Source organism: Hyperoodon ampullatus (assembly GCF_949752795.1).
Source record: "Hyperoodon ampullatus genome assembly, chromosome: 14".
Taxonomy (NCBI): domain Eukaryota; kingdom Metazoa; phylum Chordata; class Mammalia; order Artiodactyla; family Ziphiidae; genus Hyperoodon; species Hyperoodon ampullatus.
The window spans coordinates 29,016,979-29,148,145 of record NC_136927.1 but is presented as its reverse complement, the minus strand read 5'-3'; the positions used below and the strand labels follow the sequence as shown (position 1 = coordinate 29,148,145).

The 131,167-nt window shown below is 50.0% G+C and overlaps 4 protein-coding genes across 12 annotated transcripts; 2 read left to right on the top strand and 2 right to left on the bottom strand.

Moving 5' to 3' along the window:
* Positions 1 to 21,047: 21,047 nt before the first annotated feature.
* CARHSP1 (calcium regulated heat stable protein 1) lies at positions 21,048 to 31,502 on the top strand. 2 transcript variants are annotated; one of them, XM_079718628.1, is made up of 5 exons: positions 21,048 to 21,080; positions 28,480 to 28,644; positions 29,325 to 29,447; positions 30,575 to 30,689; positions 31,132 to 31,300. In XM_079718628.1, exons 2-5 carry the CDS (start codon positions 28,487 to 28,489, stop codon positions 31,165 to 31,167), a joined length of 432 nt encoding a protein of 143 aa, XP_079574754.1. In that variant the 5' UTR covers positions 21,048 to 21,080; positions 28,480 to 28,486; the 3' UTR covers positions 31,168 to 31,300. The 2 variants fall into 2 exon arrangements, with proteins under 2 accessions (XP_079574754.1, XP_079574753.1); XM_079718627.1 differs by lacking the exon at positions 30,575 to 30,689 and having other exon boundaries at positions 31,132 to 31,502.
* Positions 31,503 to 36,580: 5,078 nt separating this feature from the next.
* Positions 36,581 to 56,397, bottom strand: PMM2 (phosphomannomutase 2; the record flags this gene model as incomplete). Its single annotated transcript, XM_079720249.1, has 8 exons — positions 36,581 to 36,764; positions 44,525 to 44,640; positions 45,930 to 46,005; positions 46,117 to 46,216; positions 48,864 to 48,955; positions 49,636 to 49,712; positions 51,586 to 51,697; positions 56,332 to 56,397. 8 exons carry the CDS (start codon positions 56,395 to 56,397, stop codon positions 36,663 to 36,665), a joined length of 741 nt encoding a protein of 246 aa, XP_079576375.1. The 3' UTR covers positions 36,581 to 36,662.
* A 1,284-nt stretch (positions 56,398 to 57,681) lies between these two features.
* TMEM186 (transmembrane protein 186) lies at positions 57,682 to 58,341 on the top strand (the record flags this gene model as incomplete). The annotated part of the gene is made up of 1 exon (XM_079718994.1): positions 57,682 to 58,341. One exon carries the CDS (start codon positions 57,682 to 57,684, stop codon positions 58,339 to 58,341), a length of 660 nt encoding a protein of 219 aa, XP_079575120.1.
* Positions 58,342 to 70,613: 12,272 nt separating this feature from the next.
* ABAT (4-aminobutyrate aminotransferase) lies at positions 70,614 to 105,844 on the bottom strand (the record flags this gene model as incomplete). Of its 8 annotated transcripts, none has more annotated exons than XM_079719517.1 (15): positions 70,614 to 70,735; positions 72,055 to 72,166; positions 74,654 to 74,800; positions 76,256 to 76,423; positions 77,238 to 77,375; positions 81,182 to 81,330; positions 81,813 to 81,876; positions 84,295 to 84,357; positions 84,839 to 84,931; positions 85,544 to 85,624; positions 92,983 to 93,032; positions 96,005 to 96,122; positions 98,323 to 98,352; positions 100,100 to 100,197; positions 105,775 to 105,844. In XM_079719517.1, the coding sequence occupies 15 exons, from the start codon at positions 105,842 to 105,844 to the stop codon at positions 70,614 to 70,616; spliced, it is 1,503 nt and encodes a 500-aa protein (XP_079575643.1). The 8 variants fall into 8 exon arrangements, with proteins under 8 accessions (XP_079575643.1, XP_079575644.1, XP_079575648.1 ...); XM_079719518.1 differs by having other exon boundaries at positions 77,238 to 77,336; XM_079719522.1 differs by lacking the exon at positions 76,256 to 76,423.
* Between the last annotated feature and the right edge of the window lie 25,323 nt (positions 105,845 to 131,167).

Genomic DNA, 131,167 nt, shown 5'->3' with positions numbered 1-131,167 from the left:
GTGTACACCAACTCTTCCTGTATATTGCCTTTTTGCTGGAAAATGTTGTATGTTGAATAAAATTTTCTATAAAAATTATAACTCAGTGAGTGACGTGGAAGTTGAGGGAGGTTTCCGCTCTTCCTGCAAATAGGCCTGGGGAACCTTTTCCTTTATAACGAGGTTTTCGGGGGGTTTTTTGTTTTTGCCTCTGATTCATCCCGTCTAAGCTTAAGAAATAAAAAGTTTTTCCGGGTAGGAACCAAGTACAGTAAGATGACCGGAAATACTGAAATGGTGGAAGGCGTGGCCCAGGGGAGGTGGCCTTGCATCCCGCGCCTGGCGCACTGTGTCCCTGGGCTGCTCTCCACCTGGCGGGTACTTCCTGCCCAGGCGCCCACGGTGACCATAGCACCACCCGCCCCACCCTCCTGCGGAAAGTCATTCTCCGGGTGCTCGACTTCGAACGTTAAAGTATTGATTTCTTTTAGGTTTTGGTTTTGGCTGAGGGTTGATTATAGTCTTACGTCACGGAAACTTATTGTCGAGTTATTAAATGGCTTTCCCCAAAGGCCTTTTCATAACGTGGACGGTCAGCAGGCAGCGCGTGCGATTTACTCTTCCATTCCCTCCCGCTTACGGCCTTGAGTCCGAGTTCATAAAGCTGATGGGGGTGGTGGGAGCCGTGCAACCTGAAGAGGACCGCCTTTCACACGGCTCGCTCTGGACCCTGAGACTGCTGCGTCTTCCCCTCAGGCCCCCAGGACCACAGGGTAACGTTGAAGAGGGGCTTGAGTTCGTCATGACTGTACCAGCAGCAGCAAGCTGGGAGAAAGGGTCTCATTTTAGAAAGTAAAAGAGCAAACTGTGTTTGCAAACATACATTTCAAATGTCAAGATGGAACTGTAGATCCCCCGTTTTGGGGTGGGTGATGCTGTGGCATTTTTGCCACTCTTGGCCTTTTTGTTCTGACCGCTCAGTGCCCGATAGAATGTCTGCCGTTGGGGTGGAGGGTGCTCCGTCGGCCCTGCCCAGCGAGGGAGCGGCGAGCCCCAGGTGTCCTCTGAGCACCTGAAACGAGGCTAAAGTAGCAGAGAGAGTGAGTTTTCACTGATTTAATTTTAAATTGCCACACACGGCTCAGGCATTCCAACCACATTTCCCTCGCTTTGTGTGTCTTTACAGCGATCAGCTCCCTCGAGCTGTCGAGTTAATACATGGTATATAAAACGCTCACTCTGTGAGGCCTGGAACCCGGGCCTCCGGCGGCCTTGGAAGGGGCGGGCTGAGCAGGGTGGCGTCTGCAAGTTCAGACACAAGGTCGCAGCTCATCGCAGCTTTAAGGGGCCACTGACCCACCCGAGGGGCAGGCACCGTTGTCGATGGATAGATCCAGGGATGGGCATTCACAGCACCATCCTGCCCAGTACGATGGATGTTCTGAGTTCGTCATAAGACGTTGGGAGACAGAACCCACTCTCAGCGCCCCTGAAGCCTAATCCTGCCCCCTTCCCACGGGTACAGAGGAGGCGCCCTCGTCCATTCAGACCCAGTGCCGCAGAGGGTCAGGGCTGCTGCTGGGGGGCTGGTTCGTTTCACCCTGTCACGGGCGGGCAGGTGGTAGAGGGTGACAGTCCGGCCAGGCCCCTGTGTGCCCTCCTGGTCTTGTGACGCCTCCTCGCCTCTGGCCGCCCTGCCCAGCCTTGCTCCAGGCTGGAAACAGCGGGAAGTGTCCCCAGCGCCCTGCCTGCAGCCGTGTCACACCCCCCAGTCCACTCCTGTGCTGGGAGGGGGCGCGGCGGAGCTGTTCTGTGTCTCAGCTCAGGCGGGCGGTGGTCCTGTAGTGGCTGTCGCCGATGAGCACACCGCACGCGGCCAGCAGTGAGGCGTCCGGTCCACCCCGAGTGACCAGGACAGGGATTCTGAGTTAATGCGTCAGGCTGGGCTCTCGGGGCCTCTGCTGAGTGCAGAGCTGGCTTTGAGACCCACATTCACTGCCCCTCTTTCCAGGTATCCGAGCCGGCCTCCCTGCTGGAAGGAGGGGCCCCTCACTTTGAGATGAGAGCTGTGGGAGAGGGGGACAGGGTGGCGCCTCCCCGGAGCCCTGGGCCCCCCTGGCCAGCCCCAGAAGTTGGTGCAGACAGAGCAGAAGCGTGGGGAAGCCTCGGGGAGGGAACGGGGCTGCGACCCACGCGCCCCAGCCCGAGTCTACAGCGAGGTCTCGGGACCCAGAACCAAGGCCTCGGACGTCAAGGCTACGAAATGGGAACGGTGGTTTAGGTCAAGTTGTACAAGGCAGTGAAGGAGGAGGCCCTGGGATGGTGGGAACTGGGCGGGCCGGGCCAAGGGGACAGCCCCACATCTGCCGAGCCAGGGACCTGTGCAGCTGGACCGTTGCAGTTTTCAAGAGAAGCCAAAAATCGGGATTTTTTTTAAACGTTGGCAAGTGTCTCTCCTGACACTGGGCAGTCTAAGTCAGAGTGGCCTGGGGTGGCTTTGTGGGCTCGCGGAGGGCTGCTGGGGAGCTGGGCCAGACCTCGTGGACGGCGCATGGGCCACAGTGACCAAAGCAGGCCCGGTAGAGGAGGGCCCAAGACACCACCCACACAGCCAGCACTGCGTTTGCCATGGCACTGAATGTGCCTGCCTGTGGACCTCTCTGGGAATCCGGGTCAAACCCGGCAAGTAGCCTGGCAGGCGCGGAATCAGACTCCGGGCTGGAGCTCTGCAGGCGTGTCTGGGTCCTGTTCTGGTTCTGGCAGGGCCAGCCAGGCCCCATGACCGTCACCTGCCTGGCCTGGGTGCCTCTGCAGGGCTGTGGTCCTCCAAACTGCAGATTGGCCAAGTCCCAGGTCAAGACCTTGTCCTCTGGGGAGTGGTGGCCAGTGGGCCCGCCTGGCCTCCCTTTCCATCAGTACACTTGGGACCTAGATGGGTGGCCACCTGCCTTGTCGACACGGGTCCACTTGGAGCCCCATTCTGATTTATTACAAAGGAGAAGTCGGTTCCCAGGATGCCTAGTTTATGTCAGACGCTTCATCTTCTAACCCTAAAAATCTTAAGGTGGGTCCCTGTTTGGATGTGGAAACCAAGGCTTCCCGTACTGCAGCTAGTGCCACCCCTCGGGGGTTTTTCCCCCCCTCGGTTCTCTGGGGCATCTCTGGGGATGGGGGCAGGGTGGAGGGGCAGCTGCTGGCATCTTCTGGGGGCTGACATTCAGATCCGGAGAAATCTGTCCCCGGGCTGGTCCTTTCCCCTGGCTGGTGGGACACGCCCTGCCAGCGCCGTCGCAGCAGCAGGTCTGACCACCTGAAGACTGCCGGGCAGGCCAACCCTAGTTTCCGGCTGCCCATCCAGTTACTGGACGCAGACCAGCCATCTCTCAGGCCTCGGCTTCCGTACTGCCCTCCCGGGTGGTGCTAAGCAAAACAGAGAAGCAGCTGCCACGTTTAAGTCAATAAAATGTAGGTCAGTGCCATACTCTTTCTCCTCTGCCTCTTAATTCTCCCACTTCTCGGCCCCTTCTCTAGGAAATTCCTTTTCATTGAAAAGATGAGGGAAATAATATTTGTTATATTTTGCAAAGTTAAAAAAATTCCTTTGGGGAATTCCTTGGCGGTCCAGTGGTTAGGACTCCAGGCTCTGACTGCTGAGGGCCCAGGTTCAATCCCTGGTCGAGGAAGTAAAACCCCATAAGCTGCGGCATGGCTGAAGGAAAAAAAAAATTTTTTTAAAGATAAAGACTCGGGGAAACGCCCCATGATAAAAATTATTTTTTTAAAAAAATCCCTTCGTGTGCCCTTTAGCTCATCCTGTGCCCAGCCTCATCCCCAGGCAGACCACATGGTACCCAGGAGGGATCCTGCTCATAAGCCAGCTTGGGGCCTTTTTTTTTTTTTAACATCTTTATTGGAGTGTAATTGCTTTACAATGGTGTGTTAGTTTCTGCTGTATAACAAAGTGAATCAGCTATATGTATACATATATCCCCATATCTCCTCTCTCTTGCGCCTCCCTCCCACCCTCCCTAACCCACCCCTCTAGGGGGACACAAAAGCATCGAGCTGATCTCCCTGTGCTATGCGGCTGCTTCCCACTAGCTATCTCTTTTACATTTGGCAGTGTATATATGTCCATGCCACTCTCTCACTTTGTCCCAGCTTACCCTTCCCCCTCGCCGTGTCCTCAAGTCCATTCTCTACGCCTGCATCTCTATTCCTGTCCTGCAACTTGGGGCCTTTTAAATCCTAAAAATCCTTTTAAGTCCTAAAAATCTTGTTAAGATGAGTCCCCGTTTGGATGTGGAAACCGAGGCTTCCCCTCCGGCAGCTAGTGCCAAAATTCCTGCATTTGCCAAATTCCCGCATAGCGGCCTTTGCAGTACAGAAAAGCTACTGTGCTGTAGCCATGAAGGAATTTTAAGGATTAAACCTCTTGTTGGGAATTGGGCACAGAGATTTGAGAAGGTTTGCTCCCCCATCCCAGCTCCCATAAACTCACCTGTCCCCGCCAGGCCCTGGGGGCACCAGGGCCTGGGGAAAGTGACAGAGACCCCCTGGAGTGAGCAATGGGGCTGGAAGGAATAGGTGGAGAGAGAAGGGGGCAGGCAGGGCCTTCCAGAAGAGGCCAGAGGAAGAGTTTGGACACATGGGTGAATGGGTGAACAGGCCACTCTTGGTTGTGGGTGGCTAGAGCACAGAACAGGGGAGGGAAGCAGGAGCCACAAATGGCCTCAAAGGGACCCCATGTTAAAAGTCTGGTCCCAAGGATGATGAGTATTGGGCACGTGTCACAGCTGAAGGTACTAATTCCTCCCCGTGATCATTGAGCTTACTCTGTGACAGCCACTGGACACAGGTGAGGACCAGAAGGAACGGTTAAGACCTGGGGCTGGGAGACCCACTGGGGGCTGTTGCCTCCTTCAAGAAAGAGCGGGGTGGGATAACGGGGTGGCGGGGGGTAGAAGTCATTGTTGTGCAGAAAGGACAGGACCCAAGGCTTGTGCAGAGGGACTGGAGGGCTCTGGGGTAAGAGGAGGTGACGCAGGGAGGTGGCAGTGCTTTTTTTGGCCGCACCGTGCGGCATGCAGGACCTTATTTCCCCAACCAGGGGTTGAACCCGTGCCTCCCGGCAGTCGAAGCTCAGAGTCTGAACCACTGGACCACCAGGGAAGTCCCGAGAACAGGACTTCATTCCATAGACATTTGCAGAGTGCCTACTGTGTACCAGCCCCCTCTACCAATGACTGCATGTGGGAGAGAAGGGCTCCTGGCCGTGGGCAGTGTGGGAGTCACACAGCTATGAGGGCAGGGAGGAGGGCTTCCCAGAGGAGGTGCTGTTTGGGTAGAGTCTCAGCGAGTGATCATGGCAGGGTCGAGTGTGAGACAGGGGTGGCAGGAACACTCACCTGGGTAAGCATACATCGGGGTAATTGCTCCAGGTCCTGGAGGTGGAGAAGAGTAAGGAGGAGGAGGCCCTTTGAGGGAAAAGAAGGAAAAACACCCTCAGATCTGAAGACTGACTGTGTGCCAGGCACTCAGCTGAAAACCTGGCTGGTGTGAGGGGGGCACCCATTTTACAGAAGAGAAAGCTGAGGCTTGGAGGGATGCATCGAGTTGCCAGTGGTAGTTTACCTAGTAGATGGAGGAGCTCAGATCTGAACCCAGCCATTTCTGACTCCACAGCGCCCTCGTTGTGCTGGGCTGTAAGCTCTTCCTGGAGGCTTGAGGGTGCAGAAATACCATGGGACCCCATAGTCTCTCTCTGTCTTTTCTTTTTCCTTTTTTTAATATCAAGCCTTTATTATGTGTCAAACTCACTGCTAAACACTTGACATGACTCACTCCATTTACTCTTGTCAAGACACCAACAACAGGACTTCCCTGGTGGCGCAGTGGATAAGACTCTGCGCTCCCAATGCAGGGGGCGTGGGTTCAATCCTTGGTCAGGGAACTAGATCCCACGTGCATGCTGCAATTAAGACCTGGCACAACCAAATAAGCAAATAAATATTTAAAAAACACAAAAAAACACCAGCGAGGTACCTATGTGGCGTTATTCCAATTTTGCAGATGTGGAGGCTAGGCTCAGAGAGGTTAAGTAACTTGCCTGAGGTCACCCAGCAAAGAGGCATCAGAGTCAAGAATGGAACTTAATTATGGCTGCCTCCTGAGCACATGCTACTAGATGACGTGCCCCTTGCCCGATCCCTTGCATCGTCGGGATGGCTCCAAAAAGGGGCAGCATTCCATCTGCTCCTTCCAAGAAGAACTGTTTGGGCCCCAGGCCCGCCTCCATTCTTCCCAGCCTTGTCTCCCTCCTGACCCACAAGGGGCCTGTCACAGTGTGTGGATGCCCAGCTCTGCCCCTCGCCTCGCAGGAGTCAGCCCTCGGCTGGCCCTTGGGGCCTTGGGAAGCATCCCCGCCCAAGCCCTGGAATTAGGTGTAAGGCAGTTTGGACAAGGAATTCTGGGATCCTAGATACCCAGAGGGTGGTGTGGGGAAGGGGAGGATGGGAGCTCCAGAATCTTAACCGCTCACTGTGTGGGTGATGGATAGGGACACTGTGTGGTTGTTTTTGTTTTTGTTTTTTTTAAATTTATTTTTGGCTGCGTTGGGTCTTTGTTGCTGCGTGTGGGCTTCCTCTAGTCGCAGCGAGCGGGGGCTACTCTTTGGTGCAGTGCGCGGGCTTTTCATTGTGCTGGCTTCTCTTGTTGCGGAGCACGGGCTCTAGGCATGCGGGCTTCAGTAGTTGTAGCACGCAGGCTCAGTAGTTGTGGCTCACGGGCTCTAGAGCGCAGGCTCAGTAGTTGTGGCTCACGGGCTCTAGAGTGCAGGCTCAGTAGTTGTGGTGCACGGGCTTAGTTGCTCCGCAGCATGTGGTATCTTCCTGGCCCAGGGCTCGAACCCGTGTGCCCTGCATTGGCAGGCGGATTCTTAACCACTGCGCCACCAGGGAAGCCCCCCTGTGTGTTTTTATTGGGAACTGCTCAGGCGCTTTGATGGGGACTTGACTGTCCCAGGAAAGGAGCCTCGTGGCTTGAGGGAGGCACCTGGGCTTTCTCCACCCCATGCCTCCTTCCAGAGTAGGGGCGACCAGAGAAAAGGAAGCCCCTCCCCACTTCTCTCGACTCAGTCTAGTCTCTGTGGGACAGGAGGTGGTTTCATACCCATCCGGTCCCCAGCAGCTCTGCCTGGGGCTGGGTTTTGTACCCATTTTACAGGTGCAGAAACTGAAGGTCAGAAATCAAGTACCTGGCCCAGGACTTCCGGCTGGGAAGTCCTTCTGAGCTCAGACTGAGTTAGCAACTGCCTGGTCCTATGTCCATCATAACTTTTTATCCTCTAAACCATTTTCCAGATGAGAAAAGAGATTTGGTGACTTAACCTGAGGCCACAGCAGCATGGCCAGAACCCCCCACCTCTCCCAGGGTATTCTAGGTTGTCTCTGGCCCCTGGGTGGGCTGGGGGCAGAGGGGCAGGTCATACCTGCTATGGGGGCATCATTAGTCTTGTGACATTTTAAGAGAGGGCACAGGCTGTGGAGGCCCCACATTGTCCCCATCCAGTCTTGTGGTCCCCAGGTTGGCGGGGGCAGCGGGACTTGGGGGTTGAGGCAGGGAGTCAGCCCCAGTTCATCAAGGGAACCCGTAGTCTCCCGGCCCTTCCCGAGGACCCCACAGTCAGCCTGTCACCTGAACGAGGGGACCCTCACCCTGGTGGTGGTTCCCTCTTGGGGCCCAGGAGGTCCTCTGTTCCAGCAATGGTGTCGGGGCAGCGTTGGGTTCCAAGCTCTGAGCAGCCAAGCTCTGGTCTCGGGAGGCCCCCATCACGTGGCCTGGTTGTCCACGGGTGACAGGAGTGCAGGTCGCCCCCAGCGCCTCTTGCTGGGCCTGGCTCAGGTGGAACAGCCATTGTGATGTGTGTCCTTAACAGTGGCCAGAGGGTGGGCTTCGTCCCCATTCTCTGCAGGAGGGGGCGCGGTCTCCTCGGGCCCACCTTGAGGAATCTTTGAAGATCAGATCACCCCCTCCGGCCGGCCAAGCCAAAACCGGGCTGGGGTCAGAGGGCAGGTTGGGAGCCTTAAAAATATGAATCCGGTTAGAGCTAGCGATTCCTTTGTGAGGAATTCATCCTGGGGGTGTTGTCCCTATGGACACAGAGATGTAGCTGTGAGGACGTTCACATCTTCTTTAGAAATGCAGATAGGTGTATGTACACAGGCACGCACATGTGTATATATACAGTAAGTCCCCTACATACGAACCTTCAAGTTTCGAACTTTCAAAGAGGTGAATGTGCGTGCCAGCCCCTGTACACCAGCTGTTGTACTGTACTACTGTACTTTTCAAGGTACTGTACTGTAAGATAAAAAATGTTTTCTTTATTTTCTGTTTGTTTTTAATGTACATATTATTTGTGTGAAAAGTATTATAAACCTATTACAGTACAGTACTATATAGCCGATTGTGTTAGTTAGGTACCTAGGCTAACTTCGTTGGACTTACGAACAAACTGGACTTACAAACACGCTCTCGCAATGGAACTCATTCGTATGTAGGGACTTAACTGTATATGTATACACACGTATATACACAGAGATACATGTACATACATACACATGTATATGAGTACATGCACACAGGTGTGTGGATAAACACACAGGCGTGCACGTGTGAATGCACACATGAACATGCTCACGCATGTACACACATGTGCGAGTTTATGTGTTGCCTCACAAGTCCAGCTGCCTCTCCTGCTTGTTTAGCTGTGAGTTTGGGCAAAGCCCTAAGTCTTTCTAACCCTCCATCCCCTGGCTTCCCTACCTGTAAAATGGGGATACGATAGCTGCCTTATAGGGTTGTTATGGGATCAAATGCCATAACCCAGGTAATCGGTTCAGCCCAGGGAGTAAAGCCAGCATTTTTATTGTGAAATGATCGGTGGCCTGAAACAGCCAGAAGAGATGGTCCCGACTGTAGAGGGCAGCCTCCGCGCTGGGGCTGGCTCCGTGCTACACCTGGGGTCACAGCCAGGAAGGGCAAAGCCAGGGTTTGTGCGAACAGAGGCACGAAGTGAGGTCTGTGCGCTTAAGCTGTATACTCCATGGCTTCTCTTTACGCCTCCATCCTGGGGAATCTCCAAGATAGTCCAAGATAGCCCCGCTCCTATCAGATTGGCAGAAACCAAAAGTTATGGCGAGTCTGGGTGGGAACTGGCTTTCCTATACAAGCACTAGAAGGGGGATTTGGTGATACCTAGCAGAGTTACAGATGGGGGACCCTTGGACCTTGCCATACTATTTCTAGAAATCCATCCTAAAGGTAGACTAGCAAAAATATCAGGTGAGGTAAGCACAAGGCTATTCAAGGCAGCAACAAAAAACTAGAAATAACCCAAATGTCCATCCATATAGTGACTCTGCAGCTGCCAAAAATAAAGAGAGGAAAGAAGGGGAAAAAGAGAAAAAAGAGGAAAATCTCCATATATTACTATGGAACAGTCTCTTTTGGGATATATTGTCCAATAACAAACAAGAAGATATGTGTGTATATGTACATATAGTACTAGTTTTTTTTGGGTTTTTTTGGCCTTGCCGTGTGGCTTGTGAGATCCCCGACCAGGGATCGAACCCAGGCCCCTGCAGTGGGCATGAGGAGTCCTAACCACTGGACCGCCAGGGAAGTCCCGATATAGCCCTACTTTTAACGTCAGGAAACAGGGAGGGAGATAAATAATTTCCAAGAAGAAATAAAAGAAGGATTATTTAGGAACTAAAACGGTTAATGTTGAGAGTGGAAGCAGGTCCTCTCTAAATATACCTTGTTTATAGGTTTGACTTTGGAACCATGTCATTATTTTTACTAACTAAAAAGGAAGTACATCAAAAAGAAAAAAGCAACACCAAAAAACGGAAAGCAACCGAAAACTAACAAATGTGATCATGTATCAAGAATTCTTACCCAACACAAGGCACAGAGCACAAGCTATAAAAGAAAAACTTGAAAGACTACTTCATCAAAGCACCTGCTTCTTAACAGATACCATCTATAGATACAATAAAAAGGCAAGCTACAGACTGGAAGATAATATTTAAAGTCCAAAGGACAGGTATACAGAATATAAAAGAACTCCTTCAATTCAATAATTTTTTTTTAAAAAACCTCACAGGGCTTCCCTGGTGGCGCAGTGGTTGAGAGTCCGCCTGCCGATGCAGGGGACACGGGTTCGTGCCCCGGTCTGGGAAGATCCCACATGCCGCGGAGCGGCTGGGCCCGTGAGCCATGGCCGCTGGGCCTGTGCGTCCGGAGCCTGTGCTCCGCAACGGGAGAGGCCACAACAGTGAGAGGCCCACATAACGCAAAAAAAAATAAAAATAAAAAACCTCACAATCTTAAAAGTGGGCAAAAGACCTGAACAGACACTTCACAAAAGAAAATATAGAAATGGCCAACATACATATGAAAAGATGCTCAGCATCCCTATTCATCTAGGAAACACAAATTAAAAATCATAGTTACCGTTGGTTAAATGTTATTTTATTTCTTATTTTTATTTTTATTTTTTTCTTCCCGAAACATAATTTTATTTAATTGAAAAAATATCAGTGTGCAAATTGGACATTTTGGGTACATAAAGTCAAGTGCTAATTAAGTAAATGAGTGGTGAATCATAATATCAACACTAGTCATTAAATAAAATTGCATTTAAATTAGATTTACCAGATAGTTTCAGGACAAAAAATATAATAAGCCAACTTTAAAGAAAGCTTCCAATAATTTTATTCTTTTTTTTCCCTCAAATTTTATTTTAAAAACTTACAAATGTTCAGAAACTTGGACATAGGATGAAGACCATCTGTACAGTCCTCACTGAGATCCGACCACACTTTTTTTTTCTCTCTCTCTCTTTTTGCTAAACAATTTTAAAGTCATATACGTTATGATATTTTAGTCTTTATTTCTATATGCATCACCTAAATGGACATTTTACTATATAACCACAATACTGTTATCACACCTAAGAAATCCGACAATAATTCCATAATGCCATCTAATATATGAAGTCACTTTCCCCCATTTTTTACAAAAATGTCTCATATGATTCTCCTCCAATTTAAAATTCAACCAAGGTTCATGCATTGCTTTCGGTTATATCTCTTTAGATTCTTTTTTTTTTTATTAGAGTATGGTTGCTTTACAATGTTGTGTTAGCCTCCACTGCACAACAAAATGGATCAGTCGTACACATACAGGTATCCCCTCCCTTTTGGACTTCCCTCCCATTTAGGTCACCACAGTGCATTACGTAGAGTTCCCTGAGATATACGGTATGTTCCCATCAGTTGTCTATTTTATACATAGTATCAATAATCTATATGTGTCAATACCAGTCTCCCAATTCCTCCCACCCCACCCATTTCCCCCTTGGTATCCATACATTTGTTCTCTACGTCTGTGTCTCTATTTCCGCTTTTCATATAAGATCATCTATACACCATTTTTCTAGATTCCACATATATGCTTTATTATACAGTATTTGTTTTTCTTTCTGACTTACTTCACTCTGTATGACACTCTAGGTCCATTCACGTCTCTACAAATGACCCAATTTCATTCCTTTTTATGGCTGAGTAATATTCCATTGTATGTACGTACACATCTTCTTTTTTTTTTTTTTTTTTCGGTACGCGGGCTTCTCACTGTTGTGGCCTCTCCCGTCGCGGAGCACAGGCTCCGGACGCGCAGGCCCGGCGGCCATGGCTCACGGGCCCAGCCGCTCCGCGGCATGCGGGATCCTCCCGTACCGGGGCACGAACCCGTGTCCCCTGCATCGGCAGGCGGACTCTCAACCACTGCGCCACCAGGGAAGCCCTGTACACATCTTCTTTATCCATTCCTCTGCTAATGTCCATTTAGGTTGCTTCCCTGTCCTGGGTATTGTAAACAGTGCTGCAATGAACACTGGGGTGCATGTGCTTTTTTGAATTATGGTTTTCTCTGTTCTATTTTTATTTATAAATATGTTGGTGGGAAGTGGAGTCTATTTATTTATTTATTTATTTATTTAATTTATTTACTTACTTATTTATTTTTGGCCATGTGGCATGCAGAATCTTATTTCCCCAACCAGGGATCAAACCCATGCCCCCTTCAGTGGAAGCATGGAGTCTTAACCACTGAATCACCAGGGAAGTCCCTCCACTGGTTAAATTTTAAAAAACAGACAAGTGTTGACATGCATACAGAACAACTAGGACCTTCTACATTGCTGGTGTGAGTGTAAAATTGTTCATCATTTTGGAAAACTGGCAGTTTCTCCTAAAGGCAAACATCAACCCACCTGGAACCAGCAACTCCACTCCCAGGTTTTTACCCAGGAGAAATAAAAGCTTTTGTTCAGAAAAAGACCTGTATGAGAAAATTCATAGTAGCTTGAGTCATAATAGCCAAAATCTAGAAACAACCCAAATATTTGTCAGCAGGTGGGTGGATCATCATATTGTGTACATTATTTATACCAAGGAATTCTGCACAGCGATGAAAAGAATGGACAATTGGTGTACTCAGCCATATGAACACGTCTCAAAAAATGATTCTGAGCCAAAGAAGCCTGACTGTACATCTCCTATAAGCCTAGTTACTTGAAGTTCTGAAACAGGTCAAGCTGTGAGATGTGGTAAAAGTAGAGGTGCCACCTTCGAAGGCAGAGAATCTGGGCATGAAGGCAGGTGTGCATGGCATCCAAGGGCCACTTACATCAGAGACGTGTTAGATTTGTGAATTGTTACAACCGTTTTTCAGCTGATGGAAAAGAAGCATATTGAGGAAGGCCTTTCCTGATTCCCACAGAGATCTTGTCTTCCTGGAAAGAAAAGATGCCTCTTCTGAGGTCAGGGCCTCGCTCCAGCACCACCTCCCCCTTCACGGACCCTCTGACCTCCTGTCTCTGCAGCTCTTTTACCAATTCCAGGGCGTCCACACCTGAGAGTCTTGAAACAGCCAGCTTGGCGTTCCTGCTAGTCCTTTTTGCCTCCACATGATGACGTGTCACCTCACCCCCTCTTCTCACTCTGTTCCCTGTGCCCCGTCTCCTTTGGACAGTGTCTACATCCCTATGTGCATTGCTGTCTGAGGTTTGATGCCTGCTTCCTGTCCTGCTGCATCCCCCAGCCCGCTATAGAGGAGGTGCTCCACTAATATAGATTGACTGCATGAATGAATGAATGAATGAATGAATGAATGAATGAGCTGCGTGATTCACCCATCACAGCCCACCCCATTTGGCTTAAAATCCTCCCGATTTCACACCCCAGGACTAGGGGGCTTTGTATAGACTTGAGGTTATACATCTTGGGATAAGGTTGGCGACTGCCTCCTTCTCCGGGGATTTTTGAGGACGTTGGTCCCCTTAACGCAGGGTTTGGACCCCGGCTGGCGCATCTGAACTGGGACACTCTGAGGGGGAATGAAGGAGGGAGATGGGCGATGCTCGCAGGCTCCGACCATCCCGGCCATTGCCACCAGGGGGCAGCACCGGGCTGCGCGAGTCCGTCGCACTTCCTCCAGGCTCTGCTGGACCGGGGAGCAGGGCCGCCCCTGCCATAGTCCCTTTAGGGCTGGCCTGGTGCCCTCACACCGCCCTGGGGCTGAGGACTCCTGTCCCCCTTGTCCTCCTCAGGCCAGGCTGCAAGGAGTGAGGAGGCCTGAGAGAGGGCTTGAGGCCAGCCCAAGGGCACGCCTCCCTGTTAGACCCCAGCCCCTCCGCACCCAGATGCGGGACCCCATGGGAGAGCCATGAGGCCTGGCTGGGCTCCTCCTGGGCCTCTTCCATGAGGATCAGCTCTCTGCGAGGCTCAGGGCTCCTGGAGGACTGCTTTGTTGTTATTTGTTTTTTTTTGTTTTTATTTTTGGCTGTGTTGGGTCTTCGTTTCTGTGCGAGGGCTTCCTCTAGCTGCGGCAAGCGCGGGCCACTCTTCATCACGGTGAGCGGGCCTCTCACTATCGCGGCCTCTCTTGTTGCGGAGCACAGGCTCCAGACGCGCAGGCTCAGTAACTGTGGCTCACGGGCCCAGTTGCTCCGCGGCATATGGGATCTTCCCAGACCAGGGCTCGAACCCATGTCCCCTGCATTGGCAGGCAGATTCCCAACCACTGCGCCACCAGGGAAGCCCTACTTGTTTGTTTGTAACCTTTGCATCCCCTAAATAAGGCCTGGCGTGGAAGAGGAAGAAGGTGGTTAAAGCATGGGCTCTGTCACTCCCAGCTGTCCTCCTCTGTAAAATGGGTATAACAACAACAATAACAATGATAATACTAATAATAAAACTTCCTGCTAAGGGTGTTAGGAAAGTTCAAGAAGACAGTTTTACTTGCTGGCTGGTCCTTCACACACGCCTACTTTCTGTTCTTTCCATCTTGCCCCCCCTCCCCCCACCCACCCCCGGCCTTGCAGCTCCTGCCGCCTGGAGGGCTCTTTCCTGAGATATCCCATGTCTCATCGTCAAACTCAGCTCATATGCTACTTCCTCATGGAGGGCTGCCATGGACCCCCGGCCAAGAGGAACCAGCCACCCTCTACCAGGCCACCTGGTTCATTGTTTTTTTTAAATTAATTAATTAATTTACTTTTGCGGTACGCGGGCCTCTCACTGTTGTGGCCTCTCCCGTTGTGGAGCACAGGCTCCGGACACACAGGCTCAGTGGCCATGGCTCACGGGCCCAGCCGCTCCGCGGCATGTGGGATCTTCCCGGACCGGGGTACAAACCCGTGTCCCCTGCATCGGCAGGCGGACTCTCAACCACTGCGCCACCAGGGAAGCCCTATTTATTATTTTTTGGTGTGGCATGCGGGATCTTAATTCCCTGACCAGGGATCGAACCTGTGCCCCCTGCACTGGGAGCACAGAGTCTTAACCACTGGACCGCCAATTTTGCCAGCACTTACCTCTGCCTGGAATTGTCCGGTTCCTGTTTAGTTTACTCGTCAGTGTCTGTTGTCCCTAAAACTTCAGCTCTGTGAGGGCGGGAACCTCACTGATTTTGTTCACAGCTGTCTCCCCAGTACCCAGCACAATGTCCGGGACATAGTAGATGCTCAATAAAGATTTGTTGTATGAATGATGAATGAAAGAAATCGTGTGAAGCACATAGAAAGCTTGCAGTTAGGGACTTCCCTAATTGCAAGTGGTTGCGCAGTGGTTAAGAATCTGCCTGCCAATGCAGGGGACACGGGTTCAAGCCCTGGTCCGGGAAGATATCACATGGCACGGAGCAACTAAGCCCGTACGCCACAGCTACTGAGCGGGCACTCTAGAGCTCGTGAGCCACAACTACTGAAGCCCGTGCGCCTAGAGCCCATGCTCTGCAGCAAGAGAAGCCACCGCAATGAGAAGCCCATGCACCACAACGAAGAGTAGCCCTCGCTTGCCACAACTAGAGAAAGCCTGTGCAGCGACAGAGGCAACACAGCCAAAAATAAATAAATAAATAATAAATAAATTTATTTTTTAAAAAAGAAGCCTTGCAATCAATAATGACCATAATAAATTAAATTAGCAGAGTCCCCAAAAGCCAAGGCAGGGGGGCAGGCCATCCTGGGAATGGAGTGAGCCTGGAGTTCTGGCAGCTGGGAGTCCTGGAGGACCCTGGTCCTCTCCTGCTTGTGACCCTGAGCTCCTCGCTTACCCTCTCTGGGCTCTGCAATAAGGAGGACTCCGCAGCCAGGGCTGCTCAAGGAAAAAAGGACATGGGACTTTGTTTTTCCCTCTCTGCTCATCCTGTTCCCAGAAGGGCCCAGCTCCTGCAGGGAAGCGAGGAGATAAGGAGGAAGGAATCTGGAGGAAGGAGTGGTAACTGTAATTATTGTGCAAGAGATGGGGAGGGGGGCTGGGTTGCCAAGGGGCTGGGGAGGGGCAGCTGGAGAAGCTCTCCAGCCTGGGGAGGGGCTGCGCTTTCCCCGAGCCCTCCCTTCCCTCTCCTCCTGCCCATCAGAGGGGTCCCACCTGCTCTATTGGCAAAGGGATCCCTGAGCCCTGGGCAGGACCTGCTGGTTCATACTGGGACGTCCCCTAACCTCTCTGGGCTGCATTTCCAGCTCTGCTAACCAGTCATCTGTCTGCTTTCTCTTCCTCCCAGCTTGTGGTGAGCTGGGGGAAGGCGTGGGAGGTGGATGGGCTGCTTGCTGTAGGTGCCCCCTCCCCAAGCCCCATGGCTTATTGGGAGGGGGGAATTCTTGTCCCCTGGGCACCATCGGAGGCTCTCTCTCTGAAGAGTGGGCATCCCAGCTGGGGGTGACTTCTTCCCTGATGGGTGCCTTCCATCCTCTGCCCTCCGAACTCTGTGAGTGAACTCTGAGGCCTGCCTGGAGGAGGAGGCAGGGGGACTGTTTCTAGACTGAGAAAGCTCTGGGGTCTGGAGTTTGGGGGAGAATCCAGGGAGCTGTGCAGTGGGAGAGTGTGTGGTTATGCATGTTTCCATCTGCGTGTGTTTGCATGGGGGGCATGTGTGTGTGTATGGGGGGGTGGATATTGGTGTTGTGTGTGGTATGTGTCTTGTCTGCTTGTGTGTGTGTGTGTGTGTGTGTCCATGAATACCTCATCTCATTTACATGGGGTGTTTGCAGTGCAGGTGTGTGTGTGGAGGTGTGAGTGTGTGTGCTCGCGGGTCTCCGTGCATCTCAGTGGGCTCTGTGTCTGTGTCCTTGGGGGAGGGGTGGTCTGTGTTTGGGGGGAGCTCACAAAGCTGGCTCCTGCGCCCTTTTCCCTCCTTCAGTCAGCAGGCTCAGCCGGCCCCCTTAGCCCTCTTGGACCTCACCCTGAGTGGGTTCCAGCCTCAGAGCTACCCGGAGGGGGTGAGCCCAGGAGGAGCAGAGCAGAGGGCGAGCTCCCACCTCCACTGGCCTCCCACCCGGCTTGGGGTGGAGTTTCCAGCTCCCTCTCAACTGTAGGCTCTTCTGGTGCCATTTTATAGAAGGGAAAACTGAGTCACTCGCCAGTCCCCTCATCCGTGGCCGACCTCGCTACCCCCCGTGACATTGCCTCTGTCCTGGTTCTTCAACATGTATTTACTGAGCACCTACCATGTGTCAGGCATACAAAACCAAGCAAGACAACGTGCCTGCCCTGGTGAGCCAATGTGTTAGTGGGGGAAACAGACACCAAAGACATTCACAGGGGAGAAGGGTGAAATGGTAACCATGGGCGATGGGATAGACTGAGGGAGGGCACGGCACGCACTTAGTTCAGGGTGGGTGGAAGGTCCCCTCATTTGAGCAATGACCAGAAAGAGGCAGCCTGGGAAGATGCAGGGGAAGAGAGTGGCCCCAGATCCAGTCATTGGCAGAGTGAAGTTCACCCACCATCTGGCCCGGCAGCCTGCACTCCTAGCTCAGCACAGCTGGATGGGGCCACTCACCCTGCTCACCAAAATATCCCGAAGATGTAAAGTGGCTTCTCAAAACGCTGAAAGAATTAGAAGGAAACAGGAAATGCCACAGAGTATTTATCTAACCTTAGCAGCGGGCCGAAAACCCCAGAAGCAGCATAGGAAAGGACAGCCGGATTTGACCCTGTGGATCAGGTGGGCCCTCCTGTGGATGCCGGGGATAACGATGTGTCAGTCGTCGGTTGTAACCAGTGAACCACACTGGTGCAGATGCTGCTGGCTGTGTGGGGGCAGGTGATGTCTGATCACCTTGACCTGCCTACAGCAAGAATCCTACTAGCTCGGTTTAGCCAGGATCCCCCTTGACCTGTGATGTTTCGTTTCTTCTTAGTAATTTTCCATCCACTGTCCTCCCCCCTCCCCCCCCGCTATAAGTTTCCAGTTTTCCTAGTTGCATTTGGAGTTGAGCCCAATCCTTGCAAACACCCCATTGCAGTGGCCCCTACACCTATCGTAATTGTCCTGAACAGTCTGCCTTACTGTTTTAACAAGTGTCATGAGTAATTTTTTCTCGAACAATGGTTGGATTCATGCTTTTGAAAGCTCATTTTGCCTGCTGCACAGAAAATTGGGGCATGAGCATGGTTATTAGGGAGAGGCAGAAGGGACTGGATGGAGGCTGCTGCTCTTGGTGAGATGGTAGAGGCCTAAGTCAAGGTGGGAAGAAATGGGTACAGGTGGGTGGACATGAGACACTTAGAAGGGAGGAGTCTCCATTCATACCTGCTTTAAGCCCTTACCTGGCTGCCATCGCTCCCTAATTGAGACCCATAAATTTAGCCCATTCTGGCAACTGCCATCTCACCCCACACTCCCTTTCCTCTCTCTATGTCTTAGCCCCACCATGCTCCTTCCCACCCCAGGGCCTTTGCACATGCTCTCACCTCTCTCAGGAATGTCCTTTTCTTTGTTTAATTCCTGATTAAAGATCTCAGGTCAATCAGCACTTTTCAGAGAAGCCTCTCCTGGCTCCTCCAGCACCATGCCTGACCCTGTGGGTCACAGAGTGATTTTGTACCTTGTGTGATTACTGGTTTAACATCTGCCTCCGCTATTAGAGTGTACCAACGGGGGGGGGAGCGGGGGGGCAGGGCTAATGAGAGTTTTGTTTAGCCCAGGGCTTGGAACAGATTACAGGTGCAATAAATATTTGTCAGATGGCTGGCTGAATGGCTAATAAGGCCTTGTTGGGCAGAAAACTCAGACCACATGCCCTCATCAGCTGTTAGCTCAGGTCTGGCTGCTAGGCCAGTGCCATCAGATGGGGCCAAGGTGGTGGGCTGATGTCACTGACTGCAGGAGACTTAAGCAACCACAGTTTGGGAGAGAGAACTCCCTGTGACCTGTCTCACCCTATGGCGGAGGGCGGGTACCCACTGAGCCACAGAGCCTTATCTAGCCCACCACCTGACATCTTGGTTATTGGTTAGCACTACCCGTCTACCACTTCCCCAGGCTGTGACTCCTCAGGGGTGGGAACAGGGCGGGCACTTTTTATTTCTGGGTGCTCAGTGCCCAACACAGAGCCCAGCATGGGCAACACATCCAGTGAAGAATTGTAGGCCCGACCTGCACAATCTCAGGTATGAAATTCTGAGAGGCTTCAGTTTAGTTGAGAAGGGCTTTGGGGAGAAAAGGAAGAAAAGGGACTGCCTTAGTTTGCTCTGGCTGCCGTAACAGATACCACAGACAGGTGACTTAAACAACAGCAACTTATTTCTCCCAGTTTTGGAGGCTGAGAAATCCAAGATCAAGGTGCTGGCCAATTCAGTTCCTGTTGGAGAACCCTCTTTCAGGCTTGTAGAGGGCTGTCTTCAACAGTCTCTTCTTTGTGTGGGTGTAGAGGAGGGAACAAAGGAGGTGGGAGGGAGAGGGAGAGGGAGATGGGGAGAGAGAGAGTGTGTTACTGGAAAACTGGGTTCATCTCTTGGTGGGTGTGGAGCGAAAAGACACAACCAAGCTAAAGATCAGGAGAAGGAAGGATTTACATTACTGGCAGCAAGTAAGAACACCTGGGATCTTTCCCAAAGCAGTGTCTCCCCAACAGCAAAATCAGGGAAGTTTTTCTTTGGCCACACAGCTTATGGGATTTTAGTTCCCTGACCAGGGATAGAACCTGGGGCCCCCACAGTGAGAGTTCCAAGTCCTAACCACTGGACTACCAGGGAATTCCCTAAATTGGGGAAGTTTTAATCCCCTAGTCATGAAGGGGATTGAACAGAGGAGAATTCAGCACAGAATTGGGGCAAAGGTTGACAGAGTCCAAGTTTTAGTTGATTGAGGTCAGGAGGGTCATCACTCCCTTGAGGAGGAACTACAACTCTGTTTTATCGCTGAACTCTTGTTTCTTGACTACTTTTCCTTTGTTCCTGCATTCCCTCACTTCCCTGAAGATCATTAATTATTGAGCCCTGTTAAAGGACAAACATTGTGGCTGGGCTTAGATCACAAAATGGCTTAGGCCAAAAATGGCTTCTCTTATGTCAAGAAAGCCATGCCTGGTTCTTTCTCCAGGGACCCCTAACCTATTTGCATACAAGAGCAGGCAGAACTGGTGGGTTCCAGGAGGGACCCCCGTGCCGTCCCCACTCCTGGACCCTGTTGTCCCAGGACAGTTACAGGATCCCTCCCCCCTTCCCGCCCCTCAACTACCAGCCTGAGCCTGGGTCCAGGGCTGGGTTCCCTTTCAGAGGCTGCTCCCGACTTGCTGTGTGTGAGGGGGTGGGTCACCTCTCGTGCCTCAGTTTCCTCTCTTATGAGAGTACGAAATTAATTTTAAAAAAAAAGGGGGGGTGGGATGAATTGGGAGATTGGGATTGATATATATACACTATTGATACTATGTATAAAATAGATAACTAATGAGAACCTACTGTATAGCACAGGGAACTCTACTCAGTGCTCTGTGGTGACCTAAATGGGAAGGAAATCCAAAAAAGAGGGGATATGTGTATACGTATAGCTGATTCGCATTGCTGGACAGTAGAAACTAACACAACATTGTAAAGCAACTATACTCCAATAAAAATTAATTTAAAAAAAAGATGAGAGTAAGGTCGTTTACCTGCAGACACAGAGGACTCAAGGAGGGAGTGGAAATTAAGAGCAAAACAAACAAAAAGAACGAAATCAACAGATTTCCCTTGTTTCTTTGTTCTTTCTTTCTTTGCATTTTTTGGGTTTTCTTTTCCTCCCTTCGGCCGCTCTCTCCATTCCTTCTTGTCATTCCTAGATCTCTTTCTTCGCGCTAAAACGGAGGTGCCCCTGGGCCGTCCGGATTCTGGAGCTAAGGTCAGGTGGGGGACCAGACCCGACGCCGTTGGCTTAGGGGAGGGACCTGCTCGGGCGTGAAGACCAGATTCTCTCCCTTTTCAGGGAGTTTTCTGGCCGGGGTACGGCACAGGCGTAAGACCGAGTCCCCCAAGGCCATGCGTCCGGCGATCCCGCCAGTCGCGCGCGAGGACACAAAGATCCCGCCAGGGCTGTGCTCCCGCCCGCCCCGCCCCTGCTCCAGACCGCAGCCCCATTGGCTGAGAGCTCCTGGGGGCGGGGTCAGGGGCGGGCGCGGCGAGCCCGCCCCGCGAACCACGCCCCCTCCCCAGCTCTGTTCCCGCAGTTCGAGCAGAGCAGCTTGGCTGAGCGGAGTGGATCGCCAGGTAGGGAGCTTCTCCGGGGACCCCAGGAGGGGTGTAGTGTGGTGCCCCCGCCCCGAGGGAGGCCCAGGAACCTCCGGGATGGGACCTCGGCCTCTTCTGCCGCCGCTGCCCCCATTCACCCCCCCTCTGCAGGGTCTTCCAGCTCGCCGGCAGAGGGCCGCGGGCTGAGTCTCTCTAGGCCCCTAGGAAATACCCAGGCCGCCTTGGCCTATTTGGGGAGCGCGGGTTACTCATCCCCCTCTGGAGAATGGTGGGTGTGGCAGCAGCTGGAGGGATGTGAGGCGGACGTCGGGATGCATTTCCCGCCTGGCCACCTGTTTTCTTCTGGCGGAAAAAAACCTCCCCTCCTCCTCGTCCCACCCCCGCCCGCCCCTCTTACCACCCTCCCCCTGCTTTCGCCTATGGGCTGGAGCAGGATGGGGTGACTCGCGGTGCGCTGGGGCGAGGCGCGGCGGGGGTGGGGGGCGCCGTTCGGGGCGGTGGAGACAGCCCCCAGCCAGGCCTGGCCGCGCCCGCTGTGGGCTCAGTGGTGGGACCTCTGCCGGGCTTGGCGGGGAGGTGGGCTGGGGGTATCCTGGCGCCGGGCGATTGGCCGCGTCTGGGGAGGAGGAGCCGCCTGGCGCTCGCCGGGTGTGTTTGCGTCTGGATGGGGGGTCCCCAAGGCCTTGCCGAGAAACTTCTTCCGCGCCCACAGGCTCCCTCCCGACAGCCTCACTGGCAGCCCAAGTTTGCAGGCCGGAAATGCAACGGTTTTTTGTTTTGTATTGATTTCTAACAAGGAAGCCCCTGGTCCCCACAGCTTGTCTGGGGTTGGAGTGGATGTGTGTATTGGGGTGGGGGACAGGAGATCAGCCCCTCCAGGCACGATCTCCGTTCCCACAGGCGGAGGTATCTCACTGCAAAATAGGAGGCTTCTCTGAGCCTTCGTCTCGCCGTCCGTAGACTGGGGATGTAACTTTTCCTATCATAATGGGGTGAGTGAGAATAAAAGGACATGGCTGACCCAGTGCGGGGAGGAACGTTAGCTACTGTTAACATTTTTTACGGGCTTTTTGGATATTTCTTGGTCTCTTCACTCCCTCATTGGAGGAGTCTTGCCCCTCCAAGGCGTTCGCCACCCTGAACCCAGGGAGAACTTGTAAAAACATGTTCAGATCAACCCCCGACTTAAAATCGTCCACTGATGCCCCCATTGTCGGTCAAGTCTCAAACTTTTCAACAGAGCTTTCTATTATCTTACCCCGAGACCCTCCCAGCCTCTTTCTGCCGTCCGTCCTCCCTCCCCCTGGGCCTTTGCCCCTGCAGGTCCCAGGAAAAACTTCCCCACTCCGCCTTTAGGACTCGAAGCAGCCGTTGCCTCCTCGGGGCCAGGGGCCTCCTCCAAGCCCCCTCTGTGCTCGCCTTCCCCGGGCGGACTTGATGACCGCGGTTCTCAAAGCTGCGTGTTTGTCACTCCCTCCCCCCACCCCCGCCCCCAGCTGGCGCAGGAGCCCCAGCAGAGCCGGAACTGGGGCCTGTAGCGCCGCCCAGCCCAGCCTGGAGTAGATGCTCGCAATGAGCTGAGCCAGGCCCAGCGCCGGGCTCTGGGTCCTGGGAGGGGACGAGGGTGGGTCTTTGTCTCACCGAGTGGCAAAGTCAGGGCATTTGGTTTGTGTCCCATCAGCAGGGACAGGAATGGGAGGGATTGTTCTAGATGGCCCCAGGCCTGACAGTTCTACCGTTAGCCGCTCCACCATTGTTTCCGAGCCTTTGTATCTGGCACCCCCTGCACAACATCCTCCGCACGACGTCCGCCGGGCTGGGGGGGCTGCACCAGGACTGTCCCATTTGACAGATGGGGAAACTGAGGCAGGGAGCGGTGAGGTCGCTTGCCAGGGGTCACAGAGGGAGTGGAGTGCAGAGTTAGGCCTGAGACTCAGGTCTGACCGAAGCCCTGGGAGAATGCAGGCGAAGATGGAATACAGGAAGGCTGGAAGTGGGGGTGATGGGGTGCGGAGTCGGCCCCTAGTTACGAACAAGGGCTTGGACTCCTCCCAGGAGGGCTGCCCAGGGTGGGAGCCGGCGGGCCCAGGGTCCTGGGCGGGGCGGGCGTGTTCGGGAGCGCTAACTGGGGGCAGTGCTGGAGGGGCGCCTCGGCTTCCCGGTCGCTGGCCCTCGGGTTTCCGGCTTCTTCCCAGCACTCTGGGGCGGCCGAGCCGTTCCCGGCTGGGCTTGCCCCCCCCTCCCCGGACGCGGGCATCGCGGGCTGCACCCTCCGTGCGAGTTCGTATTTCTCCCTGCTGCTGGCACTGCAGGCTCCAGCCAGGCCGCCCCGCCCTCGCGCCCCCTCCACTCGATTCCCCACTTCCCCCCACTCCGCTCCCTCCCCACTGACTCCCCGTCCCACCCCTTGGCCTCGGCCCTCTCTGAATCCCCGCCCCTTGAGTCCCCGCCCCCTCCCTTTCCCCCTTTCCCCCTCCCCTCTATCCTCGCTCTATTCCCTGCCTCCCTCGCCTGAGCCCCACTCTCCCCCGAACAATGGAGGGGAATGTGGCCCAAGCCCGCCTCGGGCTCCTCATGGGCCTTTCCTGCTTCCTGGACCCCACTGTCCAGCCTCCGCTGGCTCACCCAGCCCCACGGCCCATGTGCCCTTGCTTCTGCCGGGCTGGGGCTTAGCTGGGCTGGAGGCTGAGAAGGGAAGGGAGGCGTCTCTGTTGCCTCAGCTTACAGACGAGGAACCTGGGTGTACTAAGGTGACTTTGTGATTCATCTAGAGCCCCCCCACCAAAAAAATTCCCTTCCACCCTCTGATGCTGGTTGAGAGGTGGGCAAGGCAACCCGGTAACCCGCACTGCTCTTTTGTGTGTACTACTCTGTGTCGGTTGACCAGCATCTACCTTGCTGGGGGAACTCCTTAGAAATGCAGAATCTGGGACTCCACCCCCATCTTCAGAATCTACATTTTAGCACCGACTCTCTCCAGTGTCCTGTCCTGTTCCCTTCATGCGGGCTAGTAGTCATCCCCACCTGCCAGTAGTGGCCTGGCCCCGGGGCTGGGAGGTGTCTGAACGTGGTGCCCAGCCCTGGCCTCCCCCATCCAGAAACCCATGGAAGGCTCGACACCCCCTTTTTCAGAGTAGGCTTGGAGAGATCTGGCTTTGCTGAGAACCATGCTGAGAATGAAGCTCCCAACTTGAACTCAGCTCTTTCCCCTCCACCTCCCTGCCCTCAGGCGTCTGAAAGCTACCAAGAATGGAGCCTTGTGGAATGAACTGCAAACTCCTTCTCACTAAAGTGTAAATGACCGATAGCACTGCCAAGGATCCCCTCCCTGGAGTCAGCAACTGGCTACTTGGCTCAAGACAGACTTGTCCTTGATACGACTGGTGGGATTGGTGGGGTTTGAGGCCGAGAGGGCAGGAGGGGAGGGGGTTAGCAGGGGCTCTGCAGGATTGGGTCTCCAGTCCCTTGATATGTGGGTGGGTGGAAGAGGGGTCAGGAAGACCAGAGCCTGGTGCCCAGCTGAACTCTCTGAACCTTCCAGGAGGATGTGCAGGGCCTGTGGAAAATTCCCAGGCTATTTTGGACTGAGGCCCCCTTCCTGCCCTTTCCCAGGGTAAAGGCCCTGCTGGTGCCGGGGGTGGGGTGGCCTCACCCCGTCCACTGGTATGCACACACAGGCAGTGACAGGTGTGCATCCACGTGTGCGCCTGGCTTCAGACACACACATGTGCACACACACACCACACATGTGAGCAGAGCCAAACACGCCCACGCAATCCTGTGCACACACAGCCATACGCATTTACGCACATGCACACACACAGGTGTGTGCACACAGCTCAGCAGCCGTGGCATGCCTTGGGCATGACATTCTGTCTGAGTTTGCTGCAGCCCTGAGGCCCGTCCCAGGTCTGGCCTAGAGCCTCCTAGCAGACTGAGCCTCAGTTGCCTGTTTGCAAATGCCTTGCAGCTGTAGGGAGTTGAGGGGGTCCGGGAGGGGGGCTAGTGGCAGCGGGTGGGCCCTGCCTCCTCCAGGGTCAGCTCCAAGGCTCCCCTGGTGTTGCTGGGAGAGCAGTTGCTGGTTGGAAGCACCGGTGGCTGGGGATGAGGGTGGGGGGGGTGACTGCTACACACCCCCCATCTGTGTGTTGGGGGGCAGCAGCGGGCCCCAGAGCTGGCTCCTGGGCTACTGGCTCCCCCCTCCCCCAGCTGTTTTCCTTACAGCTGGACTTTAACCCAGGCCTCCGCACACAGAGGCCATGCACTCCTTCTCCCTGCCCCCTCCCCCATGCCGCTCCCCCTCCCCACGCAGGCCCCTGGGGGTGGGCTGGCTCTTGTCCAGGCCTGCTCCAGCTGCCCCAGCTGCTTTCAGCTCCGATGGCCCAGGGGAGGCGGGCAGGGTGGTGGTTAAGGCTCCTGTGTCTCCCAGGCCGGCACTTCCCTTCCCATCCCCACTCCGGGAGGCTCTGGTGCCCCCCATGCCTCAGTTTCTCCCACTGCCAGGTGCGCATGCGTGGAGCCCCCTGCTGCTGCTCGACTGTGCAAGGCACCGAGCACACAAGTACACATGAGCTCCAGCCGGGGCTTCGGGTCCTAATGCTAGTTAAGACCCTGCTCTGTCCCAGCCCCAGTGCAGGGCCCTAGCACGCGGAGGGACTCCATGCTGCCTTCAGGTTGCTCCCCGCTCAAGACGGTGGGCTTCCATCAGCATCTCTGCTGGACTGGGTATACTAGGGGAGTCAAGGGGGCTGGGGTGGAGAGAGAAGGGGGGCCCCAGTTTGGGCCTGCTTCATTAACCCAGGGGGAGGTAGGCCTGGCAGGGGACATGGGGACAGTCAGACAGACATGGATGTGAAGAATGAAGACACATGGGGATGATGGTGATGCCCTCTGACCCACCCTGCCTCTCACCTCTCACCCCTCCTTCCCCAGTGCCCCCCCGCCAGTCTCCTTGCTGGCCTTCAGCCACACCTGCCCTTGCCAACCTCAGGGCCTTTGCACAGGCTGTTTCCCACACCTGGAAGAGCCTCCCTCTGTTTTGTAAATGGTCCACTCTTTCTTACTGTCCGGGACCCAGCCTGCACCCTCATTAGAGGGGCACCCCAACCCTGCTACTTTTTATGTCCCTCTATGTATTTCTTATCAGCCCTTTCAGCAGTCTGTAATGGTTATTTATTTTTTGGCCACACCACTCAGCTTGTGGGATCTCAGTTCCCCTACCAGGGATTGAACCTGGGCCATGGCAATGAAAGCCTGGAATCCTAACCACTAGGCCACCAGGGAACCACCTGTAATGATTTTGTTTATATATTTATTGACCTGTTTCTTCTCTGGCTCCAAATTCAGCCGTGTCTCTAGTGCCATGAACAGGGCCTGACACCGGGCATATATTTGTTGAATGACTTTATGATGACAGTTATAACAATAATTGTAGCTGACACTTAATGCTCACTTGTTCTGGGCGGAGGATATGCAGAGTGCCTAACATGTATTACTTCATTTCAACTTCATGACAATGGTGTGAAGTCAGAACTATTAAAATTCCCATTTTCCTCATGCAGAAACCAAGGTCCAGAGAGGTTAAGTAACTTGCCCAAGATCACACAGCCGGCAGGGTGGGATTTGAAGTCAGATGTGCCTGACACCAGGGGAAAGAGGGAGATTGTGGATGCGGGGGAGGGCACTTCCCCGCCTCACCCTGGTGTCACCAGGACGAAGTGGTCCCACCTGCTGTCCTGGGTGGGGTTTTCCCTTCTCTGGGCCGGCCCCCTTCCCAGAACCCCAGACATTGAACATTCTAGGACTCTATGACCTGTACTGGTGGGTCATGCTGGAGCCCTGACCCCCGGCCAAGGAGCCGGGGCCTTTCTGGGGTGGCTGCAGCTGCAGCTAAGGGTCAGGAGGTAGCTACGTCACTTCCCCCGGGAAGCCAGGCGGTCCTCTCCCCTCCCAGCCAGAGGGAGCGGAGTCCTGAAAGGGGAGTGTGGGGGACTGCGGGGGACTGTGGAGACAATGGAGGGAGAGGTTTCCTCCTTTGTGGGGAGGAGGTGGCCCTTTCCCTGGAGGATGCAGGTTGAAAACTGGTGCCCTGGGGCTGCGTAATGACTATAGACCAGGCACACATAGGGCAGGGCTGGTGGACTGGAGGCTCCAGGCTGTCAGAGCTGCTAGTTTTTTCAAACTAGTTGGAAACCTAGATTTTGGGGCAAACTCCTGGGATGTTTAAAAGAGAGCTCGTATTTTAAATTTGAAAACCCCGTGTGTGAACCACACAGAGGCCAGCAGGGCTGCCCTGTGAACGGGGGTGAGGTCTGAGTCAGCCTCCTCCCCTGTCCTGGGGCCACAGGGCCCAGCTGTGCTCCACCTTGAGTCCCCATCCCCCTCCCTGAGCAGGTGCTGAGTGATGCCCACCCAGCTGCCCCACTGTGCAGATGGGAAAATTGATCCCAGAGAGGGGAAAGGACTCAGCCAAGGTCCTTTGGCTCCTGGGCTTTGCTCTTTCCTCGTGGCCTTGAGGCAAGGCCGCCAGTGTGTTGGGTACAGCGGCCACGTGCTGCTCTTGACACAGTTGCCAGAGCGAGGCAGGGACTATGGAGTCCGCTCCCTCCAGCCCCTCCAGCTGGGTCTGCCCCTGGCCTCTGATGCATGTCAGGGGTCACGGAGGGAATTCGATTTCTTAGCAGCAATTGGAGACTCGGGCTGTGTGGAAATTAACTTTAAGGCCTGGATCTGAGTAAGGGGCCTGGTGGAGATGCTGCCTTTGAAATGCCCCTGCCCCACAGGTTCCCACGCACTTAAATGCCGGGCTTCCCTCTCCTGGATGCAGGCCTGACTTGGGGTCTGAGCCTTCTTTGGTTTGTGTCCCGGAGTTTCCTGGAGGAACACTTGAGTGTTGGTCCCTTTTTTGCCTCTGCCTTCCCCACAGTATCCGGCACTTAGCTGGGGCCAGGAAGTGTTTGATGAGTGGCTGGAGTCATCTAGGCGGTTGGCATTGAAGCATCCCCACCCCCCCACCCCCGCCCTGCCTGCCTGCCTCCCTGCTCCCGCCCTCCTTCCTTTCCTTCCTTTCACAAGGATTTACCACGCCTGGCCCGGCGTGTGCCAGGGTCTGTGCTGGGCACTGGGAACATAGAGGGGGCCAATGGTGTCCTTGTCAGTGATGCGACCTGGCATTTCCGTAGAGAGCAATGATAGCGGGAGGCCCATGGCAGCTGCAGGAGCCCAGACCAGGCACCTGCCCCGCTGCAGTGAGCCGGGCGTGTTTCTGGAGCAGGTGACCTCCATGCTGAGTGAGCCTCGAGCCTGCATTCCACAGCCAGAAGAATGAGTCTCAGATGGCAGACACTGGGGTGGGGAGGCATCCGGGCGGCCCCTCCTTGCAAGGCGTGAGCCCCTGAGAGCCCCTGTCCCTCTCCAGGTCAGCCATGTCATCTGAGCCTCCTCCCCCGTCACAGCGCCCCACCCACCAGTCCTCGGCCGGGCTGCTGGATACCCAACAGGCCCGAGATCGCTCACCGTCCCCGCTTCGGGGCAACGTGGTCCCGAGCCCACTGCCCACTCGCCGGACAAGGACCTTCTCAGCGTGAGTGTCAGGCTTCCTGAGACAGGTCGCCTGCGGGGTCCAGAGAGCCTCATGTCCCTGTCAGATGGGAGACTCAGGGTTGGGAAAAGGCTGATGGTGAGAAAGTGGGCAGGCGCCTCGTAAAGTCTGTATGGTGCTGCTCCGGGCCCACTTGAGGCTGTCACGAGCTGGGGGCAAGGATTGGGGATGGCCAGGGGTGGGAAATCACTGGGGTCTTAAATCATCAGGCTTTAACGACACACAGGCCTCTTCCCCCGTGAGCCCTTGACTTCATCGGCTGCAAAAGGGGGACAGTAGCAGGGTGGCCACGGTGCTGCAGGGGACCCACACGGTGCCTGGGAGATGCAGAGCTCAGGCCAACGAGTGGAGGCTGCTGCTAGCTGCTGCTGCTAACAGCCTGCGGAGGAAGGGATGCTCAGAGAGCTTTTAGTCAGAGGGGGAAACAGGCCTGAGAAAACTCTGCCAGCATCATTCAGAGAGTCATTGTCACCAGGGTCTCTGTGAATGGCTCCCAGAGACGTGCAGTGCACAACCTGCACAGCTGTACGTGGTGGCCCCGGCCAGGACTCCCTGGGGCACAGCGTGGGTGGGCACTGGAGTGAGCTGGGTGTGTCCGGGAAGCCGGGGGCTGTTCTGGAGGGCTGGCGGGGGCCGCTCACGCTGTCCCCTCTCTCTGGCAGGACGGTGCGGGCTTCACAGGGCCCTGTCTACAAAGGAGTCTGCAAATGCTTCTGTCGGTCCAAGGGCCACGGCTTCATCACCCCGGCCGACGGCGGCCCTGACATCTTCCTGCACATCTCGGAGTGAGTCAGCGGCCGGCCTGGGTGGGCTGGGTCGGGCGTGGGTGCTGCCGTGGCCCGAGGAGGCAGGGAGAGCGTGTGACTCTGCTGGACGCCGGCTGTGATGATGGTTGTGCAGCCAGGTGTGTGTGACTCTGCTTGTGATCTGTGTGTGACGGTGTGCAGCGGCAGGGTCGTGAGCCCGTGGTGGTGGTGGTGGCAGTGTGTCAGGCTGCAGCGACTGCGTGTGCGCGTGTGAGTTGAGATCCGCTTGGGGTGGGTCTGAGTGCCCGTGTGGGTCTGGTGGGCGGGGAGGGGCGTCCCTGTGAGTCTGGGGAGCTGTGTTTCGCCTGGCGGCTGGGTTCCTGCGCTTCCTCGGGGGAAGCAGCCTGGTGAGGCGGGGGAGCTGCCTGCACTCTGCTCCAGGAAGGAAGTTTGGGGCTGGACCCTTTCTCCTGCCCCTTGCTCACTGACGTCCTTCCTTCCTGAGTGTTTGGGAACCCTGGGGCGGACGGTGGGGGGGACCCAGGGTGGAGCCCACACGTGCTTGGCCTTGGGGCTGGAAGGCGTCCAGCAGCCTGTGCTTCACTTCTGATCTAAGCAGCCTGCAGACCTGTGGGGATCCGATTGGCACCCCGACCCGCACCCCAACCCTTGACCTCAGCGGCAGCCCCCCAGTCTTTCTGACTGTGGCAGGCAAAGTCCTTATCCCACACAGCAGACCTGACAATACATAGAAACCATGTTTTTGAAATTAGGATCCTGTTGCACATGTCTGCTGGGATGGGAGAGTTATCCCTTCTGACCCTCCCCTAACATTCTTACACGCCGGGTCTTCAATAAACACCCGGTACAGCGTAGACATGAGGCTGTCGCTAGAGCAATGCCTTCCACGTATGTATGAACCATACGTGGATGTAGACATGTATCTCCACATTGCCTCTTTCCAGGAAGGATTTGTAGTGGTTGACAAGGATGCACACAGTGCACCAAAAAAATTAGGAAAGCTTGGGGTTGGGGGCAGGTAAGAAAGATGGGGATACTGTGATGCCTAGTTCCACTGCTAGAAGTGGGCTACACGTTTATTCCTGAGCTGCCTGGTGGCCAAATCAAAGAGGGCAGTACTGTTATTCTGTGATGTTATTCTTCAGTCAAGGCAAACCAGTTCCGGGGGAGCTGGCTGGTCTTGGTGCTCAGGATCTGAAGGGGATTTTCCTCCTGGCGTCTCATCAAGGGGACATCAAGCTGGGCACCTCCCTATCACGGGTGAGATGGTGACTCATGTCCCATAGAAAGTAAGGGAAAAGGACTTTCTGGAGAGCTCACTGAGGAGCTGAACGGCAGAGGTGTAGCCTGGTTTCTGGGACTCCTGGACAGGGCAGGGGGTCGGGGTGCTGCTCAGGAAACCCTCACCTGGGCCATCCCCCAACTCAGGCTCAGACTGCCTTTCCCTGCTCTTCCCTCCATCAGGCCCACGGTGCCCTAGTTTAACATGCCATGTGAGCATCCCCAGGGGGTGGGGCTCCATCTCTGTCTCAGCAACAGAGGTCCCAGGGAAGGAGCTGATTGGGTCTGGGGCTCCTCAGCCACGACCAGAGGGCCATGGTGGTGCCCCCTGGTGGCAGGGCAGGGGGGCAGTTCCTCTGCGAGGGCTGGTGTCCTGGCTTCTCTGAGTGCCGGCCCTGAGTGTTCTCTCCCCGCCCCACAGCGTGGAGGGGGAGTACGTCCCCGTGGAAGGCGATGAGGTCACCTATAAGATGTGCTCCATCCCGCCCAAGAACGAGAAGCTGCAGGCCGTGGAGGTGGTCATCACCCACCTGGCGCCGGGCACCAAGCACGAGACCTGGTCCGGCCACATCGTCAGCTCCTAGGAGAGGCCAGAGGCGCCCCTTCCCCAGGGCTTGGGGGAGACTCTGGGGCCGGAGGCAGGACCAAACTGGAGAGGACATTCTACCGCTTGAGATGGGGCTTCAAGGGGGGGAGTGTGGTCCCTTTCAAGTGTCTCCTGAAGGAAGGGGTGTGGGGTGCTCTCGGCCACCAGCACAGCCTCTCACCATCTGAAAAGCATTAAAAGCATTGAAAAAGGAGAGGCGCCCGCTAGTGGCTGAGTGGAGGGTCTGTCCGAGCCCCACCCGGGACGGGGTCGGGTGGTCTTCCCCAGCCCACAGCCCCTCATCCCTGCAGGAAGGCTCAAAATCCCCAGATCTGGCCCTCTGGGTAGTGACATGGACCCTGCGTGCTTTCCCGGGAGGAATTCCTGCCCAAGCGGCCCCCTTGTGTCTCTCCTCGGCCCTGGGCAGAGCAGGCTTTTCTTTCTGGTTCTCAGCTGGTTGTTCAGGGGGCTGGGAGGGGCGGGGAGTGGGGGGAGGTTGGTACCTTTGCAGCGGGAGGTGTCACAGCTGGGTGTCTGGGAGCCCGGAGTCCTCCACCTGACAGCGACATGCTCAGAGGTGAATCCTAACTCTCTTCGAAGCCTGGTCCTTTCTGTCCGTCTTCAGGTTGAGTGATCCTGGCTCAGCAGCCCCGTCACTGAGGTGGTGGGTGGGAGTGGGGAGTGTGGAGAGGGGAGGCTCTTTGTTTAAGACCAGACCTTTCTCCGGATCCATCTAGAAAAGAGCAGGTGGTTTGCTTCCTGACAGCCTGGTAAAGTCAGAAGGTGAAGGGGAAATACACCTTTGGTGGGGCTTTCTGGAAAACTGGTGTGAAGAACTGCTTAGGATTTTCTTTTTTTTTTTTTTATTTCGTAACTGAAGTTCTCACCAGAGCCAGCTCTGTTTGCACTTTGCTGCTGACATTGCAAACCTTTGTAGATATTTCCAGTAAACAAGTCCTTAGGATTTTCTTTGCTGTAGTTTGGTCTGGCTTTAGTTGTGTTTAAAAATAGCAATAGCTGGGAAATACGTCTTGAAATATGTGGCCTGTATGTAGTCAAGTGTCCATGTGTCAGTGCAGGGAGACGAGACCTTGAAAGACAATGACAGCCTAATCCAGTGTCTTAAATCTGAGAATTTCTGCAAGGGGATGGAAGGCCAGAACTATTTTGCTGAGGACTGGTGGAGTTGTTGTTTGTGTGTGTGTGTGTGTGTGTGTTTAAACTATAACTGACATACAACACTATGTTAGTTCCCTGTGCACAACACAGTGATTTGATATTTTCATACATCACAAAATGACCACTGGAGTTGTTTTAAATAGGCAAGTAGGTGTGTTGGTTACCAGTATGCAGTGAAACATCATAGTTAAAGGAAGTCCTGCCCCTCGAAGGGTCCTCCTGCCTCTGCCTTCTGCTGCCCCCCGGTGGCCTTCTCCCCTCCAGCCTTGGATGGTCTGTCCCCAGGTGGCCCTTGGAGACCCGTCTGTTGGGTACAGACCATGCTTCCAGAGCCACTTCCCAAGACCCGTGCAGGCTCCCAGAGGTTGAGAGCCTGCGCCTTCCCTCCACGTGCTCACCCAGGTGTCTCCACTGCCTTGTCCTCAAATTGGCACATGGTTGGGGCTCCGTGTGATCTGCCAGCCCGCCAGCGGGCTGGGAGTTGGATCTGCTCTTCTGAGCTAAACTTTGGGCTCTCTCGCTGTGCAGACTCCTTTGTAAATGGCTCTTGCTCTGTCCTTCCTGGTGACCACCTTTCTCAGTCAGAGCTGGAAGGGACCCCTCCCCACTCAAGCACAGAGTCTCAAGTTACAGAAACTCCGGAGGCTCTGGGAGGATGGACGGTGTTAGCGACGGAGCTGGGCACAGAATCCGGATTCCTGACTGCAGGTCTCCTCCCACCAGCACCTTTCTCTCAGTAAAGTCTGTTTTGCGTGAGCCTCTGCTTTATGTGTTAATGGGAATCTGGCCGCCAGGGAGCTTTTCCTTGAAGCCAGCAGGTAAGGGCGTCTCCCCAGAGGAGGCTGACAGTCATTCTACTTTGCAGTCTGTTTTTTGGGGGGATGAATAAGAAAATGGGATCAGCCCTTCTTCCCTAATCGTCATCCTCGTGCGTAGGCAAGCTTAGCAGTGGGATGTGGCTTCGTGACAGTAGAAAATGCCACTTACGTGGTCAGCTGTGGATAAACGCGCTGCTGATGCATTTAAATTGGTACTGTGCGAGGAGCAGTCTGGCCAAGGGCGGTCCAGATGGAGGGAAGCTGGGAAGTGGGAGGGGAGGCAGCCCGGGTTCTTGGTTTCCAGGAGTGCAGCAGGGAGATGCAGGGGGCACAAGTGGCTGCGAAGGTCTTCCTTGGCCAGCATTTCCCTTGGGAGGTAGATAATGGCTTTGGGTGTGCAGAGGTGAACATCTTTATTGTAAAAATATACAGATTTTCAGAGTGCATTAGGAAAAATTATAACCAGCCCATCGAACCTGATTAGGGAAAGGCCGGAGTAGGCATTGAACCCCAAACAGATGTGGTGCCATGCGGCTCGAGGGAGGGAGGGTTTGGTGGAAGCCAGGGTGAGCGGGGCGGGGGGTGGGCAGATGTGGAAGGGAGCCTGGAGGCCTGGCCGAGTTGGCCCTGTCTGGGCAGGAGAGGGAAGCAGCCCTCGGAGAGGAAGTGATTCAGGGCCACCTAGGCCACCTTCGCCTCACCCAAATGTCTGCCATACTTGTTTCTTGCTGGTCCTCCAGTCACTCCCCGCCCGGGAGCTAGACAGACCTACCCTTGTCACACAGATGGGCCTCCCCGGCCCCTCCGGCGGGATCAAGTTCAGGCTCCTCACAGCTTTATATGGGCCTTCCCGGAGGCCAGTAGCTGCTAGTGGTCTTTCCCTTGAGGCTTCTTAAGCCCTAGAGCCCGGGGCTAAATACCTGGTCAGCTTCTACAGTGGAGGGGGTGGGGAAGGGGAGGAGGAAGCTTTCTTAACAGCCCCACGCTGACCTGGGGCAACCTCTTTGCTTCCCTCTTGCTCAGCATTTAGGTACCGTGTTTACATTTCTTGTGATGTTGTCTACCGTCCTGGAACCGAAGAAGGCTGAGGGAATGACTTATCCTCGTCTGTCAAGCAGGGTTGACAGTCCCATCTTACAGGGTTTCTGGGGAAGATTAAGTTAGCGATAGCTCGCACTGTTCTAAGTGCTTCACTGAAGTTAACGCGGTTAAGTTACATGTGTGGTAGGGACTATAATCCCATTCGACAGATGAGCAAACTGAGGCTGGGGTGAACTCGTCCTCCATCACACAGCCAGTCAGCAGCAGCTGAACTAGCATCTGAATCCGGGCAGCCGGCTCTTAACCTGCCAACGACAGAAGCGGCTGCTTTGCGAGCACGTGTAAGGCATCAGCCGCTGCTGCCTGCATGTTACTCACCTACTATTACCTGATGTCCTCACCATGGAGCCCGGCTGGGGAGGCCCTCGGGGACGGGGGTGGGTGCTGGGGAATGCCTAAAGAGAGAAGAGGTGGGATACACGGCCAGGGAGCTTGGACCGGGATAAGACCACAGCAGCAGGGGAAGGATGGTGCAAAGTCTGAAGTCGTTGGAGGTGGGGAGGCAGGTTGAGGGAATTGTGACAGTGCAGGGCAGGGGGCCCAGCCTGACGGCCTCGGGGTACCTACCCAGGGCAGCCCTGTGCAGGGCGGAGACACAGCGCACCCTCCACCTCATGAAAGTCGGGACAAGTCTGAGTAAGACTCAGTTGTCTCGTTTTGATATATGTTAAGGAAACTTCTAGGGAATACTGGATCCTTACCCAGTGGGCAGAAAAGCCTGGAGGAAGGGTCTGTGTCAGTTGGAAAGTGCAACCCCCAACATCGTGGAAACGTCAGCGTTGCAACGAGTGGCCCCTCAGGTCCAAGAGGGCTGAGCTCTTCCCCCAGAATCTGAGAAGATACCAACTCACTTAACTTGAGGAGAAAACAGTAATCAGAATGAAAAATAGGAAACAATAAAATCACTTTAATTTGCTACTCTTCATTTTGAAAGATTACAGTATCGTGTAAAATTCAGCCAGGAAGGATGCCACAGGACGGCAGAGTCCTGTGAACGAGTGAGAACCGTCACACCAGTGTGTGGCCCTGGGCAGGTGAGGGGGCTGACCTCACAGCCTGGCGCTGATCCTGAGCTGAGACAAGCCGGGCTGGGGGAGGGTTGGGGGGAACCAGGTTCCTCTGTGATGAAGGTACCTGGTAGGGGCTGAGAGGTGGGCTGCTCAGAGCACCTCTGCAATCCCCACTTCAGATTCAGGTCTGCAAGCCCCCAGCAGAGGCCATGCCTGGACTGACGCCAGCCCCGGCACTGGTCTGTGGAGGGAGATGCTCAAAAGTGACACAGCAACCGTTTTCTTGGAAGGCTCTCTTCCGTGTTCTGTGTTGTGGACGAGGCTCCGAGCTGCCTTCCAGTTATACAAGGGACTTGCAGAAGGCGGGAGGGAGGAGTAAGGGTTGCAGGCCCGACCACGGTAGCTCCGAGGGCCTGGGTGGATGGGCTTATTATTCAAAGATTGGCAGAGAAACGGTACAGCTCCTGATCTGTTAGTTCAGGCTCTCCCCTGATCCCTGCGGAACTAGGGCAAACAGGCCTGGGGACAGCAGGAGGAGGTTCTTTGGGTGACGTGTGACCGCCCCGGTTAGTCCCTGGGCCCGGGCTCAGAGCTGCGTCCCGGGAGGGCCATGTGCCAGTTCTCGGCAGGGTTGGTTCCACTGCCTCTGTCCCAATGGCTAGGAAACCAGCAGGCTCTTCAAAGTGTAGTGGATACAGAGCTACCCCTGCTTCCTGGGCCAGCTAGGTGCAAAGTCCCTGGGGTCAGTGTTCACTCAGCCAGCGCTCTCACGGGGTAGCTTCATTTCTGGAAGTGTTTTTAACCATCTGTCCCAGGGTCAGATCATTGTAAACGTCCTGTCCTTTCTTTCTCATCACCAAAGCCCCCATCCTGGTACTGATGCAGAGGGTCCCAACGTGAATACCTGTTACATTTTCCACGAGACCCATGAGGAAATAGGGAGGGTCCAGGCACACTCGTTCTTCCTGTATCATTCGAGAATGATGGGGAAGTTTAAAAACAAAAAAACCCCAGGTGTACTGTGATCGTACGTATCAGGGCAGGGCTGGGGGTCCTGAGACTCGGGGTGGGGATGAAACCCTCTGTTGGAGACAGTCCTTTGAACCATTCTTGACAAGCCTTTTCTTCTCCCTTCTGGCTGCTTCTAGCACTGGAGGCAGAGGGCCATTTCCCTGCTGAGTGAGGACCCAAGTGACAACTGTACAGTGGGCTGGGGGTGGGCGTGGCGGGACCCCCCCTCCCACGGGGAGAGGGATGGTCAGCAGAAGAGCTCCTCACAGATCCTGCGTGTGTCCTCGGGCGCCGTCACGGTGTAGCCCACCGTCCTCGGGTCTGCGAAGATCTCGTGGTCGTTCCCGCCCTGTGAAGACATGGCACAGATGCAGGCGCCACCTGGCTCCTCCCGGGCCAAGGCTGCTGCCACTCAGGGGCCTGGGGCCACCAGAGAAATAGGACCAGAAATGAGGACCCTGCGATTTTACCGGGCGCAGAGCATCTCTTCAGGTACCTTTTCTTAGCCCCCAGGAGAGGAACAACAAGGGTACTGTCGTACCGATAAAGGGTTTTTCACCTTCCCTTGAACTGCAGTTTAGCTTTGGAACATGCAATTATGCCTGTGAAAGAAATCACGATGTTCCCGTGAAGATCTGTCTGAGGCTTATTTTTCTATCAAGAAAGCAGAATTCTCACCGCCATCAATTTGTTTTAACCGCATCCAGACTTTCCTAACAGGTCATGGGGGACTGTAGGAGGGCAGACAGTCCAGAGCAGCACTGTCCTCGAGACTTTCTGTGACGATGGACACGGTCCATCTCTGAGCAGATGGAGGCCACACGTGGGGCCTGTGACAGAGGGACTGAGCCTGATTCACTGAAGTTTACATAGGCCCACGTGGCTGGAGTCTGAGCCTGGTGGCCTGGGCTCAGATCCTGGTCTAGCACCGGTGAGGGGGTATGTGGGCAGCTCCCCATCTGTGAAATGGGGATCGTGGCGGAACTTCGCCCAAAGCACCGAGGCCATTGGTGGACGAGCAATCCTGGGGCAGCACCAGCGCGCAGCTAGCGCCGCTTCCTAGCGTTTTCACGCTTCCTTCTCCCTGGTGAGCCCCTAGGAGTTGAGGCCCGGGTCTGGAAGGGCCCAGGCATGCTGGGAGTGGGGGGTTCCTGTGACTGTGGATCGCCTAGTCTGTGCTGCACCCCCTTCCCCAGTCCCGCCTGTCTCAGGGGAATGCTGCTTCCACAACCCACAGCCCTGCAGGAAAGCCCCTGCTTCGCTTCTCATGGAATTTCCTGTATTTTCCTCATAACATTGGAAAGCAGTCTAATGCAAAATCTTGAAAAAAAAAATCAATTAGTTTATAATGTGATGAGAAACACTGCGGAGAAAATGGATTCTTTTCATAAAACACAGAGCATGAAGCCAGTATGGAGAAAACGATTCTGTACGAAAATGACATCCTTTTAAACAACTGACACCTGAAATTACGGCTGCTCTCATCTTTGTAAGAGCCACCCACCCCCAAGCAGACGGCTTCCCTAGGAGGAGGTGAAGTTCATAGACCTCATGAGGGACTACTGCCTGGGCCCAAGGCGCGCTGGGTAGAGCCATGTTGGGAGGCCATGACCTTGGAGCCACACTGGCGAATGTTCTTTCCCAGAAGCCTGCCAAGCCTTGCACGGGCCTCACGAATTTATGTCCTGTGAAGGGGCTCTGGTCATTCAGCTGGCCCCCAGTTCATGGCCAGCATCTCCTGAACAAGTACACGTGAAGACAATTCTTACGACAAAAAAAAGATTTCTCTTAGGAACGGCCTGGTGTGGGGAAACCAGCACAGAGCACCTAACCAAGGAAGAAAGAACTCCTGCTCTATTCAGAAAAACCCAGCACCCACCTGGGGACACTTTCACTCCAGTGTCACTCACCGACCCTGGAGGGAGGGGTTATTCTCCACGGATTAACCCAACAAACCTTGTGCAGCGCTCACTACCCTCCAGGCATGGCCTCAGAAGCTGGAGATACAGTGGCAAACAAATGAAGTCCACCTAAGGGCTGCCTTCCAAGCTTACATTTAAGATGGACTTAAACAGCTCTGTGGATGCTTTGCTGGCATCTGCAAAGAATAAGGGGAGGGGACCAGGGTGACAGGGGAGAGGCCTTTGAGCAGAGGCCTGAAGGAGGAGAAGAGACAAGCCCTGTGACCGCCCATCCGGGAAAGGCTGCCAGCTGGCTGGAGCCTGCCAGGCTAGAGCCTGCCAGGGAGGGGCCAGGCCCTGAGGCCTCGCAGGTCAAGACGAGGACTTGGGATTTTATGTGAAGCCTCCAGAAAGCCAGGAGCCAGGCTTCACACCCTCAGGTTCACTTCACAAGAGGAACTTTCTGGAGAATGGATGGGGGAGGAGGACTCAAAAGCGGAAGCAGAGGAGAGCAGGAGGCTCCAGCCCCCAGCCAGGGTACAAGGCAGACAGAAGCCACTCTCTGGGGAGCAGGACCTCTGGAGCAGCAAGGCTCACAGATGCCACGCCTGCCCCACCCTGGAGAGGGTGTCCCGGGTGCCCAACAGATGCCTCACCTGACAGAGGGCCTGCTGGTGGCGACGGCGGGGAGCTGTCTTGTAAGCTGCCTTGTAAGCCACTGACTCGTACCAAAGCCAGGTCCAGAGATTCCGATCGCCCGGGAAGGAGAAACCTCCTGCAGCCCGGTGGGGCCCGCTGCTCTCAGAGGGCAGCAATGCTGCACTGCCCGCACTGCTCACGTCTCCCGCAGGGCAACTGGCCTCAGAGCGGGCGGGCTCCCTCCTGGGGCTGCACAGACCTTGCAAACCAGACTCAGAGTGAGGTCGGGAGAAGCAGAACGGAAACACCAAGCTAGTGAGTGCCACGCACTAGAACAATAAGGCTACAGTGAACAGGAAATTTCAAAACTGGATTTGCATGTGCACCAAGGTTACTGGATTCCTGCTGGGCAGGCTCATCCACCCGCAGGCTGCAAGCTCCAAAACAAAGCTCCCGTTTCCTGGGAGAAGAGGGAGGGAAGAAAGGGGCGAAGGGATGAGTAAGTGACCATGCAAGCTCCAAAACAAAGCTCCTGTTTCCTGGGAGAAGACAGAGGGAGGGAAGGAAGGAAGGGATGAGTAAGTGATCGTGTTTCGTTAAGGTGTACCTGGCAGGCCCAAAGTAGAGGCCCCGGATCAGCGCAGGCTGCCCATTAATGTTTAATCCCTACAAGGCCAAGGTCTGGGCCGCAGCGCAGGCTATCTTACATCAGTGTCCCTGGCCCGCGGCTGCGTGCCGTGCTCCACAGGACCTGACACGACTCGCAGGGGTCTCTGCTGTGTGGGTACCTGCCCGCGGCACAGACAAGCTCTCTAGCTGCACATGGACGTTTACCTCGGGTAGTTCAATAAGCACTTAGCCAATTTCTATCCATTATGGGTACAAAGGCCACCAAGACAAAGGCTCAGCCTTCAAAGATCCCAGAGCAGGGGTTCTCCCCTGGCTGCAAGTGACAGTCACCGCAGGAGCTTTAAAAATACATCAATAAAACTGGGAAAGAACAAGAGACATGGGGGCCAAAGGCGCAGGATGCACTAAGAGCTCCCATGCCTGGGTGTCTCTGGCCACAGGAGAGCCGGGTGCCCAGGGCTTATGCAGGAGGCTGGGGACCCGAGGACTCGCTACCTGACTGCCGTGTGTGCTGCTCTCCCGATATGTCAGAATTAGCTGTGGATGAAAACAACCTCAAACAGCTTTCACGTTTGAAAATGAATGCTCTTAGACAACTGTGCTGATTTTTTTTCCTAGAAAGAAGTAAACAGCTATGGTCAAAAACAGGCTGGCCCGAGGGTCATATGAGGTTTTGAAAGCGATCAGGTGACTCCAATGTGCCTCCAGGGCTGAGGACCAGCGGCTCAGAATCTCAGATGACCAGGCTAGGGGTGGGACTGACGCCCCTGGGTGACTGCCCCTTAGGGTCTGGCGATGGCTCCGGCACAGCTCCCCTCATCCGTAAAACGGGGTTCAGAGATGCGTGAGGGGCCCTGGCACGGGAGCACATCGGGGAGATGCTGATGCTGTGGACACCAGTGAGCCCTGGGGGCCCGAAGCCTGGATCTCCCTGAGCAGGAGCATTGGGGTGAGGGATGCTCCTGCCTTGGGGTCGGGCTGGTCCACCGTCCTGTTCCCTGGACCAATGAGGCCACCAATTCTGGGGTCCGGAAGGAAGGCAGGCCCCAGTGGAGACCCGTGGTTCCCCTGCACAGCATCTGGCTTCCTGTCCTCCCGCAGGGGGCCCGGGGTTCTCCTCAGCAGGGTTGAGAACCTCTAATCTGGTCCCACCTCCTCCAGGAGGCTCAGACCACAGGGAGCGGCGATTTGCCCCGGGTTCCTCCAGGAACGAGCGACCCCCTCCCCACGCTAACCTAAGCCTGCCACCAGCCACACAAGACCTGGGTCTCAGACTCTGCCACAGAAAGAGTCAGGCAGGTCTGTCCCAAGGACACATTCTGCACTTCTGTTAGCCCTAAGGAGCCTGGGAGCCCTGGAGATGCTGGGAGATGCCAGGCACAAGGAAGCCCAGGCCCCGGCCAAAGGCCTAACAGAATCTCAGGGGTCACTGGGTACCACTCACAAGGGCAACCTGTCACCCGTCCCGCAGGCCCCCATCTCACGGAGCGACCTCAGTACCAGGTGAGCCTGACCACAACTTCCTTAAAAGCAGGAGCCTCTGGATGCAGGCCAGGCCTGCCGCTGGGAAAGAGGCACAACCCCAACTGCCTTCCCTCTAAGACCTTTCACTTTGTTTGGTCCTTCGGAAGCGGACCCACAACCCCCTGGACGGCCCGGGGCACTGAGGCTTAGACAGACTCGCGTGTGGTCACCGCGCCGGGCTTTTGGGGGGCTGACTTGGGTGCTCTCGGTTTCCAAGCCTAGCACCTCATGCTGACTGTAAAGGATGAGCGGTCTTAGTGTTTTGGAAGTGAGAGGGGAGAATGAAAAGGGCAGGGGCTTCCAGACCGCACTCAGCGAGCAGCTGGCCCTCTGCGGGGCCCCCGCGTCCCCCGCCTCCCCGGCTGCGGTGGGGACCGCGGGAGACGGCGTGGAAGCGTCCTGCTCAGGGGTGACGCTGAGGAAGCACTTGAAAAGCTTTGTTCCCTTCCTCTTTTCAATTTGACATTTTTAAGTTTTATTTTTCAATAGACAGCACCTTCACGCAGCTCAAAAATTTAAAAACAGGGTCTTGTCACAGCGGTAAGTCTCTCCCATCCTCGTCCCACCCCCACGGTAACTCTGTAATTTTGGGGTACCCTTTCAGACCCCCCGTGTGCACTTACAAGCAGACACGAAGAGAGATGATTTCTGTCTTTACACAAAAATGGAGCCTCTTACCAGCACTGCTCCACACCAGCTGTGCTTACGCTACCTGGCATTCCGCTGTGTGGCTGGACCCCCATTTATTTCTCCATCTCCTCCTGCGAAGGGCGGGGTTGTTGCTGGCCTGCCCCTCTCTGTAGCCCTTTCTACACAAGTAGGAGTGAACTGAGGGCCGAATTAACCGAAGTGGAACTGCCGAGTCACACCCATCAGTGGGTAATGCTCACGAAGTGTTCCAATGGGTTTTCACGTTGCCCCGACTTCAAGTCAAGATATTTTTTTACAAGAAGCATTAAACAAGCAGAGGCACTGTTGCCTGGGAATTCGGCAAGGCTGGGGCTGAGCTGGCAGGCGCAGCCCCCTGGACAGCCAGGCAGAGCAGCCTGGGTGCATCTTCCCAGGCGCTGGCCATCTCCCTCCCCGCAGCAAACCGAGCCCCCCGCTACTCCCACCAAAGGCCGGGCCGAGGGCCTGTAAGCTGAACTCGGAGCTGGGCGTCGATGGACGCTGCCTGTTGTGGCTGCCGGGATGGATGAGGGAGTTTCCAGGACTAACGAGGATTTAGAAGAGCCAGGGCCAGCCTCTTCCCTCTTCCCTCTGCTCTCTGGAGGTGCTCGGGGTGGGGGGCGGGGGCCGGGGGAGACACGGTGCAACATCAGATCCCGGCCAAGCTGCCTGGCAGGCGTCTAAGCCTGCTGAGCTTGGCAGGGAAAGGGCTTTTTACTGTATTTGGACTGCTCAGTGCCTCAGGCTGCTAAAAGATTTAGATGGCTGGACTGCTTACTCCCATCTCCAGGAAACCACTGATAAAAAAGATCAGAGAGGAGGGCAAAGAACAATGCAAGAGTGTTCACTACAGTGCTCGCGATGACAACAAACAGCCACAGAGCCAAAGGGCCTCTGCTAGGGAAATGGGTAAATCATCTGTGCCTAAATGCTAGAATGTTATACGGCCATTAAAAGGTTGTTTTCAAAGAACATTCCCCGACGTGGGGGGAACGAAATATGTTAAGAGAACAAAAGCAGAAACCAGTGAACACACCGTGTCCCACATTTGGGGTCATATACATTGCAAAGAGGCTGAGAAGCATGTCAGCTGTGATTTACAAGTGACTTTTCCTTTCTTCTTCATGCTTTTTCTAATTTTCTACAATGAATGCCTATTAATTAAGAATGGGGGGGTACCTCTCTTCGATAGTATCCATTTTTTAAAAGTAGGTAAGATTAAAAAAAAAAATAACTGACGTGTGGTAATGCAGTGGTTAAAAAGAAAACTCTCTAATTCCCAAATGAAGAATTCCCCAAAGATGTTGTTTTCTGATTATCTCAAGAACTGCATTCCATCCTGCAAAGTCCCAGCTGAGGCTTATATACGGCAAGAACGTCATCATCACAGAACAATCTGCTCGGCGCGTCTGAAGAGCTGTCTTCTCAGACTGCAGGAATCAGCATGAAGCTGGGAGGATGGGGGGTGGGAAGGGGGGGACCGGCGAGGGCGGCTTGTGGGATCCTAGTTCCCCGACCAGGGATTGAACCCGTGGCCCCCTGCAGCGGAAGCATGGAGTCCTGACCACTGGACGGCCAGGGAATTCCCCCAGTTTTATAATTTGGAAAGCAGGACATGAGACTATACCATCCAGAAGTCCCTTTCACGCTGGAAGACTAGCACGTGGAGATCTTACTGAAAAAGGCAGGTCCACACAGGAGAGACCTTAGCAAAACAGCACGCATTCTGGGTGCACCGGGAGTTGGAGGGATTAAAAACTCCATCCATGCAGTCTTTCTGCTGCTGCAATACAGCCACAAAGCCTGAGACAGGAGCCTGATGGCAAGGTAGCTACCACCATTGGGTGGCCCGTGAGAGGGAAGCAGAGAGGCACGGGGGTGCGAGAGGAAGGTAAAGGGAGGCAGCCCCGGGCTGGGCAGTGACTATCGGGGGCTGAGCCTCCTCTGGGCCTCGACTGGTGGCAAAGCCCCTCCATCCAGCCCCTTGGGGACCCACCTGTCCTAAGGAGAACCTCGCCTGCTACCTCGGCGGCTCGGGAAATTCCTCCTGCTGGCCTCTTAACACCTGGCTCTGCTCTCAGTCCCCAATTTATTTTATTTTTTTGGCCGCGCTGAGAAGCTTGAGGTATCTTAGTTCCTCGACCAGGGACTGAACCTGTGCCCTTGGCAGTGAAAGCGCCGAGTCCTAACCACTGGACCACCAGGGAATTCCCATCAGTCCCCAGTTTAGATTCCGTCCCGGACTTGGGATTTCCGACAGCGCCCCCGGGACAGCCTCCTGCCCCTCAGTGTGTGATGCCCAGGCCTGACCCCCCACCTCTCATCTCTCCTGAATTCCAGACTCACGAGACTCTTGGTCCTCCTACCATTTAGGACTCCTAGTGCCCAACCTAAATGAACGCCCCTGGGGAAAAAACACGGCGGAAACATGAAACAAAAACGGCAAGGGCTTTGAAACACAGAGGATCTGATGACAGCACTGGGTCTCGTTCTGGAAGGCGCTCGAGGTGGGTGACACTTAAAGCCAAACTGAAAGGCTCCATCCTTGCCTTCAGAGGTGTCGGGTGTCTGAGCGCAGAGAAGAGGGGGGTCCATCACCCCCCTCTCATAGGACAGGAGCCATTACTCAGTTTGAGCTGGGCTGCCAGGTGAAGTGTGGCTGCGGGGAGAAAAGCCCATCTGTCTGCTTCCTCCCTCTTCAAACCCAAATTGAACAATGAAACTGCAAAAACATTTCCATACTTACTGGCATGGTTTTGTCACCAAAGAAATAAATGGTCTTATAGCCATCCTTTTCCACATGTCCCAGGCAATACCTCTTGTCCCATCCGTCAGGGAAGACATCAAAGCTGATCTGGCCTCCTGCCGAGCGGGGAGGGAGACACACAAGCTAAAGGTGAAAAGGAGGCTAATGATATGTCACTGAAAGAAAATGTGCCCTTTGATCTTGTCGGCAACTGCAGTGCCAAGGTTGATTTTTATTACCTCAGTTTGCTAATTACAATACTTTACGGGTAGGTTCTAGAAATTAATTCTTGCATGATTTTTTTTTCTCCGTGACTTCACCTAAAACCTAAAAATCTAAAGTCTAAAAAAGAGACACAGAGTGCTGACTCAGAGTGAGACCCACAATGGCTTTGCACCAGAGTGGTCTGCAGAGCGTGCTTAAATGAAGCCCAAAGCAGGCCGGTGAAAGAGCTGCGAACAGCTTTCTTCAGCAGTGCTCCCCTGGAGCTGCACTGTGCGCTCGGCGGAGAGGCCTGGGAGCGGGATGCATCCAGCTCGTCGTGCAGGAAAATGAAAATCCCATGGACAGGGATTGCCAGGCAGCTTTCTTGGGCAACAAAAACCCTTTCAGAGCTGTGTCAGGGAAGATGTTCATCTCACAGTTCAAGGATACTTAACAAGCCACCCATTCATCTTTTACACAGAGGCTCTCTGCAATTCCAGTTTTCTGGCAAGCGTACGCTTATTTGAGCTGGTGAAAGGAGAGGGCTGTAAGTATGGCTTGTCAGCACTGACAGCAGAAGTCGGTCTGTTTAAAGCGTTTGACAGGCATATTCCACCAAACAGCGAGGCAGAGACATCAGCGCTGCAGGAAGAGCTCTGCATCAGACACCGGAAACGGCCGCATGCTGGCCTGTCACTATGAACAGAAATTTCGTGAACCTAGACAAGCGCCTTCCCCTTTCTGGGCCTCAGCTTCTTGATTTGTAAAACCAGCCCAAGTGACTTCGAAGGTTCCTTGCCATTCGAACATTACAGGATTCCAGAACACATTCAGTCTACTTGATCTAAGAGGGCCTGTCTCACCTCTCTCCTATAGAGTCACCCATGAGCTAGCCGTCTTCTGCCCAAAGGTGTGGGGATAAGTTCTCACTCTTCATTAAGCAAGTTGCTCTTATTTTTGACTAGGAGAAGTGCAGGCAGGAAAAATCCTGCTGGGCGAGGATTTAGAACCAAACCCAGCAGCCTGGAAGTCATCTCCTAACCTGAGTCTCAGCTAGTGCTGATCAGGCAGGAGGGCAGTTTCCCGCCACGGACGCCCCAGCTGCAAACTCGTCACCGTCCAAGTTCAAGAGCACACCGGCCCACAACCACCTCCCGGCAAATGGCTCCCAGAGCGTAAAGCCCGCTTGAATGCATGATACCTATGGAAAACGTGAGGCCTTTCCCTGCAAACTCTTTCTGCAGATCCTCCACGAATTTCTGTCTTATACTTTCTTTCTGAGGAAAACAAAAAGATATCGATAGTCCACTGCATTAGAAGCACACTTTCTTGGCCACAGAGATGCACACCACACGTCCATACACCCCGGCTATTTCATAAAGACTCACTTGATCCAGTTCGTAGAACTCAATGCGTTCTTCTTGGCTGCAGCTTCTTCCGACGGGGGACACATTCAACATCCCATTTCGGAATTCGATGAAAGTACCCCTGGGGAGGAAAAGGGGACGGAGGTCCCAGAGATACATCATTTATTTGAGAAACACAACAGATAGATAGACAGGCTAAAAAGTGGGCCAATTCCAGGGATGTCCCTGGCGGTCCAGTGGCTAAGACTCCGCACTTCCACTGCAGGGGGCATGGGTTCGATCCCTGGTCGGGGCATTAAGATCCCGCATGCCGAGGTGTGGTCAAAAAAAAAAAAAAAAAAGTGGGGCAATTCCGAAGGCAGAGGCGGGTGTGATCAGCCTTTGGCGGTGCTGTGCTGGGCCATGTGGCGGCCACGAGCCTCACGTGGCTAGAGAGCCCTGAAAACTGTGGCTGATCTGACCTGAGATGAGAGTTCACAGATTTCGTATGAAAAAGAAGTGTAACCATCATTGACAATACTTTACACTGACTATATTTGAAATGACTATAGTTTGGATATAGTCGGTTAAATAAAACATATTAAAATTAATTTCACCTATTCCTTTCCGTTGCTTTTTTTTTTTAAAACATGGCCACGGAAAGCGGAAAAAACGGCACATGTGGCTCATGTTACATTTCTGCTGGACGGTGCTGCTCTTGAGCAGAGAATGTTATAGTTAACAAAGAGCTATGAAAATGATTACTAGCTCTTCAGGTTCCCTGAGGAATCTGAAATCTGAAAATATATGTCCCAGACACCTTCGCAAGTGACCTAGTGAAATGCTGATTTTTACCAAGAAAAGTGACACAGGAAAAGCTGCTGAGGATCCCCAGGTGAGCTCAGTAGTAATACTTCGAGGACACACGCCAGGCGTGGGGCTGGGACCAGATTCCACGCCAATGCCACCACTTACCAGGAACCCTGGGCACCGCTCTGCTCTGAGCTCAGAAAGGGGCTAATGGCACTTGCTCTGAGCACCCCCTGAAGGGGCTCCTGAAATGAAAAGTACCAGTTTATCTAAAAAACTGGGAAGCAGGTAAAGTAAAAATAGCGCTATCTCCATCACTGGATCCTTCCCCTGCTGTGTTCAACTTGCAGAAAAAGAGGCAAACGATACAACAACGTATGTGCATCTAAGACACTTTTTCAAACACCCCGTCCCGGTTGTCCTGGACTCGGTACAGACCAGCCCATCCCCTACACCTTCTACATCTACACTGGGGTATGGGGCCCTGGTGATCATTCCAAGGGGGGATCCTAGGCCTGTGGGTCCTAAACTGTCAGAAAAAGAGGTCATGCCCAAGGCAGGGAGGGAGGCTGATGCACTGTAGAAAGGCTTCTGTTCTAAAAACCAGGACTAAGGCGGCTGATCAAGCATTCACTTCCCCCCTGAAGACCTGGACGATGTGACGTCTTACTACACTTGCCTGGCATGCGTGGGACATAGCATTAGCCCCACGAGCAACGTGGGTAAACGCCGATCAAGGAGGAACTCAGCTCTGCCTCCTGAATTCACCGGGCATCTCAGGCTAATTCGGAGTCACAGCGCTGCACGCTGGGCCCTCTCACTAGATGACGTCCTCTCTGGAGGACAGGAGTGGATCTTATCCCTTTTTTATCCTCCCTCAATGCTCAGCCCAAAGTAAAGACTGAACTGACCTGGGGTACGTTATATGTTCACTTTCTACAACGGAGAATTTCTAATATACATAAAAGTCAACAGCACAGTATAAGGAACCCTCACGGGCCGTCTCCCAGCTGCCAGAAAGATGGACTTCGGGTCCCTCCTGTCTCATCCATCCCCCTTCCTGGGACAGATGTGAAAAAGGAAGCCCCTGCCCTCCGAGAGGAGGTGCCGAGCAGGGGCATCTGCTTCGGAAGTTCTGGAAACAGGTCTCAAGCACTCTTGCAACTCCAGCATGTCTTGAAATTCAATCACCCTTTAAGAAATGTTTCACCCTCTAATCATTAGGGTGTTACACATTAAGTGCAGAAAACCGAGAAGATGAAAAGTATTTCAAAGAAACCTGAAATCTCATTACCAAGAAACAACCACCGTTAGCATATGGTCCATTTTCTGCCAATCTTTTAACTGTGGGCATGTGTGCACATTACTGTTGTTATTATTTAAAAATGGGAATTGAGATAACAGTATTCAGAACAAGAGGTAGGTTCCCGAATCAAATGCCTACCGAGGCCAGAAAAATGAGACAAGTGGCCCGTGAAAGACTGGGGGATGAGGAGGGGGCAGCGCTGCCTGCCAGGCTGCTGCCACCTAGGAGGAAGCATCGAGCTGCCGGGTTTTCAGATGCTGCAGAAGCCGGAAACCCAGGTATTTTAAGGTGTGAAATCAGACTTTTAAATGATAGCACTTAATGCAGATTTTACTGAACACCAGGGGCCAACTGAACTTGGCTTTGCATGGGATTTGGCCCGGGGGCCTCCAGTTTGAGACTCCTGAGCTGGGGCCTGGGCCGATGCTGCTTTTCCCACACTGCTGTTTCACAGGCATGTGCCTTAACTGATGGCCTTTGAAAGCATATAGTTTTTAACTTCCGTCACGTGGACGCACCATCATTTATGTAATCATCGGTCTACCGCTGGCTTTACAGAAGGTTTCCAGTGATCCCTTACTAAGCACTGGGCTTTGGAGTTAAGTTAGCTCCAACCCACCAGATGACACCACGCCATATTCCAGTGGTGTTTCTTTGCTAAAAGCAAACCCACCTCTTCTTCGGGAGTTTAATCTTCGCCATGTAGCTCAGACAGTAGTTGATTAAATCTTGGATTAGGGCCTCACCCAGGTGACTTTGAATATTCTAGATAAAGAAAATACTGGAGTTACTTGACACAGTGGGAGGCCTTCTCAAAATGGCTTTCCAGCAAACCCAGGTCTTCAGCCTCTGTGGCTGGAGGGTCACCAAGCGGTGGTGGGGACACACCCCACTGCCTTTCTCCTTTTCTCCCTTTTTCTCTGGTTGAAAACATTAGGCAAACCAGAAAGGGCCTCAGTCAAAACCATTTTCTGCTTCATTACTCAAGATTTTTGTATTCATTATCTCTTAAGTGCTTCCTGGAAGCCCCAAAGAGTTTATTGCTGCTGCCTTTTATTCAATTAAAGTATCTGCAGACACTGATAGAAAATATATTTGTTCCACTTTGGCTTCCTCTTACATCTGAATGGAACGATCTTAATGGTAATAAGAGCTACATGGTACCTCTTAGAAATGCTTGCAGCAAGGCAACTTGCCCTAGTCTTTGTTACCATAATAGAAATATTAGATTAAGTAACCTTGAAAAACAATTATAAAAATTCAGTTAACAATTTGGAATGTGTACTAGTCACATGGTTCAATATCCAAAATGTAAAAAATACAGAGTGAAGATTCATTACCACTCTTCTCCCAAATATAACTCCCTGGAGGCATTCAATACCAAATACCTTTTCAGAAAACATTTCACTAGTAGTACAGAGTAGTTTGGATACTTGCAAACCTACCTGTTTGCACAAGAATTTCCCATCTTTGTATGCTACCAAGCCATTTTCTGGAAACACATAATCATATTTTTCAACCACTGCCAACAAAACAAAATTGAGAATGCAATGAATTGGACCCTGTGTTTCTATTTCTTGATTAACACTAATCACCAATAAAAATGCTCAACTCCAGTAATGACTGTGAAAGGCTATCTCATCTTAACAGATTGGGACGGTGGAAAAAAAGCTCCTTAAAAACTTTTTTAAAAAGGCTCCTCATTATAAATTTAAAAGATGACAATTAGGCTGCAGATTGGAGACTTGGTGGGCACCTCGCACCTCTGCCTGCTTATTTGTAAAGGAAGGTGGGAGCCAACGATGGCTCCCAAACCCCACTGTGAATCTGCATCACCGGGGCGGTGGTGAAAACCTGCAGAATGCCATGCTCAGCTCCCAAGGTTTCTGAATCAGAATCTGCAGGGCCCAGGTTAAGAATCAGATTTTTTTTTTAAGCTTTTCAGGTGACTCTTATATTCATTCACATTTGAAGACCACCCACATAAATCTTAATGGAGTCTCAAACTTTAGGTGCTTGCCAAAATGCAGATTCCCAGGCACTGTGTTTGGGGTGGGGCTCCCACATCTGCATTTGAACGAGCTCCTCAGGTGATTCTGATACAGGTGGGTCTTCCACTTCCTTCTGGCTCGTGACTGTTTTGATTCTGGAGTTTCGACTCTTACTCTCTGAAATGTAAGACGCTGTGCTACACTGACAAAACCTCTCTGAGCCTGTGGTTAATTACGTGAGCAGAGGCAGAAAGGGCAATCAGGACCAGGTAACAGGATCCCCGGGTCTTAATGTGTCCCATTATGTTGTTTATAGCGTTTCTAAACAGAGCACCTACAAGGAAAATTAAGTGTAACCAGAACAGAGCGTTTTAAAGGGACTACACAGATCCCTCTTTCAGTAACTGGTTCAATGAACACACCCCACACAGATTTGCACTGTAAGATATTACATCGAGAACAGCAGTTCTCAACTGGGGGTGATTTTGCCCCCAGGGGACATTTGGCAGGGTCTGGAGACATTTTTGGTTGTCACACTGGGGGTGGCAGCACTACCGGTGTCAAGTGAGTAGAGGCCAGGGATGCTGCTAAACGTCCTACAGTGCACAGGACATAGAGAGTTACTGGCCCAAGATGTCAACAGTGCCAAAAAGAATGCTCCATCCATCTCTCTCTACCTGCTATTTCTTATAGGCCAGGCACCCTGGAGGCCCTGGGGCCATGGAGATGAATAAGCCACAGCACTAGTCTTCAAGACAAACATAACCAGACAGTTTCCAATAATCAGAGAGTGCTACACCCACAGCACTAGACTCTCTTTGAGGGTAGTTGCTAAAGTATGATTCCCATGCCCTACAGACCCATGCCCTTCAGAATCTCCAGTGAAGGGGCACGTAAGAACCTCCACCTCCCTGGGGTCCTGGGCTTGAGATTCTGGTTCACTAGGTGGGGGAGAAGCCTGGGTGACTCCCGACTAGGGAACTCTGGGGAACACTGTGATAGGGCAACAGAGGGAGGCATGAAGACCCGGAGCACCCCTCAACACCTGGGTGAGAAGGACGTCAGGAGACGGCGCCCGAACTGAGGCCAGATGGGCAGTTAATAGGGACCAACAGGAAGAACTGCAGGCCGAGAAACAGACACCCATCTTTCTAGGTGAATCTGTCCATGTATCCGAGTACCAACTGCTCCACTAGCAACTCCAGAAATTTACGTATAGGACTAAAAACAGAGGAAAAATAAAGGCAGAGAAAATGTTTCCCCGAACAAGGAAGCAGGAAGCCTGAAGCCTGCCACATGGGGATGAGGGCTCGGGGCTCCTGTGATACTAAATGGCAACAGGTCCCAACATCCCCATGAGAAGTTGACCTTTTACCAAAACGTAGCCAGCAATGTGGAGTTTACCATTGTTTCCCAGTTGCTCCTGTACTTTCTCAAAGTCCGACCCGCCTACGACTCCAACTTTGATCTTCTGCCTCAGTTTTTGTAGAAAGCAATCCATGTCTTTGGTAATTTTCTGCATTTCAAAAAGGAAAACACAACGGTCAAGAGCCACGAAGTAATGGGGAGACTAAAATCCCAAGAGTGATACAACCCTTATTTTTATAACTGCCAATTTGGTTTCTAGGTCTACAAATAAGACCAACTATTTAGTTGTGCTTTTGGGACATCAACTTTTTTATCAGAAAAAAACTTGTTAAATTTTACTTATTTTTACCTAGTTTAAAACACACAAGAAATATATTAACAGCTGGTATGTACTGCTCTAGCCTTTTTTCTGTGCATTTATATATACACTTGTCTATATGCACATATATAAATAGGTACTACTTTTTGAAACACAAGTGGACTCGTTCCACATCTTGTGCAATGACTTGCTTTCTCAGCACTAAGTTGTGGTGATTTTTCCATAATGCATGTAGATCTACCCCGGTCCTTTCAAATGCTACACTGTGCTCCATTTATGGATTTAAGTTGATTAAAACAAAATAACATAATGAGATTAAAGAGGAAGTTGAGAGTTGATTATAGTTATATAAACAAACAAAAAGCCTTAGAGTAAGACCACTAGATTTTTGAGTCTCTCCTGAAAGAAAAGCTCTATCTATAAATAGTGGTCTCAGAACTTCCCTGGTGGTCCAGTGGGTAAGACTTTGCGCTCCCAATGCAGGGGGCCCGTGTTCGATCCCTGGTTGGGGAACTGGATCCTGCATGCTGCAACTAAGAGTCCGCGTGCGGCAACTAAGACCCAGTGCAGAAAAAATAAATAAATATTAAAAAAAATAAATAAATAGTGGTCTCAGTGGTATAATTTTATGCTAGTTAAATTCCAAACCGTGTGCCCATTCAAAAGAAATTTTAAACTGAGATGAAAAGATATCCCTGTGTTCAAGCAAATCACAATGAAGTTTTTAAACTCTTATTTCATTACTTTCAGCAATCTTAATTGTACACTTACATGGAATATCTACACAAATAAAGTTACCAGAAATTAAAAACAAAAAACCCACTTAACTTCAGTACAAAAACATCCAGAATTCAATCTTCTCCTTTTCTTAAAAAAATTTTTTAGAGTAATACATGCATATGATTAATAAAATTGTACAGAGGGCTTACATTAGAGTGCAATCTTTTCTACATCTTCCAGTGGAATCTTGACCTAATAGAGAAAATCTAGTGGCCTCTGAGTCAGTGATTGTGAAAATGGGTCCCAGAGTCCCCACAAGTGCTTTACTCAGAGCCGACGTCAGAATGGGAAGAAGTGGGGAAGAGTCCCATGACTGCAAAATATTAGAAATGCAACACAAACGCAATACTTCCACCTTCAAACAGAAGCCTGAGGGTACAATTTATTTTCTCTTGACCCTTGTGCACACTGATGAGCTAAATGGTATTGCTGTCCAGCTATCAGACATGCTCTGCAACTTGCACTGGTCAGAGAGGCATCTTTTCGCTTCCAGATGGCAGCAAATACTTTTCGACAGGAAATAAGACCTAGCTGCTCGTGACCACAATAGAGCATCTAAACTACCCCGCACCGCAGGAGAGATTTGGAGCAAAATAACCACACAGCAAAATTGTCATCATGTTTCTAAGTAACTCTTGTGCTGATAATTTCAAGGAATTCTAAATCATCCCAGACAAAATAAAGCACAGAGAAAGAGCCAAAAGCTTGGAATTAAGGTGAAAAAATGTTAAAAGTTCACCTTCTGAAAAATTAAAAAAAAATTATAAAAGACTTTTTTGGGACAATTAAGGAAAACTGAGTGGAGTAGAGGGAGTTAGAAAACAGGGCCTGTGGGCCAGACCCAGCATGCTGCTTGTTTTTGTAGAGTGACTGGAACACAGCCATCTATCCATTCATTTCCGAGGTGTCTGTGGCCACAACTATAGATGTGAGTAGCTGTGACAGAGACCATATGGCCTGCGAGCCTCAACCATTTACTGTCTGGCTTTTTACAGAAAAACGTTTGCTGACCCCTGGACCAGGATATAAAATAATATTAGGGAATTGGTGATAGTTTCCTTAAGTATGATGACGATACTTTGGTTACAACAGATGTCCTTGTCCTCAAGAGCTGCAGGTGCGAACACTTAGGGGTGAAGTACCCTTATGACTACAGCTTAGGAAGTGGCACAGAAAAGATTAAAAAAAGAGAGAAAGTTAATATCAATCACTGTTGAATTTAAGTGGTGGGAATATGGATGTTTTGGGTACTATATTTTTCCAGCGATTCTGTACGTTTGAAATTTTTCATGGTAGGAAGTTGGAAAACAATTCACCCAGGTTTATAGCCTGGTTCTAAGTCTCAACTGCTTTTAGATGCAATGGCATTTCTTAGGAAAGTACTCAGAACAGCAAAATTCTACTAAAACACTGAAATGTGCAAAGCTCTGGACTCCATTCTAATTAGATTTTACCTGTTTAGGTCATATACTATTTCAGCAGCTGCAGGAAAAGATAACCCATTTAATTGCTTTCGGATTGTCTTGGGCTTATCAATGTTTGAGAACGTGAGTATTGAGGAAGGGAAAGGTTGTACAACGAACAGATCTGTTGCTAAAATAGTTTTTATTTTTTATTTTTAAAATAGCTTTATTTTTTAACCTTGAGCACCCAGCACATAGAAACAATTCTATTTTTTTTAAATTTATTTATTTATTTATTTTTTTGGCTGTGTGGTGTCTTCGTTGCTGCACACGGGCTTTGTCTAGTTGCAGCGAGCGGGGCTACTCTTCATTGCGGTGCACGGGCTTCTCATTGCGGTGGCTTCTCTTGTTGCGGAGCACGGGCTCTAGGCGCACGGGTTTCAGTAGTTGCGGCACGCAGGCTCAGCAGCTGTGGTGCATGGGCTTAGTTGCTCCGCGGAATGTGGGATCTTCCCGGACCAGGGCTCGAACCTGTGTCCCCTGCACTGGCAGGCAGATTCTTAACCACTGTGCCACCAGAGAAGCCCCGAAACAATTCTCTTTAAAATTAGATTTTTTTTTGAGTGTAAAAATTTACTTACATTCGCCAAAGAATATCACGTTTCAAATGTTTTAAGGGAGTACATTGCGGGTTGTCTGGTTTCGCTGCTATTTCATACTTTGTGCTTATATATCCTGGTACCTTCTGGGAATCAGAAGCACGTTCCTGAATGCCACACCTAGTAACAGAACAGCCTCCACCTTGGAGCGGTAGCAGAAAATGGCAAACTTAGCAAATAACGATGCCCTGAGGCCCAGAGACTTGTACCAGATCTCTTCTGTGAAATTAAGGTCATGGTTTCACTGAGTCTGTTTCCTTATTTAAAATGGAAATAACAACTATCCTACCAGGGATGAAAGAGGGAGAAAGGTTAAGTGGGTCTAATGATACTGTGTAAAAAGGCTTGGAATGTAAACCCGAGGCCATTACAACCAATGGGCCAAATAGAGAGCAGTTTTACTGGAACACAGCTATGCTATGCCTGCATAAGGTCTATGGTTGCTTTTGCATTAAAGTCGAGTAGTTACTACAGACCATATGGTCGGCAAACACAAATGTATTTGCTATCTGGCCTTTTACAAACAATGAATTGCTGACATTGGCTCTAGACCACTATGGGCTAATTAACAACCTACAAGTGTGCATGGATCACTGAATCTCAGAATCAAAAAGGGCCTTTGGAGAACTTGCAATTGAGCATCATCACTAGATACATAGCACCTGTGGCTCAGAAAGGTAAAATGATACGGACGGCTAAGGTCACAGACATTCGTTGTGAATTCTGGAGCACACATACCACTGCTTCCACCTGGCCCAAACTAAGCAGGATAGAGCTAGAACTTGAAGACAGTGAGGCTACTTGGGCCAAATCTCAAGTTCGAATGGCTGGTGTTCAGTGACTAATCTGTGCAAGAGGGAGGTCAGAGTGAGCAAAGATCACAAATGTTAATCTTAAATGAAACATATCCGTGCCTACGGCAACAAAATCTGGAAATGGGAAGTTTCTAGGAGTCCAAGGAGGCTCTCAGCAGGCAGCCTGCAGCAATCTAGGTCTCCTCCATCACCCCACTCCACTGCAGGGCTGGAGAAGGGAGTGGTGGCGGTCGCTGATATTAACTGAATATTATTGAACCCAGTCTACCGTATGCAAGATACTTTCATGAACTTATATGATTTCATTCGACCCCCACAAACACCACATGCAACAGGTCATATCCCTACTTAATGCCATAGATGCTGAGGCTCTGAGGTTAAGTGACTTTGCTCAAGGTCACACAGTTGTCAGGAGGTAAAGCTGAGACTCTACCAGGTCCGTTTGACCTGGAAACCTATGTCTTTTACATCAGGATACAGGCAGAGACCATAGGTCATAGGTCTGAGGAGGGCACACAAGCTGGTAAAGGGGCAGAGCTGGGGTTTAAACCCGGGGCTGGAGGTGAGAGTCCAGAACCGCGTTTTCCAACCCAACACAAGTTTCTTGCTCTCTAGAGTTTTCCGTCCTGTCCCATCTCTTCGAGCACCCTGAGGTCTTGAAGAGCTGGTGGGAGCTTCCGTCTCATTCCTCCAGGAACCCAGAGTAGAGTTCGGTCCCTTCAGGGGAGGTAGGCGGTCCTTAGCCCCGTCTGGGAGCAGCAGGGGGCTCTGCACCGGCTGCCGCCAGCACGCCGGACGCCGCTTACCTGCCGCGGGGCCGTCAGGGTCCCGTCCACGTCGAAGAGGCAGAGCGCTGGGCCGGGCACCGCCATGACGCCAGTTTCCACGCGAACCTTACAGGATTCGCTGGCATCTGGAACCCGTCTCGGAACTTCCGGGACCAGCCCCCATGCCGCAGGGCACGCCGGGAGGAGGAGAATCCACTCCCATAATGCCTCGGAATAGCGGTAGCTGTTCTCTCTGGACTACAGATCACAGAATGCAATGCGCCTCTACGCTGTCCTATTAGGGCCGAACACGCGCTCTTAGCGGTTCCGGGAGTAGGAGGGATTCACTTCCGGCAGCAGGCATTGAAGTCATGGTAAGAAGGCGGGTGGTGAGAAGTAAGGGAGGTGACGTGCTTTGTGGGTCTGGGGCAGGCCTGCAGACGCCTGGGGTTCTGATTCGGAGAATCTGCGGGAGGGACGTGTGTTCCGATTTGTTATTCCCCGCTCTCCTCTGCGCTCAGGTCACGTGGGCCAGCAACGGCGATAACTAAAACTCATTGAGCACTCGCCGAGCATCAAGTGCATTTGAAGGCTTTAAAACCATCATCACATTCAGTATATTTTGGATCCCCATTTTGAAAGATGAAGAAACTGGGGCCCAGAGAGGTGGAGTAATTTGCCCAAAGATCCACAGCTGGTGACTGTAGGAGTCGGGATTGGAACCCAGATCTGACTTCACCGCCCAAAGTATCTTTCACTGCACTATTCGAGGTGTGGAACTGTGCATCTCATAAAACCCTTGTGCTATGGGTTGACGCCTCCCTCCTCCTCTGTTCTACCCCATCCCTCAGTTTACGCCACGTAAACAGCGTTTCCCTTCTGACCTGAAGATGACACTTTAATCTGACCGAGAATTGGGAACTTATTATGATGAATATCTTGCGGATTTGTTCCCCACTGGGACATTGATTGAGTTTCCTGCTTGGGGAAATGGCACACAGGCTGTGGATCCAGTGCCAGCCCAGAGTTGGCCCTCCCAAGGTTATTTGTTGAATGAATGAAGGCTGCGCCTCCTTTCCTATACTTACTTGAGCTGTCTGGAGGAAAGAGGTCTGGTTTAAAAGTCAGACTCTGCCCCACTCACTGGCTGTGTGTCTTTGGGTAAATTTCTTACCTTCTCTGGGCTTAGTTTCCTCCGTGGTAAAGTAGAAGTAGTGGTTCCCATCGCAAACAGTTTTTGTGAAGATCACGTGAGGTAAAGCATCTGGCTTTACCTTTCTTTCCATCTCTGGCAGTGATGCCGGCCTCACAGGATTGGTGGGAGCCTCCGTGTAAGACGTTTTGCAGCTGTTCCTTGTGTGATTAGCATGGTTGAGTTCCGTGAGAGAAATGGTCTCCCTGTCTCCCTTTCAGGCTGCCTTCCTCCGAGCTGTGCCGCGGTCGCCAGGGCCGGCTGCATGGGGAAGGCCTCTCCACGGGCCATGGTGCTTCATTGGGCGGGATCCTAGGAGGTGGGTGGGAAGCAGGCCACCAGCCTCCAAGGAGAAACCACCCGGCACAGAGACAGAGACATTTCAGATGGTGTACCGGTTTGATGCCATCAGGGCTTTCGGGTACTTGTCTCGGCTGAAGGTGGCACAGACAGCCCTGACGGTGGTGGCCTTGCCGCCTGGCCTCTACTGGTACTCCCAGGGCCTGATGACCTTCAACTCCCTGTGCCTGGCGGGCGGGATCGCTGGCTTTGCCCTGGCCATGTTGTGCTGGATGAGCCATTTCTTCCGGAGGCTGGTGGGCATCCTGTACGTGAATGAGTCGGGCACCATGCTGCGGGTGGCCCACCTGACCTTCTGGGGCCGGCGACAGGAGACATACTGCCCTGTGACCGACGTGATCCCCATGACGGAAAGCCAGGATCGGCCTCAGGAGCTGTTCGTGCGGATCCAGCAGTACAGTGGGAAACAGACCTTCTACCTCACCCTGCGCTATGGACGCATCCTGGACCGAGAGCGTTTCACACAGGTGTTTGGGATGCTGGACAAGTTCAAGTGAACGGGCAGGAGCCAGGCCTCCTGCAGGAAGCCTGAGGGTGTGGGCGGGGCTGAAGGAGGGGGTCGGGCAGCTGGAGACTTTGCCGGGGCCCCTGGGAACTTGTCTTTTGGGATGAGGAAATTCATGAGATAGAAGTGAGTAACTGGATTTAGAAAGAGGCCCTGAGTGCAGATTCTTAACTGCACTTGTGTGTGACATTCAGATAATGGCTAGAAGTTTCTGTTAAGAGCCAATTCTTGGAGGAGGCGATGCCAAGCTCTCTAGAACAGTTACACTGCTGTGAAATCAAAGACAGAGAGGTGGGGGGCGGGAGCCAGAAGACTTGGGTCTGTCCGTTTCCAAATCCCTGTCCTGGGGCAGGTTGTCAAGTCTCTCAGAACCTTGGTTTTCACATCTTAAAGTGGAAAAATCCTCTCTGTCTCCTGGGATGGGTGTGAGAATAAACAATAAACGTCATTGTTAGTTCAGAGGTGATGGCGCCGCAAAAGGCTTCCAGGCAATGGGTAGGGATTTCACCAGCCCTATGCTGCGCCCCCTTGTGGACCCAGCGGCGAGGGGACCAGGATGAAGCCTAGAGGTGGGTCGTTCATCCTGCCCGCACGGTAGCTGCACAGCCACTGGGGCAAGGTTGTAATCTGAGCAAGTTCACGGCCCAGAGGTCTAGGGGCTCTCACATCAGAAGGCTTTGCAGTGTGATAAAGTCAGATGAACTATATGCTGGTGTGATACTTTATAAAATAAAGCCAGTTATATGTAATGTCCCCCGTAATTAGCAATACGCTTATTATATAATTTGTAACAAAGAGGAAAGAAGTCATGATCTTTAATTCTACCACTCAGAAGTCAATAACTAAATTTTGTTTTGTGACCTTCCAGTCTTTTTTTTTCAAATCGTAGTAAAATATAAACATAAATTTATCCTTTTAACCATTTTAAGTGTACACTAAGTGGTATTAAGTATATTTAGTGTTTTGCAACCGTCACTTCTCTCCATTTTCAGAACTTTTTCATTATTCCAACCAGAAGCTCTGCACCCATTAAATAGTAACTCCCCAATGCCCCCTTTCTCCAGCCCTTGGCAACCACTAATCTGCTTTCTGTGTCTATGGATTTGCCTATTCTGGATATTTCATGTAAATGGAATCATCCACTGTGTGGCCTTTTATGTCTGGCTTCTTTCACTTGGCATAGTTTTGCAAGGTTTACCCATGTTGTAGCAGGTATCAGAACTTCATCCCTTTTTTTATGGCGGAATAATATGTATATATCACATTTTGTTTATCCATTCATCTTTCGATGGACATTTTGATTGTTTCCACCTTTTGGCTGTTGTGAGTAATGCTGCTGTGAACGTTGGTGTACAAACATCTGAGTTTCTGCTTTCAATTCTTTTGGGTATTTTCTGAGAAGTGGAATTACTGGGTCATATGGTAATTCTAAGTTTAACTTTTTGAGGACCGGCCAAACTTTTCCATAGTGGCTACACCATTTTATATTCCCACCAGCAATGCATCAGAGTTCCAATTTATCCATCTTTTTTTTTTTTTATAATAGCCATCCTAATGGGTGTGAAGTGGTATCTCACTGTGCTTTCAGTATTTACTTAAAACATAGATGTTATCCTGTATCTGAAATTGGTTTTTGCTTCATGTTATAACATAGGACTACGTCCTTTATAAACATTCATTTAAAGTATTCAATCACAAGGAAGAAACCTTGTGACTATGTGAGATGCTGGATGTTAACTTACTGTGGTAATCATTTTGCAGTATATACATATATAAATCATGTTGTATACCTTAAACTAATACCATATTGTATGTCAGTTATATCTCAATAAAGTTGGAAAAAATGGGCAGCATACCTTACAAATAGATAGAAACAAAAGGCCCCGATTATCTGATTTTTTTTCATTTAAATACTTTTTATGCAAAAAAAAATCAGTAATTGCAAAATATTCCACTGAGTGGTTGTAGCTGGTCCTATAACCTTTCTTCTTTAAATGATCTCCATTTTTTTATTGCTATAAAGAATGTGCTAAATGCCAACTACATGGAAAGATATCTTTCCTCTGTGTAGACTGCAAATGGCATTTTGAGAAAAGTGACTTTATAATCACGATAACATGAAAGAAGTTGTTAGATCTTCTTAGTTAATTTATTGCATTTCACAGAAGCAAGTAAAGCATGTAATTCAAGACAGTTTGTTCCTGCAGGCTTCCAAATCAGCCAGTCATCCCAAACCTCTTCTACTGGGTGCTGAAGGCACCACGGTTCATGAAAGGGGAGGATTTTGGCCTTTGGACTAATAGCATCTTGGTGGGGAGGGAGGACGGGTGCTAAATGCATGTGTATAATTAGAAATGGGAGGGACTTCCCTCGTGGTCCAGTGGTTAAGAATCCGCCTGCCAATGCAGGGGACACGGGTTTGATCCCTGGACAGGGTGGTAAGATCCCACATGCCACGGGGCAACTAAGCCCGCGCACCGCAATGAAAGATCCCGCATGCCACAACCAAGACCCGACACAGCCAATAAATGAATAAATAAATAAATAAATATTTAAAAAAAGAAATGGGGAAAAGTGCAAGGAAAGAGAGGAGTGGGCTGGCCTGAGGCAGAAGAGCAGCAGGGGGTGAGGTTGGGAGAAGGGCCCGGATGGCCTGGGGCCGGGACTTCGAAGGGGACCCCAGGTGTGAGGAGGAGACGGACATGAGCACCGCTTGTTCAGGCTGAGGGGACACAAGTGTGCGTTTCTGCCCTGGACAGGAGTGGGGTGGGTGCCTTTGCTAAGGGGAGGACCCTGAATTTGATCCAAATCACTGTGCGGAGCCTTTGAAGGTCAGTGAAAGAAAGCTTGGGAGCTCTTAAGAACAAGAGGAAACAGCTTTTAATATGTATTTGTTTTTAATTAAAGATGCAAATGAAAGGGCATAGACGTATTATGGATTTGTCGTTGCCTCTGTTAAATTCCCATCGCGTGTTAATTCCAGCCAGTCGAAGGCCATGGTCTGGGGAGTGTGTGACTATGTCCCTCAGAAGTTTGGGAATGCTGGGCTCCCATTGTCAGCTGGGGTATATCTGCAGGGTCTCTAGATAGGGGGGGGCTGTACGTGCTGTGGACGGTATGACCCAGAGCCCGGTTGTGGGCCTGGGGGTTCCCGGAGAGCCGCAGACCCACTCGGAAGTGCCTGCTCTTAGGGTAAATGGCATGTGGTTCCACTGACTTAATTTTGTACCAACTTTACTCTAAAAGTACAACCAGAACCTGACTGCTCTCACCTGCTCCAGCCCTGCCATTTCGATCCAAGCTGCCCTCATAGCCTCTGGATTATTGCAACCTGCTGCTGCCATCCTTGCCCTTCTAGAGTCTGTTCTCGCAGCAGCCGAAGTGATCCTTCCTTTCTTTCTTCCCTCCTTCCTTCCTTCCTTTCTGCTGCACCTTGTGGCTTGTGGGATCTTAGTTCCCTGACCAGGGTTCGAACCCATGCCCCCTACAGTGGAAGCACGGAGTCCTAACCACTGGACCACCAGGGAAGTCCTGCCAAAGTGATCCTTTTAAAAAAGAGAATCACATCACTGCTGTAGAAGCTGAAGTCCTTACTGTGACCTACAGGGCCCAGCATGGCCTGGCCCCGCCCCTACCCCCAGCTTTCTTCTCTCGTCCACAACTCTGCACTGACCACTTCAGTTAGCTATGTTACCCTTGCTCTTCCTCCAATAATCAAGGACCCTGCAGCCTCAGGGCCTTTGCACTGACAGTTCCTCTGCCTAAGAGCCTTTCTCCCTAGGTATCTACATAGAAGTGTCTATCTGTCTCTCTCCAGTTTCTCTCTCTGTATAACAGGGGTGTTACTATTTATCCTCAAGAAGTTGTACTGAGGATTCAATTATATAGAAGACTCAATTATATAATTATCTGTAGAGCTGCTGGTTCCCTTCCCCACCTTTCCCTCACCTGCTTGTCAGTGACTTCAATTCCTGTGAACCTCTTCTCCCAAAGACACAGTCTGTGCCTATAAAATGTCTTAAGAGGGACTAATGATCTGACCCTGACTTATTAAAACCAAAAATTAAATAGGCCTGTTGGGCTACCTGTAATCACTTAACCTGAGTGAGCTTCACCCCCTGGAGATTCTGATTATGTCTGGGGTGGATCCCCAGAATCTGTCTTTTTGTCAAGCTTGAGGCTAATTCTGCTATGCAGCCATGCTGGGAATTTCTGAAATAGATGACCAGGTGGACAACACCAGAATGGCACATGCCTCTGTGTCCCTGGGCCAATTTTTTTTTTTTTCCTTACAGAACAGGTTCTCCGCCTGGGCTCCGTGTGTAGAGTCACCTGGACACCTCTTAAAAAATACTGTTGCCCAGGCCCATGACCAGTTTCCCTAGAGGAGATTCTCATGCGTAGCCTGATTTGACAGTCACTGCCCAGAAGTGTCAGCTCAGTGGGAGGTGACAGCCCCGATTCTCACGGGCTCTTGCACAAAAGAGCCTCCACTTGGATGTGTGGTTTGCTCGTGCAGTACCAGCAGAGGGCACACAGAGCAAAGGCATTATTCTGTCCCTTTATTTCCAAGCTAAAATTACATGTGACAAGGGAAACAGTTTAGGGTTTCTGCAGTGCACCAGCAGGGCAGTAGTACCCAGTTCCCATGCTCCAGATCAGCAACAACAAAAACAGTAAAACTCGCCTGTGCTCAACCCTGCAGATTCTGGTTGGGCAGAAGCTGGGCATCTGTATTTTTTTTTTTTTTTTTTTTTTTTTTTTCCGGTACAGGGGCCTCTCACTGCTGTGGCCTCTCCCGTTGCGGAGCACAGGCTCCGGATGCGCAGGCTCAGTGGCCACAGCTCACGGGCCCAGCCTCTCCACGGCATGTGGGATCTTCTCAGACCGGGGCACGAACCCGTGTCCCCTGCATCGGCAGGCAGACTCTCAACCACTGCGCCACCAGGGAAGCCCCTGGGCATCTGTATTTTGATGCTTCCCAGGTAATTCCAAGGCACCCCAGGTTTTGAGAATCATTGTGTGGGATTGAGCCTTCCCAAGAGCCGTGCCTCTCTGATGGTCAAGCAGCTTCTCAGAAAATGGAAACGGTCTTTAGATTCAGGTGGTGTGTGGTTATATTGGTGATTTCCCCCTTGGAAAACAATTCCAAAATAATCATCTAATAGAAATACTCAAGCATGTATATGAGGATATTCACTGAATGTTTCCAATAGTGAAACAAACACACAACAACAACAAGAAGTAAACTAAGTTGCCATTAGTAGGCAACACAGTTAAATAAGCTATGGAATATTACACGCCCTTAAAAAGAGTGAGGTTGAACCATATCTGCTGATGTGACAGGATAATCATGGGGTAGTGTTAGGTGGAAAAAGCAAATCAGAGAACAATATAGTTCTATATGATCCTATTTGTGATTTTAAAAAACACATTCCAATTTTTTCACAGTGGTTAATTCTGGGGAGAAGATTCAGGTGGATGAGACAGAGGGAAAACGTCTATTTTGAACTTTATGTCCTTCTAGTGTTGTTTAAAATTTCCGTAACGAGCATGTCATCCGTCTTAACAAATGAAGTAAAATGCTGTAATAAACACAATCTCTTTTGCCATCCTTTCCCCCTCCTGCCAGCTTTCGAGGTAAAGAGAAAAGTTTCTCAACCATGAATCTCCATTCTGGACTTGGAAGCTGGGTGGACAGTAGGAAACAGTCATTAAAAGCATTAGTGATACAACCGTGTTTGTATTTTGCAGACTGGTTTTCATTCCCATCTGCTGAGAACCATCTGGACTTTGGGCACCCCACCTGCCCTGGGCTGTGTATTATTTAGATGCAGGAAATGGGGTAACCTGTAGCACGTCCATTTTCACATGGTAGTTGCTAGGGACTGAATGTATCCCCTCCTAAAATTCATATGTTGAACCATAGCCCCCCATGTGATAGTGTTTGGAGATGGGGCTTTTGGGAGGTGATTGGAGTCAGATGAGGTCATGAGGGTGGGGCCCCCACGATGGAATCAGTGCCATGTGAGGACACAAGCAGGAAGAGACCCTCACCAAGAACCCAACCCTGGACTTCCAGCCTCCAGAACCGTGAGAAATAAATGTTGGCTGTTTATGTTGCCCCATCTCTGATATTCTGTTAGAGCAACCTGAGCTGAGACACGTAGTCCTCCAGACCGTGGTGAGGTCTGCTCCAACTGGGGACATTCACAGTGTGCATGGCTGGGAGCTGTTGTCCTTCCTACACCGGTTACCAGAACTGAGCCTTACCTGGTCATAGGCCCAGATATCCCACCCGCAGTCCGTCATAAATAAGCATGTTTAATGCACTTCCCAGAACAGATCTGATGGGCTTAGCTGCTTGCAGGGGGCCAGCCTGGGGTGAGTTAGCCAAATAACTAGGAACTTGCCCTTGGCTGCTTTAAGAATTCAGGACTTGTGAATCCGCAGATGGAAAGCCACCGAGTCCCTTTGAAACCTGGGCAGAGTCCAACTTTTATGGCCCTGTTTTGATCCTGCAGCATTCATTCAACTATAAAATCATGCCTGATGAGGGTTAATCAGGCAGGGTCGATACCATCTGGCCACGTTTGTACCAACTCTAGTGACAAAACATCCATTTTACTGATTAACAGTTGTAATCTACTCTGGGATCTGGTGGGACTTGTCCCCGTGTTGGGAAGTAGGTTTAACATTTAGAACTATATGTGAGCCAGGTTCACAGAGATCAAGTGGCAAAAGGAACCATTATGTATTAAGCACCTACCACGAGTCAGGAGATGATTACATGATTTTTTATTTTATTTATTTTGTTTATTTTTATTTTTTGGCTGTGTTGGGTCTTCGTTGCTGTGTGTGTGGGCTTTCTCTAGTTGCGGTGAGCGGGGGCTACTCTTTGTCGCAGTGCGTGGGCTTCTCATTGCAGTGGCTTCTCTTGTGGAGCACGGGCTCTAGGTGCTTGGGCTTCAGTAGTTGTGGTGCGTGGGCTCAGTAGTTGTGGCACGTGGACTCTAGAGCACAGGCTCAGTAGTTGTGGTGCATGGGCTTAGTTGCTCTGCGGCATGTGGGATCTTCCCGGACCAGAGATCAAACCTGTGTCCCCTGCATTGGCAGGTGGATTCTTAACCACTGCGCCACCAGGGAAGTCCCGATTACGTGATTTTCTTGAATCCTCCCAGCAGCTGTTGGAGTTGGAGAACCAGAGAGAGGTCGCAGGTGTAGGGTGAAGCATGTGGCTTGGAAGCAAGACTTCCTACCTGCTTGAACCCCAGCCCTGCCACTCCCAGGCTGTGACTGTGGGCCAGTAATATAATCGCTGTCTGTGCCTTGGTTTCTTCATCTGTGAATTAATGATAATAAAAGCACCCATCGAGGGTAGTTGAAGGGGCTGACGTAGTACATGAAAAGCACTTAAAAATAGCGCTTGGTCCAGGGAAGCCCTCAATAAGTGTCAGCTCTCTGCAGGTGATGCTCAGAGAGGTGAAGTGACTTACTCAAGGTCACCCAGCTAGAAAGCAGCAGAGTTAGGTCATTCTACTGCCTTGTCCTGCCTCCCCGGGGGTGGAGAAGGGGGAAGAAGGACAGGAAATGGGAACAGTGACTGTTTTTAACAAAGGTCCTGGCACCTTCCACCCACCTACCTTAGGGATATACGCTTAGGAGCTCACACTAATGCTGACCAGTTCAAGTTCACTTTCCCAGGCCAGTGGCCAGGCTGGTGGTGAGAAGGGTCCTGAGTGGTTGATCCTCAACCAACCCCATGCTGACTGCATGTGCTCATTCACACACACCCGTGTGTCTTAAATCCTGGCCTCCAGGCTGTGTGATGCTGGGTGGGTTCCCCAATCTCTCTGAGCATCAGGTTCCTCATCTTACAAATAGGCAGACACATAGATCGCTCATAGGTGTGTTGTGAACATTACAAAGCCCCAGCAGAATATGCTTGTGCATAACAGATGCTCAACAAATGATAAATATTATCACTATATGTGATTATTCTTAAAAGCATATTTAATGGTAGATATTGCTTTCCTAGTCAGTTATTTCATAGACCTGTTTGGCGTCCCAGCCGGAAGGAACCTTGGAAATCACGTGGTCCAAACCATACATTTTCCAGATGAGAAAAAGAAGGGCCGTGGAGGGCCACTGAGACAGCTGGGTGCAGAAGTGAGTCAGGAGCCCACGGCCCGTGGTTCTAGGTCAGGACACCAGGAGGACCAAAGAGCCAGCTCATTTCCACAGGTGCTGACTCAGCATCTCTTCCATGCCTTCCCACGCTGCACCTGCCTCCCGGCTGATTCCCATCAGTCATCAGCTTACCACCTCAATCCAGTGATGGAGAGAATGTGATTTAATTGGCTTGGGGTGGGGCCTAAGCATTAGGATATTTACCAAGTTCTTCAGGGCAACTCCAAAGTGCCTCTAGTGTTGAATGTCACTGTCCTGGATGTAGAGGATTCTGTGCTTTTCCTTCCCTCTCCATCCAGCCCATTATCACTGTCCTGGTTGGGCCACCTGGTCATCTTGATGGCCACAGATTCCGACTGATCACCCAGTCTCTCTGTTGTTCACAGTGGACAATCAGGACATTCTTTCTACAATGCATGTTGGATCACTCCCCTGCTCCAAACCTTTGGTGGCTCCGTCAGTTCATGGAGGGCCCAGACTGGCCCAGAAGGCCCTCCAGATCCGAGCCCTGCCTGTTTCTTTGGCCTGGTCTCCAGGCTCTTCTGCTCTCCTGGGCTTTGTGATCTAGTAATGCTGAACGCTGTAGAAATGCCTGCCTCATCCTGCCTTCGTGCCTTCAGCTAGCTGTTCCCTTGGTCTGGAATGCCTTCCACCCCTCCTCTGAGTCACTGGAGCAGTTCCCACTCAACCTTGAAGTTGAAACTCAGAGGCCTAACCTCCATCCTGACTTGGGCCTATCCTTTGTTCATGTACAATATCCTCCTGTATCCTGGTCCTTATGCTGGGTTGCTATGACCTTTGCCCCACTGGAAGGTGAGCTGAGGGTAAGGACCACACCTTGTCCATCCCCATTACATGGCATGTCTTGGGTGAACTCGGATGAACTGAACGGCCTCACCAGGCTTCTAAGCCCAAGGCAGACTGAACGCAGGTAGAGAATTCCCCCAAGACATCCCTAAGAGGTGCTTAATCATAGGAGCTTCATAAGAACTTGTGAAATAAGTCCTTACCAAAACCATTTCCAAGCAAAAAGGCCACATTTACTCTGATGTTTCCATTATAAATATTTTGTTTTTAATTTAAGAATACTGATTAACACAGGAAACAGACCGAGTTCATGGAATTGTGCATATGGTCATCAGTTACACTGTGACGTGTTAATTTCTTTATCATTTATTGGCACTGTCAACAGAATACTGTAAACAAAACCACTTTGTATGCATAAGTTGGCAAGGCTCCCTAGCTATGGTTTTCTACCATGAGCTGATATACAGATAGATATAGACAGGTATAGATATACAGATTATATTCATGTTGTGCACGATTTTGCATGGTTACTGAGTGTCAGTAAAAATTATTTAAAAAACACCCATTTATAATAAAAGTGAGGATGTGCTAAGATTTGCCATGACTGGACCTTGTTTTCTGTAAAAGTGATGAGATTTGCTAGCGACATTTACTAAACTCTATGGCACTAATGTGTGATGGATTCGTTTCCGGACCGTCGGCCACAGAAGTTCTTCTGCGTGGGCTCTGCCTGAGCCAGCACCCTGTCCTCTGGGCTCCCTGTGTTTTCACTAACTTCTGGCAAGTTCCTTGAGCGCCGCTGAGAATGTTTTCCTTGAAATTCTTGCAGCTACACCTCCACCTCCAAAAGAGAACGTCTCAGGAACTCAGTATGCCCTGAGTCAATGAGGACTGGCTGATAAATGGCTTAAAAAGTTTTATAAGTAACTTCCCTTGGTTAAGGAGTGAATAAGTCTGGAAATGACTTTCCAGATAGAAAAGATTTCATTTCTCTGTCAGTGCCCTGTGGAGAGAGAACAAAATATTGGAGCCACTCTCTCCACCAAAGAGAGCCAACGTTTCTGGTTGTGCCCTGGCTTAAAAACCTTTTGACTCCAGGAATCTCATTGTATGTTTGGATCCAATGCTAAAGTTCTCAGGAGAAAGCATACATGAATTATGGTTTGGTTTGCATTTTGCTTGTTTGTTAAATAAGGCCTTGAATCTTGGGATATTGCCTGTGGAATCTGGATCCCCAGTGAAAAGTGTGAGGCTGTGAACTCATGTGTCTTTGCACATGCTGTTCGCTTTCTGCAACACTCTTCCTTGTCTTGTCTACTTGGTGAACTCTTGTTCATCCTGCAAAATCCTGCTCAAATGTCACTTTCTCCTTGGAACCTCCTCTGACCCTTACGTGGATTGGGCCATTTCCTCTGATTTCCTGATGTTCCTACACATACGACTGTTATGGCATTAATTGTTGGTTTAAGAGTCTGTTGTCCCCAGTGGGATGTGAGTCCCTTGAGAGCAGGGACTAGGTTTTATTTCACCTTTGGATTTCTAGTGCTTAGCATTGGGCCTGGGACAGAGCAGGTATTTAATGGAAGTTTCATGAATGAATGATTGGATAAATAAATGAATATACAAATGAGCTCAAGCTTGCAGAGAGAGGGAGGCTCCATTTAGTTGGCAGTGCGAATGCCCTTGGACACGGCAGAGCTCCTTAAAAGCAACGGATTAGCACTGAGTGCAGGAATGCAGGGTGAACCGGGATTCAGGGATTCCCCCTCGTCTGTTAAGCACGTGACTGCCTTTCATTCTTGGCAAAAATAGGATGATGACCAAATCTGCTGAAAAGCGGAAGCAGAAAAAAACCAAACCACTTTGAGATCTTTGGATGGTTAGTTATTAAAACAGAAAAGTGCTGAATTGAGAATCTTTATCTGCCCAGCTCCCAGAATAGTCAACCAAGGCACCAGGAGACCAAGTGGCTTCCTTTTGGACAGACTTCCTTTATCTACCCGCTAAACAACACTCATTGCTGGAGGACAACCAAAATGCTCTTTTTAGGAGCATCTGAGATCAAATCAGTTCCAAAATTGTCTTGCCTCCAGCAGAGACCTCCTTAGCCTCAGCCATCATCCAATTAAGCCTCTAAGCATCACCTGCCTGGTCATCTCACAGTCACTCATGGCAGGAAAATCTCTGACTTGGAGGGGTAGCGATAAGGAAGCCACCTTGCACCAACAGGCTACTTTTTCCTGCATGGAGCTCTGGTGCCTTCAATTCATGATGCCTCCAGCAAGAAGACACCTAGTCCAGTTTTGATGCAGCAGCAAAGCCGGTCCTGGGACGGCTCAGAAGTGGAGCAGAGGTGGATGAGCAGAGCTAGAGAAAGGGTCCCGGGGCGAGGGGTCCAAAGTCAGACCCCAGGTGCCGTGGGGACGGGAGGAGGGGTCTCTGCTGCCCCAGGCCTGGGCTTACACTCCTGGGCGTGTGTCCCTGGGATGATCGGGCGCAGCTTTCCTTCCACAGAGGTCTGGGCGTCAGCCCAGGGGAGGGAGGGAATTTGGGGAATGAGGGTGGTGAGTAAGACCTGTTGGCGATGCCCCCCAGAGATTCTCCCAGGATGAAGCCCCATAAAGGCGAGAATTCACAGTTTGGAGAGGAATCCCCGGATGGATCGGGGGAGTGGCCTTACTCTTCAGGAGGCCAGAAGACCCCTTCCCACACCCCGAAGCTCAATGCCGTGTCCCTACTCTCCTGCCTTAATATGCTCTGTCCTGCCCGTCACTGGACTGCACACGGGACGTGCTCAGAGCTTCGGGGCCTGGGCGCGAGGGGGAAGCATGTCTGTTTGCATAGGGCAGGGGGAGCCAGCGTCCTCCCCGTTCAGAACGCGTCACTTGAGAGGGACGGAACCCAGGAGTCCCAGCCCCCAGCCCCAGGAGCAGGTAGCATTCCCTTGACTGGCTTCCAAAGGTATTGTTGGGGTCGAGGGTGGCAGATACCTGGCCAGGACCCTCGGGGCCCAACCTAAGACTGTGTCCAGGGCTCAAGCAGAATTTCTGGTCTTAAAACCAACGTGCGCCATTGGCTCTGCAGGGAGAGAGCAAACCAGCTCCTCCCCACCCCCCAGGCCACGAAAAACATCCCCCCCCCACAAATAATCCTCCAGTTTATGCATTCACCTCTGATACTTTAAGTGAAAACATGAATTAGGCAAACTAATCAATTTGACAAGGGGTGAGATCAGGGCTTCCTCAGAGCGTGGAGGAAATGGCTTCTTTACTTGAAGTCGGCTAAGATGTCGCTGAAGATATTCAGGAACAGGTGTGCGTGGTGGTCCCTGAAGACCAGAGTGGGACGGAAGCGGATGGATTTGTCGCCGCAGCCCCCCAGCATCAGGCCTAAAAGGAGAGGCGGGGGTGGGTTAGGGGCTTGGGCTCGGAGTCACGGGCCGGGGAGCCGGGCGTGGTCACACACGGTGGCCACCGCATCCATCCAAACCGTTCTGTCCATCCAGCCGCCGTCCAGCCTTCCCTCCCGTCCTCTCTCATCGGCCAGCTCACCCGCCCTTCTCTCTCCTCCCTCCCCTCCAACTTCGAAGGCCAGCTCTGCTGCCCCTGAACTAGGCCTGCTGATTGAGAAATCCTGACACAAAGTCCTTGCCCTCCAGAAACTCGTGGTGTGGCGGGGAAAGAAAATAAGAAGTAAATTACAGGAGTGTGGGCAGGTCAGCAGTGCTTATGAAGGACGGAATCTGAGTTTTGGGGGTTTTTTTGGGCCGCGCTGCACAGCTTGCAGGATCTCGGTTCCCCAACCAGGGATCCAACCGGGGGAGTTCTAACCACTGGACCGCCAGGGAATTCTTGGAATCTGCTTCTTTCAAAGGGCGATTTCACCTTTGACTAGATGGGGCTCTTTGGCTGGGTTGTATAGTGTCTCTGAGACTCAGTTTTTTCATTCTCAGGAGGAGGTGAATTACCCCCTGCCCTTCAGGGCTGCTGCAGGATTCTCTAAGATGGTCCAGGTGAAAGACACCAGCTTTGACGCATAGTAGGCTCTCTGATCTGCCCCACTTAAAACTTCCATGGCTCCTGTAGCTCTTAGGAGAAAGTCCACAATCTCGAACCTCATCCCCAGGCTGACGTGAACCTGATTCACCCCCTGCCACCCGTCTGTCCCTCGTTACACTCCATGCATTTGTTTTCTCCCTCTGTATGCCCCATTCTGCCCAGCTAAAGGCACACATCCCTTCTCCTGCCCGGAATGCTCCTTCTCACCTTCTTCACCTGGCCAATTCCTATTCATCCGGCAAGATGTAGGGTAAAATGCCACTTCCTCAAGGAAGCCTTCCCTGATTTCCTGGACATTTTCCCCAGCTATTCGTTCTCTGGCTCCTTTTCCTCTGTTCTAGGACTTATAACTGTAATAGATTGTTTATGGAATATTCTCTTTGATGTCACCCCTTCCTGCTAGACTGCAAGCTCCTTGAAGGAAGGGACCCTGGCTCTCCTGACCCTCTCCAGAGTTGGTACCTCTCACCTTCTGCTCACCTTCTCGGCAAATATCGTTGAATGAATAAATGTATACGGAAAGCTCCCTGGTAACTTTCTCTTCTTTTGAGAAAGGCAATTCAGACTATTTTTAGTCCTGTGAATCACCTTCCCCTTCTCCTCCCTCCGGGCCCCCCACCAGGAAATGTGGGTACCCCTTGCTGCCTTACCTTTGTTTCTGGCTGTTGAAATGAGTTTATTCCGTGTGGATTCATCTGGTGTGTCGAAGGAGCAGAAGGTGCCTCGTCCTCTCACTCTGCTGATGAGCTGGGGGTACCGGGCCTGCAGCGGGGACACAGGCCGGCATCAAAGCCAAGGAAGGCAGCCATCAGCCCGCGTGGACCTCACGGCCACTCAGGACAGGGGCGGCCTGCGTTTGTGACAGCCTCAGAACAACAAGATCCCTGCCGAGCCCGGCCCTGGCGCGTCCCATACTCCAGCACCAACAACTGCAGGCAGGGTGCAGCTGTACCCCCAAGGGACATAAGTAAGTGCCTGACATTTCTCCTGCCACGCTGGTGACAGGGGAAGGAACATTGTGGCAGGAGGGAAGGGCCCGATCCTTCCACCCTTCCCAGAGGCTTTTCCTAGCACCTACCCCTGCCCAGCCTCAGTCTAAATGCAAATCCAGCCCAAGAAAAGAAAAAGAAATTCCCCCTAGAGCTACAGCACAGTTAGAGGCTCTCAGCTATCTCAGCAGCCACACTTGCCCCTTCAGAGTCTGCAATCAGGCAGATCTGGGTTTAAAGCTCCCCATTCTCATCCAGAAAATGAGGAGAATTATAGTTTCCTAACTTCAAGTTGTTCTGGGTTAAGGGTGCCAGAAGAAAAACAGGACACCCAGTTAAATTTCAGATAAGCAACTTCTAATTCTTTTAGTATAAATATGTCCCAAACATTGCATGGGATATACTTATGCTAAAAAAAAAAATTAGTTGCCAACTTTTAAATTTAACCGGGTGTCCTGTATTGTAATTTGCTAAATCTGGCATCCCTACCTGGGAGAGGAAGACGGTGGTCCCTGAAGCTCCTGCCTCTGCCCCGTGACTGGAACCAAGTCCAGTGTCCGCCCTTCCCTCCTGGGCTTCAGACTTGTGAAATTTAAACTTAACTGCGGGGGGGACCTGCTTTTTCTCCCCCCTAAATGCAGCAGTCCTATGCTGAGGATTAAATGAGATAAGGCACTTAACACAATGCTTGGCACAGAGCAAGTTCTCAATTAATGGAAATAATAATAATAAATAATAATTATTATTATTGTTATGTCCTTGATCATGTCAGAGAGGTAAACGCTGGCAAAGAACATGGGCTTGGGAATTCCCTGGTGGTCCAGTGGTTAGGACTCAGCACTTTCACTGCTGGGGGCCTGGGTTCGATCCCTAGTTGGGGAACTAAGATCCCGTCAAAAAATAGAAAAAAAAGAAAGAAAAAAAAAGAACATGGGCTTTGAAGGCTACAAGAATCAGGTTCAAACCCCAGTGGAAGCTGTGTAACTTTGGACAAGTTAATAACCCGCTACACCTCAGTTTCCTCATCTGTAAAATAAGGATCATAGTGGTGTCTACACCCACGGTGTTACCGTTGGACTTAAGAGTGTATGAGGGGCTTCCCTGGTGGCGCAGTGGTTGAGAGTCCGCCTGCCGATGCAGGGGACACGGGTTCGTGCCCCGGTCCGGGAAGATCCCACATGTCACGGAGCGGCTGGGCCCGTGAGCCATGGCCACTGAGCCTGCGCGTCCGGAGCCTGTGCTCCGCAACGGGAGAGGCCACAGCGGTGAGAGGCCCGCGTACCGCAAAAAAAAAAAAAAAAGAGTGTATGAGATCCCTATTACGGAACTTGGCAGGAGCAGGCTCTTAGTAAATGGAAGCTGTTATCACTACCACCCCTCCTCGCTTCATCATCACCATCACCATCACCATCAGTGGATCTGCTCAGCTCGCTGGTGACTGGGTGCTTCAAGCTCCCGGAGGAAAGGCTCTTTGTATCCAGCCCTCTGGGGAGGGTCATCTCTCCTCCTAACTCCTGGGCTGGGCTGGCCAGTCCTGGAAACACTGTGGTTCCTCCCAGCAGCATCCCCCATCCCCAAATCTAGGAGAGCGTGTCGGGCAGGGAGTAGACATAACAAAGACAAATAATTATAATAAAGAGCTATACTGTCCAATGAGGTGGCCACATGTAGCTGTTGAAATGTGAGTCCAAATTGGAATGCACTGTAAGTGTAAAATACATACTGGATTTCAAAGACTTATTATGAGAAGAAGAATAAGAAATATTGAATTATTTTATGTATTGGTGGCATGTTGAAATAATATTTTGGATATGATGGGTTAAGTATATTATTCAAATTAATTTCAGCTCCTTCTTTCTCACTTTTAGTTTGGGTACTAGGACCTTTGAAGTTATGTGCATAGCTAGCAATCTATCCCCCTGGAGAGCACTGCTACGGAGTGATCAGGATGTACAAGGTGGTCCAGAGGAGGGAATAGTGGGCACATGGGTGGGAATGAGAGACAGGGAATGCTGGGGAGGTTTCTCAAAGGAGGGATGCCTGAACTCAGTGTCAGCAGAAAACCGGGAGTTCAGGAACTGGGAACGGGGTCGGCACGGAGTGGTGGGAAGGCATCCCCTACAGAAATGGCGCAGCCTATTCAGAATCGCTGGGGCAGCGGGTGTGGTGCTACACTGAAGAGCTCAGCTGCTGCCCGCGGGGGCCGTGGGGAGCCGTGGATGGGGAGCCGGGAGGGCCGGGGTGGGGCCGGGCGGAGTACCTGGAGGTCCAGCAGTCCCGTGAGCAGGGCCTTCCCGGCGTGCACCGCGTTATTCAGCAGGTCCTCTCGCTTGATGATGTTGATGACCTCCGCCAGCAGCAGGTTCTTGGACGGGTCCCCCAGCCACGTGTTGAAGATCCGGTAAGGCTGGAACAAGACACGGGGTATCAGAAGGGTTCCGGGCCCACCCTCAGACACACTTCTCCCCATTTAGGAGGAGAGAGACTAACCCAGCGAGTAGCTACTAAGTGCTGGGAGGATAACGCATATGGTCTCACTAAAATCTCTCCGTAATAGCGCTTCCCTGGTGGCGCAGTGGTTGGGGGGTCCGCCTGCCGATGCAGGGGACGCGGGTTCGTGCCCCGGGCTTGGAGGGTCCCGCGTCCCGCGGAGCGGCTGGGCCCGTGAGCCATGGCCGCTGAGCCTGCGCGACCGGAGCCTGCGCTCCGCGGCGGGAGGGGCCACAACAGTGAGGGGCCCGCGTACCGCAAAAAAAAAAAAAAAAATCTCTCCGTAACAGCAACCCTGTAGGCAGGTACTATTAGGGATGCCAACTTGCCCAGGTCCTGGGAAATCCCTCAGTCCGGGGGAAACCGAGACGGCTGGCCCCTAATTACTGTAATCCTCATTTTATAAAGGAAGAAGCTGAGGTGCTGAGAGGTTGAGTGATTTGTCTGTGAAAATATGTTGGAGTCAGGAGTGGATTGGTGGCACTCTGACCCTCAAAGACCACCCGCTTTACTCCCCCTTCAGGGTGTCAATGCAGCCAACTAAAACACACTTCCCAGCCTCTCTTGCAACTAGGAGTGGCCATGTGACCAGATCTTAGTCAAAAGTGGTAGTAACAGAAATGTTGTGGGATTTCTGGGAAGACTGCTTAAAGACGAGAAGGGGGCCACTTTATCCTTCCTTCCTTTTTCCTTGCTACTGCATCAAATTGAGACGGCGCTCCAGTAGCCATTATGGATCATGAGGTGACCTTGAGGGTAGAAGCTACATGCAGGAATGGTGGAAGGAACGATCCTGGGCCCTTGATGACTGTGTGCATGTGTGTGTGTGTACGAGAATCCATATGTACAAGTGGCAGTACAGTAAAATGGTTTAGAGTATGAGCTCTGGGTTTAAATCTTGACTTTGTCACTTAACAGGCTGTGTAACCTTAGACAACTTACTTAACCTCTCTGTGCCTGATTCCTCATTAGCAAAACGGGAGAGAAAAATACCATCTACTTGGTTAGACTGTTGTAAGGATTAACAGTACCAGAGGAATACTTAGAACTGGGCCAGGCACAGAGCAAATGCTCCATTCACAGCAGCAGCTAATAACAATATTTTTGCTTGTGCACAAAGCAAAAAATTAGAAGCCTGACAATGGACTGCTATGAAGTCAGCCCTGCAGAGAGAGCTGGGGTAATCGTAATCATTGGCTTTAAATTAAATTAATAAGAACTAGGCTTTAGGAAACTTCTGTGACACATTAGGTATTCACTTAGTTCCTTGCTGGTGAGAAAGAAGCAGTAATGAGAAGTCGATGCCCTTTGCCCCGCCTCCCTCCCCTGCCCTGGACAGGAGAGAGGGGTGGGCGGGCGGGTCGACACTCACAGCGTTGGGCCTCAACTCCTCCTTGTGGAAGAAGCCCCCGGTCATCATCTTCTTGCTGAAGGTCATCACGTCCGCTGGGTCATCCAATCCCCAGTGCTCGTGGGCCCAGAACTTGCCGGTGCAGCCTCCTCCAGTCTGGACCTCATCCACCAAGAAGGCACAGCCGTGCTGGCCGAGATAGAACGAAGGAGAAATAAACACCCAGCGCAACTCGCCCTCCTCGGACCCCCAAATCCAGCCCAAGAGCCACTGCTTTCTGAACCTCAAACCAAGCCCGTGTTCTTGGGCTGTGCAAAACCAGACTAAGGCTGCAGGAGGGCAGTTCCAGCAGGGCTGCGTCTGCACGTGGCCTCAAACTGCTCAGCCGGTACGAAACCGGAACACCAAATGCTCCCTGAGCCATTGGCTTCGGTCCCTGAGCAAGTTGACCTGCTCAGAAGGAAGTGTGTCCCAACTGTAAGGCAGCCCCATTTCCCAAACTTCTGGTGCAGTGTTTGCCAGCTCTGCTCATCACCCGGACTATTATTTACTTAGCATTTGTGTTTAAATCAACTCATGTCATGTCACCTTTATCCGTGAACTGACTGATTGGACAGGCCAGTTATATGTGCAAGACATTAAAATAGACATGATATTAACATGAAGTTTGTTCATTTGGCTTCTGTTCAGTGTGGACCACAATGGGCTGAAAGATGAGGTGGGATCCTTAGAAAGAAAAGGGAGGAGGCTGAAGCTTTCCCCAGGATGTTCTCTTGATTGGGAATGTCCCCGACTAAGACAGCAGGTTGGAGACTGACTTTGGAATAAGATTTTAGGGGAGAATCCCCTGTCATGCCCTCACCTCCAACTTCTCTACCCGTGAGGCCGACAGGCAGCCTCTGAACATCTGGAAGTTTACAAGGACCCCAGGCTAACCCTTTGCTCTGGAAAACCAACTGGAAATGGCCCGTGGCCCCATCCAGCCCTGGCCCTGTGTGCTGACCTTCCTGGAGATGTCCCTCAGCTTCCGGAAGAAGTCGTCTGACGCGTGGTTGTCTCCACCTTCAGACTGGATGGGCTCCACTATGATCCCGGCCACCGTCTTCTTCTTCTTCCGGTATTTCACGATCAGGTCCTCCACCTGGATTCCAAAGGGGGACATGACAAGGACTCGTGGAGGCTCTTGGGCAGCCTCGGAGGACGGGCATGTGGGGTGCTGTGGACCCCTGGAATTTAAGTTGAAAATGTCGTAGTGTCTTATCATTACATAGAATACACAATGGAGAAAAGACAGTCTCTTCAGCAAGTGGTGCTGGGAAAGCTGGACAGCTGCATGTAAATCAATGAAGTTAGAACACACCCTCACACCATACACAAAATAAACTCAAAATGGCTTAAAGACTTAAATATTCAATATAAGACACAGCACTATAAAACTCCTAGGAGAGAACATAGGCAGAACATTCTCTGACATAAACTGTAGCAATGTTTTCTTAGATCAGTCTCCCAAGGCAATAGAAATAAAAGCAAAAATAAACAAATGGGACCTAATCAAACTTATAAGCTTTTGCACAGCAAAGTAAACCATAAACAAAAGGAAAAGACAACCTACAGACTGGAAGAAAATATTTGCAGACGATGCGACTGATAAGGACTTAATTTCCAAAATATACAAACAGCTCGTACAGCTCAATAACAAAAAAACAAACAACCCAATCAAAAAATGGGCAGAAAACCTAACAGACATTTCTCCAAAGAAGACATACAGATGGCCAACAGACACATGAAAAGATGCTCAACATCACTAATTATTAGGGAAATGCAAATCAAAACTACAATGAGGTATCACCTCACACCAGTCAGAATGGCCATCATTAAAAAGTCTACAGGGCTTCCCTGGTGGCACAGTGGTTGGCAGTCCGCCTGCCGATGCAGGGGACCCGGGTTCGTGCCCTGGTCCGGGGGGGTCCCGCGTGCCGCGGAGTGGCTGGGCCGGTGGGCTGTGGCTGCTGGGCCTGCGCGTCTGGAGCCTGTGCTCCACGGCGGAAGGGGCCGCAGCGGTGAGAGGCCCGTGTACCGCAAAAAAAAAAAAAAAAAGAAAGAAAAAAGTCTACAAATAACAAATGCTGGAGAGCGTGTGGAGAAGAGGGAATCCTCCTACACTGTTGGTGGGAATATAAATTAGTGCAGCCACTATGGGGAACAGTATGGAGGTTAACAAAGTAAAAATAGAGTTACCATATGATCCAGCAATCCCACTCCTGGGCATATATCCAGAGAAAACTCTAATTTGAAAGATACATGCACCCCTATGTTTATAGCAGCACTATTTACAATAGCCAAGAGGTGGAAGCAACCTAAATGTCCATTGACAGATGAATGGATAAAGAAGATGTGATATAAATATACAATGGAATATTATTTAGCCATAAAAAAGAATGAAATAATGCCATTTGCAGTGACATACATGGACCTAGAGATTATCATACTAAGTGAAGTAAGCCAGACAGAAAAAAACAAATTTCATATGATATCGCTTATATGTGGAATCTAAAAAATCATACAGGGACTTCCCTGGTGGCCCAGTGGTTAAGACTCTGCACTTCTACTGCACGGGGCATGGGTTTGATCCCTGGTCGGGGAACTAAGATCCCGCATGCCACGTGGTGCAGCCAAAAAAAAAAAAGAAAAAAAAATGCAGGTGAACTTATTTACAAAACAGAATCAGACTCACAGACATAGAAAACAAACTTACGGGAAAGTGTGGGGAGGGAGGGATAAATTAGGAGTTTGGCATTAGCAGATACACGCTACTATATATAAAACAGATAACCAACAAGGTCCTATTGTATAGCACAGAAAACTATATTCAATATCTTGTAATAATCCATAATAGAAAAGAATCTGAAAAAGAATATATATACACATATATATACATACATATATATATGACTGAATCACTTTGCCACCGCAATGAGAAGCCCACGCACCGCAGAAAAGAGTGGCCCCTGCTCGCCACAACTAGAGCAAAGCCCGCGTGCAGCAATGAAGACCCAATGCAGCCAAAAACTAAAAATAAAAATTTAACTTTTTTTAAACTATTTTTTTAAATTGAAGTATAGTTAATTTACAGTGTGTTAGTTTCTGGTGTACAGCAAAGTGACTCAGTTACATACACACACACACACACACACACACAAACACACATATTCTTTTTCAGATTCTCCTCTATTATAGGTCATTATAAGAAAAAAAAAATTAACTGTTAACAGTGAGAAAAGCATCTTATTTTCCCCAAGAGGTTATATTTCTTGAACTCTTGCTCTAAAATGGGCATCTTCTTACAGATAATTAAAGACTAATAATTGTGATACTTGGGGCTTCCCTGGTGGTGCAGTGGTTAAGAATCTGCCTGCCAATGCAAGGGACACGGGCTCGACGCCTGGTCTGGGAAGATCCCACATGCCGCGGAGCAACTAAGCCCGTGTGCCACAACTACTGAGCCTGCGCACCTAGAGCCTGCGCTCCACAACAAGAGAAGCCACCGCAATGAGAAGCCCACGCACCGCGACGAAGAGTAGCCCCAGCTCACCACAACTAAAGAAAGCCCGCGTGCAGCAATGAAGACCCAATGCAGCCAAAGATAAAAATAAATAAATTTATAAAAAAAATTGTGATACTTTATTAATAATTTAATAATTAACACATAATTGAAAAAACCAAACCATACACCTGGATAGAGTAACAAGTACAATCTTTCTCTGTTATTCAGAATTAAGGAAAAACCTTCTATTTGGATGACGCAATTCTAGCCTCAGTCTCACCAGTTGCCCCAAGGAAGCTCTAAGACGCTTTTCTTTGCAATCAGAGTGTCATTTGCAATTTGTCATCATATGGCTATTTTCTTGCTTATTTGTCCAGTGCTGTGTTTCTGACTACCCTATACTATCTGATAGGATGCAGGAAAGACATGTGGCTATCAAGCTCTTGGAATGTAGCTGGTCCAAACTGAGATGTGCTCTATGTGTAAAATACACAGTGTTTCAAAGATCTAACACGAAAAAAAGAATATAAAAACATGTCATCAATAATTTTTAAATATTAATGACATGACAATATTTTCGATACACTGGGTTCAATAAAATGTTATTAAATTTAATTTCACCCAATTATTTTTACTTTTAAAAAATGTAGTTACTAGAAAAGCTGTAGTGACTTTTAGCTTGCCTTATTTTGCTTGGACTGCATCACCTTGTCTCTTATTTACCACTAAGTACCCAGCGCCTAGCACCTTGCTTTACACCTAGTAGGTGTTAACTATTAATTAAAAAGAATGATGAGCTTAAGAGGCAAACCAGCCTTATTTGAGCTCAGATCCAAATCTGAAGAGTGATAGCCATTCCCCGCCACCCCCCACCCTGCAAAAGAATCCTTCCAATGTCTTACATGGAACACCAATATATGGGACAGATCAAAGGGGGGCTGTTCTGGTTGAAGCGGAGGCACGGGGACCAGGGTTGCCCATCCTTAGTCCCTCGCCACCCCCACTGCAACCTCCAGGGCTCCCAAAAAAGCCCCAGGATTCTGGAGAAGACTGACACACAGTGGACTACAGGATCCCATGGAATTGTTTTTCCTATGAGCTGCCCTGTATTCTTTCCATCCGTTCATTTTCTCCTACTCCAGAGTCAATGAAGCTTGTCCCCAAAGAAACTCACGATGCAGAAGTTGGTACCAGAAGCGGGGTGATGGAGGCTGGGTGGCAAAATCAATGTCTCAGTACCTTTCCTAACATGGAACATCGGGACACGAAGCGCCCCCGTCCCCCCGTCCCACCCAGGGAGCACCACGCGGGTCCCTGGATAGACTCTTTGTGTGTTCCTCTTCCCCGGGGCTGTCTTGGGGTGAGGGCTTGAGGGGGAGGTGAGGGGAGGACCTGGGGGTTACCTCTTCTAGACAACGGGCCTCTTCTTGTTGGTTCTCTTTCACAAACTCTTCCAGAGGATACTTCAGCCGTGGGAATGGTGCAATGGGCCAGTCGAAGGAAGGGATGTCGATCTTGTGAATAGCTTTGGAGTGCGTGGTCGCTAAGCAACCTAAGCCCAGCACAACAGAAGAGCAGAGGTTGGCTCAGGGAAGGAGGATGGACCGTCTCTGAGCAGGAGATGGGGCAGCCCAGGGAGGCCCGGTGCCTGCAGAATCCCAGTTCTGGGAACATCCTGAAGCTGAAGTGGCACCCATGTGTATTAATCTGTGCGTGTGTGTGTGTGTGTGTGTGTGTGTGTGTGCCTTTGCTTTCTGATCTATCACAGACTAACACAGACTCTGAAGGAAGAGAGGCAAGGATTCAAATCCTAGCTCTGCCACTGCATGGCCTTGGAATGTTCCTTCCCTTGCCGAGCCTCAGTTTCCACATCTGCAAAGTGGCAACAGCCATCCCCAGTCTCCAGGGAACGGTATGCAATCGGTGAGACAATACGTGGAAGCCGCCAGTGCCAGATCAGAGGCAGCCGTCGCTATTGTTGTTGCTGTTATTATTACTCTACCTGCCACCTTGGGATCTCACGGCCCTCCTTACCCATGGTCCTCCCATGGAAGGCACCCATGAAGGAGAGGATGCTGTAGTCGGGGCACCCGGGGGCCTGGAACCAAGAAACAGCCGTCAGTCAGGGTTGTGAGCTGGGGACCTACATGGTGGCCCCCACGAACCTCGAGGAGTACGAAAGTCTCAGGAGAACCGGGATCCCCTCTCAGGCAGAAGTTACAAACTGGACTCCAGAGGTCTGTATCCAGCCCATACGTGGTGTTTTCTGTTTGTTTTTTATCAAGAGATTTCATGAAATAGATATCTGAACCTCTGTCTTCTCACAAGTTCTGCACCACGTGGGCCCATTTTTCTTGGCCAAGCCTGCAGGTGGGCGAGCATGCTGGCCCTGGGCCCTCACCACCCACCTTTCTCCTATCCATCACTGGCAGGCATCCGCAGGCTCTTCAAACTCCCCTGCCTCGGTCCCCCTGCCCCCCCCGCGACTGCTCCCACAGCCCACAGATGGGCCAGGTGCTGGTGGTGGTACCTGCCTCCTGTGACCTGAGGTTGAGCTGGGCCCCTCACAGGACATGCCCAGGCTTTGGACGAGGTCTGCTGGGCCAGAGTGGGAGGGTGGGACCCCCAGCTTTCCCTCTCCCCACGGGGCTGCCCCTGAGCTCAGGAGGGACTCATGAACCCCACTCTTCTCCCAGCCCCAAGCGAATGGCACAGCAGCACTGCCTTCTGACCCTCCAGCTGGCAAGGGAATCAGACCTGCCTCCAGTGACTCAGGAGCCACTGGGGACACGGCAGAGGCCACCTTGGGGGCCCCTGAGTCTCTGGGAGGTTGTACGGCATTTTCTCAGGCTGGCTGATCTCCACTGGGTCCCTGAGACCCCCGGGAAAAGCTCCAAGACCTCTTCCCACAAATCCCAGAATGCCTTCTTGTCATTTTCCTTTGTTAGTCTCCAAATGTGATATATAGGGCGTAACTTGTTTTACTGCACTTCACAGATGTTGCGTTTTTACAAATTGAAGGTTTGTGGCAACACCGCATGGAACAAGTCTACTGGAGCCATTTTCCAACAGCATTTGCTCACTTCGTGTCTCTGTGTCACATTTTGGTAATTCTCACGATATTTGCGACTTTTGGGTTATTATTCTGCTTGTCATGGTGACCTGCGATCAGTGATCTGTGATGTTACCACTGCAACTCCCTGAAGGCTCAGATGATGGTTAGCATTTTTCAGCAATGAAGTATTTTTGAATTAACGTGTGTACATTTTTTTTAAGACGTAAGGCTATTGCACATTTAATGGACTACAGTAGAGTATAAGCATAACTTTTCGATGCACTGAGAAACTAAAAAGTCATGTGACTCGCTTTATTGTGATATTTGCTTTATCGAGGTGATCTGGAACCAAACATCCAATATCTCTGAGGTGGCCCCTATGCTGATTTACATGGTTGAGAGCACAGTGTCTATACACTTTACATCCCACTGTTTTCACTGAATTATAGCACACGTCTCCAGGCCAAGAGAAACCCTTTGTGATTATTCTGGCTGCAGAACTTTGTGTTTGGACACAGTGGGTAACTGAGTTCAGTGGCTCTTGATCTGCAAACACCCGCCCCCCCCACATCTTTTTTTAAGCGGTATATACTTCTGCCTCAGTCATAGTGGGAATTAGGGGAAGGACTGGCCTGCTCTGGTTGAAGCTGGCTGGGAAGCTTGGAGCCTTACTTGGTCTTCCCCATGCACCCCCGACTGTTGTACCCCAACAGTGGCCCCCTTGGTGCCTCCCTGAACTGCTGGGGTTCCACTTGGAACCCCTACACTTAATCCATCTTTCCCCATTACTGGATATACAGGTGGTGGCCAATCTAAACACCAACGGGTTAACACTCTTGCACATACATTTGTGTTGACATTTTGGATTATTCTAGAGAATACATGAAATGCCACTTTAGACGGGTCAAATACAGGCAGCTGTCCTGGGAAACTGATGAGTGCTAGTCCGAAGAGTTCCACTCGGCCGGCCTTGAAACCAAGGGAATGGACTAGGGGGTTGGAATGCTTGGGGAGCCCTTGTTGTGGACTGAATGTTTAAGTCCCCCTCAAATTCATATATTGAAGCCCTAACCCCCAGTGTAATAGTATCTGAACATGGGGTCTTTGGGTGGTACTTAGGGTTGGACGAGGTCATGCGGTTGGAGCCCTGTGATGGGATTAGTGCCCTTATAGGAATGGACAACAGAGAGTCTGCTCCCTCTCCCTGAGATAGATGGAGGACACAGTGAGAAGGTGGCCATCCCCAAGCCAGGAAGAGAGCCTGCCCTGGGAAACTGGATTGGCCAGCACCTTGACCTTGGACTTCCAGCCTCCAGAACTGTGAAAAAATACATCATACACGTCTGGTGCTTAGGCCACCCTGTCTAGGGTTTTTGTTATGGCAGCCCAGGCTAACTAAGACACCTTCTACTTGAGGAGGACAGGGCCCCACGCATGAGGCGGAGGGGATGCTGGGCTCACCTGGTTGATCATGCACGTCTCCAGCTCCTCTTTGGAGAAACCCGATTGGCCTCTTTCCTTGCTCTGATAAAACGGAACAGAACAAACTCTCAGAGACACTTTGGGGCAGGAAGGGCTCCCACTTTCCACCCAAACCAACATCTAGTCAACGAGGGGATGCTTTCTCAAGAGCTGATCATATACGTCGACGTTACACGTACGGACAGAAGCATGAGACCATTCATTGTCCTTGTGATGAAATAAATAGATGGATGAATAAGTTGCTTTACTATTCTATTGGCAACAATGAAGATCTGTGAGATGGTATGTTATTTCAGGTAACACAGTATAATGACACTGGGGAGGTTTTACACTACACACTGCCAGGATGTTTGGAAAACTCGGTCCAGGCAATGGCCCTCCCTGGATTTCGACCGTGGCCACTGATGTCCAATACTCCAGCCAGCTGGGATGAACAGTCAGACAAGGGCTGAGTGTGTGGCTGGGGGCTGGGGGGCCTGTGTGTGTGTGTGCACGTTGCATGCATACAAGCCCCAAACCTCACCCGGTACCACATGAAGATGGTCTTGAAGGCGTTTTCGTTGGAGCAGGAACCGCAGGCCATCGTGATGAGCTGGGACATCCCTTTAGGAGCCACCTGTGGGGAGGGAAACAGCTGTGGGCTCCCCACCTTCCTAGCTGGAGTGGGGCCTCTGCAGGGGCTGCACACTGGGCCCTGGAGGCTGTGGGAGGCTGGGAGGGAAACAGGGATGCAGTCCCAGAAGCAGTCTGATTGGGAGGGTGGACGAGAGGCCCCAAAAGGCCCCAGGCTGGAGGCCAGAGAGGAAAAAAGGTGAAGAAAAGCCCAGACATCCCTCCTGACACAACCTCTGCCCGGAGACACCCACATTTTACAGGTGGGAATTCGGGGTTCTGAAGGACTCTAATCCTTGTAGCAACTGAAACCCAAAGGAGGACTGACGGGCACAGGCAAAGGCCCTGTCGTGGGATCAATACTAACTTCCCCGGGTTCCCTTTTTCCCGCACACAAGGGATCCCAGCTTTTCTTGCAAAGGAAAATTAAAAAGACTCTTCATGAAAGAAACAGCACGAAGAGCAAGACTGAAGTAGAAACACCCCATCCTTAATCATTATGGATCTCAGTCCTTTCCTTCCCTGCTGCTCCAGCCTCCTGGATCAGAGCTGCGGGCCAGCGCGGTGAAGGGCGGAGGTGGGTTCTCACGGTGGCAAGCTGTCCCCACAGACTCACTGAGAGCAGGGACTCCCGGAGCTTCTCCACAAAGTTCTCAGGAGGAAAGATTCCGAGGGCAGGTCTGTTGATGAATGTGCTCTGCAAAAAAGCCAGGAGACCAGCAGTGACTTCTCCACCTGACCCAGCTCCCACCCACCAGCGATGCTTTTCAGAGCGGATGTGTTCCACGCTGTGGGGAATGATAGACTTCCCTGCGTTTTTAGAGAAATCCACTAGGATTGCTCTGGGTTTAAAATAAAGAGTCAATTTCTTGGTTGGGATATTGCACTATCACTAGGTAAGATGCTACCATTGGGGGAAACTGGATGGAAAAGACACGGGACCTCTTTGTACTATTTTTTGCACCTCCCTCTGAATCTGTAATCTTAAAAAAAAAATCAGAATGATTGAAAAACAAAAAATGGACAATAACAATTACTGGTGAGAATTCTCATTCATGGCTGGTGGGGATGTAACATGGTGCAGCCACTTTGGAAAACAGGTTGGCAGTTTCCTATAATGTTAAACAGACACACACCCTATGACCCAGCAGTTCGCTCTGAGGTATTTACCTAAGAGAAAAATGACAGCATATGTCAGACAAAGATGTGAATGGATATGAAGGCTTGTTGTGTCTTTTATCTTCAGTTGCCAAGAAATGGAAACAGCCCAAATGTCCTTCCACTGGGGAAACGATAAATAGACTGTGGTATATGCACACCATGGAACACTGCTCAGCGATGAAATGGAACAATCTACCCACACACTTAACAACACGGGAGAATCTCAAAGTCACGATGCCGAGTGAAAGAAGCTGGAATCAAAGGGTCACCCACTGCAGGGCTCCATTCCTACGACATTCTGGAAAAGGCAGAACTATTGGGACAGAAAACAGCTCATGGCTGTCAGGGGCTGGGGTGCGATCGACTACCCGTGGGCTCAGAGGAATGTCTGGGGAGATGAACGGTTTGTGTCTGGATTTTTTTGGATTTTGGTTAAAAAACAAGTAACAAAATTTACCATCTTAGTCATTTCTAAGCATATCGTTCTCAGTAATGTTAAGAATATTCATATTGTTATGCAACCATCATCACTATCCATCTCCAGAACTCCTTCATCTTACAAAACTGGAGCTCTGCCCCCACTAAACACTGACTCCCCATTCTCTCCTCCCCCCAGCCCCTGGCCACCAGCATTCTACTTCCTGTCTCTGATTTTGAGGACGCTAGCCACCTCAGATAAGTGGAATCAAACAGTATGTGTCCTTTTGCGACTGGCTTATTTCATTTAGCATAACGGCCTCTAGGTTCATCCATGTTACAGCATACGGCAGAGTTTCTTTCCTTTTATTTTTTCTCCTTTCCTTTTTAAGGCTGAATAATACTCCACTGTATGGATATGCCACATTTCCTGTATCTGCTCATCTGCTGATGGACACTTAGGTTGCTTCCACCTTTGGGCTACTGTGAACAGTATGAACATGGGTGTGCAAATGTCCGGGCTTTGACAGTGGCTGTACAATTATGCATTTTTTAAATTAAAAATTTATTTATTTATTTATTTTTTGGCTGCACCGCGTGACTTGTGGGATCTTAGTTCCCCGAGCAGGGATCAAACCTGTGCCCCCTGCAGTGGAAGCGTGGAGTCCTAACCACTGGACCACCAGGGAATTCCCAGATTATGCATTTGTTGAAACCCACAGAACTGTACCTGCAAAGGATGGATTTGACCGCATGTGAATTACACTTTAATTAAAAAAAAAAAACGGGGAAAAAAAAGAGGCTTCGGTAGCTCTGCAATTTCTAAATAGAATGAGCCTTAGGAGAGCAATCTGATGAGGGAGCTGGTTAATAAATGAATGAGCTGCATATGAAAAAGCAGTTTTAGACCCCCCTCCGCCACCCCCCCACCGCACCATTTTGATAGATGTGCGTCCAGAGAAGGATTTACCTCTGTAAGGAAATCAACAGTGCAAACCTGATGCTAAACAGACACTCACTTCTGATACCCAGGAAAGGAGGGAGTGTTATTTACAACAAAAAAGAGAACCACTCTAAATCCCAACATTAGGTTAAGTAAACGAAGGCATATTAACTGAAGGTGATGTTGTATTGCCGGAAAAATGGCGTGTAAAAAGAATGTTACAATTTTACTTTAGGGTTCACTGAGTGTTGTACCTTCTATGGGTTTTGATAAATGTATAATGATGACACGTGTCCACCATTATGGAAAAGACACAAATGGAAATACAAATGGGGATAAAAATAGAGCGGTCCAGTCCCTCCAGGTCTAGCCAGTGCCCCCTGGAAGGCTTGGGAAGAGTCTGGGAGGGATCTTCTCAATGGATAAGCAATGAGGTCATCAGGAAGTGGATTTGAGTAATAGAAAGGGATTGTACTAAATGCAATGCATCATACTGGATTGGATTCTGGGGACCAAAATAATGGACACTAGTGGAAAAACTGGGGAAATCTGAATAAAGCCTGTAATAGGTAATGCACCAACGTTAATTTCTTAGTTTTGACAAGGGTACGGTAGAGAGGTGAGGTGTTAACATTGGGGCAAACTGGGTAAAAGGTAGATGGGAACTATCTTTACAACTTGTAAATCTGAAATTAGTCAAAAATAAAAACACTGAGTCTGGAATTCCCTGGCGGTCCAGTGGTTAGGACTTGGCGCTTTCACTGCCAAGGATGCAGGTTCAATCCCTGGTCAGGGAACTAAGATCCAGCAAGCCGAGAGGCACAGCCAAATAAATAAATAAATAATAAAAATAAAAACAACGAATTAAAAAGTATGGAAGGTTTGATTGAGCCTGGGACTTGGGAACTTCTCAGGCACCCCTCTCTCTCTTGGACTCAATCGTGTAATAAACTCAGTGCAAATCCACATGGTGGCATCACCCCATCGGAGGAAACCCAAGGATAGGGAGGCCCCAGCACTCATCCTCCTGGTGGCGTTGGGATTTGGCGTGGCCCACTAGAGTTTGTGGCAGGCTCATACCTCTGTTGCCTCTTCTTCTTTGTGACCAGCCGGGTGGGTCTAGGATAAGCGGTGGAGGGAGTGAACCGTTTTCATTGTAGAGCTGGGGAAACGGAGGCCCAGAGAGGTCAAGCAACCTGCCCCAAGTCACACAGGAAGGGGCAGCACCACGACTCAAGCCCAGGTTTGCTGACCTCACATCCCACCCTCTGCCAGACGCCGCAAGCAGCCTCCACCCGAAAATGTCAGTGCTGGACACGAATTTACTTGGCACAGCCCAGAGACCTTGGGTGGCCTGTGGGGGCTGCCGAGGGGCCTTTTGTTTTGGCTTCGAGGTATTAATGGGGCTCCAAAGAAATCAAGCATAGCACGAGATCAGGGTGGAGGCGAACTGCCATCACTGGCAGTGGGGGAAGCGGCTCACAGAGGGGATGGCCGGGCTGGCAGCGTGACTGTCTATCTGGGCCCAGGGAAGATGTGGAGGTGGTATTCCTGTTTGGCAAAGCATGATATTCATGAAGAACAGAAGATTCCTGGGACTTTGGGTAGCAGAATCAATTGAGGACAGGTTTCTAGAATCCTCGCCATCAGACCTGCTGTAGCGGGAAGAGAATGAGCTTTGGTTTAAGTGGCTGTGCAACCTGAGGCAAGTCACTTAACCTCTCTGGTCCTTAGAGTCCTCACTTGCAAAAATGAGGATCCCTTCTTGGGTCCTCAGAAGGAGCCAGTGGGAAAACACAACATACAGATGAGGCAGGAGCTCAGTCTTGAAGGACAGAATCACTCAGGTGGAAAGGCCTGGAGGTCACACTGATGTCTTACAGCCAGCCTAGCCAAGGTGCCACGGATGTCAATCGGCACTCATCACACATTGCACTGACTGGGCATGCGCAATGCCCAATAATTATTGTATAACCTGTGGGCAATGTAATGAGATGGTCCTGGTGACATAAGAAGTTCTAACTGGAACCCAGATATTGGATCCAGGTGACACGGCACATGAATAACGGATGATGTGTTTGGGGTACAAAAGGGTTGATAAGCCCTTCTCAGAACTTCAATGACTTGGCAGGAGCCTGCCCAGGACAGGTAAAATACCTTGACCACCAGCTGAGCGCATTTCCCGCTAAGAGTTTGGAAGACCCAAGACGTCAATCACCAGTCGTCTGGTCTGACGCCCCAGATATACTCTGCTGAGCTTGTGGCGGTCAGCTGTCACTTCTCTAAGGCTGTGCCGGTCACCGTGCCCTCTGCAGGATGTCAGCACAGACTGTGATCTAGACAATGAACTAGACTACGGTCTAGATAGTGATCTAGATGGATCTAATCTGTGATCCAGACTGTGGTCTAGACTGTTCTGGACTGTAATCTAGACTGTGATCTCGCCATCAAATCCAGCACCAAGGACAGTGCCCAGCACATAGTAGGCATTCCTTCCATCAGTAAGCAAACAAATGTCAAGAAATGAGGCTGAAGAAGCAGAAGCCAGATCACAAAGGGCTTTACACTTGCAGTGGAGGAGCTGGGATGCATCCTGAAGGCAGTAGGTACCAGGAGAGGGTTCCAGGCACAGCGCAGCTTGGAGGGTGGTTTGGAGGAGGTGAGAATGGACGTGGAGGTGGGAGGGAGTGATGAAGAGGAGCTGTTGAGGAAACCCCAAGTGGAAGTTGGGGGCAGAGCCGGGACAGGCCCCGGACTGGGTGGGGGAAGGGAAGATGGGGGGTGGCATCCAGGTCCAGGTTCCGGGCAGGGATGGGTGGGGGCAGGTCATCCCCCGAAATCAGAATCTCTGGGCCTGGAAGTCACGTGCTGCTGGACGACTGTGCCTCCGGAGGCAGCTGACACTGCAAATGTGTCTGGTGTGTTTGTTGACACAGTTTTTTAGCACCAACTGCTGAGGCATCTGGGATCCGCAGAACGTTTCGAAACAAAGCGGGGCTCTGAATGTAAACAGACGCATGGAGCCACCAACGGGCCTCGCCAGACACCCTCCGGAGGACACGGCTTCTGCTGGAGCAGCCCCTAGACTTGTCAACTAATTGGAGGCGAGAACCATGTCCAGGCCCCTCCCAGGCAGGCACACCCACAGGTAAAGAGGACCTGAGTTCTTTCCTATTATCTTCTGCTGTTCAGATTCATGGGAAAACGTTTAAGCCTGGAGAGTCGGTTCCTGACACGGTCGGGCTCTCAGTCCCCCTGCTTTTCTTTGATTTCCTTTTAGGAATCACACTCTTTGTCATGTGTGGACACGTATGTCACACCTGAGAAATGAAAGCCCCAATGACAGGCAATGCCCGGGAGGGCGGGGAGTGGCTGGAGCTCTCACACTGCTGGAGGGAGAAGAATTCCCACGCCCAGTTTGGAAAACTGTCTGGCGAGATCTGCTGAGGCCAACTGTGTGCGCTCACCATGGCCAGAGACGGACTGGCCTTGTATCATGGGACGTGTGAATGTGCCATCAAAAGACACACTGGAAGGTTCACAGTAGGAAGCGACCCAGATGCTCATCAGCGGTAGGTAGGATGTTAATTGCAGTGTGTTCACACAATGGAATGATTAGAGCCAGGAGGATGGATCCTCTGCGGCTACCAAGGATGCATCTTCAGATGGATTTTGAGTGAAATAACCCAGACGTGATAAAGAGCACACCTGGTACAATTCTACTTATGTGCTGTTAGAAGTTAAGGGGAGGGCTTCCCTGGTGGTGCAGTGGTTGAGAGTCCGCCTGCCAATGCGGGGGACACAGGTTCGTGCCCTGGTCTGGGAGGATTCCACGTGCTGCAGAGCAGCTGGGCCTGTGAGCCATGGCCGCTGGGCCTGCGTGTCCGGAGCCTGTGCTCCGCAACAGGAGAGGCCACGGCAGTGAGAGGCCCGCGTACCGAAAAAAAAAAAAGAAGTTAAGGGGAGTGGTCGGCCTAATTTGGTCTGGGGGAATAGGACCTGGGTCAGGGCATGTTGAATTCAGTGGGGGTGAAAAGCATCTTACCCTTGTGATATAGAAAGCACAGACATCTCCATGGCGCTTATTATCTACGTATGTACCACACCGTATACATATATACCACACACCATAGGTGTGTTGTAGGCACAGTTATGAAGATGCCCCAAGAAGATGTCCCAACTCTCATTCCATCCCCGGGACTGTGAATATATTGGTTTGGCCAAAAAGTTCGTTCGGGATTTTTCTGGGAAAATCACAATGAACTTTTTGGTCAACCCAGTATCACATGGCAGAGGGAACTTTGCAGGTGTAATTAAGCTTCTTATTCAGTTCAGAAAGGAGACTGTTCTGGATTTTCTGGATGAGCTTAGTGCAACCATATAAGCCCTTTGCTAAGGGCAGCGGCAGAGAGAGGGATTGGACCAGCCGTTGCTGGCTTGACGATGGAAGGACCACGTGCAACAAACTCTGCCAACGACCTGCCCGAGCCCCAAAGCGGATCCTCCCCCCGAGCTTGCAGCTAAGAGCCGACCTGAGCTTCGTGAGTCCCAAAGCAGAGCCCTCAGCTGAGCCGGCCAGACTCCGGACCCACAAGATCTGTGAAACCATAAATGCGTGTTGTTTTAAACCCCTAGGCTGGCGGTAGTTTGTGACGGCAGCAACAGGAAACTAACGTCTAAAAAGGCTCCTTAAGGGAGTGATAATTGAAAAAAGAAAGTTGAGAAACACTGGGTTACAAGGGAAAATTCATTCAGCAGTACACTCAGCATGTATGCATGTCTCCATGTGTGTGTGTTACAGCCAGTGTCAGCAGTCATCAACGGCGCCCACCACAGAGGAGAATCTGGCTCTGAATGTTGACAGTGCCGAGGATGAGAAACTGTGTGTCACCTGCCCCCTGCCTGCCACTCCAGTCATACGTGGATCCTTCCCGGCCCTCTCTGCTCCGCTGCACTGTCCTCTTTTGCTCCTGAAGCTCTCTGCTCCTCTCCCTCCCACCCTCCTCTCCCTACAGGGACCACTCTTCCCTGACCCCCGGCCCCTCCATCCCCAAAAAGCCCAGCTCCCGTGGGTTTTATTCCCAGCACCTCCTCTAGCTGTGTGACCTTGGACAAATACTTAACCTCTCTGTGCCTCAGTTCCCTCCTCTGTAAAACAGGGATAACAACAGTAGCTGCCTCATAGACTTGGCAGTATTCAATCTGTGAAGTGCCAGCCACAGTGTTTACACATATTATGCTCGTAACTATTGTTCATTATTACCACTGTCACTGTTTTATGCCCACAGAGCACTGACTGCCTCGGTCTGTAGCACTTAGTATGTTTGCAATTCTCTACTTATGTGTGTGGCTAACTGGCTGCCTCCATGGGAGCAGGGCGTTGTGTTTGTGCTCACCCAAGGCGTACCAAGCGCTTAGCGCATAGTATGTGCTCAATAAATATTTAAGGGATGACTGAATGGTTGGACTATTTCCAAAGGCTGCCCCAGTGATCCTCTGAATCTCTGTGAACACTGCATAACCCGGGGACTCACCACATTTTGAGGCTGTTGGATGAGTTTCATGAGAGCAGGATGGTTGTAACCTGGGGAGAGGAAGATATGGTTAGAGACCAGCATCGGATCCGGGGGTCCCATGCCCCTCCCGCCATTGCCTGCCCCCTCCCTTCCCTTCCAACCCTGCAACTCTCTTTACACACAAAGGCCCATTCCTGGGACCCAGCCCAGATTCCCCTGACTCAGAGTCACTCAGGGTGAGGCCCCCAGATCTTCCACTAGTTCTCTGGATGACTCTGATGTTCAGGTGGGAGACACACTGGACTAGACGGACAGTGAATGAAGGTTAAAGCTAACTCGGGACCAGGGTTGGGCGGGTTCCCCAGGCCTGTGTGACGAATTGCAAACGTGGTCCTTGCCTTCCCCGCCAGTGTCCACTGCTTGAGTCAAATCTCAACAGGCATTCGGTCAGGGACTGGGGGAGGGAAGGATGCTGGCTGCACTCTGCAACCAGCACAACCAGTGCTGCCTGCACACATTTGCTCATGTCCAGCCTGGGCCTGCCACCCCGCGACAAGGCCGAGGATGCCCTTTGATTCCACAAAATTGCTCTTCTATGAATTTATCCTACACGTGAATAAAAACCCATGTAGGGACTTCCCTGGGGGTCCAGTGGTTAAGACTCTGTGCTTCCACTGCAGGGGATGTGGGTTTGATCCCTGCCCAAGGTACTCAGATCCCACATGCCGCAGGTGGCATGGCAAAAAAAGACAAAAACCAAAAAACCTGTGTACACCTATCTTCATGGTGACTCGCCAACACCTGCAGGCTTGAAAGCAACCTAATGTCCATCAACAGCAGGTCAGTTGTTGCCAGGATTAGCAATAATGAACACAAAGTCTCTTGCACATAGTAGATGCTCGATAAAATGGGAGATTTTTATCATAGAGGAGGGAAGAGTAAGACAGGCCCACACAGCACTGAAGCCAGATGTCCTGGGCTCTGCAGAGCCTTTACTGCCATTTACTGAGCATCTACTATGTGCAGGGGGCTTTCTGTTCCTTATTGCTAATCCTGGCAACAACTTGCGCAGGAAGGCCAAGTTTGTAGGAGGCACAGAAGTCAGGAGACCAGATGTAAGACCCTCAAAGGCAGATGCCAAGTGTTCAGCCCGATAGATATTGGTTGAATGATGGAACAATGTGAAGATACAGTGACACAGGCTAGAACTCAAAAACTGTTACAGATGAGAAAAGACTAATCAGTGACTCTTGGAGCAGGAAGCAGACTTTGGAGAAAAACCCCCAGTCTTCAAGTATCACATTTTTTTTTATCATGCATACTTTACACCTACTTTCTTTAAACCAATTAACTTTTTATTTTTAATTTTTTTAAATTTTTTTTTTTTTTTTTGCAGTATGCGGGCCTCTCACTGCTGCGGCCTCTCCCGTTGCGGAGCACAGGCTCCGGACGTGCAGGCCCAGCGGCCATGGCTCATGGGCCTAGCCGCTCCACGGCATGTGGGATCCTCCCGGACCGGGGCATGAACCCATGTCCCCTGCATCGGCAGGCGGACTCTCAACCACTGTGCCACCAGGGAAGCCCCAAAAATAAAAATTTTATTGGAAAAAAAAAAAGTATAGCTTTTTTTTTTTTTTGGTATGATTCTTTTTATTTTTTATTTTCTGGCCGCGCTGCGCAGCATGTGGGATCTTAGTTCCCCAACCAGGGATCGAACCCGTGCCCCTGCAGTGGAAGCGCAAAGTCTTAACCATTGGACTGCCAGGGAAGTCCCCTATGGGAGTATAGTTGATTTACAATGTTGTGCTAGTTTCAGGTGTCCAGCAAAGTGAATCAGTTATACATATATATATATCCATTCCCTTTTTTTTTTTAAAGATTCTTTTCCCATAGAATCTCATCTTAATGGGAAATAAATAGGTTCGAGGGACCGGGCAGGGGGAAAGCAGAAGAGGCATGGAGACCTAAAGGGGGGTCTCAGGGGAAAGATCCCAGGCGGCTGAGTGCAGGGGCTTGGAGGGGAGTGGGGAGCTGTTGATGCGGAGCCCAGGATGTCTGCCATCATCCACTAAGGGACAGGTTTCATCCGACGCTCAGCCTACAAACCAGTGGATGCCATGGGTAATCCATCGACCCAAGAAACATCGACCATCCAAGCTACAAACAGCAGCCACATGCATGTGCCAATCAGCCCTGTCTGTCCCGTCTGCCATGCCCTCCTGCAGCAGCACAGCCTTGCTCTGGATGGCCAGGAGGTGAGCCTGGTAAGGCAGAGGCTACTGGTGCCCCTCCAGGTCACCTTTCCTGGGCAAGCCACCCCTCTCCCAGCTGCTCTGTGTGTGTGTGTTGGCGGGGGTGGGGTGGGCAGTGCTGCTAATGGCTCCAGCTGCCTCCTTCTCTGGAAAATTGCCCCTGGTGAATGGAAGCCGCTTCGCCCAAGAGATGACACAAGTCCTTCCCTCTGGCAGCTGATGGGCAAGGACCGACTGGCCCAGGGGTACCAAAAGGCCAGCCTCTTTGCCTTGGTCTGGGACCGACTCTGGGGTGCAAAGCACGCTTCAGAGACCCCCGTGGAATCAGGCTGTGGCTGGTCTCTGGCTGAGACCTCATCCTTCTTAATTTCCCCCTGCCCTCTTTCTCCCTCCCTGCCCTTTCTCCCAAGAGCTCTCCCTCAGTTAACCACTTGCACCAAATCCCTGCCTCAGGATCTTCTTCCAAGAATCCTAAGACTGCTGACATTGGACATGGGTTCACATTCTACCTATGCTTCCTCTCCAAGCTTTGCTCATCTACCTACAAAATGGGCATATTTACCCAGATCCATACTTGTAGGGTTTTGGGGAGGAGTAAATGAGAAAAGACATGTAAAGTTCCTAGTAATACATGCTCTACGAATGACCTATTCCTTTTCTCTGCCCTTGAGGGAAGCGTCTGGCTGCACACAAGGATGCACATCTTGGAAGGAGTGGCTGAAGTCTGGAGAGCCACAACTAACACAGAGACAGAGGCTACATTCAGGGACTGATTTTCCAGCTCTTACCTATGGGGACAGAGGAGATCTGGGAATAAAGATCCAACATCCGGTTGCCATCCACGTCCACCAGGTAATTGCCTCGGCTCTCTTCGTAATTGCAGAAAAAGTGCACAGCTTCTGCATTCTTGGGGAAAGGAGAGACTGGATCAGGCTCACTGCAATTCCTTAGATCCTCAGTCTTTCAGGATTAAGCTTGAATTGATGAAGTAAGCCATGTCCTGCCCATTTATGGACACATGGACGGTATCTGTGGGTGCTGGCAGTGTTGGATTTTTTGCCCTGCTGGTAATTACATGGGTGATTTGCTTTATAATTGTTTATTAGGCTGTGGATTTGTATTTTATGATTTTTTTCTATATGTGTTTTATATATCACAACAAAAAAGATTGAGATATAACTCTGAAGAAGATTCTGAAAAGTTAAAATGTATATAGTAAGTCTTAGGGCCTAAGGAAACTAAAAAATATATAGTGATTATGAAAGAAATGAAAACGGTACACTAGAAGATATTCACTTTATGTACAAAAAATTAGAAAACGAAGAGAGGAACAAAAAAGACATGAGACAGAGAGAGAACAAAAAATAAAACAGAAGCTGTAAATACAACTACACCAATAATAACATTAACTGTGCATGGATTAAACAATTCAACAAAAAAAATCAGAAACCATCAGACTGGATAAAAAGATTCAGTTATATGCTGTCTACATGAGACATACTTTTGTGTGTGTGTGTGTGGTACACAGGCCTCTCACTGTTGTGGCCTCTCCCATTGCGGAGCACAGGCTCCAGATGCGCAGGCTCAGCAGCCATGGCTCACGGGCCCAGCCGCTCTGCGGCATGTGGGATCCTCCCGTACTGGGGCACGAACCCGCGTTCCCTGCATCGGCAGGTGGACTGTCAACCACTGCACCACCAGGGAAGCCCGAGACATACTTTATTTTTTATTTATTTATTTATTTATTTATTTATTTTTTTGCAGTACGCGGGCCTCTCACTGTTGTGGCCTCTCCCGTTGCGGAGCACAGACTCCGGAAGCGCAGGCTCAGCGGCCATGGCTCATGAGCCCAGCTGCTGCGTGGCATGTGGGATCTTCCCGGACTGGGTCATGAACCCGTGTCCCCTGCATCGGCAGGCGGACTCTCAACCACTGCGCCACCAGGCAAGCCCCCGAGACACACTTTAGATTCAAGAATACAAATGAGGTTGAAAGTAAAAATATGGGAAAAGATATATGATTCTCACAGCAATCATAAGAAAGATGCAATGATGTCTACTAATATCAGACAAAATTGACTGTAAAACAAACAAAATGTTCCTAGAGGTAAAGAGAGGCATTTTATGATGACAAAAGGGTCCATCCACTAAGATGACTATAAACATATAAGCACCTGATAACACAGCCCCAAAATACACGAAACAAAACCCAACAGAATTGAAGGGAAAAAGAATTCTATAAGACTAGTTGGAGACTTCGGTACCTGGTTTTCAGCAATGGATTGAACAAATAGGCAGAAGATTAACGTGAATACACTCCAGATCAATAGATCTCACAAACATGCATGGAACACCCCACCCAACAACAGTAGGGTACATGTCCCTCTCAAGCGCATGTGGAACATTTTCCAGAGTAGATGATATGCTAGGCCATAAAAAAGGCTCAATAAATTTCAAACTCAAAATAAGTTTCCAACCCCAATAGAATGAGATGAGATTAGAAATCGATAACAGAAAGAAGTCTGGGGGATTTCCCCGGTGACGCGGTGGTTAAGAATCTGCCTGCCAACGCAGGGGACAAGGGTTCGAGCCCTGGTCCAGGAAGATCCCACATGCGGTGGAGCAATTAAGCCTGTGCACCACAACTACTGAGCCTGCAGTCTGAAGCCTGTGAGCCACAACTACTGAAGCCCGCATCACTAGAGCCCGTGCTCCGCAACAAGAGAAGCCACTGCAATGAGAAGCCTGCGCACTGCAAAGAAGCATAGCCCCCGCTCACTGCAACTAAAGCCCGCACACAGCAATGAAGACCCAACGCATCCATAAATAAATAAATAAATAAATAAATAAATAAATAAATAAATAATTTTAAAAATTTAGAAAGAAAGAAAGAAGTTTGGGAAGTTCACCAAAATGTGGAAATTACACAACACATAAATAACCAATGAGTCAAAGAAGAAATCACAAGGGAAATTAGAAAAAAATGTTTAGATCAAAAGTCACCTGCATGTTTTAAAAAAAGAGCCAGCACAGATTAAGTGTTTGTGTCCTTTGGCGAAATTGTAACAAAGAAGCAATGGAAGGATTGTTATTTCATCCCCACTCACCTGAATTACATTCAGCTGTTTCATTAACTCCTGCAGGAGAGAAGAGAAAAGCATTATAGCAAGGAGACATGCTTGCCAGAGCAGCTTAAAATCTTTCATGTTTTCCCAGTACTATAAATATTTTTAAATTGCTTAATAGAATTAGTTGGCAGGAAACAATTCCTGCCAGTTAAATTACCAGTACAACAGACAGGCTGGAGGTTTAGACACTTCAAAGATAACAGTCAAATAAACGATTTAACAAAAAAATTTAAGCTGAAGATATTTAATGTCCAGAAAAGCATGGGCTCTCTTTTTATTTAGGGGTTAAAAAAAGGCTTTAACACCCCATTAGGAAAATAAAATTAACTGAAAATAGAAATTTGCACATCAAAGAACCATTTAAAATTATAATCTGAACACCCCACTTGTACAATTCCACATAGAAACTGGGAATTACAAACTAGTGGTTTTACTATTACAAGGATTTCTTCTTTAAAAACAAGTCAACATAAAGTAAACTTTAGCAATTAGTGTCATAAAACTATGTATTTCCACGTAAAAATACAAAATAATATTCATGACAAGAATATGAAATTTATTCCAAGTATTTTACTATTATTAAATTAAAATCCACCCCTCCCCAATAGAAATATGCATGAAAAAAGTCTTTTGTCAGCAAAAGACTATGCAAAATAACTACAATCATTTACGTCGGTACAAAGATTTCTGGATTTATTAAATAGTTTCAACGACAAAAGAGACAGCTTTTGACTTAAAAAAAAAAAGACACTGTGGATAAAATCTGCAAAATATGCAAAGAAAATAAATTTGTATTAAAAAGGTTTACACTGTTATATTTTAGGTGCAAACATTAGAAAGAGTATTGCACATTACAACACAGAATCAAGGTTAACCAGCCTTCCAAAGTGTGTTGTATGCAGGTTTTGTAGCTTCTTTGAGGAGAAGCAGCAACACCCCTCACTCATCTGTGTCTCTTCCATCTCACAGGCTAACATCAATTCCAGGGATTCAGAGCTACCCAATGTCTCTCATACACCCTGTACTGTCACCCTGAGGGCTTCTCCGTATACCATTCCCCTTGCCTACAACAGAATGCACTCCTTCATCCAATTCCTCCTTGTGGCCCTTTAAGGTCAAGCTCAGTGGGGGATGTGCTATATCCCCTGTGTGCCCTGTGCCATATCACATCATCATGTTCCTTCACTGTTGTTGGAATGCTCTGCCCCAGCGCCTGACTCTGGACTCAAAGCAAGCCATGTAACTTGCTTTGGCCAACAGAATGAAGTGGAAATGATGGTGGGCCAGTGCGGAGCCTAGCTCAAGAGACCTATAGCAAGCTCTCCTCTTCGATCACTGTGAGAACAAGTTCAGCCTGGCTGGCTGGAGCATGAGAGATACCCAAAGCAGAGCCAAGTCACCACAGTGACCCAAGACAAGCCTAGCCAATCATCCCTCAGGCATGCAGATGAGCCCAAGAGAGCTGCCTACCCAACTGCTAGTTAACCCTGGATGCATGAGCAACTTGTGTGCTGCTGAGGTTTTGTGACTGTTTGTTACACAGCATTATTGTGGCAATAGACAACTGATACATCTCCTCTGAGAAGACTTCTTTGGCTTCTTACAAAGGAATGGCTTGGTTTAAGGTTCTGGATCTCTAATGGTGAACTCTCTGAAAGCAGCTAAGGATACGGAGCCCTCAGCTTAGCTGTGTTCTTGCCCCATGGACACTTTTTGCTCTTTTCTAAAACACACCATTCAGCTGTGTTCAACTCACCAGAGATCTAGGCCCTGGGACTTCCGTCTTCATCAAAGGCCCATCATAATCAAATTCAATGTCGACTTTGGCTGCGGCCTGACTGATGTGTCTGGATCCTGCAGTAAACAAAGATGGTGAGAACCCCTGGGGACAGCAGGTGTGAGACTTGCCCTTATAACACCCAATGTCCCTAACAAAGGCAGTGCCAGTACCTCAGCCCCATCCCCGCCAGACTGCCCCAGAACTCTGAGTGTGGCCATGTGGGCACCACGAGAACCCTGAGGATTTAAAGAAATGGGAAAGCCTGGTGCCAGTGAAGCTGCAAGCAAGCAGGCATGCTCACGTTCTGCTGGTGTGAAGATAAGCTGATGCCGGCTTCCTATTCCTTTCGAGTGAGCAATCTCAGTTTTTAGGATTCATCCCAAGAAAATAATGGGACCAGTGCACAAAGATATAGGTTAAAAATACTGGGACTTCCCTGGCGGTCCAGTGGTTAATACTCCGTGCTTCCACTGCAGGGGGCATGTGTTTGATCCCTGGTCGAGGAACTAAGATCCCGCATACAGCACAGGGAGGCCAAAAGAAAAAAGAAAAAAACCAAAAACACACAAAAAATATTTGTCATAGTATTGTTTCTAACAACAACAAAGAGGAAACAACCTAAATGTCCAACAATGGAGAGTTGCTGAATAGAATATGCCATATTCTACCATTTCACAGACAGCGGAATACTGGGAATATTATGTATCCATAATAAAAATTATTCAAATTTTGTAAAAAATTTAATCTATATCCATATGTATATATAGACCTGAGTTTCTCAGCCTCGGGCCTATTGATATTGTGGGCTGTATCGTTCTCTGCTGTGGGAGATTGCCCTGGGCACTGTAGGATGTTTAGCCGCATCCCTGGCCTCCACCCACTAGATGCCAGTAGCACCCATCCGGGAGTTGTGCCCCTAGTTGCATCAATCAAAAATCATCCAGGGGGGGCTTCCCTGGTGGCGCAGTGGTTGAGAGTCCACCTGCCGATGCAGGGGACACGGGTTTGTGCCCCGGTCTGGGAGGATCCCACATGCCGCGGAGCGGCTTGGCCCATGAGCCATGGCCATTGAGCCTGCGTGTCCAGAGCCTGTGCTCCGCAACGGGAGAGGCCACAACAGTGAGAGGCCCACATACCGCAAAAAAAAAAAAAAAAAAAAAATCATCCAGGAGAGAATAATCAAATGTCTAAATTCAGGTGGTCCTCACTTATAGATTTTTTTAGTTAAAAAATATTTGGGGCACAAGTCATTTGCTTGAAACTGATTTCACATTTTTTGCATAGTAATAAACTTGTAGAGGGTTAAATAAACTTGAGTTCCCAGGCTAACCTCACAGGGCTTTTTAGCTCAGCATCTTGCTGAAATGAAGGATAGTTTTAATTCTAAGTCTCACTGATCCCTAAGCAAAAGACCGCTGTGCGGAATCCAAGATAAGTGTGTAATGATTTATAATCAGTAACCCCTAGAAATCCTTTTAATGTCCCTGTTCATCTTTTATCTTCCTGGCACATATTTGGTGGTTGGCAAATGTGAGTTCCTCTTACATGGGTTGCCGTACTTGCATCAAAGTAGGGAATCTCTAGATGCTTCATATAAATCATATGTGTGATCTTATTTTATGTTTCCACAACCCTGAGGGGTAGGTTGTTATTGTTTGCATTACATAGGAAAGGAAACTAACACTAAAACATGCTAGCATCTCTCTCTGTTTTCTCTCTCTCTCTGTGTCTCACACACACACACACACACACACACACACACACACACAACTTGCCAAACTATAAAAAGCCATGATATTAGAAAACATATTTAAATTCATTCTTAATTTTTCATAATTGCTTTGAATATCAAAGAAGGTTTCTGAATTAATTATGCAATAAAGTGTAGCCCTTTGAACGTAAAATCCAGTTAAAATCCAACACTACCCTTATTTTGAGGCATGAAGGTACCAGCTTTTATTATCTTTTGTTTGATCTTACAATGAAAAGGGAATTCCCATTTATTCCATTAGCAGAGAGTTAAAGGTCATGGAATACACTGATGACTTTTAAGAAAACTGTAAACTCTTTCTCTCTTCCAGAGCTCAGGGTTACTGGTCAAGACTGAGTCCAACCAGACCTGCATTCAACAGGGATGCCTATTTGGATAAAAAGAGCTCTTAACCAGTGCTGGTCTTGCTTTGTCTCCAGCAAAGGGGGAAAGTGAAAAATTTGTAAGTAGTAAGTTGTCCTCTCATGAGGATACACAAGTCCTCCCTTCCTTTCTCCAGAAAATGTCTTGACATTGCATTGTAGGAATCAGACTTCTTGGGGGTTGGAAAGCGGGAATACCAGGAATGGAGGGAGTTAGCAGTGGGACCTACAGCTGAAAGGATCCTGATGACAGGGAGCGTGTGGGGTCATGTGGAGTCACGGTTATGAGGTTGCCCAGACCATGAGTAAACAGGACTGGGAGGTGGGGTTGGGGTAGGAGCTAGGAGAGGCAGTGGATAGAGGGGGAGGATCCTTCCACTGGGAGCAGAGATCAGTGGGGCATGAGGCGGGGAGGCCATGGCCAGGTGCAAGGCAAGAACTGCACCTACCATGTGCCAAATCTTTGTGGGTGTGGATGGAAGAGGGCCAAAACCTCTGGGCAGAAATCCTGAAAATCAGAGTCTGGTGAGTTTTTTTGGCAACTGTGCTATCGGAAAAAGGAAGATGGGGAAGCTAGCACAGATTCAGTCCCTACTTTGTGCTTGGCAGGCCCTACCTAGGCAAACGCTCACCTCTTGTTTTAATTAATCCACAACCTTTTTGTGAGATGATGTTGTCCCCATTTTACAGATGAGGATCAGAGAGGTTAAGCAACTTTCCTGAGGTTACACAGCTAGTGAGTTGCAAGGCCAGAATCTAAATCCAGAATACTTGTGCTTTTCCCACTATATCTCAATTTTGATTTTTTGTAGAGGAAAATAACCAAATACCAATATGACAACTTTTCTCTTGATGATATATAATGCCATAAACCACAAAAAAAAAGAACAAGATTTAAATTGTCAAGGAAGCCTTTTCTGGGATCGCTTATACCAAGTTGCATGAGTAGATGTCCATTTACTGAGCACTAATGGTGAACATACCAGGCATTATTCTGAGCAATTTACATGGATTACCACATGTAATGCTCACAACCCCCTAGGTGGTAAACGTTATTATGATTCTCATGTTAAAGAAGACACTAAAGCTCAGAAAGGTCAATTAATTTGCCCAAAGTCACACATCTGTTGAGTGGCTAAGCTGGAAATCTGTCCGCTGGACCTCTCCTTTCCCAGATACTGAGAATGTAACTTGATGTATCTTCCATTTCATCTAGTGTGGGTCTTTCAAATGAAACGTTTGCAGCAAAACGACTCACTTCCCCCAGAGACAAATTACTATCAAAGTACAAGGAAGCCAAAAAATGTTTGAATTAATATTGAATGATCCAGCTTTTTCATTCATGAATAAAGCAGCACGCCCAGAAGGCAGGGGTGTGCCCTGACACACAAGACCAGGCATAGTGGGTAAATCCAGCCCAGCCCTCTGTGGCCATGCCAATCCACAGAGTCATTTTTTAACTCTAAACTGTAAAAGCAGCCATCCAATGTTTTTAACGTCCTCTTAGTCTTCTACTGAGAGTAATGAATGAATGTCATTTTCCCAAATAGCAAGGGTTCTGTATGTGAGTCTGGCCAAAATCAAGGTCACGTTCAACTGGAGTTGTTTGCTCTGATTTTGTTTAAAAACAAAACAACATACCTTATCCCTCCCTTCAACTGTCCACCCCACTTATTTCCTCTTAACAAGGAAAATATCAGTAAGCAACAATGAAAAAAACAAACACGTCTAATTTCACCACCCAGAGAGAACCATTCTGCTGTCTGGTCTCCCGGTCTCTGTGCTCTACTTGCTGATATAAGATTATAAATGCTTTGCATGATGCCATTGGGAACACTACCTCAGGCCATGAACTATCAGCATGTTTAATGGCTTTGCAGTGATCCAATGGGTGGAGGCACTGCACGGAAGCATCTGAACACAGTGTGGGTGGTAGCAGCCTCTGGCTCCCCACTTGGGCACCCTCTTCTTCCCCTCACCCTGAGGAAGCAGCTGCCGTGTTGTGAGCTGCTGCATGAAGACATCCACGTGGCACTGAATCCAGCCACAGCCACGTGAGTGAGCTTGAGAGTGGATCCCTGGCTCCCCCGGTAAACCTTCACACAGGACCACAGCCCTGGTACCAGCTCAACTGTGCCTCATGAGAGACCTGGACTCAGAGCATCCAGCCAAGCCTTGGATTCGTAATCCACAAAAACTGTGAGATAATAAACATGCATTATTTTAACCTGTTAAGGTTGCAGGTATTTGTTATATGACAATAGATAATTAATATGTAGTTAAGGGTGTGGGTCCTGGGGCAACCTGGCTCGGCTCAAAGCCTGGCTCAGTCCTGGCAGGCTCTGAGACTCTGGGAAACTTACATAACCTCTCTGAGTCTCAGTTTGGTTCAGAGCAACGTACCAAGGTCAGTTCCTCAGTTGTGACAAATGCATCCTGGTGATGTAAGATGCTAACACTGGGGAAAACTAGGTGAGGAGCATATGGGATCTCTTTGTACTGTCTCTGCAATTTCTCTGAATACCTAAAATATTCCAAAAGAAAATGTTTATTTAAAAATAAAACCTGTGGGAGAGGAGAGAACATTCCTGCTTTTTATCGCACTCGGGATATAAACACCTGCAACATTCAACATGCAAACCAAGGCCTCGGCCAACAGCTTGTCTTCAGAAGGCAGACAGGACTGACAATAAGAAGGAGACTTTGTGACAACAAGCACGGGGCTCTGAAAACTGGGGAGAGCCTGGAGGGGCTGGCGTCCAAAGGAGGCTACTGCAAGCCTCCCTCTCCCAGAGCTGCTGGGAGGCACGTGGGGTAGTGGTAATGATAACCCAGCGTTTGGAGCCGGACTGACTTGCATTCAAGGGGCTGCGTGACTTTGCTTCTTGAACCTCAGTTTTCTCATCTGTAAAATGGGATTCACCCTTTCCTTCCTCATTAGACTATAGGGAGGGAGGTCTCCTGAGATCATGCGGGCAGGGTGCTCACTTGGCTACACTGAACTCAGCGAGGTAGAGAGAAATAGAAGCATCTGAGAGAGATCACGGCGGCAGAATGAGCCAGTGCTGTTGGCCGGTTGGGTGCAGGGTGAGTGGAGGTGAGGGAGAGGGTAGGGTGGACATTCCTGGGGTGGGGCCTCCCATCCAGTGCCCTTGAAGCTTTCAGGTGAATTACAAGGACTTCTGTAGTTTTCTTGTTTCTCCACAGTAAACCCAGCTATATGTTTTCTCCAGCAATCCCTATGCAGCCAGCTGGGCCCTTCTGGCTGCTGGGACCACCACCTCCGTGCCAGCAGAGTGGCTCCAGGATGGATCAGCTCCCTGACCACTGCAGAGCTGTCCACCCGGGGACAGGAACACATGGTGGAGATGGGAGGTGTGGCGATGGGGACAGTTTTATGGGGGTGGGTGGGACAGCGGATCCCTTTATCCCCAAGGACTTTTTCAGACCCCAAATCCCTAGTCTGGATTGTGTCTTCCATTAGGGCCAGTTCTTGCCGAGACCTCCCCAGGGCTTACCGGGCACCAGCAGGCGGTAGTTGTGCTGGAAGCTGCAGGCCAGCCGCCGGGTGAGCAACATGGAGGCCATGGTCACCTCCACTGGCAACAGAGACCCCTGTCACACGCTCCTGCCCTGAAAGAAAACAGAAGCACAGAGTCACGCCAACAAAGACCACACCCTTGCTGGCCAAGTATCCCACTCCCCACAATTTCCCCACACAGTGGAGAAGTTTCTTCTAATATGAAATCCTTTGCTTTCATACAGAATATAAACTTTAAAAAAAAATAAATTTATTTTATTTTATTTACTTTTGGCTGCGTTGGGTCATTGCTGCATGTGGCCTTTCTCTAGTTGCGGTGAGCAGGGGCTACTCTTTGTTTTGGTGCGCGGGCTTCTCATTGCAGTGGTTTCTCTTGTTGAGGAGCACGGGCTCTAGTCATGCGGGCTAAGTAGTTGTGGCTCACAGCCTCTAGACTGCAGGCTCAGTAGTTGTGGCGCATGGGCTTAGTTGCTCCGCGGCTTGTGGGATCTTCCCGGACCAAGGATTGAACCTGTGTCCCCTGCATTGGCAAGTGGATTCTCAACCACTGCGCCACCAGGGAAGCCCAGAATATAAATTAAAAAAAAAAAAACTTTTTGACCGCATGACTTGCAGGATCTTAGTTCCTGGACCAGGGATTGAACCCAGGCCACAGCAGTGAAAGCTTCGAGACCTAACTACTGGACCTCCAGGGAATTCCCCAGAATATACACTTTAAATCAAAGCCTGTTCACATGTGTTTTCATTTGACCTTGTACCCAGGGAGGATTATTATGCCCATTTTCTAGATGGAAAAACAAAGAGAGGGGACAGAGTTGGCTTGAGAGCTCTCTGTAGGTGAGCTGGCAAGCTCAGGGCATCATCCACCTGGGATAAGCAAGGCAGGCCTGTGTTCTACACGATGGAGAGACCCAGAGAGACGAAACTTCACAGCAGACGTCATGATGACCGCTCAGTGTGGGAAGCAGGGAGCTCCCTCTGCCCTGTTCACATACAGAATGTCGGTGGTTGGGAATCCTGCAGATCCAGAGGCGTATCTGGTGGCCCATTTTGGGGGTTGTACTTCTCCCGAGTTTGTTTTGGACTGAGAGCGGTCCCCGGAATGTGGGATTTTCAGTTTTGAAACTGGAACAGGCCCAGAGCCCAGTGGATAGCTACTCTACGCAGCACCATGGAGTCAGGGTTCCCAGCTCCCACTTTACAGGTGTGTTGGTTGATTCTCTCCAGATTGCTCCTAAGCCCTGATCCCAAATCCTGGCACCTAGCTCTGTTAGTTGCCTTTTGCAGTGTGGGCCTGGAGCAAAGCCTCCCTCCTCCATTGTTTATTTGCTTCTTTTTATCACCTCTCCCCCCTCCATCCCCCTCTCCCCAGGCCACCATTCAAACATACTCTCTGTGCATCTTTTTGCTTGTGGGTCTTCTCACTAAATACATGCTTTGTTACTTGGCACATGTATTTTCCTTGTGTACCTACAATACTGGGTATAGACCTGTATTGTTTCTCAGAACAACGACGGAAGCATTCACTTCTCATTATTACTCTGTGTCCCGAGTCCTTTCTACATGCTGCCCGCTGTGCTAAGCACTTTACATGCAGTATTATTAACATTTATTATTATTATTAACACCCACAACAATGCTATGTGATCCCCTTTTTACAGGTGAGGAAACTGAGGCACATAGATGTTAATGGTGGATCTGAAAACAGAACTCAGCTGTCTGAGTCCAGGGTCAGCAAATGTCACCATTCACCATTCTCAGAAACTTCTCCCTCCATCTACAGGGGTGTAGACATGGCAGCCAGGTCTGTTCTGTGTGACCCAGCCCCACTGGTCATACCTGACTGGTCCTGGCTGGGCCAGAGTCCTGGGAACTGTTGGGTCAGCCACTATGTACCTTGTAAGAGGAGCTGGCGTTCAAACAGGGTCTTTTGTTTAATAAATAAATTAATTAATTTGGCTGCGCTGGGTCTTAGTTGCGGCATGCGGGATCTTTTTTTTTTTTTTTTTGGGGGGGGTACGCGGACCTCTCACTGTTGTGGCCTCTCCCATTGCGGAGCACAGGCTCTGGACGCGCAGGCCCAGCGGCCATGGCTCACGGGTCCAGCCGCTCCGCGGCATGTGGGATCCTCCCAGACCGGGGCACGAACCCGTGTCCCCCGCATCGGCAGGCGGACTCTCAGCCACTGCACCACCAGAGAAGGCCCCGGCATGCGGGATCTTCGTTGCCGTGTGCGGGATCATTAGTTGTGGCATGCGGGATCTAGTTCCCTGACCAGGGATCGAACCCAGGCCCCATGCATTGGGAGCAGAGTCTTAACCACTGGACCACCAGGGAAGTCCCCAAACAGGGTCTTTTCATGGAGAAGAATGTGGCCTGTGCACTAGAGAGAAGCAGCCATAGGAGAGAGAAAGTGGGTCCGGCATGTGGGGGACTCCCTGGTTCCATCTCAAGCCTGCAGCTCAGCTCGGCCATGAGTGCAGCACCCACTTCTGAACCTGTTGGGGGGACCTGAGTTACCTTCCTGGGGGGTGAGTGGGTGGGGGCAGGGGAGAGCCAGGAGTGTTAGGCTCAAAGATGTCCCTCCACGTGGGAGGAAACATCAGGAGTGAGGGAAAAGTGTTCCCATCTTAATAGTGCCTTGGTAAGAAAGTCCAGAAAGCCTCCCCCTTCCCCACTTTTCTGGGCTTGCTTGCATTACTTTGAATGGATTTCTGTTGCTTGCAAACAGAATCCTAGCTAACAGCATGGTTAGAGCGTCAGAGCCCCAAATTTTGGGAGTGTACTGGGAATAATAATGCCTCTTCTGGGACTTCCCCGGTGGTCCACTGATTTAGACTCTGTGCTTCCACTGCAGGGGGTGCAGGTTCGATCCCTGGTCAGGGAACTAAGATCTCACATGCCACACGGCGCAGCCAAAAAGAGAAAAAGAAAACGATAAACAAAACCATAATAATGCTTCTTCTACTCAGCACTGCAGGTGGAGCAAGGCCCTGCAGGGTGGCTAAGGATAAAGACTTCTGGGCTGGCAAACCTCCTCTCCCCAGTGGGGGATCGGGATTCCTCCAGGGTGGAAGTGACTATTCTGAAGGGTACTTTATTCCCCTCAATCTGCTCAACCAGCAGTAGCATATCTCTCCATTTCAGAGACGATGAGATGGAAGCTCGGAGGAGTTATGGTATTTGGCTTTGGTCATAGGATTGCTTCGGACTGTCTGACCCCAAACCCTTCATTACAACATCGATTAAGTCAGTGAATAACAAAACACCTACTGTGAAGCAACGGGGCTTGATGAATACAAATGATCTAGTTCAGAGAGGAAATTTTGTTGCTTTTCACCTGAGAAAATATTATTGAGAAAAGCATGGGCTTGGAAGGTGCGACCTTAAATTAACTGAGAAACCAGACTCTTTCCTTGATAACTCAATGGATATTTTGATCTATTCCAGAACAGCCAACTCAATGCAAGCCTGTTAATTTTTAGCAGCCTGGTAACTAGGTAGAAAGAGTAGTTGCTGTCTCTCATTTAAGAGCATTGGTCTCAAACGGGAGCACTTAAGACTCCACACAGTTCAATTTCCATTAGACGTGTTTTTGAAAATGCGAGAATCTCGGAGAGCTAGCATATTAACATTTGAATGCTCCTCAAAAGTGAAAGTCACATCTATACACTTTCAATTACAAAATGTCACTGGGAAATATATCTCAGTGACATTTCAGTGGCCCGCAGTTGAAACTGACCTTATAACGAAACCTGATCTCTATCAGACGTTAGTTCTTAGCACAATATATTTCCAACAATCAGAAGAATTAATGTCATTCATTCACTGTCCCTGGCCCACTAATTCAATCAGCAAAATTAATCAGGCACTTGTTTCAGACAAGGCACTGCATTATTTAGACATCGGAGAAAACGAAGATGGATAAAATGCTCCTCTCTTTCTGAAGTTCTTAATTTAGTGTCAGAGGAATGAAGGGGGAAAAAAATGGGAGAATTTAATGCATCATGTTGATAAATTCTTAAAATAACCTGGCAGGATATGCAGGTGAAAAAATTTCCAGTTCACTGTCAACGACTAATTCTGTATAAGACAGAATGGAACCCTGACTTTTGCTGGTATAAGCAAGGTGCCACGGGAACAGAGAAATTAATTCTGGGTTGAGGGCGTGCTGCCCCTTGAAAGGCTGCGAGATTTCAGAAGTCACAGAGGAAAGGGGAGGTAAGGCCTGAGCTAATGCTCGGAGGCATGAAAGGACATGGAATGGCCAAGGATTCAGGCAAGAAATCACAGAGCGGTGGAAGGGAAGATGAGGGGCAGAAACAGCTGATCGCCAGATGGAACCCTCTGGAGACCCTCTCAAGGAGGGAGGGTGCCCGCTGCTCTAGTCTTATCCGGAAGGATCCTGTTCAGCCAAGTCCCAGAGGACAGGGAGGGAATGAGGACTCAGCATGTCAGTGAGACGCTGGGGTCATCGTTGAGTTGGGGAGGGGGGCTTGCTGGGGTGAGCTGAGTGGAGGGCACCAACGAGGGTGGGAGTTGATGGCGAGGAAGCAGCCGGGGACCAGCTCCTAAACCCTCAGCCGTAGAGATGGTGGTTTAAGAATTACGCATTCCTCAAAATGTTAAACGTAGGATTACTATATGGCCCAGCAATTCCACTCCTAAGTATACACCCAAAAGAACTGAAAATAGGAATAAATACATAAACACGCATGTTCACAGCAGCACCATTCACAATCATCAAAAGTTGGAAACAACCCAGTGTCCATCAGTGGATGAGCAGATGAACACCATGCAGTCTGTCTATACCAGGGAGTATTATTCGCCATGAAAAGGAAAGAAGCACTGATACAACATGGATGAACCTCAAAGACATTATGGTAAATGCGAGAATCCAGACGTAAAAGGTCAACACATATTGTAAGATTCTGTTTATGTATAAAACTTCAAGAATAGGTAAATCCAAAGAGATAGAAAGCAGATCAGTGGTTGCCAGGGGCTGGGAAGAGAGGATAGTGGGAGTGACTATTGAATGGACCCGAGGGTTTCTATTTTGGGTGATGAAAAAGTTTTGGAACTAGATAGTGGTGATGGTTGTACAACATTGTGAATGTATTAAAAGGCACAGAATTGTTCACTGAAGATGGTTGATAGTTACTTTTGTTATGTGAATTTGACCTCAATAAAAAAGAGAATTGTTGAGTGATCCCTCCTCTTTCACAGAGGGGAGAGAGAGGACCAGAAAAGGGCACAGAGGGGAATGACACATCCTGATCATAGAGGCCTGCGTTTGAATTCCTGCCGCTACAGGCTGTGTGATCCCAAGTTGTCATTTGACCGATCTGCTTCATTCATTCACTTAGCAGATGTCCCTGTGCCCCTGTGATATGCCAGGTACCGTGCATAGGCACTCTAATGAAATGCAGAGCAAGACCCAGCTTAAAAAGAGCTGTGATAGATTAGTGATGTCTGTCACGTACACTGTAATAGTGCAGTCGTTGATTCTAGAGAGCTGTGGTCTGATATCCCTGGAGGTTTCTGGGATCACTGAGGAAAGGGGACAGCCTACAGGCAGACTCTCCCTGCAGACTCACTCTGGGGCACTTCAGATGCAAGTTGGCCACAGGAGGGCCTCCCTTTCCTGGGCGGAGACTCCAAAGCAGCAACAGTGACAGCAGAGAGCTGGGTGCCCAGGGGTCTTGCTGGGGGCCAGTCATGCCCGCCTCTCACCTGGCGGGGCAATGATGCCCTCAGGGGGTTCCTGGCTTTCTCTCTTCCTCTCCTCCTGTTTTCTAATTGGTTTCTGACCTTTTTAAAGGATAGTTCATCTCACATCACTCTCCTGCCTAAAACCCTCCAATCACACTTAGAAAAATGCAAACCCCAAGAGAGTGGGGATGGAGTGTTTCCTGTTCACCACGTACCCAGAGCTCAGCACAGCTCCCGGACTCACCGCATTTGAGCTGTGAAAGGCAGACAGTCCCACACGCCTTTTAAGGTAGATCATATTTAAAATTAGCAAGCAGGTCTGAAATTTGTGTTAAAACAACAATTTAACAATGACATTCCCCTTCCCTCAAATCTAAAGTCACTGTGTCACTGACTGTCCACCACAGCCCTCGTTTGGCTTGGGCACAGAAGACACATCACTCTCCTGGCCTCGGTTTCCTCATGTGTAAAGTGTAGGTGTTGGATCATATTGTTTCTTAGGCCCCTTCTGACCCCGAGAAGCATGTGGCGAGCCGTTTACGGAGAATTCCTGGCAGTACTGCTCCCCACCCCCACTCTTACCCCAGAAGGGGTCCCAGCATCACCCTGTTCCTCCCACCATGACCTCTGCGATCTGTGGCACAACTGGAAAAAGGATCCCGGGGCTGAGGGGGAGCTTTCTGAGCACGGGCACACCCTGAGGCTTGTGACCAAGGCGGGGCTGGAGAAATCCCAGACTCTGAATGGAAACAAACTGGTTGCAGGCACCCCTGGTCCCTAAAATCCCATCCCCCTCTGTGTTTTCCAAACCTCTTCCCAGCATACTACTTCTCCCTCACATTCTTAATCTCATACAACATATATTTACTTAACGTACTTCTTGAAATCAACTTACTTTACATCTTTTTTTGTTTTTTTTTAACTTTTTGGCTGTGCCGAGAGTCACCTGGGATCTTAGTTCCCCGACCAGGGATCAAACCCACGCCCCATGCATTGGAAGCTCGGAGTCTTAACCACTGGACCGTCAGGGAAGCCCCGAAATCAACTTGCTTTCTAAACTTTATAAAGCTATTTTCCTACAACCCCTACTAATCACTCCCCAGCCCCTTTTCCTCAAAGTTTCATCTGGGACAAATAAAGGTGATGGGGGAAAGAATGTAATAAAATCAAGACAGGTTGTTAAATTAAAAGCTGGATGCAGTTGACTACCCAAGGTTTCCGGCCTCGGCCAGGTCCCCTCCTTTTGCTGGGATGGAGACCACCAGCTCTTAGACAGGTTTTAAAGGAGGACAGGAACTTTCCTCCTTGACAGAAACTAAAGAGAAATTTCAATCAATCAATCAATTAGACAGAATAGGAACCATCAGAGTATGCGGCAGATGGGGGTGATCTTTGTTTCAGACACCCGGAGCCCCTACAATAAACGCTGTTTCTTACTGTGCATTTCAGTCAAAACAAGTTGAAACCCTTGGGTTTCCACCCACTGCTCCCTATCATTTTTCCTCTAATTAAAATGCTAATTGGTTCTCTCTGCTCCCTCTTATCTGCCTGGTGCAACTGAAGGGTGGGCAGGGCTGGGAGAAAGCAATGTTTAAATCAATAGGGGGAGAGGAAGTCAGGTAAAAGGGGAAAAAAAAACCTTTCCAATTTGCTTTGGAGGGAGAATAAAAAGTCAAAAGTACTGGTTGCTGGATTTTTTTTTAACTTCTTTTTTGGAGTGTAATTGCTTTACAATGGTGTGTTAGTTTCTGCTGTACAGCAAAGTGAATCAGCTATATGTATACATATATCTCCATATCCCCTCCCTTGCTGTTTATGGCTCACCTACTGTGTGCCCTGTATCTTCTATATTACTTTTCGTATCCACCTCAGGTGACAGGCTCAGAGGTGAATGGCTTCCCAAGCTCAAAAGCCAGTGATTTTGGGGTCTCAAAAGCCAGTGATTCTTCTCCATGCTGCTCATGAGAATCAGGGGAGCTCTCCACCTATGATGCCCACCCCCCCCGCCCCGGGCACACCACGGATCTGACCTGGGCATTGGTGAAGCTCCCGAGGCAGGGTTGGAACCGTCTTCCTAAGGGGTAAAAGGTGGACCTTACACTTGACCCAGGTCTGCAGGACCCCCAAGTCCTTGGAAATGGTTTCCGACTTTGAAAGTTAAACATCCCAAAGATGAAAAAGAAGAGAAAGAGAAGATCAAGGTGGCCCTTTGGGGAGGTGGTATGCAGGGTGTTTGATGTGAAACCAGCCTCTTTTGCCTTCTGTGTGACCTTGGGCACCTTAAGTAACCTCTCTGTGCTTCAGTTTCCTCCTCTGTAAAATGGGGACAATACCAATTCCACCTAACTCATGGACTAGCAGAGGGTGAACTGAGACCTGGGACTCGGGTCCCTGCTGTATGCCCAGCCCCAGTGCCCGGCTGAGAACAATCATTGAATAAATAATAAACACTCCAGACCCGTCCTACGAAGATGGACTCATCTCTCCACCATGCTGCCTCCCAGGCCCTATGAACACCAAATCTTTGCATGTGTCATTAGCTAGAGATAGAAGCCCTAGACCTCTCTGAGGCCCTGAAGATGCTCTTTCTCATTCTTCTATCTGCTCTAGGGACAGAGACAAAAGGGCTGGCAGAGGCTGGGGACATTCCTTTCCCATCTGCAGCCCTAGCCTTCAGCTTTTCTGCAGACTCAATGGGGACACAATGACACGTTCAGCTAAGTGGGCCTCCATTGTCAAGGCCAGGGGTCGCCATGGCAACCAATAAAGCCAGAGCCCTGGCCTTTACAGATGGCTAACAGGGCCCCATTCATGGGCCTGTGACAGTGGCCTTGGGACAGAAGGTTTTATCTCGGACCTGGCTTCCCTCCTCCAGCCCCGACTCCCGACTCCCGTGACTCCCCCTGCCTGGTTTTCTCTGCAAAATAGACCCCGGCCCTCCCACCCTGCACTCATGATTTCCTTTAATAACCTGCCTCGTGGAGCATGATACAATCATCAGTGGCTTGTATCAGGAGAGAGGAATATTGTTCTTAGAAACAGGCAAGTGTTGACTCCTAAGACAGACTAAGGGTTCATTTGAGAAAGTAACGTGAGCCAGAAATTGGGCCCAAATGTGCTGTCTATTAGCTTGATGACTCTGGGCAAGTTGCTCAACCAGGGAATTCCCTGGCAGTCTAGTGGCTAGGACTCTGCGCTCTCACTGCCGAGGGCCCAGGTGAGTGCCTGGGGTTCAATTCCTGGTCGGGGAACTAAGATCCCACAAGCCGTGTGGCATGGCCAAAAAAAAGTCACTCAGGACTTCCCTGGTGGCACAGTGGTTAAGAATCTGCCTGCCAATGCAGGGGACACGGGTTCAAGCCCTGGTCCAGGAAGATCCCACATGCCTCAGAGCAACTAAGCCTGTGTAACACAACTACTGAGCCTGCGCTCTAGAGCCCACGAGCCACAACTACTGAGCCCGCGTGCTGCAACTACTGAAGCCCGTGCACCTGGAGCCCGTGTTCCGCGACAAAAGAAGCCACTGCAATGAGAAGCCTGCACACTGCAACGAAGAGTAGCCCCTGCTCACTGCAACTACAGGAAGCCCACATGCAGCAACGAAGACCCAACACAGCCAAAAAAGAAAAAAAAAACATTGCTCAGCTCACCAGGGCCTCAGTTTCCTCATCTGTAAAATGGGAAGAATAAAACCTACCCATGTGGTCACGAGGCACAGAATTTGGTTCCGGCCAACTGAAGCCTACACACAAGTTGTAGAAGAGAAGGCTCCTCGCAGGCCATGTTCTCAGTTTCCAAAGACCCCTCCTCTGTAGGGAAGGTATTTCTTCTACAGCCTCAAGTGCTGGGAGGGACAATTTGCACATGCAAATCTCTAGCTCTGCTTGAGCCTGAACATCCAGCTTCCACGAGACAGAAGCTGGTCTGCCTCAGCGCCTCCCATCCTAAGGCTCCTGTCTCCCAGTTCACCTGCCTGCCCCAGCCCGCCAGGCTCCATCAGGAAGAATAAGGTGAACTTAAATCATGCGTGCGGGCAGCATGAACACGGCATCACTAGAACAGAGTGAAGGGAGGAAAGAATAGACAAGGCTTCAAATCCAAGTCCTCTGAATGGGAGAGACACAGGCTTTATTCTGGGGGCAGGAAACAGGTGTAAAGACGCGTCCTGGAATGGCTGGGCTAGTTTTGGATTTCCAACCCCACAAGGGAGCAGGAGTGAGAAAGCAGAATCTGGGCTGGGAAGGATGCTGTGCCAACACTGAAGAAGCTGACCCAGGCCAACGTACGCGAGTCTGCTCAACTTCACAAATGCTTACGGGGCGCCTGCGCTGAGCCGGCACGTGCCTGCAGAGCGGGCACATGCCCTGCTCTGTCCTCAGGATCCAGTGTTCCCAAGCGGGGGACCAACAAGCAACAAATAAGGTCAGCGTGATGAGAGGAGACATGCTTCCTGTTTAGAGAAACCAAATCATTTTAAGGACTCCAGGAACTGCTAAGTATGCAAATACCACAGCGTATAACAAATGAGCCATTTATTTCCTTCCAAGTCTGCACCACAGGTGACTTGGAAGCACTTTTTTGGTGATCGGAGTTACAGTGTGTGCCCGACAGTATTCCTACGATCCCTTGGAAATATCTTAACTTTTCAGAAATTCAAAGGATCTTTCACTGATGCGTGACGCAGGGTCTGCTACGATTCAGTGAATGAATCTCTCCTGTGCCAAGTGTTACCCACACTATCTCACCTACTCCTGGAAGGCAAATACTACTCTCCCATTTTTCAGGTGAGGGAATAGGCTCAGAGAGGTTTTGCCACTTGCGCAAGGACACAAAGCTGGAGACAGTGGAGCTGTGTTAGAACCACGGCCCTTTGTGCTTGAAGACTAAGATCTGGGTATATTACCAGTTTGGTGGTTGCGATCCTTACCCAGAAAGCTCATCAGTCAACAGAGACCAACATACATACACCTCCTTTACAGGGACAAAACACTTCAACAGTTATCACTGTTTGCAGCCTTCCTGAAGACTATCATCTTTTCTTTCTTTCTTTTTTTTTTTTTTTGCCGCACCTTGCAGCATGTGAGATCTTAGATCCCTGACCAGGGATCAAACACACGCCCCCTACACTGGAAGCATGAAGTCTTAACCACTGGACCACCAGGGAAGTCCCAAGACCTTCATCTTTTAGCCACACACTCGTTTCCAACCTCAGCCCACACGTGGCACTTTCCCTAAACCCCAAAGCTTGTCCCACAGTCCCTTCCAGGGTGCAGAGGCCCAAACTCCACGAGGCGCCCCATCCCACCCTATGGCATGTAAGGTCCTTGGCGTGGAAGAAGCAGCCATCTTTATGACTCCATGGCACTTAGGACAGCTCCAGGTAACAGAGGATGCTAACTGCATGTTTTAAACATCAGTATGTGACCCAAGAGTTTGCCTACCTTTTCTTGCGTCCTAATTCTTCTAGCCAACGCTTTAAACACTTTGGTGCAGGAGAGACAGCGAAGGGGCGGGGAGGTCCAAGGACAGAGTCATGAAAAAGCAGCCGATTCACCGCCTTCTGAACCAATCAAGCAGGCTCACCCCTTGCTGTTGATGTGGCACAATGGCCATCAGTCATATGATCCTGGCCAAACAGTCAGGCCTTCTGGATGGCACGTGTGTGTTGATTTCCAAGATCCTCATGCCAGCCTTACCTGCCCCCCCTCAAAGATCTGGCAGCATCTGAGACATCAAACGTAATCTGTCCGTTTAGGGAGTCTTCCCACGGGACCACAGAGGGCAGATGGCTGGAGCCCGTAACCCTACAGCTCACAATGCCTTGTTTAGCTTGTTTATCGAAAGGAGTGGGTCCCGGAGGACAAAATATAGCACCAAAGGAAGAGCTGGGACATGAAGCTGGGGAAGAAGGCTGATCATAGCTGCTGGTGATTATCAACATGGGCGGCTGGAGCATTGATCTGGTGCAAAACATCCATCACTTCCACGGTGTTTTGTCCACACAGAGCCAGATACGCAGAGTAAATAAAACTGGCATGGAATATTTCCTGGTTGGCATCCTCCCTGGAGGGGAAACCCACCCAGGTGTCCAAACCTCCCTGGGTTTCTCTCATCAACAGCGTTCTCTGCCTTCCCTCCTGTTGAGAAAAATGCCTCCATTTTATGGCTTTTTGATAGTTTTAGGAAAACAAACTTGCTAATTAAAAAAAGAAAATCTCTTAAATGATACTCCTTGAGACATGTACAAAACCCCCAGCCATCTTCCAGGCAAAAAGATAAGGCTTTCAGGAACGAGTTGAGGGCTTTCTATCGAAACCATCTTATTTTTTCACATTTAAAAAATGTGAAATGCCCCAATATTCCTTGTTCCTTGCTACCCCCAGGATAAAGCCCAGCTGCTTGGCTGGGTACCCCCTACCCCCGACCTGTATCTCCTGCCCCCTGGACGCTGACCTGCACATACTCTGCTCTTTGCTGCCTCCAGGTTGTCACTCATATGATCCTATCTGGTGGAATGTCCTTTCTGCCCTCCTCCTGTGCATATTCCCTTACCTCTTGTGTACCTTTTCAGAGTGGCCACCTCCAGCCACCTCCTCCAAGAAGCCTTCCTGCTTCTCAATTCAGGGTTAGATGCCACTCACCTGTATTTCTCCAGCAATCATTCCTTTTATTTATTTATTTTTAAAAATATTTTAGGGGAATTCCCTGGCGGTCCAGTGGTTAGGACTTGGCGCTCTCATTGCTGGGGCCCGGGTTCAATCCCTGGTCGGGGAACTAAGATCCCACAAGCTGTGTGGCATGGCCAATAAATAAATAATTAAATTTCAAACACACAAGATGAATCTGACTCTACCTACCACCTTGTTCCAACTGTCAACATCTGTCATGTTTAGATTAGCCACAGATTTATACGCATATTCTTTTCCTGTTCACCTGTACTGTCTACCTGTTCACATCTCTGTCTCTGCCTTTAGCCTGTGAGATTCATGTATTCACTCATTCATTCACTCACGGGTCCGCCAGCAGGCACTGCTATGTCCTGACTGCCTATTGCCTGAAGACACAACACTAAATCCTGAGGACCCAGGTGGGATGATGGGACCAGACAGCACAGTCCCTGCATTCTGTTCCAGCGGAAGAGACAGACAACAACTAAGTAAACAAGGAAGATAATTTCACATCATGATGAGGGTCATCAGCATCACTTGACAGCCATCGACCCATCCGTCTCATCACCTCCAGCACTGAGCACCATGTCACAGGCAGAGAAGGCCCAGCAAACATCTGTGTGCTCCCAGAGCTGGATGCTCTGAGCACAGGGTTCCACCAGGCAGCCTGGGTTCTGTGGTCACTATGGCAACAGTCCTTCCCTTTCCACCCTCTTGGAAGGGGGCAGTGGATGGGGACCAGGATGACTGAGGATCCACTCCAGCTGCTCAGGACTGAGATACAGCTCCCCCTGGCACCCACTGGCCACCACAGTCTGCTCTCAGGATGACTTTTCAAGTGTGCAAACATCTGGTTCACAAAACCAAAAGGCCACGAGTGAACTGATAAACACTCCCTACCTGGGTTCTTTCCTGATCACCCTGAAGAGTCACCCCCATAATGTCAAGGGGTGAAAGCAACACAAAACAGACAAAACACAGGAGGCTGCTTCCAGCCCTCTGGGATGGACTTCGGAGGCTCTGGTGAGCTCGTGGGCTTATGGGCTCTGACTAACCATGTGTTTCCCTGGAGGTCTTTACAGCGCACCTGAGTAACTCGTTCCCAGGCGAAGGCAGGAGGGCAGTTCTGTTGGGAAGAGGTGGGATAGGGAGGCCTCTTACCATAACCCCCACCCCAAGATCTCTGCAGTACCCACTAGGGGCCACCTGCCCAGAGGCCAGCTCTAGAAAGCCAGCCCTGGGTGCAGAAGGGGAAGACCCTCCAGGTTCATCCATCACTGGTTGAGGCAGGGGTGCTGGGATTACAAGAATAATAGCAACAGTAACAACAGTATTTAGTGATCACTTACTTCAGGCCAACCCTCTTTTAAGCTTTTCCATATAATAGTGCCTTTAATTTTTAGAACAATCCTCTGAAGCAGTTACAGTGATCCTCCTCTCTTACCAACCCCCGCAAAAAGGGGGGGGATGGGGTGGAAACTGGAAGCACAGAGAGGTTAAGTGACTTGCCCAGAAACACACAGCCACTAAGTAGGTAAGCCAGGATACAAGCCCAGGCTGGCTCTAGATCCAGCGCTCTTAACCTCTACATCACAGTAAAGAGGTGAAGTCACTCAGACTCAAACTGGAAGTGGGCAAGACTGTTGAGTTATCCTTTGTAATTTCACAAGAAGGGTGGCAGTGGAGCAGTGACATAGTGTGGGTTTTGGCTGGGGCTGGAATCTGGCTCTGCCTCTGTTTTCTCAACTGGAAAATGGGTATGATAGAGTTCCCCCATCCCAAGGCTGCTCTGAGGATTACATGAGGCAATCCACATACCGAGCTAGGCAGAGTGCCCAGCATGTGGCCGGTACAGAAAAGATGCAAGCATAGCTCAACAACCACTCATAATCCCAGAACCACCAATTGTTAATACTTGGCCACATCTGTACCTAACCCATCTATTTATCAGTCTATGTATTTATTATCTCTCTTCTGGATTCTTTGAGAGATAGTTGCAGACATTATGAATTTCATCCTTCAGCCTGTATAGTCTGAGAACAGGGACATTGTCCTATATAACCTCAGTACAAATTATCTGAGATACAAGGTATTTCACCTTCAGGAAATTCATCATTGACATAATAGTATTATCTAATATATTCTGTATTCAGATTCCCCCACTTGTCCCCAAAATGTCTCTGGCAGCTGTTTCTGTTTTCCAGGCTCCATCCCGGGATCACTCGTCATTGCATTCGTGTGCAAGGCTCTTTCATCTCTTTTTAACCTGGGACCGTTTCTCAGCCATTTTGCTTTTCATGCCATTGACATTTTAAGAGTCTAGGCCAGTCGCTTTGAAAGTCTTAATATATATTTTTTTAAGTCCTTGTAAAATAAACTGTAGCCCATGGGCAAATGGAGAAAGTGCCCTATAGGGTAGAGGTACAGGGGGTTTGGGGGCAGAGCAGAGGAGGGCCTACAGCATCAGCTCTACCTGGGTCTAAGTACGAGGTTTCCCGGAAGCAATGACACAGGATGTTTAAAGGTGATTTGAGCTTCGAGCAGGTGGACCAAGGTGGCGGGGCCACTGCAGACAGAGGCCATAGTGTAGGGAACGAGAGTGGCATCTTGGAATTACCAGTGGCAGCAACGCCTCTGAGGGTGAGAGCACCGCACTGAATAAGCAGGGTCTGTGCCCACGTGGACTGGAACCTTCCTGAGGCTGGTCCTTGTCTCTGGATCTGTCCTCTCCTCCAAGATGCCAAGGGCACTGCCCAGCCCACAGGCAGTGTTCATCCAGAGCGACTGGCCACCAAGCTTCCCAAAAGTTCAGGGACAGGCGAAGCACAAAGGATTCCCTTCCAGGGGTGACGTGGCCTCCTGCTCTCACGCACCAACTGCACGATCTTAGGTGGCGAGTCATCAGGATTCCCACATCTTGCCCTGCAAATGAAATTTCCCTTTCTAAACCTGCTGCCTCTTGCTGCCTCTTGGGGCTTGGGCTGCTTTGCTCAAAAAATTCAAAATGGACTTCTAATTGATCACGGAAGTAAACCATGTGAGGGGGCCGCCATCCAAAGTTTCCTCACGTCTCCTTGACTAAGCCCTCCAGGTTGTCAAGCAAAATCCTTCCGTCTTGTGGCGGAAGAAAGTGAAATGCTGCCTGATGGGGCCCCATGAGCCTTCCATTCCCCCAGAGTTTCAGAAAGAAAGGTGTGTGTGTGTGGGTGTGTGTGCTATTTTAAACCTTAGGACAGAAAGGAAGGATCTCTTTGTGAGGTTTGAATGAAAATGCCCTTTCAAGGTGACCCACACTTCATTTCCTGGGGCCAGAAGGCAGATGCATGTCGGAAGTGGTTCTGCCAACCTACTGATAAATGCAAATTCCTTACTTATCATTTTAACATCTGTCTTTATTTTGTTCCCACTTGAAAGGGGCCCATACTTTAAAAAGTCAACTATGCTTCATTAAAAAATTAAATTAAATAAAAAGGGGTGGGGCTCATCCTGCTGTGTTCTCTCCACAAAATATCCTTGAAAAATCTGTCATGTAGGTTTGTGTGTCCTTCAGACAGAAAGTCACACACAGGCACACTTGTACACCAAACACCACAGATAACAGTGACACACCTCCACATGTCAGCAGATACATGCAAACACATGGACACACACACACACACACGCACACACACACATGCACACACACGTCTGCACTCACAGCGCCTGGTCGTCAGGGTCCTGCAGCAAGCCCAGCTCCCGCCTGCTTAAAATGCCTCCTCTATGCCATCCTGCAGAGTCCCAGGGACGCGGCCAGCTGGTTCATCCTAAGAGGTGCCACCGGGTACCAGCTCCCCCCTCGGGAGGATGCTCCAGACTCCCAGGCCGTCCGTCCCCAGAACATGGGCTCAGATACTGGAGGGAGAAAAGGGCTCCTCGGAAGCAAAGCAGATTTGGAAAAGGAAGCAAAGCAGATCTGGAAAAGGATGCGCTCAGCTGGTTCCCAGCAAGTGCTTAGAGGGAGAAGGGATGAGGAGGAGGGGCGGAGAGAGCGAGGCATGGATTCAGAGAGAGAGAGAGAGAGAGCTTTCCAGATAGAAGCAGAAAGGAAAAGATCCACACGAAACACCTGCTCTGGGACTTTCTGAAATAGACTGTTTTTCTCCCCTTAACCCGTCGGGGGGTCTCTCCCTAGATTTTTCTCTAACAGGCTCAGGAATTCCTGAAGCTACAAAGCAGAGATCCAAGGCTTCAGATTCCTAAATGGCTTCCCCAGGACTCGGTGGCGGCGGCAGCAGATCCAGCCTATGACGGGGCCACAGCCCTGAGGGGCTCTGAGGGGCGCCAGGTCATCTCCAAGACCTCCAGGGGCTGACGGGCTGCCCTGTCTCTTCCAGTCCCTCTGCAGAGACCCCCTCTCTGGGCGGGGTCTGGGGGATTACTCTAGCCTCCCCATTATAGACCAAGCTGGGGTCAATGCCTGTCCACAGGGGGCCCAGAAGAGGAAGTGGGAATGGTCACAAGATGGGGAGGGCAAGTGGTGGGCGGGGGACACAGAGCTTTTGGTCACATGCTGCTCATCAGTTGCTATGACGACGGCAAGGGGGTGGGGGCACCCAGACTGGAGGCTGCAAGAGAGACGAGTTGGTTCTAAATCACCGTGACAGCGCTTCAGTTGAGCTATTACGCCGTTGCCGTGGCAACCAATGGGCCCAAATCGCAGAGGAAATCTATAATTATTACAAGCCAGATACCGGCGAACTTGGCGCGGTAATCAGCATGTTGGGGCAATTTAACCTGAACTCTGGGGGTGGCGTGGGGATCGCTGACCCCCAGCCCCCATCTCTGGGAAGAGTAAGGCCAAAGGAGTCTCAGCAAGGCAGATCTGTTGATGCCACAGAAGGGAAACCTGGAAGGATCTTTTGGCCAAATGAAGAGTAAACATTCGGTGAAACCACATGAAAAATGTCAACATTTGACCATTGAACATTTCCCCTGAATTTATTATGGAAATTTCCAACGTACACCAAAGTTGAATTTGACATTGAATACCTGTCCACTCACTGCCTAGCTTCTGCTTTTAACCTGTTTACCATGATCGCTTTATCACAGATCCACCCCTCTTCCCATCCATTAACCCTCCCGATTTGTTGATGCATGTCAAAGTAAATTGCAGACATCAGTACCCTTCCCCCTCAAATACTTCAGCGTGAATAAAATTAAATATTTGATCATGTTTAACAACAAAACAGCAATTTAATCTGATTCAATCTAAGTAGAATAAAATCTAGATTTCTGTCATCTAGCTGTCCATCCATCCATCCATCCACCCATCTACCTTCTCTTCCACCCATCCACCCACCCAGCCTCCCACTCATCCATCCATCCATGCATCCCTGGGAGACCTCATGCACACTCACGGTTTCCCTGAATGATTCACCATCCCTGAATCTTCCTCCCTGTTCCAACAGGAGGTCCTGCACATTAAGCTCAATACCTCCTCAGCTAAATATCATCATTTTTTCCCTTCAACACACCTATTCCATTTCCTGTGTTCAGCATCTCAGTAAGCAGACCCACTGTCTACCCATTTATTCAAGCCAGAAACTCGAGACACATCCTTGATTCCTCCCTCCCGTTACCTTCACTCGGTACCGTGCCCTGGGATTTTACTTCCACACTAGCTCTGGGCTCCAGCCTCTCCTCTTGTCCCAGTTCTGGTACCCGTCATGTCTTAGGTGGACAGCTGCCCCAGCCTCCTGGCTGGTCTCCCGGCTGCCATCTCACTCTCCCTCTGCTTTCTCCACACTGATTTATCTTCATGAAATATCTGGCCATGCTGGTGGGGGCATACATTTATACAAATACCTCAGAGAGCAATTTATCAAAATATAAGTCAAAGAATTTGCAAAGGAGCACGTATGGGGCAATGTCTCCTAAGTCCCCAGCAGTTCCTACACTTGGGTATCACATTGGTTTGAGATTTAAGTGGATCAATGTGTCCAGGGAACGTGCTTTTATGAGCTGCCTCTTCTCTGTCACAAGTATCAACACTAGCTCTTCACCAGGAATACCTTTCCAGCCTTTCAAGCTTCCCCAGGTAACACACAGCGCCCCAGCTGCACCCTTAGGTAAGGTCAGTCCTGTAGGGGCTGGCTGTACTAGGTGACGGTCTTCTCCCCTGTTCCAGAGATGACTGTGGAAGATACCTACCCGGAGGGTGAGCAAAAACTGGAACACACTTTGGAGGCACGGCAAGTTTCAAGGGAGCATGATGGGGTTGACAGGAAGGTGACTGGCTCTAGGTCCTGCTCAAACCTCACAGGGTCCCTGTGCCTCAGTCTCCCCAGATCTACAAGGGGCTGACCATACCTCCCAGAGTGGTTCTGAAGATCAAAGGTGGCAATGGAGGTGAAAACAGCATGGCAAAGTCATCTTGCTACACAAATGAGAGTTATTATTAGTTTATCTTCAGATCTACTAAGCCCACTTCTTTTTAAATTGAAGTATAGTTGATTTACAATGTTGTGTTAATTTCTTCAGTACAGCAAAGTGATTCTGTTATACATACATATATATATTCTTTTAAATATTCTTTTCCATTATGGTTTATCACAGGATATTGAATATAGTTCCCTGTGCTATATAGTAGGACCTTGTTGTTTATCCATCCTATATATAAGAGCTTACATCTGCTAAAACCAAACTCCCAGTCCATTCCATCCCTCCCCCTCCCCCTCCCCCACCCCCTTGGCAACCACAAGTCTGTTCTCTATGTCTGTGAGTCTGCTTCTGTTTTGCAGATAGGTTCATTTGTGTCTATTTTAGATTCTGCATATAAGAGATATCATATGGTTTTTGTCTTTCTGTCTGACTTACTTCACTTAGTATGATAATCTCTGGGTCCAGCTATGTTGCTGCAAATGGCATTATTTCATTCTTTTTTACGGCTGAGTAATATTCCATTTTATATGTGTGCCACATCTTTATCCATTCATCTGTCAATGGACATTTAGGTTGCTTCCATGTCTTGGCTATTGTGAATAGTGCTTCTATGAACATAGGGGTTCATGTATCTTTTTGAATTAGCGTTTTCTCTGGATATATGCCCAGGAATGGGATTGCAGGATTATATGGTAACTCTATTTTTAGTTTTTTGAGGAACCTCCATACTGTTTCCCATAGTGTACTTAAGCCTACTTCTTTTAGATTTTATTTATTTATTGGCTGCTTTGGGTCTTCCATTGCTGTGCGCCGGCTTTCTCTAGTTGCAGCGAGCGAGGGCTACTCTTCGTTGCGGTGCGAGGGCTTTTCACTGCAGTGGTTTCTCTTGTTGTGGAGCGCAGGCTCTAGGCACGCAGGCTTCAGTAGTTGTGGCTCACGGGCTCAAGAGCGCAGGCTCAGTTGTTGTGGCACACAGGCTTAGTTGCTCCGTGGCATGTGGGATCTTCCTGGACCAGGGCTCGAACCCGTGTCCCCTGCATTGGCAGGCAGATTCTTAACCACTGCGCCACCAGGGAAGCCCTCTCCCACTTCTTAATCATTCCACCTTCTTAAATCAGACCTTTAGACCAGTGTTGTTGAAAATATACACTTGACCCTTGAACAACGTGGTGGTTAGGGGCACCAACCCTCCACAGTCCAAAATCCGAGTACTGCTCTCTCTGCCTCCTAAACAAAGGAACTGATAAATGACTCACCCAAGGGCAGGAAGCTGAAACAGCGTGAATAGAATCAGGACTCAAACCCTAGTTTTTTGTATTCCACATACTGTGATCTCTAGATCCAACACAAACTCTCTGTCACACTTAGTTAATCCAAAGATCTGGAAAGTGGAAATATAGGTATTATATATATGTGTGTGTGTGTGTGTGTATACACACACACACACACATATATTTTTATAGACTCAGTTTTTAAAAATTTTAATTTAATTAATTTATTTATTTTTGATTGCACCAGGTCTTAGTTACGGCCCACGGGCTCCTTAGTTGTGGCTTGCGGGCTCCTTAGTTGTGGCATGTGAACTGTTAGTTGCGGCATGCATGTGGGATCTAGTTCCCTGACCAGGGATTGAACCCTCGTCCCCTGCATTGGAAGGTGGATTCTTAACCACTGCACCACAAGGGAAGTCCCTATAGATCCTACATTTATTGAAAACAATCCGTGCAGTTCAATCCATGTAGGTCAAGGGTCAATTCTAAATGAGAGTCAGGTATGCAATTTAAAATTTTCTATTAAATCAACTGTACTTTAATAAAATTTTTAAAAAATGGATATAGTCATTGGTAAATTCATGGATCACCTAACATCTAAAATAGGACAGGATAAAGGCCAGAACTGATATATGTATATGTATAACTGATTCACTTTGCTGTACACCTGAAACTAACACAACATTGTAAATCAACTATTCTCCAATAACAAAAACAAAAAAAGACCAGAGCCATACCCAAATTACTGAATATTCCCATTAAAAATTTTTTTCTACTGAACACGTTATCAAAAAAGGGGAAGAGGTGAAATTTTAATGTTAGTTGTATGTTCTATTTAACCTGATACATCCAAAATATCATTTCAACACACAAGCGATGTAAAAACTAATTAATGGCATTTTTTTCTTTTTTCTTTTTAACAATTTAATGGCATTTTAATTTTTTGGGTCTACTGCATCTTTAGAATCCCTTACAGCACATCTCGGCTCAGATGAGCCACGTTTCTGGTGCTCAGCAGTCATGTGTGGCAGCTTAGGTTGTGCCTTTACATACCTAGAATGACTCTAAACCTTCAATAATATTTTTGGTCACCATTTACTGAGCACCTGCTAGATGCCTGGCCCTCTTCTAAGTGTTTCACATATATTAACTCCACTATTCTCTCCACCCGGGAAAGCAGGTGCTCCTACAAGTTACAGAGGAGAAAAATGAAGCTCAGGTAGTTTAGGTGACAAGCCCAAGACCATGGAGCTAATTATCCGAGGAAACCTGGCCCCTCACGGCCACCCGCTAATGTCCGATCTCCTCTTACAACATATCAGTCTGTAAAAATTAAACTCCCGAGAAAAAGGACTTGACTTGCGGCACTTAATTTTTTTTTTTTTTTTTGCGGTACGCGGGCCTCTCACTGTTGTGGCCTCTCCCGTTGCGGAGCACAGGCTCCGGACACGCAGGCCCAGCGGCCGTGGCTCACGGGCCCAGCCGCTCCGCGGCATGTGGGATCCCCCCGGACCGGGGCACGAACCCGTGTCCCCTGCATCGGCAGGCGGACTCTCAACCACTGCGCCACCAGGGAAGCCCAACGGCACTTAATTTTAAACAATCTGATTAATCAATATATATGATCAAATAAACATTAAAAAGTATGCAACGCACTCTGAACTCCGAACCAACGTGGGACCTTAAGAATGGATAACAAACCAGACTGTGAACCCCCCACCAGCATGCCTCCTTTTGTTTCGATGGGATGTGAATTAGAGGGAATGACCAAGTTCAAGTTTCTACCCCCTCAAAGCAGCTCCCTGTCGGACACAATGGTGGCTTCATTCTTTTGTGAGATCATAAGAGCTTGCTCCTCCCCCTGGTTTTACTTATGACATGCAAAGATTGACTGTATTCTACTGGGGATGGGGGTGGTGGTGGTGGTGGTGAATTTATGACTGGTCCTGGATGATCCTGGACCAGTTTGAAGCACAGGTGATACCTGACCTGGGCTGCCAACATCCCTAACGCCTGGCGAGGATGCACCGGAGTTCAGTCCCGCCAGCTCTTTTGCTCCATGGTGTGGCTGCTGCCTCAGAAATGCAGGCTGTAAACTGGCATAAAAGTCAACCACACCTTGGTGCTGATTCTTTGAATATGACCAGAATTACCTGGTCATCAGCTTGAGGATGAAACCAGAGAAGGGAGGAAGAAAGGCAACTCTAATCTGCCTCTAACTCATCTGCTTCTCTCCATTTCCATTAGTTGCTCCAGCCTGGGCATCTCTCGGCAGGTCTACTGCAGGGACAGAGTCATCTTCCTAATTCCACGCTCTCAGCTTGTCACTCTGCAGCTAAGGACAATTTGGTTCCCAGTCTTTCACGAAGCTGCCTGTCTATCTCTCCTAATTCATGTCCTGCCACTGCCTTTTGTTCACTCTCTCCGGCCATTCTGGCCTCTGAATCCTGGAAAGCACAGAGCTCTGTGGCCTCAGGGCCTTTGCATTGGCCATTCCTGCTGCCTGCACTGTTTCCCTCCTCAGGCCTCCTTGGCCAGCTTCTGTGCATCCTTCAGGTCTCAATCATTCCATGTTATCTCCTCAGAGAAGCTTTTTTTTTTAACCTCACGGAAATATGCTTGTCCTGCTGTAATTTCTTACAGCTTCCTGTGTTACTGTTCCTTTCCACTTATCACAGCTTGCACTTATACATTTATTTGTGTATCTTCTTACTCCATGCCTTCCAGGATATTTCCCATTCCCTAGAGACGGGGTGAGTGCCCAGCACAGTGCCTGGCACACACAAGGCGCACATTCACTATTTGTTGAGTGAATTCTTGCTATTCCCATTTTATAGATGAGAGCACTGAGGGCTTGGAAGAAAAGAAACTTCTCTAAATGACACAACTATATTAAAAAAATTGTTGGGCTTCCCTGGTGGCGCAGTGGTTGAGAGTCCGCCTGCCGATGCAGGGGACACGGGCTCGTGGCCCGGTCCGGGAAGATCCCACATGCCGCGGAGCGACTGGGCCCGTGAGCCATGGCCGCTGAGCCTGCGCGTCCGGAGCCTGTGCTCTGCAACGGGAGAGGCCACAACAGTGAGAGGCCTGCATACCGCAAAAAAAAAAAAAAAAAAAAAAAAAAAAAAAAATTGTTGATAGCCATCATATATGTGGAATCTATATGTGGAATCTAAAAAAATGATATAAATGAACTTCTTTACAAAACAGAAACACACTCACAGACATGGAAGACAAACTTATGGTTACCAAAGGGAAAGGGAGGGGGGAGGGGTAAATTAGGAATTTGGGATTAGCAGATATGAACTACTATATATAAAATAGATGGGGACTTCCCTGGTGGTCCAGTGGTAAAGAATCCGCCTTACAATGCAGGGGAGGCAGGTTCGATCCCTGGTCAGGGAACTAAGATCCCACATGCCACGGGGCAACTAAGCCCACGTGCCACAACTACTGAGCTTGTGTGCCTCAACTAGAGAGCCTGCGTCCCGCAAACTACAGAGCTCATGCACCCTGGAGCCTGCGTGCCACAGTTAGAGAGAAAACCCCACATGCTACAACTAGAGAGAAGCCCTCACACTGCAACGAAAGATCCTGCATGCCTTAACAAAGATGCTGCATGCCACAACTAAGACCTGATGCAGCCAAAAATAAATAAAATAAAAATAAATAAATAAATAAAATAGATAAACAACAAGGTCCTACTATATAGCACAGGGAGCTATATTCAATACCTTGTAATCAACTATAATGGAAAAGAAAAAAAATTATTGACGTCCTCTTGTATGCAAAGTTCTAATCCAAAGGGTCTAGACGTTCTGCCAAGAAATGTAGCCAATTCGCTAGCACACAGTTATACTCAAGAAATAGCATCTGTGACTAGGAACCAAGATGGCAGAGTAGAAGGACGTGCTCTCACTCCCTCTTGTGAGAACACCAGAATCTCAACTAGCTGCTGGACAATCATCGACAGGAAAACACTGGAACTCACCAAAAAAGACACCCCACATCCAAAGACAAAGGAGAAGCCACAATGAGACGGTAGGAGGGACACAATCACAGTAAAATCAAATCCCATAACTGCTGGGTGGGTGACTCACAAACTGGAGAACACTTATACCCCAGAAGTCCACCCACCGGAGTGAAGGTTCGGAGCCCCACGTCAGGTTCCCAACCTGTGGGTCTGGCAACAGGAGCAGGAATTTCTAGATAATCAGACTTTGAAGGCTAGTGGGGCTTTTTTTTTCTTTTGCGGTACGCGGGCCCCTCACTGTTGTGGCCTCTCCCGCTGCAGAGCACAGGCTCCGGAAGCGCAGGCCCAGCGGACGTGGCTCACGGGCCTAGCCGCTCCGCGGCATGTGGGATCTTCCCGGACTGGGGCACGAACCCGAGTCCCCTGCATCGGCAGGCAGACTCTCAATCACTGTGCCACCAGGGAAGCCCAGCTAGTGGGATTTGATTGCAGGACTTCGACAGGACTGGGGGAAACAGAGACTCCACTCTTGGAGGGCACACACAAAGTAGTGTGAGCATCGGGACTCAGGGGAAGGAGCAGTAACCCCAGGGGAGACTGAACCAGCCCTACCTGCTAGTGTTGGAGGGTCTCCTGCAGAGGCGGGGGTGGGGTGGGGTGGCTGTGGCTCACAGTGGGGACAAAGACACTGGCAGCAGAAGTTCTGGGAAGCACTCCTTGGTGTGAGCCTTCCCAGAGTCTGTCATTAGCCTCACCAAAGAGCCCAGGTAGGCTCCAGTGTTGGGTTGCCTCAGGCCAAACAACCAACAGGGAGGGAACCCGGCCCCACCCATCAGGAGTCAAGCAGATTAAAGTTTTACTGAGCTCTGCCCACAAAAGCAACAGTCAGCACTACCCACCACCAGTGCCTCCCATCAGGAAACCTACACAAGCCTCTTAGATAGCCTCATCCACCAGAGGGCAGACAGCAGAAGCAAGAAGAACTACAATCCTGCAGCCTGTGGACAAAAACCATATTCACAGAAAGATAGACAAGATGAAAAGGCAGAGCGCTATGTACCAGATGAAGGAACAAGATAAAACCCCAGAAAAACAACTAAATGAAGTGGAGATAGGCAACCTTCCAGAAAAAGAATTCAGAATAATGATAGTGAAGATGATCCAGGACCTCAGAAAAAGAATGGAGGCAAAGATCTAGAAAATGCAAGAAATGTTTAACAAAGACCTAGAAGAATTAAAGAACAAACAGAGATGAACAATACAATAACTGAAATGAAAACTACACTAGAAGGAATCAATAGCAGAATAACTGAGGCAGAAGAACAG

Excerpts from the sequence above, each read along its gene's own strand:
- CARHSP1 (XM_079718627.1), top strand. The coding sequence starts at position 28,487 with ATGTCATCTGAGCCTCCTCCCCCGTCACAGCGCCCCACCCACCAGTCC. Across the intron at positions 28,645-29,324 it reads CGGACAAGGACCTTCTCAGC|GACGGTGCGGGCTTCACAGG; the intron begins GTGAGTGTCAGG and ends TCTCTCTGGCAG. Across the intron at positions 29,448-31,131 it reads ATCTTCCTGCACATCTCGGA|CGTGGAGGGGGAGTACGTCC; the intron begins GTGAGTCAGCGG and ends CCCGCCCCACAG.